Raw genomic sequence first — 140,151 nt, forward strand, 5'->3', positions numbered from 1 at the left:
TAGAAAGACATGATTCAAACGGACAGCTTTCCCAACACAAAGACCCATAAACGGACCTCAACTAAATACAAAAGGTTATACTTCGGGTTGAGGTCGTCTTTTTAAGTATAAATAGATTAAATCACTTTTTTCTTACCTTTTTCTGTCCCCAGAATAGACAGAAACGATCCCTCCACACATCCACTGCCCCCGAGTGTTGCTATGCGCTTTGCGCATGCGTAAAGCTCTGACCGATGATCTGCCCCTTCCATCTGAGTTAAAAGGACAGTCCCGAGAGCCAGAGATAAACAGATAGGCATCCGTATCCGGCACTGATAGAAGTACACTCTTCTATTACTGATGTTAAAGTAGAAATACCACGGTTGTATATGGTAAAGCTAAGCGTACATGCAAGATTATTCTTCAAGACAAGTAGAGATATAAGGAAGAGTTTACTAGAAAGTATCAAAAGTAAAAGTACACATTCTGTGTAATGTTTGTGTACCCTGCCTTGAGAAGGTTCAGTTTTCAAGCCACTGACCTCTAAAGGTCTTGTAGAAGTGGTTCATGTTCCAGTTGATTATGTTCTCTTACACTGAAGTTTTCAAAATTGAGAGTACACAATCCTCTTCAGGTTTTTTTTTATTTTACACAAAATCTTTTTTTTTTCACAGTAATCAGTAACTTATGGAATTAGATAAATGCAGTGGAGTAAAAAGTTTAATATTTCGTTTTAAAATAAATGCAGCGGAATGTTGAGCAAAGTGCAGTTTAGACCTCCTGGGCCCCATGAAAACAAACAAACAAACACACACACACACACAAACAAACACAAACACACACACACACACACACACATTTAGTATAGGACCCCATGAAACATTAATATAATATAATTCTATGTAATAATTTAGAGCCCCTGTGGTGCCGTTGAACTGTACTGAGTTTTCCTGAGAGCCAGATACACTTTAATCAGTTCACATACAGGACTCAAGGCCAGGGCCAACCAGGCTGGGGCCCCAGGATCAGGAGGAAATAGAAACATTCACAAAGAGAAAAAAAAACCCATTTGAATTTGTGTGGTATAGCCCTCTCCCTCGGGTGTATCCCATAGCCTGTTCATCTGTTTGAGGCGGGCAAAATCTGTAACAAATTGGTTTTCTATTTTTGAAGCTATGCATCCTGTTCTTGCTCTCTCTCTCTCTATCTCTCTCTCTCTCCCTCTCTCTCACTCTCCCAGACAGATAAGGACACACCTGACCCATGGATCTCCTCCCATTTCATGCAAGCAGCTTCCTCTGTTACCTTGTGCCATTTCATCAACACTGTATGTGTGTGTGTGTGTGTGTGTGTGTGTGTGTGTGTGCGTGTGTGTGTGTGTGTTTGTGTGAGCATGGTTGCATTCTTGTTCATACCCTCTGAGTGTCTTGTGATTAAAATCTGTAATTATCAGACGTGATATTTAAAGACTTTGCCTTCAGGAACAGTCGGGCTACACTTCTGCTACACAGAGATACTCCTGCTATCCCTGTGAGAAAAATCCTTGTTATAATATCCCTTACACAAGCGCTACAGTAAACTTAAAGTCTCTCCATCTTGTGTTGTAGTGCCACATGGATCCACAGGAGGTGACAGTGAGTCACCGTAGTGCAATGAAACCACAGCTGTATCAGAGGGCTGAATCTATACTCATGGAATTACAGTAACAACGTACCTCTTCCCATTACTCTTCGCTTGGTTAGACAGACTTAAACAGCACAAGGAGAGCGGTGGCTCACACCAGTCCCCAACTCAGCAAACTCATTCAGCTGCTTGTATCAGCAATCTCATTCCTTCATCACAACTCAAAGCTTGTGACCATAGGTGGAGGATGTTGAATTTACTGGTAATGTTTTACCATCAACTTATGCTGAAGAATATGGCATTTGCCTTCCGTTAGAAGTGTCCACAAATTCCTGGTAATATGCTGCCCCTTTTGATTTGTTGTCTGAAATATGAAGCACGGTTATAGTTGATTAAAATGGAGGGAAACAAATGGTATCTTCAGCCATCACAACTAGTTATCTCACTCTAAGTCTTAATCTAACCATGAACATAAACCAAGTCCTCATCCTCAGTCAGCTCTATAAAGGTGCTACATGTAAGTTTACCAACTACTGGCACCTCATGTGCCACATTCCAAATGCATGGTTGCATATTACCAGAGAGATCAGGTGGCCAGTCCACATATTAAAACAAAGAAACTTTAGCTTTCAGTAGTGACCATAAATTTGAGAACAACTGACTGACCAACTCCTGGTAAGAGTTCTGTCCATCAGGGTGGCAGAGCTCAGCTCAAAGCTGCAGACACACAGCAGGAGACTGAAAGGCAATGAGTGCCCAGAAACTATCCATTTTCTACCTTTTATCCTGTTAAGGGTTGCGGGGGGGGGGGGGGCTGGAGCCTATCCCAGCATCCCTCAGGCGAGAGGCGGGGTTCACCCTTGATGTGTCGCCAGTCCATCACAGGGCCAACACATAGAGACAGACAACCATTCACACTCACAGTCACACCTACGGTCAATTTAGAGTATCAATCAGCCTCGTCCCCTCTTGATATCTTTGGACTGTGGGAGGAAGCTGGAGTGGAGAGAGAACCCACACAGGAACAGGGAGAAACTCAACACAGTAAGATTCCATGCCCGAGGGACAGTGCTAACCACTGCACCACCGTGCCGCCCGAACCTGGAATATCTTAGAGAGAAAAGCAAGGAGCTTAGATATCCATTGGGAGCTCACAGCATAGCTGCTGCTCCTTCTTTGCACTCCGGCGACTCACTATGGCCTCTTGGGAGACAAAGCGGTGTAATAGATGTGACAGGCTGGTGCTAGCTGGTCAGCAAAAGTACATATAGTACATTTAATGGAGTGCCAGTAATGGAGAACCAGCCAAAATGTCTTCACTGTCTAAAAATATCATAATCCCCAACATATTTAACTCATCTTGGGGCTCACAACAGCAGAGGGGAAAATACACACACCATATAGCCTCCAGACATTTGAACGAAACTGTTATGAAGAAATACTTTCCATAGTACTGGGTGTAGAAATAATAAAACTCCATTTGGTTGTGAAGTCAATATTAGAACAACTTGCTGGAATTTTGTATTGATGCAAGAAAGAGCAATTTAGAGCCCACTATAAGAGTGTGTGTGCACGCACGTGAGTGTTAATCAATATGAACCAATTCCAAGAGTTTTCCCGAAGGAGAAAGAATTAGCTAAGTTCAATTAGCTTAAAAAAAGAGCGATTTAAGCTTCCCCCAGCACTGTGCTTGTGTGCGAGAGAGACAGTGAGCGCGGGAGCAGCAGCGCTGTATGATTACAAAGGTGAAAACATGTTAAAAGATGTATAAATAATAACAGAGAAAGTAAACCATATCTGGCTAATCAATCTGTGTTTAACTTGAATTAATTAATCTCACTTTTTCAATTTTGACCAACTCTTTTAATCTCCTCTGACATTTAACCTTTTACAGAGCACTCACTTCAGTTGTTCAGTGCTGTCCTCCATTTCCAGGAAGGCCCTTTTAGATTGAACATGTAGATTTAGATATAACATTTCTAATTAGTTTAACATTCAGATTTAACATTTGATTTTCTTTAACACATAAAAATATTTACAATGTTTTATATCTTAAATGTATGGGGGAATGAACCAAGCTTTTAAAAAAAATGTATCATTTCGAATACTGTAATCAAGTTTTTACAATCGGCATCCCTGCTGCAGCTTTTACTCAGTAATTTGGGAACTACACAAAGAGAGAGCGAGAGAGAGCGAGAGAGAGAGAGAGAGAGAGCGAGAGAGAGCGAGAGAGAGAGAGAGAGAGAGAGAGAGAGAGAGAGAGAGAGAGAGCACTCGGCACTAGGACCCAGCAGGTGCGGCACCGTGGTATTTCACGGCTCTGCTGCTCGATCCTGTCAGCAGAGCGGCAGCAGCGTCCTCTGGACTCCGGAGTGAGCGTCTCCCCATCCTGCTACTGACAGCGCGGGGAGAGGCAGGGGGGGTGAGCTACCATAACTTCAACCTGACGCTTGTTATGGACTTGAACAAAGACAGAGACCCCTCCAGCGAACACACACATGCCCACCTTCCTCTTCCTCTTCTCTATTTGTGTTTAATGAGTAAGATACTTTAGATATGGCTTCATCCGTGAGCGGGACAGAGGAGGTCCGAGTCTCGGTGCTGACGCCCCTGAAGTTAGTGGGGCTGGTGTGCGTGTTTCTCGCCCTGTGTCTGGATGTCGGGGCCGTGCTGAGCCCGGCGTGGGTCACGGCGGATGACCAGTACTACCTGTCCCTGTGGATGTCCTGCCAGAAGCCCGTCAGCTCCGTGAATTGGTCCTGCGACAACAAGCTGACCACGGGTGAGAGAGAGAGAAAGAGAGAGAGAGAGAGAGAGAGAGAGAGAGCAGCTCATGATGAGCTGATGCGCCACCATATTGTTTTCGAAGTTTTAAATCTCTTGGGTTTTGTAGTTTTAGGGATGTTTCACCTTGGAAATGGAAAATGTGGTTAGCAGACACGCACCCACATTCATATTCAAATGAAAATCAGATGCAAAACGATAACAAAGAACCCCTGCAGAAAATGTTCAGCAGAACCAATCTGTTCTGTGGGTGAAATTATAAAACATCACCCAAGAGAGTGCTAAATGTTAATTACTTTATAATTAGCTTCTGTCTGATTAATTTAAATTGCAGAACTTCACCACATGAAATAAGATAGTCAGCGATGGGCTGCACAATTGGGAAATAAAGAAAAACCTTTATTCACATTTGGTTTCTATCTAGCAAACTTTTAAACATTTCTCTATACTGAATGATGTGGGAATTTTGCCTAGCCAGGAGCGGTCCAGCTGGGGTTTCATTTGGCCTTTTGTTGCTCACAAAAAGAGCCTTTTGTGTGTGTTTCTTCACCAGCCAAGAAGCGAGGGCAACCCAGAGCAGAGAACTCCCCAGAGATCCAGATGCCTTCAGATTAGTAACCAGGGATACCAGAGAAGCACTCCACAAATGCTGATTTTCTCAATTAAGGAAACGTCTTCATGGAGTCCCCCACATTAGATCTTTTATTCTGGAAGAATGTCATAGTTCCATCACAGCTGGCCATTTCGTGCTAAGAACAGCGGTGGTTTATTTCTGGAAAGCATGCATTTTTGACCTGCGGTGTCAAAATCCGATCCGATTCCTTTGGGTTTCACTCCAATACGTTACACTTGATTGTAAAATGGAGCAAATAACAGAAAAATGTTGGGATATAATCCACCTGCAGACTACAGCCTCGAAAATGATGGTAAAAACATCAGGTGCTGATAGGTTTACTGTAAATTTCCAAGAATTTATATCGATATGACCTCCAAAAAAAGCTGCTCTGGAGTCAGCAAATCATATGTAGTCGTGTCTCCCACCGACGGCATGTGCCGTGAGTGTGTTTTCATTCATCCACCTCCTCCTGCTGCACGCTGAGTGGTGAATTGTGTTTTTGTTGGTCTGACTAAATGTTTTCTTTCTGTCTGAAGGATGAGTAACGGTGGGTCACGCTGGCCTCGATCTTTCTCTCTCAGGGCAGACAAAGTGCACTTTGGTGCCATATAAAGACATGTAGTCTGCGCCTTAGCCATCGGCGGCAGCCAGCATACCTCAGTAAATGCACACAGCAAACTGCCCATTTCCTCGAGCTGGTCCTTGGCGAGGCTTATTGATTTGAATCCCAGTAATCAGTCTGCCCCTCCTCTTCAGCCCCCCAATATTTGCTCAGTGTCATGCTCCGGGCATTAAATAAATCCTGTTAGTTTGAAACACCAGCTGGCTTCTCAGATGTTTTCAGCTTGTTCCGCCAGGCCTTCGTGTCTGTGCGTGCGTGTCTGTGCCTGTGTGTCTGTGCGTGCGTGTCTGTGTGTGTGTGTGTGTGTGCGTGCGTGTGTGTGTGTGTGTGTGTGTGTGTGTGTGTGTGTGTGTGAAACCACAATAACAGCGTGAATTAGAAAGACAATAGAAGATATCGCTTTTTTACGAGCTCATGAAGTGTTCCAAATAAGTCTTTCTCCTCCTTCTCACACACATTGAAGGTCAGGGGTCAAGTATAAAGGATAGTCTTGACAAATGACAAGGAATGTGGAACGGTCGTGTAAGAAATGTGTGTGTGTATGCGTGCGTGTTTGGATGCCAGGTTAGTGTGAGATGAGGGGTTGAATGTGGAGCCGGTGTGTGAGAGAGTTGGCAAGGCAAATTAATAATGTAAGACGTTATCGATCCTGAAATTGGGCGATTGTTTTCTCTCTGAGGGAGGGGACAGTGGAGTGTCAGCTATCTGTTTGAGCTTCAGTGGGGGATCAACTCTGAGTGTGTGTGACAGCCAGAGAGATACTGGAGGCTCCTCTGTGACACAGATCTTCCACCATTGTCTCAGACAAAAAAACAAAATTGGGGCCCTGAAGGATTTTTTGATTAACACTTCAGCACCCCCTGACAAGCACGCGTGAGAGAATAATTAATGCTCAGGTTTGATCTTGTGTACTGTATCTCCTTTTCCATCTGTCATTGTGCGAGGCTCAGATTAATAGTTTGGCGCTTCCTGCCCGTCAAGCCTTTAAGCGCTCCAACTCTGGCTGTGTTTCTTGCACAGCGTACGGGGTCTGTTCCAAATCTGAGATGAGAGGACTCTCTGCATCCTGCTCTTTCACGGGTGCGCTGATAAGGCTTGTTGTCTCGCTGAGCTGAAGGCACCAAACTGACCTAGAGAAGATATCTCAGCAATGATGGGCTTTGACACCTCCGGGTCAAGTCACAGTGGCTCTTTACTGAGAAGCAGCCAGTGAGAGGGCCTGGAGAAAGTCAAGGGTCGGTCTTTAAGGGGGCCTCGTGTTGTGCAAGCTGGAGGCTGGAGGGGAACGATTGCTCTGCTTTTTGTGGGCTCTAGCCAACATCCTGTGGTGACAGGACCCATTTTTAAACTCTAAATCCTGAACCATATTTGGTCAAAAGGAGTAGATGTTTGTTTATATTTGAGCTGCTTGGCCCCTGGAATAAAGTTTCCCTCCAACAAGAGTGGGAACTGTATTTTAAGCAGCTTATGTTCCATCACTTTCTCCCCGCTGGTGGATGTTTAATGACTTTCTGCCTCAATAGAGAAGAAATATTCTTGGCAATACTTCTTTTTTCTCAATATGCTCCATAAAAGACAATACCATACATACTTGAAAACACAGTCTTTAAACATGCACTTCCGCTCACTCTGATATTGAATCACTTATCTGAGCTTAATCCTCTTCATGCTTTGATGTTGTTTATTTTGTTCCACACACCCTTCTTTAAAAATGATTTCCTCCAGTGTAATAAAATGCTCAAGACTTCCTGTTTCCGCAAGTACACAGCAAAGTCACACAAGGGACCCTTTAAATCTCTTAACAATATATTATGTGTATTAAGGCTAATTAAATCATGTATTTCTCAAACTCTAATCCTCTTTCTTTCTTTTTTTTTTGGTTGTTTCCACTTCCAACAAGTATAGGTGTTTTGTGAGTGACTGAATAGCTGCAAATGCTGCTGAGCCGGCACTATCCAAGAGGGAGGGATACTCATTATCCGAGTCACCTCACAGAATCACTTTCTGCTGCATTGGGATCCATTACTGAACCACGGAAATCCATGTGCAGCCAGGCGTGTTTGTTTCTGCTGGGTTCAAGAGTTATTCACCGCATGGTTTACATATTTCTGCTCTCTTTGGCCATGGATGTGTCATGTGGCTCATGTCATGAGCCATCAGCACCCTCTGAACCACAAATAGTTTGTGTTTACACTGTGATAATTCACCACAAACTTGAACCAGGGGAGTCGTTTTTGCTCTTGTGTGAGAGAAAGCGTGCAACGTTGGTAACCCTCCTCCTCCTCCTCTTGGAGGAACCTCATTTTAGCTACCTATGTCACTCCCTATCTCCGAGTAATTTCATGCCTTTCCTCCCTCCTCTCTGTCTCTGTTTGTCTCAGACTGGCAGATCGCCACGCTGGCCCTGCTGTTAGGGGGGGCAGCCCTCACCCTCCTTTCCTTCCTCGTGGCTCTGGTGTCCCTGTGTTTCGGCTCCAGGAGTCGCTGCTACAAGCCTGTTGCTGTCATGCTCTTCTGTGCAGGTACATTTGGTCTTAGAGAAGGAAAAGACTTGGGCAAGCCAGCAAAAAATATATGAACATTGAATCAAGGCACTAAAATTCCTCTGTATTCCAAATTTAAAAATAGGGGTTTGTGGCCGTTAGAGGGCCTTGAATCTGCCTCATTTCCTTTTATGTAAGCTCGCCAGTCATTGTTTCTATCGTTCTATCTGTAATTACTTCAATTTATTCTAATATCAGTAAATTCTGGCAGGCATTAGAGCAATCTGTGCTTAAATAACAGAATAATCCACATTTTCAGGTAAAAAAAAAATCATACAATAAACCCAAATGTACAATTCTACTATTATTCATTCCATTATGAATTGCATATTTATTGTTAATTGTTCCATATTTATTCGAATAAGTTTGCATTGCCCACCCACCTCAAGTTTGAATAATTCATTGTTATAAGAACACATTTATTTTGCACACGTACTACTTTTGAACCTTCGTTTTAACCTTGCCCAGCCCTTTTCTTTTAGCAGTATGTCCATTATGTGCAAATACTTGAAAAGAAGAAGAAAAAGCTAAGTTCGATTCTAACAACTTGTACTGTACACATACCAGACCAATCATTGCTGTTCCTCTTTCTCTGCAGTGGTGCTTCAGATGTGCAGCTTGGTCTTGTTCCCCATCAAATTCATCGAGATGGTCAGGCTGACGATGTACCACGAGTTCAACTGGGGCTACGGCCTCGCCTGGGGATCCACCATCTTCTCTTTTGGAGGAGCCATCCTCTATTGTCTCAATCCCAAAAACTACGAAGACTATTATTAAAATATGTGAGAGAGGAAGAGAAACCTTGACTCTCTGTTCCTCCAGTGTCATCTCTCAGTCACAGTGCAAAACCACAGACAAAAAAAAGTAGGTTAAACAAATGCTTGTTTTGTTAGTGTCAGAGATTATATTTGAAACTGTGAGCACATTATTTCAAAGAATATGCATTCTCGCTCTGTGGAGTGAAGCTGCATACTCTTAGAGGCAACAGAATTTTGGCAGAAAACCAAACAGTTTCAGTCCACTGCCCCTTTAAGAGGATCTCTTAGGCAGAAAATCTGGAGAGAACAGATGGAACCACAAGCCCCATACTAGGATGAATTGGTGAATTAATTGACCAATCAGAGCAGAGAATGGTCTGATCTTGAGCCAATCAGGAAAATTGACAGCTCCAGGGGGAAAAATGTCCTATTGAAGTGATATCCTGAGGATAACAAACAAGGCACACCTAAGGAAATGTGACATGCAGCATTTCCGCAGAGATACACAGCATCTGGAACTTGGACCAGCCTTCTTCCTTAAGGAAAATACATTAGCGATATCATGTCCTGAAGCTCTGATGGACTGACTTGATTTTCTCATGTCCTGTTTGAATCTATTAAAAGGGTCAGAGAGACCAGTAATAAACACGAGCAAGGATAGTAAAAACATTCCACAGGCCCTTTCCAAATGATATCATGCTGGTGAGAGGACCATTGAGCAAGTCACACAGAACCAATGATAAAACATTTCCCCACTCTAGTAAACAGAGTTTTGTTATATGTATGTGAAGGAAGAATATGCAGCACACAAGCAGGAAGGAAGATGGCAAATGATCATGTCAGCTGAGTGCGCAACACTCGGCATGTGCTCACACACACCTACTCATGTGATGCCTTTTTATCTTTCCACTGTGGGAATGCTCACAGTAGAGTACTTACGTTTTTCAGAGGTCATTGTAGTTCTTAAAAGTCAGTACACATAGATGTTGCATCAAAAAATAAGACTATAGTACAGTATTATAATGAAAGTGCAATGTGTGTTGCATGAACATGAGGTGAATGTAGACTACAGGGTCAATAAAGCTGGGACTCATACGGTGGTGACTTTCACCTCAAGTCACAGAGGTCAGAAAATTCTCATTTACTTCTCGCAGTAGTGAGTGTGTGTGCATGTCACTGACGTTCGCTGCTGTGTTTGTGATTCCTACTGGTTTGATACTGACATAATAAACATGCACTGGGAAACGAAAAGAAAAGTTTGGTTCATTTGAAGGGGTTGGGGTGGGGTCATGTATGAACTATGGAAAATATGCAGACATGTCAGATTCACAAAGTGAAATCACATAGAATCAGTTCCTTTATTAAGTACAGCAAGTTGAGGCATTTGCACAGGAAATCAACATCTTCTGGTCACGTAATACAGGGAGGCATCATATGCATACAAGTACCAGGAACATACTCATATGCAAGTGTTTTTAGTGTTCTTTTCTCAGTGAAAATAGCTCTAATACAGAGCCAGATACAGTGTACAGTCTACATTTTGCATTTGTCAGACCTTCAGAGATATGTGTGTGTGTGTGTATATATATATATGTGTGTATGTGTGTGTGTATATACATACACACATACATATATACATACACTCATATATACATATATACACATTTTATACACATACATACATACACACATATGTATATATATACACACATATACATATATATGTGTGTGTATATATACATATATGTGTGTGTGTGTGTATATATATATATACATACATACACATATATATGTGTGTGTGTGTGTATATCTATATATCTATATATACATACACACATATATATAGTTGCTTTCATGATTTCACTGTGAGAGAGAGAGGGAGACAGTTCCTCCATTTGTGAGTTCAGGAATGGATGTGGTTGTGTAAACAGGGCAGTCACTCATTCTGCGTGGAATGTTCGCAGGTAAACTGTAGCTCGTCTTCATCAGTCCTCATTTGCTTTGACCTTTCCGTCCCAACAGCTGCCAGAATTACAGCTCGTCGGTCCTTCTCAACACTTGTTGCCACAGGAGTCTTCATCTGTCCTGAAACATGATTATTATCCGTTGATGGAAACGAGGGTCAAAGTGCACAGGAGTAGTAGATGGGAGCAGGACAAGTGGGCAGGAGAAGGATGGTGGCTCTTCCTCAGCAGGTAAGAGGGGCTTATATATTGACTGATGAGGGATGACTTCTAGACATGGGGTGGGGCTTATACTATCCAAGGCTGGGCAGGGTTGGGCAATGCAGTGCAGCGCTAAGCTCAGGTGTAGCGCGGCATCTCGCATTGTTCACAGCGGTTGAGTGCAGGGTGGTTGAGGAAGGTGCAGCTTTCACAGTTCCACTGGGCGCCTTCGAAATCCTCATCCCTCTGGGGCCCCGGCACTGGCTTGGAGCCCTGGTCCCCTTCTAAAAATACAGAGAAGGCATACATGAAAAAGACTGTTTAGCACTACAATTTATCAAGTGAGGGTTGTAATTATCTGTGGCTGTCATTCAACAGACGTGTGAGGCGTGTATTCAAGCATCAACCATTCAACTACAAATGTTACTAGACATGGGTATTCACTTAAAATCAAGGTCTCATCTAGTTACCATGCCAACACAGACTAAAATCTGTTATGCTCTAGGCCTTGGTTTTCAAACAAATACGTTGGAGATCCTCAACTTGATTGAGGCCAAGAAAGAAAAATATGAAAGTAATAAGAACATGAGATTCCTAGCATCATGGCAACAGTTTTAATTTTTGGACCTAAAGAACAACGACTCCCAAATATTTTTAAGTCCTGTATCCCCCTAAATATTCATCCTCCTGGAGTGTATTCTTAACCTGACAAGCCAGATGGTTTGTTGCACAGAACCATCTGGGGCATCCTCCACAGAAACTTTCTAAAAGGGGCAAACATTTTTTGAGAAATACTCTGCAGGTGATTGGATAAAATATCAGTCTGTCACAGTCAAACTTCAACCAATCACATCAACCAACTGACATAAAAGCCAAAGCCAGAGGGTAGGAGTGTGAAAACATCGTTTCAATGGAGGAAACCCTTCAACGGTATTCTATACTTTGCTTTGAAACAAGAAGTTCTCTCCAGTTCTGATACGGCTGATGCTACACTGGCAACTGGGCCAACCTCTCCAGGATGCTGATACCTAAAACCATGCCCCTGACTCCTCTAAGAAAGCTGACTGGCCAAAGCACTACTAGTGAGGACACAAGCACATAACTAGAATCAAGGCAAGATGGAGTCTTTTTTTAGCACGCCCCCTGATGGGAATCAACTTGGGAATCATTATTATGACTACAAAGGTATTGCGGCTCACTTGGATGTGCTGAAAACTGCTCAGGAAAACTCTCACCTTTCTTCCCAGGCTTGGGTGGCACCACTGGACCGGGCTGTATGTTGTCATAAAAGTTGTTCATTGCTTGTGGGTCAAACTTCCCTGTGGAGGAAACCAGAAATCACATACAGACGTTTGTTTAGAGGGCCCATCCCTGCTGAATGTCCAATCAGTCATCAGCCGTCCTCCTTGAGTTTTTCTGGCTGACTCAGGCTGTGTTCAGACCCACAAATCACCGCATGAAAAACAAAACAAAAAAAAAAACAAAAAAACAAAATCCCCACAAAGCCAAGTTGTACCTGGCTGAATGCAGAATTTTACAGCATTGTGACTCATCTGGCTACACAGTGTGCTAGTCAATCAGTGTTTGTGAGTTGTGGACAAGAAACAAAGGAAGACAGACATGCGGGAGCCAGAGGAAGTACTACGCTCCTTGACCATTCAGCTAGGAGAACAAACGTAATCTTAGAGTTTAAAACAAGACAGTTGGGTGCAAACATTGTTGCTATAATAAGACTCTACAGCTGTAAAATCCTGTCTTATAATGTAGTATTATAAACACCATGGAGAGTTTTAGCCTAAACCAACACAGCTATTTTCAGTCGAAACTGCTGCTGAGGAACCAAAAAGAAATATGAGGCACTCAGATGTTAACTTGATTTACTGATTTATTTTTAGATGGAATTTTCTTCAAGGAAGGTGCTGTAGCTCAACAAGCTGCTTTGTGAGTGTATGAAAGCTTTGCTCAGGGAGACACGCAAAAAAGCCTTCAAACCAATAATGCGTTTTCATTGGCTGATTATCACGAGAACAATTACAACAGACAACCTATCAGGAAGCTTATAACAACATCCATTCATGCTACTAGCCTCTGTAGACATGGCTATTTAAAAAACTCCGGCTCCCAAATGTAGCTTCACACAAGCACTAACAAATCTAATTTTATCGCAGCAAGTTTTTACTGAAAAATTGTATTTTTACTGAGCTGGCCACCTTCAACATATGCTAGTGTGAGAAGTATCCCACCTCTGAGGTAGAACAGAAGGGTAAACGGCAGATTACATAAAACTAGGGCCCAGATGTTTCAACAGTTGCAGCTTTATCAAAGTAAAGAAAACGTTATATCACCGAATCAAACATGACATTCTGGCATGAATCTGAGAGATGAAAATAAGACCAAGGAATGTCCCGATGTCTCATGAGACCAAAAAAAGTTTATGGAGCTTGAAAGATCAACTGAAAAAAAGAAAGATTGAAATAAATCCTAGTGGAAACCCAGCTGCAGTGAACAAGAGAACTGCGGCTTTACAGTGAGTTTATCTTGCAGGAGGACCAAATCCTGACTGTTCAACAGCACTTGGCTGATTGAAAATAAACTGGTTACACTGTTCATTTTGATGCCCCTCACATGGTTTCAGCTTCAGATGCTGCCATTCCAGGTGAATGACTAAAGAGTTGCAACTTATTTCAACACAGGAGCATTTAAAGGGAGTGGTATTATAAGTTATGTAATCAAGGATCACACATCAGCCACACACTTTGCACAGAACTTGTGATGGTCAATCACGAAACACCCTGGGTCCTGTTACAGATGATCTAGCCATTTTAGAATGCTGCATCTGTATGTCGAGTGATTTATCCCTCACTTTGGACCAAACTCTTTCTGCTTCTGAGCTTGCCCCTTTAACGACCAACGATTTCACATAAATCCAAATCACACTTCAGAGAATTGTGTAGGAATGTGTTTTAATGTTTGCATGTGTGTGTGTGTCACTGTGTACCTCTGGACTGCAGCAGATCTGTCTCCTTCAGGGTGCAGTCGATATCAATCTGTAGCTGTCTGTTCTGACTCCGCAATCGGGTCATCTCTTCAGGCTGCAGCAGGTGCAAAGACACAACCCACTTACATCGGACAAAAATAGACAAATAAATATTCCTCGTCCTTCTTCCAAAGTTCCCAACACTAGAGAGGAAACATTTTAAAAACTATCACAACATAACTTATTATTACTTACTCTTGGAATAAGACTGGTAGAGTTGACTCGTCGAAAGCGTCTTTGAAGGGCATCATACTCCATGTTGTTAACATCGGATTTCAGTTGCTCTAGCTTCTGCCTCTCTAGCACTAGCTCCTTCAGTAGACGCTCCATCCTGGCCCGCTGGTGGAGCAGGAGAGCTGGACGCAATCACAAAGAGTACTTCAATGTAATAGACAAAACACATCAATAAACAATGTTCCTCAATATATTGGTTCTTAGTCATTACAGGATGAGGTCAAATACTGACACAGGTACAGGGGATGGACATGCTAATAAAAATACCACAGGTAGGCAGACGCAGACATATGGCCAAAACTTTAAGAGCTGGCATTTGCAATGCTGGAGTTCATAGAAGAAACAAAGTGCAAGCACTTAAAAAATAAGTTGACGCAAAAGAGTCATGTGGTCAAAGCAGTTATCATGTCAGAAAATGTCTCCACAGCCAATAAACATTATGCTTTTTTAACAAGACTACTAACGGCATTCACTGTTTGCTAATGAAAATCATAGTTCTGCAGTGTGTATCTGCATTGAAAGCATATCTAACTGCAGCAAAAGCTTTGAGACAAGAGTGACATCTACCATAATGTCACTAACAGGGGAAAAAAAATCATTCCAATGTGGCTACTCCAATCTCAAAATGAAAGAAATGTTGAAACCTTTAACAAAGGAACATCTTGAATATGTGCTTATAACATCAGTAATCAATAAATAAAAATATATATTTCATTAAACAGTTTAAATTTCCAAAACAAAAATCTCATATTCAGTTCATTTTTGTACTGCCCACCACAACGACATTAAACATGTTATAGTATATACTATGACAGTCCATTTCATAAACAAACAAAGCAAAGAGATACAACTCTCCATCAGTCATATTTAGAGTACATCAGAAAAACAGCCACAAAATCATCAAGCCAATCCAAAGTGATTCATGTCAACTACAGAATTTAACAAATGATGAACAGCTCCTATTGGACAAACAACAAAAGTCAAATAATGTCTAAAATTATAGTCCTGATGCGATTGCCATCTGATGAGGAAATCAGCTGGTCTCAGGCCAAAGGCCGGCTGTTGTCTTCATCGTTAAAAGCTCCAGAGATTCAGAGTAGAGTCCAGCTATAATACCCGACAAGCAGAGTATAAGATATTGAAAAAACAGAAAATCCCTACCTTGTGTGTAAGCATAGTCATCAGAGCCTGAGCTTGAACGTCGGGGCATGTGCTGAAACTGACTGGCTACATTCCCTGGTAAAGCAGAGATGGGCAGGATAGGGGGAGGGGCAGCGTTGTGCTCTCCTTGGTCGACAATGTTGAGAAGAGACTCTGCTTCAGCCACAGGAGGGGAGCTGGGTGGCCTCTGGGCCTGACCCCCTGGCGACACTTTGATTTTGAAGGTGTATGCTGACTGGCCGGGTTGAGGGGAGGACGCAGGTCGGGGCCTTGCAGAGCTCTGGTGCTGCAGGTACATCCCGGGGTGGAAGGATGCTGCGCCTGGAGGTCCAGTCATACTGATGCCCCTTGATGGGGAGCTTGGCGAGGGGCTGGTGGCCATGTAAAGTGCTCCCTGTGGGTGGGGGGTGTGCACAGGTGAATTGCTGCGAGGTCGTGGACCCTCCAGGGTAATCTCGATCTGGTTCTTGAGGGAGCCTTTTGTGTGGTAGGGCCTGTAAACAGCTGGCTGTTGCTGGGGTTGTTGCTGGTGATGGTAGGGCATGCTAGGGAGGGTTGGAGAGCTAATAGGGAGGAATACATATTGCTGGTGCTGGGGTTGTTGCTGCGGCTGTGGCTGGACTTGATGCTGTGGGGAGCTGTAAGGCGAGCTGTATGTCGGGGTACTGTAGGGGGACTGTTGATGCTGATACACAGGCGTCCCTGAGGAGGGCCACTGCGCTGGCTGTGGGCTCTGGGAAGGTGAGGGTCGAATATACAAGGTGGTGTTGCTGCTGTTACCATAGTGGCCAGGGGGTATCTGCAGAGCCTGAGGAACATTCGGTATACTTTGTGAAAGTGTGACAGTTATAGGGTTCATAGTATATCGTGTGACAGGGGAGTATGTGGGAGACATGCCCTGCATTGTGGGTGGAGGTGTGGGAGTGCTAGCCGAGCGGCTCTGATCGTTCATGAAAAAAGGATTGTAACCTGGCGATGGAGCCATGGTGGCAGGGGCTGATAGTGGCTCAGGGTAGCTGGGCCGCTGAGGTTCAATATGACTGTCACTGGTGCTGTGCACAAGAGAACGTCCTACTCCTGCTGCTCCTCCATTAGGCTTGTTTACTTCTGAACCCGGGTAGCCCAGGCTAATGTGTAGCATGTGGTTGCGACTAAGTCGTCCTTCCTCTGGACTGTGATGGAACTCTCCATATAGGTATCTATTACTCTCCTGGGCCAGCAGGTGGCAGCAGAGATCCAGGTTATTGTTGTTCTAAGACAGCAACAGAGAACAATTTCAATCATGCAGTTCAGATCAGTGAGCATATTCAAAGCTGCTTTTCCTGCTTGGTACCGGATGGACTTGCTTCGCTACTTTTACATTTTCCATCAGGCAGAAGTTGTGGATAGTACCTGGTACTTCAAAAACAAAAAGTTGGTGAATGTTGAGACTACTTATTGGTCCAACAGTATCATCACTAGATCTTTGTGCAAGCCAAGTTTAAGGTGATGTGTGTGTGTGTTTTTTTTTTAAATAAAATAAATACACAGCACTACTAGAAAAAATGGCAACCTGCAAAAGTTAGCTGTAGTCAGTTGAGAAGGTGCAAACGTTCCTGATTGATTGGAGAGAAAAGACCACAAAACAAGGCAAAAACATCACCCCTTTGATATCATCTGTTGTCCCAGTTTGAATGACTCACAGTAATATCAGGTGGTATCATTGTGACAACCAGCTACAATGAAGGGTACTATGCACAGTGGAAAACAAAATCCTAGTCCCTAAAGTCAGTACTCAAGTCAAGCCAGTACCTAACACACACACACACACACACACACACACACACACACACACACACACACAATATGCAAAATAGTATTATTTGAGACAATCACATAACCCTTACATTACAGCATGTGAAGAATTGTATGTTTAATTGCATACCTGCAGTAGGTATTGGGACACTACCCCTTCAGGGATCTCAGGGAAACGATTCTTGAGGTCCTGCAGGATGTGATAATCGAGCTGAGAGCCTCCCTGCGCCATCCTGAGCCAACACAGAGAGTCAACGAGCCCAGAGCCGCAAATGCTGAAATATCCGATCACGTCTCATCCCCTGAAGACGCAAACGTGACAGACACAACGGAAAGCAGCAGTCAAACGTCATGGAGATGCTTGGAATAATCCTATTACGAATGTTGGCCTGATGTCTGTCACATCATATGTGTCAGCAATAATTCACCTTTGAACAATATTAGAAAAACACATCTCCAGAAGTTTTCAAAAAGAGCATTACTTATCCCCCTAAAGAAGTGAACAGATGAAATCCAACCCTCAGGAAAACACTCAGCGATGCTGGTGTACTGTAGCATTAGCACAAGACTGCTAGCACGGTGCCTGCCAGTCTGTTGTTGTTTGTTTAGCCATACTGTTGCACCAAGCAACGACAAGCCATCGCTAGCTAGCATGCTAGATTTGGGTATCAGCTAGCCTCCAAGAATCACACAAACAACCACACCGTTGTACTGTGTAACTTAACTGTCGTTTACCATTTAGAATTGGTATATCATCTAGCCTTAGCGGTAAGTGATTCAGTAGCTATTTCCCATTAACAAAACATCTGTGTAATTAATATCAACTCTCACTGACTACCAGCTAGTCCTGCTAAAGCTAATCATAGCTTGGCGCTGTTGGCTGGTCAGCTGTCATATGCTCGGGTGTTGATAGATTAGCTAGCTACGTGCTAAATTCAGTAAACGCTAGCCACTAACGGCTTATTTAAACTTACCCTATGTTAGGAGTCTCATTCATGTGTCGGACCATAGCTGACTTCCGAGGAGTGCTGGGATATTTCTAAAATGGCTTGCCGGCGTCGGTCAATTACTTGTTTTGGCAATAGAACTTGTAGCTTCGCATTACAGTAGGCCCTTACCGCTGAATTGCATACGAGTGTCTATCGCGATAATGTCAGATTTCCCCGGACCAGGAAGTTGTTCTAATGGTCGTGATTGATGCTGTCAAAAGTGCGCATGTCTGTATACCATGAACACGCTTGCGTTGCTGCTGTCAGCGGTGAACTGTCACTGAGAATAAATCCTTCCATCTGCAGCTACTGAATTTATGCAGTTTTCCCTTATGTACCATTAAACTGTAAATGGAAGAAATTCTAAACTCTCATACATTTGCCACATACCAGAGAACTGTTGTGATATTTCTGAACTGATATAGATACAAGTTTATTTTAACCTAAAAAAATAAGTGAAATGTAAAAATATTAACAATATAGTTTGGACATTGCGACTCAATATAATATATACTAATTATTACATGCTTACTATTTACTTACGATTCCTCACCAATCATGATTCAAATGATCAAAATATGTTATAAGCAAATTATATACTATTATATATATATATATATATACTATATAATACTATTATATATATATATATATATTCAAATATTCGACTGACTTAGTGAATCACTCCAGATTGGACTAGCCATCATTTTCTTTTGAATAATTGTTGATTGTTAATAATAATCAATTATTAATTATTGATTATGATGAGCTGAAACTGTGCAGTTTTTGTTTAGGTTCAAAAAATCTTTAAAATTTTTTTGAACCCAAATCAATGATACTGTTAGATGATCCAAATGTCTGACAATTAAGGATTGTCATTCAGACTATAAGATAGTATTTTTTTTATTAATTTGTCTATTGTTATCTATGACTGATTTTCTGTGTTTACGTTGGATAGTACAGGAAAGGCAACAATAAGCCATCAGCTTCAGTCCTTTTTTTGGTTATTGACCATGATCGTTTTTTTGTGAAATGATCTTTATTTTGTAAGATGTGTGTAACTGAAATAAACTAATCATTCATTCATTCATTCATTCATTCATTCATTAATCCTGAAATTATTAATTCCATATTTGTTTGTATAGAAATTAATTTTGTTTTTTCACTTTTTGTTGACAGTTATTTTCATAACAATTATGGAGTAAAAATATTGACTTAATATGAACAATGAATAATATAATAATATAATATAATAATATGAATCTCCCTAACAAAAACAATGTGAAAATGCTAAACTTTGAGGCAGTTCACCAACCATCATCAGCTCTGACCCCACGTTGTCTATCGTCATTTATAAGTAGGCGACTGATGGAGGAAGCTCAGATTCTGGTCCTGAACCAACTTTTTTGAAAGAGGTTGAGCTCAGTTTCATGATCATAACGTTCGCTCATTTGTAAAAGGTTAGGTGAAGCCAGTGTGTGAGGCTATTAGCCTAGCTGTGCTCACAAGGGGGCAGTGAGAGCCTCCTTACATCTACACAGGTGGATAAGATGTATCTTTGTGGACAAATGACAGTTGCATCAGTTTAAGACCTGAGGAGGGAAAAAAACAGATCTGTCCACAAGATTTCTGCAGATTCCTGTATAATGAATGCGCATGAAGCCAGAGCACCACTCTTGGCGGGTTGTCAGCGTTGCAGCGTTACGCCTTGCTTATTCACGTCCTGTAAACTGATACGGGTCACCATTGTTTTTTGAGTGACAGATACCACACAGGAGTGGGAAATGGAGCATTTGTGGTCCACATCTTCCTTGTGGAATAACTTCTCCAAGATACTCTTTTCATAAAACATTGTGTTTTGCAAGTAACACCAAATTAAAATCTGTTTTCTGTCCTTTTGTCTTCCAGAGGGCTGGCGGCCGGCCTTTCACCCCAGTGTAGCCTGCGCTCTGTTTGGGCGACACCTGTTGTATGGAGGAGTTGCTTTTCCTTGTCATGACAGCTGAGTTTGAGCTGAGCTGAATTAATAAAATTCTAAAAGCGCATCTCAAAGAAATAAACACTGCAGTACATCACCATGCATTTGCTGAAAAGCAATGTGGTAGATTTTTAACTTGATTTCAGAGAAAACCTGAAAACACAATTTGCTCATCTTTCCAAACTGAAGACATCATGCCTCTGTTATATTTTAGTACTAGTTTCATGTTTGATCAGACAGATGCCAGGAAAAAAACAAACAAATCACTCCTCCACCTGTGGGCTTGTTGGCATGGTCAGAGCGCGAGTCTTGCAGAATTCCTCAGTCTTCAGATCGTCTTACAGATCAGTGCTGTTGTCTGGTCAAACAGAGTGTAGTCTAGGAATAGCATACCATTCTGCATTCTGCCTCTCAGGGGTTTTAAAGGCTGTAACATTTCTCCCACTCCTTAAGCAAAACAAGAAACATATCCATGACTATCATTTTTTAAAAAGTATTTGATCAAGGGCTGCATGGTGGTGCAGTGGTTAGCACTGTCACCTCACAGCAAGAAGGTTCTGGGTTCGAGTCCTGACTCGGGCACAGGATCTTTCTGTGTGGAGTCTCCATGTTCTCCCTGTTCCTGTGTGGGTTCTCTCTGGTACTCCAGCTTCCTCCCACAGTCCAAAGACATCAAGAGAGGACGAGGCTGATTGATACTCTAAATTGACTGTAGGTGTGACTGTGAGTGTGAATGGTTGTCTGTCTATTTGTGTTGGACCTGAGATGGACTGGTGATCTGTCCAGGGTGAACCCCACCTCTTGCCCGTTTACGCTGGGATAGGCTCCAGCCCCCCGTGACCCTTAATGTAGGAATAAGCGGAAGACGATGGATGGATGGATGGATGGATACAGAATGGCAATGATATCAGAGAAGATTACTGTGAAGTTCAAAGCAATACTTCACCCAAAAAAATGGATTTTTCAAAAATGTTCTCTTCCTGTGTTATTTGTTTGTTACTCTATGCTGAAAGAATGCACCTTCTACTGTGAAAAGAACTGTGTGAAATGTGCTGTTTGAAGAGAAGCATTGCGTAGCAGTTTAGTGCATCCGATGCAGTCTGTTGCTTTGACAGTTATTTACCTGAAATATACTATGGCTGAATACCCCGAAAATATAAGGTGACAAGGAATAAAAATGGCAAACTCTTAGCAAATCAGCACCTCACAGTAGGTGAACGATGATTGCTCTGGAGAGTCAACCAGGATATTCAGATTTTAATAGTGTGGGATGCTTATAGGTGCAAACTGACTTGCTATTAGAATTTCAAAACACGTGTTTGCAGTTTTCTGTCACTGTTTCCTGACAAGGTAACAAATCTACTTGGTTCCACTTTAAAAAAATATCATGATGAAATTAAAACTTTGACAATATCTTTATGTAATAAATGGATTCTGGCTGTTTGGTAGAAAGCTTTTGAGGGAAACTGATGCAAACACAGAAATCTGTGCTCCTAGCTTTCCTTTTCTGTACTCAATTTGATATGATGCTCATAGTAATAGCACAACAGAAGGCCAATCACATCTGATGCCTGCGTAGAAACGGAATAAAGTTAGAAGAATTACATTTAATGAAGCTGTAATGTGTTTGTGGAGGTCAGATATTTATTGATACTGGCGCAGCAGAGGCATAGTTGTGTTAAGGCTCCAACGACTCCAAGTTAACCTGCTGAGTCAGTCAACTGGGCTGGGGGGTGGTCGGGCTGTACCATCACCAAAACATTGACAGGGGTGTTGGGGCTGTGCTGCGACAGCTGAGACCATGGCTGGGCCTGACTCAGGTTAGCTGTCCTTAGAGCCTTGATTGGTTTCCACAGCTGTGGTGCTATTAAAAGCAGTCTCCTTGTTGTCCCTGCTGTCCTGCAGAACAGAGGAGGACGGAGGCTCCCTGCCTTCTCAGAACGGACCCTTTCAAAACTCACCCCTTCCTCTGAGGAGGAAGACAATACATGACATTATTATTGAGCAACCCCAGAATAAAGACTACAATACTAGTAGCTTTTAATTTAATGTTGAGTGTATTTTGCTCACTTTTGGATGTAATTTTACCCCACATAATCCAGATATCGGTCAACACGGATGTGTCAATCACAGTGGGAACTAGCTGTCTTCTATGTATCGCACCAGCACCATGTTTATTTTCAGGGGCACTTTCTTCCATATAATATATTTCCATCAGAAGGTTGCTTACATATTTATTGGGAAGTACAAACCTTTCAGCTGTTCCTTTCTTTTGTTGTATTGAGAAGATCCATTACTTTTTTTTTGTGACACTGATACTTTCTGTTATGACCACTTCACCTCGAACATTTTTAACTAAATCTTTCAGGGGTGAAATTATGTGATTTTTAGATCAGTATTCTTAGTTTTTAGAGAGTTGATCGCACATGATAAAAGTCTGAAAAACTGAGCAACAGTTCAACAGACATTGTAAATTATAATTTGGGCTCTTCAAACATCAGACGTCAGTTGAGGTTTTTGTCTGTCGCCTCTAAAAAAATCTGTACAGGATTCCTAGAAGTCTTTAATTGGGGTTTTTGATGATCTGCCTGAGGCCTGGTCGGTCTGTGAGTCAGCAGATGTACGTGGAGCCAGAAGGCATCGGGCAAAATTTGTCTGCGGCATTTTTTTCCTACTACACCCACGTAAACAAGCTAATACATCCACACTGTGACGAGCGGGATACTATAGATGTATGTCTGGTATTTATCTATTTATGGTTTCTGATCAGATGTTCCCATATTGGAAAACTGTTTATTTGTAGGTCCCAAATGATATTAGCTCAAACTGTCACCACGTCATAGCAGAATAACAGCAAAGGTCAAGCTGGTGTCCCTCTCAACTGATTAGTGAGGAATTCTGTCTCAAATAGGCCAATGGGCAGATAACGTCTCTCGTCATAGAAACGATTTTTTTCAGGAGTTTAGCATCCTACCAAGCTATAAGGAACATTCTCTCGTAAGAGGCGGTGAAATGGACTTTTATATTGATGGTCCATCTATGAGTTTGAATGTTTAAACTAATGGATTATGGGTTATTATGATGGATTGAAACCATCAACACATCATGGCTGATACGTTTTAAATATGACAAGTCATACTTTGTTTCAATAATTTATTTTTCCAGGTAAAATACACATTAACATTTTAGTTCAAAGTCAATGTAAAGGTGCCAATGGTTAATTCTCACCTGTTACTTATCATATTATGGCCTGCTGTAGACAAAACAAAACGTAACCTAGATAAGCCACAATAAACAACAATATAATACCAGAATACAATATAACACAGGTTAATCACACCACAACAAAAGTGGAGTATAAGATGCACATACCACACATCATGCCAACCTTCATAACAAAGTAGCAAAAAACTTTTTTGAGTTTTGTTATGTGAGGATTACAACACCTTTTTAAATGACACTTTTACTGCCACAGTTTCAGATAAAATAGTCTTTATTATGAGTGTGAGTTAGTCTAAATAAGACCAAATAATTTTGAGGAACGTAATCTGACTCTGTATCGCAGCTGTCAAAGCCACATTATAGTTATATCGGTAGCTGCTTCAGATTAAAAAGGTCACGTATCCTAATCGATCAATACTACGGTAGATTGAATCACACAGTAACTGAGTTTAGACAACATGACTTCTCTCGACAAAACGGTCGATACGCTCCGATAACTAATCAAGGCTTCGTATTGTTGCAGCTGCGGCTGATGCAGGCGCGCGCGAGCGAGTGCGCGTGCGGGGAACCAACAGCTGAAGTGGCAGCTACAGGCGCGCGCGGAATGCAGTATCCGGTAGAAAGTAACGGCAGGCTACTTTTATGGAAACGGAACGTCACCGCGAGCCAGTCGAGTTGGTCGCACCGAGTGGTCGCGTTTCAGATTCACTCGCTGGGCTTAAATTTCTCTTCTTCTTCTTCTTCTTCTTCTGGTTTATATCGACCTGGAGGATTTTTAAAACAAATACAGGACGACGGAAGCAGATTGAAGAGGTAAAATTGATTTTTATTAATGACATTCCTGACAAGAGGCTAGTAAAATAGTCAAATAATCCGTGTGGTCATGTGTGACTACATTCCACTTCAAAAGTTGTCCTCAATATAGTTTAATTCTGACATGTCCAAGTAAAGTGAGAGTTTCCACTTTCAGATATTTTACTTTTTTATTTTGGTGAGTTGATTATTACACTGCTACTATGACATTTATATTTGGTAAATGTGCCAGAGCATCACCAGCCAACCTGAAAGATCTCCTGTAACAAGAATTGATTTCATTTACTAAAGATGGCATTCCAGCACATTAATTTGATATTCCCCTCCAATAAGTCTCTCAACATCAAACTGGACTGATCAGATCAGCTCTTCAGAGCTCCTGGACCTTGCAGAAATGTTATTATTATTATTATTTCAGTTAAATGGGTTTATCAACTGTTTTGTCCTGGTTACACCATGGGACTGGAACAGGCAATCAAACATTTGTAGCAGTCATTTGGGGATGAGTCGTGATTGAAGACAATCGTAAACATAAATCAAAAAGCCTTTTGAGTATTTAGCATCATATTGGATCCATCTCTCACTCACTGTAACACTCATATAACCAGAAAATACTGAGACACTAGAATTCCTTCTAAATAAACTAAAATTTTGTAAAGATTGAATCAACCTGGTTTTTCATTTCCACCAGTACTGTTTGAAACTGGTTCCCAATGATCTCCATATGTGAATAAAAGGTATTTAAGGACACTGATCAACAGATTTAGTGTTGGATGACTAACAGTTCTTATCCATCCAGTTGTCTGGCTCTCAGTCTGGCCATTTTGTCAAGGGTCTGTAGGGCGACATGTGGGTGCCAACTTGAGCTCTGTCCAACTGCCTATCACTGTTCAGAAATAGCCATGATCACATGTCCTGGACCCACAAACGGGCTAAAAATAGAGGCCAGCAAGCTTCCATTGCACTTGGTCTCAACATACTGGGAAAATGGAGCAGCAACTTTTGTCCCAGCGTCGTAGTCAAGAGTTAGAAGGCCAGAATAACTCTTGAGGGGAAAAACATTCATTCTGAAACATATTTTGTCTGGAGAAGCTTAGTAATGTCAATTAGTAGTTTTTTTGTGGATTAGAGTAAAAAATATTCTAGTTAGTCAAAAATTAATAAACTGGAAATGATTGCCTGCCATCTTGATTGCTTCAGGATTACACAAACAAAGACGCTAACCTCCAGCAAATGATTAAACAGACTAGAATGTACCTTATTTGAAAAATCCATCATTTGCAGAATATTTAACTGTATTTTGTTGCAATAAGAACCAATAAATAGTTTTTGTCAACATATTTCCCTTCCTGACATGTTTCCTTGTATATTTAACTTGTTTTTTTTAAACCTTGTTTTTAAATTTTATATTATATGTATTGAAATGTATCTGATTATTGAATAAAATGTAAGTGATAGATTATGTATTGCAAACATACGTTACATCTCAAGCTTCGTGAATAGTAGAATGAGACAATAACCTTTGACCTCTTCTCTATTTGCTTTGAAGGTGACATCAATAGAGAGAAAAACTGTCTGTCAGCTTGTCATCGCGGTACAAACATGAGCGAGGTGGTGGAGGTAGCGGCTGTAATCGCCCACGACATGGAAGATGTCGCAAACGAAAATGAACACAACAACATGAGCGATGCAGAAGAGAAGGACGATGACAGGACGCACGAAGAAGAGGAGGAGGAGGAGGAGGAGGAGGCAGCTGACAAAGACGATGTCGCTGTGAAGAAGCAGGAGAACACGCTGCGCATAGAAGACCAAAAGAGCGAGGAGCCACACGTGAATGGCTTGGAACACAAAGACACAACCTGTGATGTTAAAACCCAAAAATCAGAAACTGTTAATGGCGTCGCAAAGGACACAGACGAGAAGGAGGATGAACATCCAGACTTAAACGAAAACCAGAATGTTTCTGATCTGATGCTTAAAAAAGAGGTGAGACATAAATGGTGAAGAGTTTAAAAGGAACCATTCCTTTGCAACATAACCCTCTGTCTTTTATCTTTCTTTTGATTATTAAATCACAGAAACTCCTCAGATCCAGAAAACGCGTGACCAGAAGCTACGTGCCCAATTTGAACAAAGAAAAGGGGGACGTTACGGGCAAGTTTGAGGCCATGCAGAGAGCCAGGGAGGAGCGCAACCGTCAGAGAAACCAGGAGGAACAGAACAAAAGGAAGGAGCAATTTGTCAAGGAGAGAGAGTGGAACCGCAGGAAGCAGCAGGTCAAAGCCTGATAACCCCACTAACCTCCGAGCGTGACCTGCATGGCATGATGAGGCATGACGAGGTGACGAGGCTGCCAGTTGGAGTGAGAAATCACACAGTTCCTCCTACATTTAACACATTAATTTTTGATATTTCAGGTAAAATCAATTTAAAAGATGATCATTCTAACCACAAATGTGCACAAAGAACACGGAAGGATTTCAGCGTGGCGTTGATCATACTTAATGCATGACAAGCTTGCAGAACTCTACCTATAATGTATTCAAGACCCCAAATTAATAACATGGGAAATTACAGGAAATCTAGAATGGTGACACAATGAGGAGTTGAACCCTAAAGAAAGTTTATATTGTTGAATGTCTGGTTCCCTTGTATGAAAGTCCATGGCTTTTTTAAAATTGTTTTTGGGTTCAATGCATGAAATAAGGGTCACACAAGCTTACGATTTTTTTTAATGTGTGGTTCTGTAGAGCATAAAATATGTCAGTAAACACCAAACAGAACTTTTGATGTGTTCTCAAAAAGTGTTGGTTGCTAACAGATGGCTAAATGAGACTATAGGTGTTGTCATGGTCAATAGATGGAAAACAGAAGTAGCATGAAGCTAGAGGGAAAAATATGAAAGTCATTTACCCGTGATGCAATTCATAGCGTAGCTCTGTTCTTTTTACTGTCCCATTTACACTTCAAAAACCTCAAACAGGGTTATATTTTGAAGATTGTCTTGCAAAAGAAATACATTTGTTAAAGGTTTTGTTTAAGGTTAGTTTTGGCTATAAATCAAAATGAAGTGTAAAAATCCTATTTGCTGTTGGTGAAAGAGACCAGGGTGATGCAAACTTTAATGCTGGCTCACAAAAAACACCATCTGTGCGGAATAAAATAGAAAAGAATCTCTTTAGTGTCATGGCTCCGAATCATCTGACAAAATTTGCCGCGCAGCACCGAAACAACCGCTCGCACATTCATCCTTGCACACTTATCTATGCATGCATGCAAATGACAAGAAAAACAATAACAAGAGAAAAACACAAGATGAAAATACACATAGATAGAAAGACATGGAAATGCACAATGTTTAACTTTATAATGTAATAATATTTCCTTTCTTTTATACTGTGGTGTTAGAGATTTGAACGGATTGTTGAAAAGATTAAGACATTTGAAGGTTCCTTGGGCTCAAGGAATTTCTGGTTGGACATTTTTCGGGCATTTTAGTGAGTGATGAATTAGCTGAGTATTAGGAAAGTAATAGCTGCAGCTTCACTATAGAATGATGCATACACATCTAGTCATTTCTGACTGGTATAAACAAATGTTGGTATGTTATTTAATTACTGAAATCATGGAAGAAACAGATGGCAATGATGCTAACATGCAAGGCGGGTAAAATACTTTGATGGTTTGGATCAAAAATTAACCTGCAGTGAAATGAATGCAGCGATACTAAGAGATGTGAGCGGATTATCAGTGATACTCAGGAAGAACAACCTCCATGTGTACAGCCGCGCAGTAGTTGGCCGGGCTCGGACACATATGCTCATCTCCTCCTGTATGCACCACTCTGGCCCTATCAAAACCCCACCTGCAGGTCACATGACTCAGCTATTAGCAGGGATTAAGCCCATGTTCTTGCTGGGACCAGCGTGGTTCCTGAGTGGTAGAGGAGATGATCCCAGCTAAACCGTAACCTGACCACACCGTGTCCATCTGATCTACCACAAACAGATAAAAGAACTCCTCGCTTCCAGTGATGAGGAAGAAGAGGTGAAGCCAGCAAAGGTGGAGAAATCTTACGTCCCCAAAATCACAGGTAAAAAACAGTCAAGATGCATATTGAATAAGGGAATGGAAGGAAGAGGAAAGCATTGTCGAAGGCTTGTGTCGTTGTTGTTTGCTGTGGAATACTCAGGTAGTGTGAAGGGGAAGTTTGCTGAGATGGAAAAACAAAGACAAGAAGAGGAAAGGAAGAGAATGGAAGAAGAGAGGAGGAGGAGGGAAGCCCAGGATAAGATGGAAAAAGACAAAATTAAGAAAGAATTGGCTAAGAAAGCAGCCGAGGTGAGTAAACCTTAACACATGGAAGTAGGACAACGTGTCTGAATGGATGAGCACTGCCTTTCTGATGATAATAGCTGACTTGTATCCATGATGATTCAGGTAATCCTCAGCTGCCACTCGGATGAGTTATTTTAAGTGGCATTTGAGATCCAAACGGTTGGCAGACTTGATATAGTAGCGCTGTTGACATGACCAGCATGCAAATTAAACAGGTTGCTTGACCAATTTTATTATGTAATGTGATAATTCATATATTTAAGAAAAACATCTGTAGATGAATGAGATAAACTGAGTGATTATGTCTTCAGACACTGTAGGTCGTGGGAATGGTTATATAAGTATTGTTGTGCCAGACAGGCGATTACAGGCAATTACTTGCTACTTCTATGCCCCAGTTCTTGTCTAGTTCAGAAGCAACAGTCTGTAATAATGTCTATTATAATAATAATAATACATCTGGATGTGCACTCACAGAGCTCCGACCCCCATCCATGTAACAAAAAACAAACCACTAGAATAAAACAAAAAAGGATTCTTTCTTGGCTGATCCTCCACCTCTCCACCAAGATAGGTGAAGCTTTACCTGATAGTTTTTTTCCTTTTCCTCCTGACAGACAAACTACCCTAAAAACCTCAGTGTCTGAGCTGATAACATGGTGCAGGTGTTTAACGTCTTCATGAAAATCTGTAACAAGTCTTTGGAGTATTTAATCAGCTTTTCCTTTTGAATATCATTACAGTGCTGCCTTTGTTATTGACATTTATGCCCTAAAAAAACTTTTTTTTTTTTTAAAGAATAGACAAAGTCTGACATTACAAATACATCGCAATGAGCAACTTGGCTCAATCTATGTGAATTCACTGTATCGTTGTTGAGCACAGTGGGCCAGACACCTCAGGATCTTTAGACCTGGGGATCTAGAACAACCGTAGCAGCAGCACATTTACCAAGCTGCCAGGTGTAGACACTTTATGACTGGCAACTGTTTCCCACACCTCCCGCTGACTAAATTAGCTGTAGACCTCCTTACTGAGACCGAATTAGACACCGCTATCTTTGACCACCGGCCATACTGACCTACTGCAAATGGTGACATTAGGCCAGTCGAGTTTCCCCCACCCCCACCCTCACCCACCCAGCCACACACTCTTATCCCCAGTCTATGTACTGCGGGTGACCTACATGGTCTATTAATGATATTAACGTACTGCCTTGTTTGATGAAACGTTATCTTTCATCGACCTTTAAGGATGGAGACGACACAATCCTGGTACGAGTGGTTCCAGGAAAGTCAAGGCAAAATCCAGGCAAAATCAAGGTGAACTTTGAAGATATAGAAAAGAATAGAGAGGAGGAACTGAAGAAAGCAGCAGAGGAGGAGAAGAAGAGACGATATGATGAGCACAGGCGCTCTTTCAGGGAAGCCAAGCGACGCTCTGTTATGGAACAGGTAGAAATACAAACAAAGCTCTACAATATTGTTAAGATTCAGTTTTAGGAAGATGTCGTCTTGGGCTTTTCATCACCATCTTCATGTGAACGTCACATTTCTTTGTCTTCAGGATGAAGAGGAGAAGCCTGTAGAGAAGGTACAGATGAATCCTGGAAAGCTGAAACTGACATTTGAGGAACTGGAGAAGGAAAGGCAGGAGCAGAGAAGGAAGCAGGCCGAGGAGGAGGCCAGGCGGCGCCTGCAAGAGGAGAAGAAAGCTTTTGAGGAAGCCAGGCTGGGATTGGTAAAGAAAACAAAGCACAACATAAGAATTCTGAAACTCAATGGATTTCAGGAGTTGTTTTTGCAACAGCATGTGAAATAAACTTCCTGCTGTTATCATCTTAAACTGATTATTTTCCTACATTTTTATGTTTATGTAAAAAGTACATAAAGAAACCATGAAGCTCAATTCAAATCAACCTGAAATATTTAGCAAGAGAAAAGAGAAAACTCCTAGAAAGCTGCTGTAGAGGTGTGTTCACCTCTGAATAAAGACTTTAAAGCGTTTATCGTCTTTTAATTCCCTTGTTGATTTGGTTGTTGTCATCACGCTGAAATGTAAAATTCAATGTCATCAGGCTTTCTAGATATGTGAGGAGTTTGATGACTGCACTAAACGTACCCTCATGGCTAAAAAGTTGAATCTCCTTACATCATCATACAGTTTACAATATAGATTTCAGTGTGTGGATGCTTTGTAATTTAGTTTATATGGATGGTCTGGATGGTTTCATGAGTAAAAGCTTTTATCATCTCAGCGGACATGAACCGTACAGCAGAGTCTTGTCATGTGTGCAGAGCAGCAACCGCTTGCTAGTCATTTCTGCCGTAGGTGTCTCTGCTGCCTCGCTAACTGGTTTTCCTCTTGAGAAATGCAGCTCTTGAGATCATCGCTGTTGCGTGTATCTTATTCCATCTGATGATTGTTCCCACTATCTTGCATTTCAATCTTTTTTGTTTCTTGGCTCGACTCTTTGCAATTAAAGTTGCAATTTTGTGTTAAATGTAGTGTCACTCTAGATCACATTTTAGATCTTAAATCCTGGAGAATGTTCCAGGCCTTTGGCAGTACATAGCTATTTGCTTAGCTTCGAGTACTTTCTAGTGTGAACAAAATAAGTAAACACTGTGTAATGTCAACAGTGTTCTCAAATTTATCCGCCTTGTTACACAGATTTCACTCTAACAACCTCATTTCCAACGTCGGAGTTCCTTGCAACTGTCCTCCCAAGTGAGTTGGCCATTTAAGGAGACATTATTGGATATTGAGTCACATTCACATTGTGTTACCCGTGGTCATGTTGTGCTAGTCTGTTCAATACCATGACCTCACTCCCTGACTACTGGGAGGCTGTAAGCTGTGACCTTTGGTACTATGACATTTCGAATTAGATAAACATTAATATGGCGCCTCTAGCTTACAAGCTTAATAAAGTGAGGATTCCTGATAAAATAATAAAGTAAAAGGACAATTCTTTGAAGAGTGGCTATGTAGATTTTTATTAAATTCTGGAATTTAAATTTGTGAGCTGCTGCTAAAAATTAGCATGTTTGTGTCTTACTAGGAAGAAGATGAGGACGACTCTCAGCCAGGTCAGGAGGACAAGGACGAGGTTCGACCTGGAAAACTGAGGTTGAGCTTTGAAGAGGTGGAGAGACAAAGAGTAGAGGAAGAACGCAAGAAAGCAGAGGAGGAGGCTAAGAGACGAATGGAGGAGGAGAGGAGAGCTTTTGCTGAAGCCAGGAAGAGCATGGTCATTATTTCCTCGTAAACCAACACAAAACTCATTAGAAGATACAAACCATCGTAGATAATGAAAATAACCTTTTTTTGGGGGCAAATTTCATATTTTGTCAGTGAATTGATTGCATCAGACTGTAATAGGGGGTGGCACGGTGGTGCAGTGGTTAACCATGTTGCCTCACAGCAAGAAGGTTCCGGGTTTGAGCCCCGGCTCAGGCACAGGATCTTTCTGTGTGAGTCTCCATGTTCACACTCACAGTCACACCTACAGTCAATTTAGAGTATCAATCAGCCTCGTCCCCTCTTGATGTCTTTGGACTGTGGGAGGAAGCTGGAGTACCAGAGAGAACCCACACAGGCACAGGGAGAACATGCAGTCTCAGACAGAAAGATCTGGTGCCCGAGTTGGGACTCAAACCCGGAACCTTCTTGCTGTGAGGTGACAGCGCTGACCACTGCACCACCGTGCCGCCTCCTTAACAGGATAAGCGTAAAAATTGGATGTATTGATGGACTGTAATAGCAATCATTGGTGATTTTCAGAAAAGCTGTAGCTTAGTTTGGCTTAGTTTAGTTTAGCATTGAGCCTGGAATCTGGAGGACACTGCTAGCCTTCCATTCTCTGAAGCTAACAAGAAGCTTACAACTACACATAAATATCTCCAGACTTCACCAGTTCACATACTAAATTTAGTTGAGTTTAATCTGTGCAAAAGCAAAGTTTGAGTTATTATCTGTCCAGTAATTGGCCCTGAGCTGTCACTGTTTGTCTCCAGATTAGAAGGTTTATTCTAATCTGACTACTTTTATATTGGCACCAATTACATAAAACATTTTTTTGGCAAAACTAGAGCCAAGAAAAAGTCAGCTTTTATACTGGAAATTTGACATCTGTTTTTTTTGTAAGTAAATATGAAATCATTAATGAAGGAGTCAATTAGTTCCCTTTTGAGATGCTGGCAGCATTTTGTTACCATTGGATGACATTATGTTACCTGCTTCCAGTCTGTGCTAAGCAAAGCTAATCAGCTGCTAGCTATAGCTTAACTCCACATTTAGAAATGAGAGAAGAATCATGTAAGAGGAGATGTGAATGCCATCTCTCGTAGCTGACCGCGTTATCTTTTCCAGCTTGTCGATGAAGATGACGAGGCCCTGATGGCCTTGCTGAACTTGGAGGGCACTGAGCCTGGAAAGATATGCGCCAGTTTTGAGGAGCTTGAACGTCAGAGAAGAGAAGAGGAGCAGAAGAAGGCAGAGGAGGAGGCCAAGAGGAGGCTGGAAGAGGAGAAGAGGCTCTTTGCTGAGGCCCGCAAAAGCATGGTGAGTTCTCATGACGCTCAGTTACCACAAATGACACAGTGTTCATGCATGTGGCTGCTGACTAACATGCTACTGCTGAACTTTCCCTTGAAAAAAATTACAGACAGAATTTTGTAAGTCAGTATTCAGTCTGTATAAATCTCTGTATTTTTATCATCCATATCAACCAAAACTGAAGCACTTTTGATCTACTTCCAACTGATCAAATCACACCATGTTTAGGTAGTAGATGAGGACGGTGAGTTGGTGAAGACTGAATCAGAAGAAGCACTTCACCCTGGAAAACTGGAGATGAACTTTGAGGAGCTGCTGAAGGAAAAAGAGGAAACTGAAAGGAGGCGCAAGGCAGAAGAGCGCAAAAAGAAACTTGAGCAGGAGAAGCAGGAGTTTGAACAACTCAGACAAGAAATGAGTGATGTAAGTCTCAAAATTATCATTTCGCATTTTGGCTCCGTTTTTGACTGTTTACACAAATAAAAAAAAAAATAATCTGGACTCTATCTCACAGGATGAAGTGAATGAAAGCTCAGAAGTCATAAGCAAAGAGTATGAAGAGCTGACTAAACTCAAGAGGACAGGCTCCATCCAGGCAAAGAACCTCAAGTCCAAATTTGAGAAGATCAAGCAGCTGACTGAAGAGGAAATTCAAAAGAAGATTGAGATGGAGAGAGCAAGGAGGAAGGCCATTGATGACGAGATAAAAGAGAGAGAAGCTGAACGGTTCCAAGAGGTTAGACACACTATTTTGTATATACAATATTATGATTTTTCAGACAGCTGATCCTTACACTTCTTTTTGACCTCTTGAGTACTGTATATTCAGCATCACAGCCTGAGGATTTTTATTTCAGGAGGGTGAGGAAACAGAAGCAACTCAAGTGAGAGCCGAAGAGTCGCCATTCAAACAGAAGGTGGATATGCGAGCCAGATTTGAACAAATGGCCAAAGCCAGAGAGGAGGAGGAAAGGAGAAGGATAGAGGAGCAGAAGCTACAGAGAATGCAGTTTGAGCAGCAGGAGATTGATGCAGCCCTCCAAAAAGTAAATCCTCCCTGTTCCTGACCATATTTGTATTCTTCGTCAATGAGAGCGAGGTTGCTTTGACCCTGATAAACATTTTTCTTCTGTAATTCATTTACAGAAAAAGGATGATGATGTTGATGAGGAGGGAAGCATCATCAATGGCTCTGCAGCGTTTGACGATGAGGAAGATCATGCCAGATCGGGGGCTCCGTGGTTTAAAAAACCTCTTAAGAATCAATCAGTGGTGGACTCGGAGCCAGTTCGGTTCACCGTTAAGATCACTGGAGAGCCAAAACCAGAGGTGACCTGGTGGTTTGAGGGCGAGATGCTCCAGGACTGTGAGGACTATCAGTATATAGAGAGAGGAGAGACATACTGCCTGTACCTGCCAGAGACCTTCCCAGAGGATGAGGGCGAGTACATGTGCAAGGCTGTGAACAGCAGAGGCACAGCAGCGAGTACCTGCATCCTCACAATAGAGAGTAAGACCACGCTGGTGTGACTGCATGCCTGCATGACACCTGGATCTCAAACTCTTTCTATGAGGTGGACCGCATGCTCCTCTTCCTCATAAGCTCAGGCTGATTGGCAGATGTGGATAACAGCTCTTGTGTTTCTTTCTTACAGCGTATGACTACTGATGCCCAAGTTCCACCTTCTGGAAACTTTCCCTGTTGTCTCTCACTCCTTTTGTAAAACACTGTCCCTCCAACAGCAGAGGGAAGAAAAGAGCAGTATGTTTGGCATTCCTAAGGGAGGGATACACAACACACACACGAAAACAATTGAAAAATGTTGTTTACTTATTGTTTAAACTCTACATCTGCACTCCCTCTTGGAGAAGGATATTACCTGTGCCAAAAACAGACATGAATGTTGTTCCCATGCAAAGGAAGGCACAATGCTTCAAAAATAAATTCAATTTGATGTTGTAACCGCAGGGATGGACCAGGATATGCATAAGCAGCCATGGAGTTTGATGTAGAACAGCCCAATGTGCATAGAACCCAAATACTGGAGTGGCATCATGCCATCATGTGTTTACTCATAATAGAGTGTGCATTAAGAAATAGACTTAACACAAGAAACATGACAAAGTGGGTTCAGGAGCATTTAATCATGCTCAAAAAATGGAGATACAAGACAAGAACAGTTCTGTACTTACATACACTTTTGAATGTTGGTCTTTAAGAGGGTAGAAGTGCTCCTTTTGACTAACAGAGCCGGTGCAAACAGACTTAAAAGTCATTGACGGTGATACACACGTATTTCAAAGTTACCGACAAGCATTCATACCCTTTTAGGTACAGAGTGTTACCACTATTTTTGAGTAATGGGCTTCAAATGAGAGGTATTAGGAAAAGGAATGGCGGATTTACCTGATAGTATTTAGATCATTGATTAAAATTTTATATCAGTGCCCATGCAGGTCTGCTGCTCAGGTTTATGTTCAAATCAAAACAAAGCATGAAATACATGATTTACACACACCTTTCATGAGATCTTCTCTCCATCTATGATAGAAGCTGAATAGTAAATATTCATACCTCCTTTCCAAAGGAGGGGAATATAAAAAAAAAAAAAACCCACACAACACCCACTGACAGATGAATCAAAAGTGTACATTTACAAAACGCACAATTAAATGCGTCAAATACATTCAACTATAGGATACAGAAGTAGCTTATATACACTTCCAGCTCCAGACCATCACACAGGCTGTAAACACAGCTGACTGAGTGAAAAGTAACATTTTGGATAAGTTCAGGCAGGCACTGATCAGTGGAGAGTGTACGTGGAGCACACAATCACACACTTCCGTAGTTCTGGACAAACAACCACAATCAGGAAAACAATCTCTGTAACAAATTCCAGACAGCACAACTTTGAGGCAAGAGTTTGACTCACTTGTCCTTCATGGTTGCAAAATGTTATAAAATTCATCCTCCAAGTGTCCAATTGTCCCCTGTGCATTCAGGATACCAGCAAGGTTAAAGTATTATTGTACTGTATTGTAAATATAACACACAGCTGACACACCTGAATCCATGAAATGTTCTTATCTGTTTAAATTGTTTTAATATGGCAACTGGAAAATCAGTAAAACTTCAAAAATACGTCATTCATATTAATTATACTTTATGTGTGTATTCTTCAACAGATTTCATTGTACTGTGATACTGATCTGGTATTATTATTGGAAATTCTCCGTGAAGCATTTGTGTCATACCGCAGGAACAAATCTTTCTGAAATCAAATGTGCATCCTGATTTTTAATGAAGTCCAGAAAGTGCTTTTAATTGAAGGATATTAAAAAAATGCAGTTTTTTTTTCACGCACCGTCTCCCCCTTTTTTGAGATAAATGTAACACTCTTGATACCTTTGTAACTGAGTTGTGTTGGACACTAGGTAACCATTTTATGGTTTGATAATGTTGATAAAGTTTGATTTTGAAAAGTAGGTTAGCATTAATTTTTGTCATATACTATGAATGAAAATGTTTTAATAAAATGTACAAAAATAGCAGCATTTGTTGGTGGGCTTTTTTTAATTTCTTGGGAAAGATTTTAAAAAGTTTGTGCAACTTCCTGATCTTTATATTTTAACCAATTGGACTGATATTGCAATTGTGAAATGAATGAATTAAAAAGAATATATTACAGGGAATGGTATATCTTGGGTCAATCACATTTCAACACATATAATGACATGAGTGAATGATAATGTGTTAGTTTTGCAGAGAGCTGTTCCGAAAATGTTTTCTGTTGTCTGTATAATAGAAATTGAAGGCTGGGATATTTCTTCATCACTGCCATGTTCCATTTAAAATCATATTTTGACTAATTTTAGCTCAATATTGCACCACCTGCTATTGTTATATTGAAGTAGGCCATATTACTGTTTTGAAAAAAAAGATGTATTTTTCAGCCCTCATCAATGACGATCACTGAGACAAAAATATATCATATATTAATAATATATGTAAGGTACATAGCTTTTAGCTATAATAAATTGATTGGTCCATAAGTGGAGTTTGTTTGGGGGTAAATTAGTAAATTCATAAGTATCTGGGTAGCAATAAGTACCTGGGTGGATTGAAGCTTAAATAAGTATTTTGCCGGAGTAAACCTTTAAAACCATCAATACACGAACAACTGAGTAGTACAGTACCTCGGTGAGATACATGCTTGCTTGTGCTGTTTACGGTCATCCTCTCCGCCAGGTGTCACTGTGTTCTAATAACTATAGTGGCCCTGCAACCTCCGTATTGCATTTCCATGGAAACGCTTAGGGGCGTGGTTTTGACCAGCGGCAAACGTAAACACACAGCATTCAATTTGATCGAAAATGTTCCGTTACAGATGCAACAGATTTGGATGACCGATGGAGGGTCCCCGGCCCCTCGTTTCACTGTAAATCTGAGGAGGGTGTGTGTGGTGCAACACGTCACTCCTGCTAGCTAAATGTTGGAGCATCGTTAGCTACTTTTTGGATGTTAAAGTAGCATTTTCTCATTAACAATGGTCGTCACAGTTGAAGAGGTGTCTGCCTCTCTTGTGCGGGAATATCTGAGTCGAAAGGTATGCTACTCTCCACTGGACGGTGAAGCAACACAGTGCTAATTATACTTGCTAGCCCCCGCGCAGCTAAGTTTGCTAAAGACGTTTTCTGTTGTTTGTCGTTGTCTGTTTCCTTGCCTGCACCCTATCTTAAACTATATATAGATATCTACATCTTCACACGTGAAGAAATAGTATTTGTCATCATACTGTTCAAGCTGACTTTGTGCATCTCTGTACCTGTTGGTTTTGACACGCAGGGGCTCAAGAGGACCATTTCCTGCATGGACGAGGAGCACCCACGCTCAGACTCCAGTATCAACAACAGAACACACCTGAGACAGGTTCTACACATTGAGGACCTGTACAGAGAGAACAAAGTAAGTGATCTAGTGAGAGATTGGCTGCTAACTCCTGCATTACTTGACATCAATTTCTCTACTATTGCAGGTTCAGAGGTCCCCTCTAAGAACACTACTGGAGATCGTAGTAAAACATCATGTTGAGGGCTGTGAAAATGACAAAAGGACCTGCAAAAAAAGTGACTCCCTGCAAGAAGCCTTAACAATCAGCTCTGTTCCGAATTCTCCTGCCGAAACCGCATCCCAGATGAACGCAGGCGAACAGAACCAGGCAGAATTTGTTACTAGCAATTACATCACATTAAGGTATTCTCAAGAAATGTGTATCAAACTTGTGCTGTTTTGATTGCTAAAAAATAAAAAAAAAAAATGTTAAGTTGACTGTCCTTCACAGGTCACATGTCAAAGACCCTCCACAACCAGCTAGTGCATTAGTATTTCCTGATACAGATGGACTCACAAACCATTTCAGTACAGATTACCCAAAGGACCAAAAAGTCCAACCACCGATGGCTTCCCTCCAACACAATGAGAGCTTAACCTGGAGTCAACCAGAGAGAAAGACGTCCATGGTGGAGCAAAGGAGCAGACCCAATCGAATGAGACGTGGTATGATGACCGGACCGATAGCCAGCACCCTCCAGGTAGCAGTCATGTTAATTTAGTTGGGTTTAATTTACCTTCTGATGGAATTAAATTGAAAAGACCACTCCATAGTCTTCTGTTTTTCCTCCTTTGATGTTTTCTTCATCGTAGGAATCAAACAAAAAAAGGCCGAGTAGAAGGGTAGAGGTGCCTCGGCTGCCACTCAGAAAAGAAGAGGAAACCAGGCTGTTTAAGGAAGGACTCTCAGCGACTGGCTTCCATCCAAAAAGCTTTGAACGATGCTCAACTGACCATGTAGGAAGCAGCAGACAGGAGTGGGGGAGTGCACCAGACAGAGCGCAGAGGGAAAACAGCTTTGATAAAGGGGTTCAAGGCAGACAGACAATGTACAATGTCATTAAGCTTCTAATGTCATGTTTTATGTGGTTGAAACTATTTTCTTCTTAATTTTGCGCAAAGTTTTACACCTCCTCTCTCTTAGAGCGAAGTCTTGGATGAAGCCTCACATAGGTGATATGAAGGTGTCTGAGATGGTTTTAGGTAAGTGTGCTGTGCAGAACTGTACATTTTTTCCACATCTGGGGTTATTTTGTTAAATCTGACTGAGTGTTAATGAATCTTTAGATGACATTGATGACGATGACGATCTGCGAGAGCTTTCCAAAGTGTCCCTTCAGCAAACCGTTACAGTGGGGAATTCTACCGGCTGCTCCATGGACCAACACACGGCAGCGGTTGGTGATTTACACCAGTTTATTAATTAATATTGAAGACTGACTGTCTTTAATTCTTCTTTTTTTTCTTCCAGGAACTGAAAGTGGTTCTTCTTGGCTCTTGTCTAAGTTGTTTCAGTGTTGAATGGACGACTCAGGGTTTCACATTCTCAGAAACACATGACCTGCGATATGGAATCGTGCAGAAAAAGGTCTTCACTGAAATATACTTTTAATAAAAGTTGCATTTTATGTTTCCGTTCTGAAATCTCTATAAATACGTATTTTCTAGGGTGGTCCTTGTGGAGTTTTGGCAACCGTTCAAGCCTTTGTTCTCAAGAAACTGCTCTTTGAAAACATAGAAAGTTCCAATACAGTCCTTCAGTATGTTGCTCTTCAATTACAATCACTATATTTCTTTGTACCACCATTCATTCCTATAAAGGAGTGCCTTTGACCTCTGCCTCGAAGTATTAACTGCTTTATTACCCAGCACGACCTGTTTTTCCCCTCAAGTGCCACTTTGTTCTCAGGAGTTTAAGACCCTCCAACACTGCCAGAAGAAAGTGTCTTGTTTTAGCAGCAGCTGAAATCCTGTGGAGGGCCGGCGAGGAAAAACAAGCCACCATTGCAATGTAAGATCACACGTTAATCCACTTAATCTTCTAGGTTTACAGTAGTTGGACGCACGTGCACACCAGAATCGTTTGTTCGAAGTGAGGATGACGAAAACGGTCACTTTCATGTGTTTTCTGTCACGTCTCTTTTGAAAATAGAATTACGGGAAGAAACAGTTTCACCCCGACTGGACGCTACAAATCAGAGGGAGTGCTTGAGAAGGTATAAAGTTGCTTCTGTGATGTCGGATAAGAGTTGTAATTCCAATCTCATTTTAGTTGACGAGATTAGTGAAATATCACTGTCCAAAAGGTTATTTTAGGAGATTTCATTTTTGTGTGAGTGTTTGCGCTGAACCAGTGCAGACACACACAGTCTCATAGAACTTTCCTTTTTGCTGGCGGACCACCAGCATCTCAGTTCACATGTGCAAATTCAACCTCGGGTTGTTCAGCAGGATTCATGCGGTCTTGAACAATTTAGAAAATTCATGTGAAAATACTAATTTTGCTGGCTTGGAAAAGTTTGAGAAAAAATAAATAAAGCAAGGAATTGCTGGAAGTAGCTTCACAAATACCTACTTGGATTACTGTATGTTAACGTCAACGGAAAATCAAAAAGCACGACGCTTAGCTGAACACATTCCAGGAAATTTTGATGTTGATAAATTTTTAGGTTATTCTTGCGTATAAACAGATGTTTCAGAGAATTTATGTGCAAGTAACTTTCATAAAATACTTGGAAAGATCGAGGAAATTCATAGATGAACGTGTGTATGAACCCCTCAAGGCAATATTAGCTCATGTGTGAGGTTGATTTGTACTGTTTGTGGTGCTTAGTTTAATAAACACGTTTTTGTTCATTTCAGATTATATATTTTACTTTGGACAACATGAAGGACCTGCAGGCGCTTCTGGAACAGCACATTGAGCAGGTGAGAGCTTCTGTAGTTTCCTCTCACCTGTCAAACATAGCACGGATCATCATCTCTGTTCTCTTCTTGGTTGGTTTTATCTCTACAGTTTGAGACCGGAAGGTTAGGATGCCTGCTGCTCACCATCTCTGCCATTCTCTCTCGATCTGTTGAAAAGTAGGTAACTGTTGAACCTTTTTTTAAGCCCTCTGACTGAACTGGATGTTCAGTGTGTGTGTGTCTGTGTGTGTGTGTGTGTGTGTGTGTGTGTGTGTGTGTGTGTGTGTGTGTATATATATATATATATGTATGTATACAGTATATATATATGTATACAGTATATATATACACAGTATATATATATATATATATATATATATATATATATATATATACACAGTATATATATGTATATATATACACAGTATATATATGTATATATATACACAGTATATATATATATATATACATACACACACACACACACACACACACACATATATATCTATATATATATATATATCTATATATCTATATATATATATATATATATATATATATATATATATATATATATACTGTATATATATATACTGTATATTTAAAATCATCATTGATGGAAGATTTTTTTGTTCTCCTTAGAGTCAGAAAGGATATGGATGTGTCCACCGCCACACTCATCGCAGCTCACGGCTACTGCACTCAGGTGGTTTAGTGGCACTGGTTGTCGACTGTATAATTCAGCTTCATGATGAATGGACAATAAGATCAAAGCCTTTATCTTGTAAAGATAGTTTTAAAAGTGTAAACCCTATCATCCCTTTGTTCATATTTCTCAGTATTTCTGGGTGCCACATATAATTTGATAGTTTACAGAGGTATTAAACAGCAGCCGCATCTGCTCCATGAGTGAGCAACGGCTTTAAAATACAGTCTGAGCAAACCACTCAAGGGCCTTTAAAAGCATGTTAATGGTACAAGAACTTGATATCTGTGTAACTGACAAAACAAATACTAATAAGTATGTACTGTTATACCAGTGCTAACAGACTCTTGCGCTCACCAGGAGCTCGTCAATCTGTTGCTCTGCGGCCGAGCGGTTTCTAACGTGTTCGACGATGACGTGGAGCTGGATTCGGGAAACGGGACCACAACCCTGCTGAAGGGAATCAAAGGTCACTGTAACATCGGCCTGCTGTCTTTGTTTGAACATTATAACATCTGTAAGGTGAGCGACACCAATGGCCTTCACTGACAAACCACATTGTTGCCACATTTAAGTTAAAGACCTGAAGGGGCATTCTTGACTGTAATTAAGAGCACAAGCACATATGTTGTGCGGTGAGCAGCACATAGGCCAAGAATGTTCTAAAGACTTTATAAGATAGTTAACGGCACGCACATGTACTTCTCCAAAACTTTTAATTCTAGCTCCTATACATGGCAAACACAACAGAACCTTCACAAAGTACCTCAGCAAGAAAAGATTCAGTCAGTTACTACATAATTCAGAGCATAATTGCAGTTGGAGAACAGCAAATGTTCTTTTTATGTTTCAGAAGTGTATTTAAGTCACATCGCGTTTACAATTAATGGTAAATATTTTCTCTTTGTCTGGCTAGCTGATGAACTCCAGATCACAATGTGAATATGGGTGGTAAATAACTTGCAAGCAGTTGTGGACGATGTCAGAATTGTTGTCAACATTGGGAGGTTGTGGAGTTTTACGCTGGGGTGCAATGGCAGACATCACTCGGTGTTGAAAAACACTGTAATTGAGAAATGACATTTAAATTATAATAATAAGATATTCAAAAACATCAGTAGAGGATCAAATAATAATATTTACGAGTTATTGTAAATGCTGCAATTGGCATTTGGAATATTTCTCTATTGTTTGATTGTACAATATCAGATCCCAAGGGTGGGATTATTGAGGTTTTGCATTATTAAAACTAGTCTTAGACTTTCCATATGCGAGACTTTGTGTGCCAGGCAGTTGTTTTGTCACACAGCAGTCTCACTCATGAACAAGTGCGCCATTTGTACATGAACTGGAAGCACTCAAATTCAGTCTGAATCTGATCTGAAACCACAAACATACCCGTTAGGCTGCTGTCTAATGCTCTCTAACACATGGATCATCAGATTTGGTCCCAGTGGATCATTAGCTCTTTGTTTTCTTTGTTTGTTCCAAACTTTCGTTTCCATCGACTGGCTTTAATGTGGACCCAGGACAAGTTAATAGCAAACACATTTGAAAACACACAGTCAGTGCAGCTTCCTGGTAAACAACGATCTGCTGCGCGCAGACATGTGGAACCTGTACTCTTGAAGTGCTTCTCATCGAGTGTGCGCATCTGTTTTGGAGTTTAATTGAGACACAAATTTGGATATTGTTTGTCAACTCCCTCCTGCCGACCACATTGAAACAGAGCTACTGAACGACTCTGTGAACCCTGATACTGGAAGAGCAGATGAGACTTTTGACACGGTCGCAGCTCCTAGGGTAACGCTGCCTTTGCCCCGCTGTCCTCTGTCATCTCAGGTGGGAACTCGTCTGAAGACCCCTCTTTATCCCATCTGGGTGGTGTGCAGTGAAAGCCACTTCAGTGTGCTGTTTGGCCTACAGAGGGAGCTGTTGACCAATAGGGACAAAGTTCTGGAGTTTGACCTCTACTATTATGACGGACTGGCCAATCAGCAGGAGGAGATCCGCCTTACTGTCTGTAAGTCACTACTTGATCTGGAGTCTGATTTATAAAAGGGTACGCACTCTGTGTTTTTTGCATGTAAAAGCCCAAAAATGGCGTGCACTAGTCAGAGATGCAGTGGGAAGCGAAGTGGCGTTCAGGCCCTATTTGGTAACCATTATAAATGAAACCCTTTCGGCTGCGGCCCCATACACATGCCATCTTGATTGATTTGTTGCTTTATAAAAATGATGTTTTTCTTATCTTTTTTTTTTTCTTTTTTGCGTTTATGACACTACTTGTTTTCACGTCAGCATGAATTATCTGCTTCCGCGCTCTTAGCTCCGGGACTGTTCAGTTACTTTAACACTAATTCGTCTAAAAAGCCTGAACTGAAAATGTTAATGAAGTGTTTGTATTTTTAGCTGTTGGCAGATCGGCCTCGAGTTGCCAAGATGTCGACGCTGATTTAGTTCCTCCTCTGGAACACTGTATCAGAACGCGGTGAGAAGGCTTTTGAATTTCAAACAAAACATACTCACACATGTGCAATAATGTCTGCAGCCCCCAGGCTTATGTTGAGAAACTGTGACAAAAAGTTCTTGAAGCTTTCATTGCTATTTAGCCAATTCAACCTGTCCAAGGGCGCAAACTCAGCCCCTCCTGCCAGCATCCCCCAACCAGCTTCACCAAATATCCTTTAATCCTGTTGAACGCCATCACGCTTTTTAATTTGACACATGCACTCCAGGAACTTTTCTTAAAGGCCTCATTGGTTCTTCCATCATGCTTTAAGCTCCCAACTCATTCCGGCGAACCAGTCATTGAACCGCCCGCGATTATTTCTTCTTCTTCTTCTTCTTTTAATCAGCATTGTTCTACGTCATTTGGTGAAGGCTTGAATGTTACAGGTGTTCGTTTATATCAGATTCCTCTACTCCAGCTTTAAGACAGGTTATTTTTTTTCTGTCATACTCTTACTTCATCATTTATGGATCATACATGAATTAACTGTGTATTTTCAGATGGAACAATGCCTGTGTGAGCTGGAATGACACGGAGCCTATTCTCTGAAGAAGCATCACCCACAACAAGAAACGTCTGACTCACCAATGCACACTTGTTGTTTTACAAACCGTCCTCACCTACAAGCGAGACAGTGTCACGCTAACTTTGTTTGTCCTGCTTGTAGTTGACATTCAAATGGCCTGGATATTTTTTATCATGCACACTATGTGTATTTGTACTTTTTTCAACTTTGGCAATAAGTAAAGTTATACTTCTTCTTCAAATGTATGAGAACACAAAGTGGGTCAGATGTTGCTGGTAAAATTGACACAGCGCTATTTTTTTCTTAAGTGCTTTTTAAATACGGATCTTGTCCATATTTTACAATAAATTCTGATTGCCCTGCTTAACAAAAATTAATTTATTTTATGAAAAAAAGATCTTTCTATCTTTCTTTTGTAATTTTTTTCAAATATTCACTTCATGCCTCGACAAATGACTTGTTTGTATTCTTTTGATAGCTAAAGTTTTTTGTACTGTCTGTGTTCCATTGCGATGTGGAGAAATTGAATTGAATAGATATGTATACGTAAGAGTGACACTCAGCCGTGTAGTGAACACTTGTAACTGCCTTATTTAACACACAATTATGATCTGAAACCGATCATAAAATCATTCTCAAAATGATTGTTTTCTGTCACACTCAAACACACTCGGCATTTTCTCACTATCAAAGTGTTTTGTGTACTAAAACACTCGTACCTGCCACCCCGATAAGCACTGGATATGTCACTACAGCATATTAATGCATAATCATAACTTAGAAATGACATCACATTATTTCTAACTTGAGTGGAGTTAATACTGAACTACGGTGCCCTGGAGGGGACATGGTATAATTTTATGCATATTTCATTTCACTGTAATTATAAACGTCCATGGTTAAAACAAACTACTTTGTCAAGGTCTCAGAGAAATATTGCAGAATCTCAAAAAGTTCTTTTTTCCTTCTAGGGCACCACTTTGGTGAAATAGTGCAAAACCTAACAGCTGTTTATAACTTCTGATATGTTTTGTGCACCTCTTGTGTCCTGTTTTTGCAAGCCTGGGTTCCTGACATTCGTAAGAGGTACACACCGATAAATGTCAGCCATCAGGCTTCTCTTCTTGTCAAACAGACTAAACTGGTGGTGAAAAAAAATCCTTCAGTTTCAAGGAATGAGACCCAGTGCTGAGTAAGTCCTTCAAATTAGAGCGACCAGGGTTTTCCCTCAAATTACAAGTGTACTTATCCTTGTGCCATAGACAAATATTTGAAGACACAAATATTTCCACTGTTTGAAAGGAAATATAAACACAATTTGTAGACAATAAAACCTCAAAAGTATTTTTTTTTTTTTAATCTGCAAAGTGCTGATGTGTAACTTGGACTTTCTGCACTGCTCATTTAAAACATTTATGTTCTTTTAATTTGATTAAGCTCCATGTGATTTGCACATTGTCCAAATCAGAAGAATTAACTTGAAGCTAATTGTGAATCAACGCTGAACTATGTCATGCACGCACCAGAGTGAATAAACCCGTTCAACTGAGAGATGCTCGCAGTGAATCCATGCGTGTGCTGTTACACATGGAAGATGTCACAGTGTGGGGCCTGCAGAGGGGGTGGTAGGGGGACCGGTGCCAACACCTCCAGCACAAGGGATCAAAGACACTGCAGCTGGCACAGACAGAACCGCATCACACTGTCTGTGCAACACGGACAAAAAAACTGCACATGGAGGTGTAGAGATCATTACATATTATCCAAATAATCTCTTAGGACCGCACAAAATCTAAAACCTGAGGCTGTTTCGTGATAAAATCGGTCAAAGTCACTCGTATCTGTGGGGTTTTAGAGTTTCACTCATTCACCTTTTGTCAAATTCCTAATGACAGCTGTATTATCTGAATGAACATGACTCATGTGAGGATTTATGCATTCCACAAAAGACATAGACAGAACCATGAATTATTAATGAGACAGGATGTGAATCAATGAGCCCGCTACAATAATTTTACAGCCACCAACCCTAATGCGATCACTATAAATAAGGTAGTTTGCTTGAATGAGGCCTTAGGGGCCAAGAAATTGGATTAACGTGTTTACTTTTGCTGCTAAAGTGTTCTGCTGATTGGGGCTGGGTGGGTTGAATTACGTCAAGTACCATGTTTAGGTTTTACGGCATTATGCTAGTCATAAACTTCCCTAAAAAGTTGACGTGACGTATATATCAGTCGGTGCCAACCATATTACAAATGTGATTTAGAACCCAACCAGTGCAATTCATTCAAAATGTAACAGATAGTCGCTTCCTCCTTTAGAATAATGGATCATAAAACCACGCTGATTGCTTTTCTTTCAGAAGTCAGTTAACAGAGGTGCACATGAAGGTGTCTCCTCTCTCTGAGCTTTGGTGCAGAAGTCTGACAGGAAGGAAAACACCCAGCCTGGGTCTCTATTTACTATTTATTGCACCCGCATCTCTCTGAGGTACCAGAGGAAGGGATTTGGTGCTTGTGTGTAATTGTGTTAGCGCCCTCCCACATGCTGTCCCCAGTGCATCCTCTGTCTCCTCTCCTAATCTGTGCTGTTTGTCTCCAGATAAGTGATATCCTCCTTAGATTACGATCCGGTGTCCCCGCCCTGACCATCTGAAGGGAAAGAGATCCCCAGTACATCCCCATGAGGTGCAAGTTGTATTTTTAGCAGTCTAATCCTTTTATTACTGAAGTAGAAACTATCACCCCTGTGCGTTAATTGTCCCAGGTAATCATGACAGGATATACCAGAGAAGAGGCATTTCATTTGCAGTATTTCTTCTGACAATCTGCATCGACAATACACAGGAATTCGAGGGAGGATACATTTCTAAGCTCTGATCCTGAGAGAGCCGTGATCTGTGGAGGAGAGGCTGCCACACATTTTATGACCCTTCAGAACAAGGATATCAAGCTGGAAACATTGCATGGATTGAGATCACAAGCACACTGAAAGAATCTGGATTCAGAGGGAAAACACATGTTTCCATGTATCTCCATTCATATTTTGAACAGACAGCTTCTGTGGATGACATTTTAATGATCATGCAACAAGCCAAACTTGGTTGAGTAATGTGTGATCCAGTGTAACAAACTGTCCCTGTTCAGTCTGTCCAGACACGCTGGCGTGAGAACTGAGCAGTTGTAATCTTTGGCTTCTTCTTCGGAACTTTTTTTTTTTTTTTTTTTTTTTTTTTATCAGCATCCCTGTGTTTGCCTGGCTCAATATTTATTTCCTTACCAAAATAAAAACAGCAGACAATCACCGTAACTATTCCCTTGGCGCATATCTCAGCACAAACCGAATCAAAATGACAAGAAGAAGAATGTTGGTTACTGTTTATTTTAACAGGACTTTTTCGCATTGCGTTACTGTAAGGGAAGGTTGATTAAACTCCCTGCTGAAACACTCAGTGATCCGGTAGTTTCATTAAATGGCAGCGCAGAAAACTTTATCGGCTTTGCTTGTTAATCTTTTTAAATTCTCATACATAACAAATGCTATTTTTCATTCATGAAGCAAAAAAGACAAATAAGCCAGATCTTTAGAGAGAAAACAAAGACTTTTCTCATCACGCTCAAAGACATGTCTCGTGGAACATTATGTTCTCTGTGTAAATTCTTACCAGTTTACTCACACATATAAATGTTGGTTGGGGGCGCAGGCTGCGTAATATCAGGCACACTTTACTCACTGGATCACGATGATCAAGAGCAGATTTGTGTGAAATGTAAGTATTGTCGAATCAATTTGCCTGGCCTTCTATAGGATTATCCTGTTACATTAAAATAAAGCTGAGCAATTTGTATGACCTTGATAGAAAAGTGCAAACCTCCATGCTCTGCTCATGTGCTTACTTGAGGAGAACCTTTACAAGTCTTAGCCTGTGTGTTTGTGGTTCTGCTTAGTTTGAATTGCTCAACATCCTGTCAGAGTTCACCATATCAGACAGCTGCAAGTGAATGTAAAAAAAATTCCAAGAGGTAAACACAAAATCTTGCCAGAAATCAAGGAGGGAAGGGGAGTTCACCTCTGGTAACACCTGCTTGGAGAGGGCAAGGTGCAGAAACATTTCTGAGACGATGCATCAAGTTCTTGTTTAGTGCCTTTTTACACATTTAAATGACATTGAGCATCTTTATATTTCCAACAACAACAAAAAATGGATGTAGACGAGTTTGTCTGAGGCCACAGTATATAACTTTGAAAAAATAAAATAGCTACATTTGGGAACAAGTTACATTGCGTGGCCTCAAAATAACAAAACTGAGGGAAAAAGTTGTATCTTGTGGCTTCATAATAAAAAAGTTGAGGCAACAAGCTGTATCTTGCGGCTTCCAAAGGACTAAATATCGGGAGCAGTTCATATCTTGTGGCCTCAAAATAAGTAAATTGAGGGAACAAATTATATATCGTGAAATCAGAATAACTAGTGAGGAATCAAGTTACATCTCCTGGTCTCAAAATAACAAAATCAAGTGAACAAGTTTCATCATGTGGCCTCCAAACAACTAAAATGAGGGAACAAGTTCTGTACGGTGACCTCAAAATAATGGTTTTCTCTATATGCCCACAAATGTTTTTCTTCCTCCCTATGGCCACTCCAGGACGCCGCGTAATAACCTCACACCAGTAGGATTTTGTCAGGAACACGTTCCGCTTGATCTCTTTTTTACAGCCGCACCCTTGATATGAACCTGCCTCAACATGGCCGACCCCTTTATGTCTCCCCCATCCCACTCATTACGCAGGCTGGGCTCTGCTTCAATAGTTTTATTGTTCAGTACTGCAGTGCATTACCACAACGTTTTATCATTCCATATGTTCTCATTAACAATCACTCAAGTGCCAAAATAAAATGTAATGAAGACAATGACGGAGCCTAACGAGTCTCTCAGGCCCATTTCAGAATATAACATCAGTAAATTAATACAGGAGGGGCGAGGAAAAAAAAACCTCCTCTCCATTTGATTTTGTAAACAAAATAATCAGATTTGGAATGATTGTGAAATATTATATACATACCCTTTCAATAAATAGGTGTAATATTAAATTAATGTCTCTTTAAAAATATATGGTACATATAGGTACATTAAAATAAAAAGCAGATGCATTCAAAACAATGTCCATCAGCATTTTCAGTAATGACATTAAGAACAACAAAAATAGAAACGTTTTAAACAACGATGACTGCTGTGGATTTGAAGGCACTTCCTTGGCAACACATGGATCCTTCTTCAATTATCAGGAGACCTGAAATGAAAATTAAAAAAAACAACAACAACAACAACAACAAAAAAGTTTAAGTTGAACATGTTCAGTTTCTGAAACTGTCTGTGAGAACATCTAAGAGTACTTTTCATCAATCCTGTGTACATTTTGGAATCTTGACCTCTTCTGGGAGTCGTTATCAGCTGTAGCGGGTCATTACTGGCCTGCAATTACTGGTGTTCCTCCATGTTATGTCTAAGCATACTGAGAGATGACTTAATAATGATTCCTTTAATATACTTTCAAAAGAGCCTCAATGGTGATATACATTTGTCAGATTTCCCAGAAGAGCAGACAGGATTTTATTCTCTGATTCACTTGAAACACTGAATACCTGAGAATGTGTCAGCTCCATCACTTTTCTCATCTTATCCTTTCCAAGAAAAAGCATGAAAATCTAAAGGGAACTTTTTGTTTCTTTTTTTTTTTTTTTTTTGAAGCAGTCACTTGACAGATCGACCTAGTTGGATCCTCTGAGAGCACGTGTTCACCCGTGTTGGATTTAGAAATAGACTGCAGTGAAGACATCAGACGGCTGACACCAAAGATCACCTTGACAAGATGATGTCCAAAAAAATGACTCACAATTTTATATTTTGCCTTTGCCTAGAAAATGGCCATAGTTGGTGTTTCAGTTTAGCCTAAGAAGTACCTAACTGTCTCTGATAATAACAGCTGGCATGGCTCGGAGGTAGAGTGGCTGTCGAGCGACCGAGGGGTCGCTGGTTCGATCCTCACTCCCCACGGTGACCATGTCCTTTAGCAAGATACTGAACCCCTAATTGCTCCTGATGGCCCTGCGACAAACTGGCGACCCGTCCAGGGTGAACCCTGCCTCTTGCTCAATGTCAGCTGGGATAGACTGCAGCCTCCTGCGACCCTTAACAGATAAGTGGTTCAGAAAATGGATGGATGGATATCTCAGCTGACTCATATGGAAACCTAGTTCACTTGTTCCTGCCTGTCAGGTTTTAGTTTTCTTGGCTGGCATATTGTCGATTGCCTCTTATGGAACATTCTCATGTCAGGACCACCAATAGATATGTACCAGGTTCATAAAACAGTTTAGTTTATGATAGTGTACTATAGTTTTCTATTATTACTAGTATTATCTCTTTTTCTGCTGCTGTAACAGTGCCAATTTCCCCACTGTGGGATGAATAAAGGGTTAGCTTATCTTATCCGATCTTATCTTAGTGGTTCTTCCCACTAATGAGAATGTGTCAAGCATACATGCAAAAAAAAAAAAAAAAATCACAAATTTCACTGGATTACAATTAATGCATTCACATTTTCTATATACGATGTTACAGTTTTATAACAGTTACTTTTAAATTATGACTATTAAGTAACATGAGTTTTACTCCAAGGAGAATTTGTTAAGAAAATTAAAAAATGGAGTACATTGTTTGATCCATCACTTCTATTCACTGTCTGTAAATGTACTGTGTGTAATATACTATAAACCAAACCTATCGGAAATAGCAGTGATTTGACTAAAATAATTAAGTCCTCAGTTGGCTTGTTAGCTAGCGTGTGTGCAGACAGCTAGTTTAAGTCAAGTCATGTCAATTTTATTTGTATGGCTCCAAATCACAACAAAAGCCATCTCATGAGACTTTACAAATAGAGCGGAAAACTCCTTCAAATAATTTACACCAACAAGACTCCATGACCAAGCATATTTTGTGGCAGTGGAGATGTGAACCTTCCTTTTAACAGGCAGGAACGTTGAGCAGTAAAGGTAACGTTAGCCAGTAGTCTCTAGCAATGTTCTATAGTTCTATAGTGTCTGAACACACTACAGAACTATAACAAGACACATTCAGAATCACAGCATTCAAACTTTAAAATTTTCATGTTGTTTTTGTTTTGTTTTTGCTCATGTTCCCATTTCCTTGTAATTTATGTGCCACCATGACATTCAAAGCTACTTCTCGCTAAACTTTGCCACCATGGTACCACCGTGTATATATATATATATATATATATATATATATATATATATATATATATATATATATATATATATGAGGATAAAAGACTGAAGTTGTCATTTAGCCTTTAGCAAGGGGAGAGCCTCCACACGAATATGTTATCATTTTTACCAAGCCAACCATATTTTTGCTTTTGTTTGTTTGCTTTTTCCTTAATCCAGTCATGATTTTCACAGGCAACCATGTCAAATCATTCGCAAATGGACAATTTAAAGTAATAAAATAATTATATAGCAAATGCATCTTTTTCTTCCTCGACCATCCCGGGAATAATACATGTATTAAATTTCACATCTGTCAAACATTGAAAAAGCATCCATTCATGAATGCCATAATACGGGCAGCGAACACTCACGAAGCAGTTATAATGATATATGTGAGTAAATGCAATGCAAACTGACGGGCCATAATTTTAAAGTTACTGACAGTTGCTTGAGTTGACTGAACATAAAGGCAACATGTGCTGTAAACAACAAATAAATGACAACATACGTCACATTAATCTAAAGTTCATCCCAGTTCTATAAATTCTTTGATGTTCCCCTTTGATGTTCTGGCAGCACAATGTTGGAGACACGAGGTCTCCATGAAACGAAACATCATGGGCTTATATCCCAAATTTGCTCAACAAGCTGAACAATGTAATATGGAATTTACATAATAATGACCTAAGACAAATCAATGCATGAACTCAATATCTCTCTTTACTTGCCTACTGAAACTGATTAGTGTGCAATTTCAGCCAACCAGGACTGGCCTTAAACACATCAAAATCAAACTGAATTAAGATTAAATGCACAAGAGCCTCTCTCTGGTGGGAAAGTGTTTCAGTGTGTCCATAACCAAAATAATAATCTTAGAGCATACAAATGTTAGGCAGATGCACTTCAGATAGGTTTCTAATTATGTGACTATGACATATTTTTTTCAGTTTCCCATCAGACCAAGATTAAAGTAAATCTGTCCCAGAGCACCGAAGAAGTTCCTCCGTGTCATGTTGCAACACAAAAGGTACAATCTTCATGCAGAAAAAAAGGTCCAGATTCCATTTTGCTCCATAGCAATACTTGGATTGAGAATTTAGCATGTCTCTCTCAACGTAGTTGTCTGCCAGGGACTACCAGTGCCTCTGGTTTCATTGATTCAGCATCAAAATGGTCGCTAAGACCAAACATGAACACTGCACATTGATATGATCAGAATGATCTGAAATAATAGAAACCTGTCATAGTCCATTTCTCTTTTCCTGTTTTGGACAATCTTTTCTCATTTGTGTAGTTCCTAATAGTTTCCTATTACATCATGAAAATGCTTTTCTGCTCTGCAGAGATGGGAACTCAAATCTGTCACCTGGGCTCAAGTCACACTTCTAATGAGCAAACCTTGCCACGCCCCAGCATGTTTGGACGCCAAAGCTTACTGTGTTTGACCAGTGTGATCACCGAGTATCATGCCTGTCTTAGCCCTAGCCCGGTAGAACAGGTGGGCTTGTAAGAATAGACTCTCTACTCTTGCACTTCTTTACTGTCCCCTGTTGCGTCTCATTGGTTCACCAGTTCATCTCCTGCTTCCTTTGATTCTCTCAGCCAACGGTGAATAATTAGTTCAGTTTGTACTATCAGCCATGTCTCCATCACACAGAACTGTCAAGTCTTATTCTTTGGTCAGTTTATGTACCCGGTCTTCGTATTCCTCTGCACATACTGTATAGTTCCCCCCTTACTGCAAGTGGCCGTCATAGTGACGTGCATGAAACCGCTGTGACGTCATCTTGAGTGTGACACAGAACGAAACTGTCAAGGTTATCAAAGACCCTGATGAGTTAATGGAAGCAGCTTCCAGCCGACAAGAAAAAAAACTAAACTGCGAGGTTGTAGGATGAATCTCCTTTCAATTTCTGACTCACTCAGTTTCTTCTCCAGACAAAACTAGCTTTCATATCAGGTTACATAAAAGAGATCTGGCAACTGTGAATGTCTAATCAATATTTTTTTCCAGCAGTTTTTTCCACGCTGTTTCTGACAAACCAACATGTGAAGAAAAAGGAGAAAAAGAAGCACATAAGGTATTTCTATAGGCTAGGAGCTGATCTGACACCCAGGCCTTGACTGGGCTGGGCATGAACCTGTGGTGTCTTCCAAGAATTCTTTTATAATTGTAAATTTCCTCTATACACTTCGACACCTTTTTTTTTTGAACTATTTGACAATCAATTTAACATCAGCGTCTCCCTACAGAATCTTTTCTTTTATTTTGAAATCCTGCCAGCCAGAAGTTTCCCGTACTTGGGTTACTTGTCCACCTCCTACACCTAAATCGCTTGTTCACACACAAATGATTTTGAGGCTGGTTTCAGAAGGTAAGAAGAAATGATGGACTGTGATCCTCTGGATTGGAGAACCTATTGGGTAATCATGTTTGGACAGCATTTGAACCCCACCCAAGAAGATAAGATCCCTGTTACTCACATCCAATATCTACGACTGCATGCAGAGCGGACTCATTGCTAATCGTGTTAGCAATCTTGCACATCTTTTGTAATCTGAAAGAAAAAAAACATGTGGGACAAGGCCATTAATATACTGAAATCATATAACCCTCAGAATTTTCAAACTAAAGCACCAGAAGTTCTGAAACACTGCACACATTGTGGGAAGCCCTCAATTTAGTCTTACGGACAGGAAGAAAAAACCCCGATGGCTATACAGTATATATATATATATTTAAAAAAAAAACAACTCATTTCCCCTTCCATCTATTGTGTCCCTCTTCTAACTGTCAATCACCCAGGCACCCACGGAACTTTATGATACAAGAGGTACAAAATAGATATTAGGAACAAAGAGTAATAAAACACCATCAGGCTTTGCTTCCTGCCTGTAAGACTAAATTGAGGGTTAAACAATAAGAATATTAAATCATTTCACAAACGAGGCTCAATATATAAAACATAAACATTTGGATTCTTGGGAATTGGATAAAAATCAAAAGATAGAGATATGACGAAATGAACAAAATGTGAAATTCGGATATGTAAAGTGTTCCAATAATATAAAAAGGGAGGCCGAACTATTGCTGTCAAATACTCATATCAATAAAAAGAGGCCCAACTGACATCAGAGGTATTATAATGTGTTCATTTCTGACAGAGAATTCAAACGTGTATGTTCTTTTGATATAATATTGTGCAAAATGAAACAGTTTTTTTTTTTTTTTTAATATCATCCATATAAATACATGCTCTGCGTCATCACAATTCCAAAGACAGACAAATGAATCCTGATTGCCATCCAGCAGCATCTCTGACGTAAACTGAACTACCTTCTGGACATCGTCTTTATGATTTAATGCTTAATACGCTGCATCACAAAAGCGGGGGGAGCCCAAAAAGCTGTGTTTTACTTTCTGATTCACTCTGTGCCCAATTATACTAGCTAACCAGACATCCATCTGTAACAAGTGAACATTGCCTGCAACAACTCTCAAATGTCATCTTCTTTGGCAGCAAATGTAAATATCCAAGAGGCAAGGATTGACCCTTTTACAAACTATTTTAGCTCTGGTTGCTTCTTTACAGTACGTAAGCCTACCGACTTGGTGACCCCTCAAAAGGCTCGCATGATAAAAGAAATAAACATATATCCTCATACGCTAATTATGTTGAACTTTTCTGACTTTTCTTTAAAGCCTCTGTTATGAAATCCTGAGTAGTTACGGCCTGTCAAATCCTGCACTGCATTAGAACCAGCCATGTTCACATTCAGATGAAATCCAACCTGTTGTATAACACAGATAACACAGTATATCACATAATAATATATGACATGAAACTGCAAACCAGATGGATTTTCCCTGATAGAAGGGACATTTAACTTTCTTATGTACTTGGTTTTAAGTCTCTAAAATCTTAATCTTTCCTGAGTGAATATTCAGCATTAAAAACAAAACAGATGTAGATATTATTCATTAAGAGTTAAACTCTAAAAACATGTTTGTTTCAGGATGGTGCGGGTTTATTTGCATGTTTTCATAAACAGAAAGCAGCGGTGAACAAGTACACACAAAGGAGCATCTGAGAGGATGCAACATTTCAACCATCTCCAATTTAACACAGTTGAAAAGACCACAAATAACAGATTCGTGTGCAGTGACATCGCTCATGCTCAGATTGTGCCAAAATGAAAAAAAGGGCACACTTCTAAAAGAGATAGATGTCAGAGGAGATGCATACATACATGCTGGTCTTGAGCAATCCCTTGTGTTGTGATAAAGTCTATGAAAGTGTGTTCGGCATTCCGATGAAAACTTGACTGGTCCTGCTTGATAGAAAAAGAGCTCATCAGGTAAAATGAAAACAAATTTCAAGGGCTTCAATATTTTTTTTTTCTCAATGCTATTTTCCAACCGGGTGTTTTTATGAGTAATTATTGGAAAATGAGGCGGATGTGGATAAAGAGCCAAGTTTCAACTGGATTTGATGAATAGAGGAATTGAGCCTCCAATTTGAATATTCTCCAATAGTTTCTGTAGTAACATTTGAGCTCCTAGATTTTCACACCAATAATGAAGTCTACCCAGGTCCTGAGACAACTAATCAGCTTAACCTTGTGCTGCATTTAACTAAAGTCTGTCAGCTTTAAACCATGTGCTGTTTCTCTGCATTAAGCCAGACAACCCTCCACTGACCCACGGGAGAGCTGAAGTTCATGAATGTTTCTGTGGGTTAGCTATGCTGTTGGTTTACTGGAATGAAAATGATTTTCTTAAAGATGTTCCAGACAAATGTTACACGGGAGAAGTGCCAACTATGTTTTGTTTTTTTGTGAATTATGGAATACTCTTACCTGTGAAGTGCTGAATGAATTTGCCTTTCATGTTTACATCTCGGGGAACAATGTCTGGAAGAAATAACGAGTGTTAGCTTGTCATTATAAAGTCTTTTCACAACAAATCAACCTCTTGTCGCGGTTCATGAGCAAGCATTTCCAAATATCCACTTTTTTTTTTGTTTTTTTTTTGGGAAAAACTCTTAAACTTTCTTCGCCTAAATTTCCATAAGATGATTTTTCTTTTTTTCAAATCTTGTAGGATAAAGTTATTTTGTGTACGGGCTAGCATCATTGTGAGGCTGGGGATCTCTCAGTGGACATGGTCACAATTTCATCACTATTTACTACGTTCACCATCTTTAGCATGTTACCGGTCATTTCACAGTTAGCACAAGTGAAGTGAAGGTTCTTAGTCATCCAGGTCATGGTAGACACAATACAACATGAAAACAAACCAGCACCTTGCACGTCACACTCCAAACCAATGGGGAGCAGCATAATAGCGGAAAGTGGTGTCCACTGCTATCGTAACGAACAAGGAATTGCTAACTTACTTAGCAACTTCCTTAACTAAATCCATCCCCATCTATCCATTGTCTTCCGCTTATTCCTACATAAAGGGTCGCGGGGGGGGGGGGGGGGGGGGCTGGAGCCTATCCCAGCATCAACGGACGAGAGGCGGGGTTCACCCTGGACAGGTCACCAGTCCATCACAGGACCAACACATAGAGACAGACAACCACTCACACTCACAGCCACACCTACAGTCAATTTAGAGTATCAATCAGCCTCGTCCCCTCTTGATGTCTTTGGACTGTGGGAGGAAGCTGGAGTACCAGAGAGAACCCACACAGGAACAGGGAGAACATGGAGTCTCACACAGAAAGATCCTGTGCTGGAGCCGGGACTCGAACCCGGAACCTTCTTGCTGTGAGGCGACAGTGCTGACCACTGCACCACCGTGCAGCCCCTTAATGAAATGCTGGAACTCAATTTATTTGCTTTGGGTAGTGACTCAAGCTGCTGAAAATGGTTCCCTCCCTATGTTTGCAGGACTGATACTCCTTTGTGCTTCAGTGACTTGTTCTTGAGGAGCTCATATGCCAATTACTGCTCTGAGGTAAATGTGGACAAGCAGCTAGCTGTCTTGCTCAGAAGCACTTCAGTTGTGGATGATGGCTCTGTTCCCGTCACCTTGGGGCAAAACTAAATAACAAACATTTTAACCTCACAAGTTCGTAAGCCAGAGGACACATGAGAGGATTCTCATTGTCTTGAGAATATATCCGAATGTTTAATTTTTCCTTTTGTGACCTGTCTGAACTCATGACAGCCGAAGGTTAGGAGACTTACACAGAGGCATTCATTAATGGTTTAATATTAATTTAGGGCAAAAATGAGCAAGACAAGCACTGTACACAGTACAAGTCTGAAACAGTTTCCAGTTACGTATGAGTGTGAAGTGGCTATTGTTGTGTTGAATCACAAGAAATCTATCACCACGCTCAAAGTCAGAATATGTGACCAAAAGTTATACAATATTGGTCCAAGTTTAATTAATCCCCTCTCTTCTTGAACACTTCTGTAGAAGGTTCCCTTGAAGGAACATTTGATACCTCAGAGATACAATGTTCCTCTTCAAGAGGCTGGAAATAAAACTTTTGATTAACAGCAAGGGTGCAAGTTCAACTGAAGTGACACGGCTATCGTTCAAAAACCCTCAACATAATAATAAATGAATAATTCCAACAGCAGTAATAATGATAGGTTCTGGTGTCAGTAACAGTGCTGGCAGACATGTTTGATTATCTGATCTAAAAAAAAAAAAAGTGGATTGGCGCATCCATAACTGATTGTCAAAGTGGGAATATCCTCCCAAGAATTCTTGGAGACCTCAGAGAAATAAGTTTGACGTCATTGTACACGGTTGCTGAAAGTTGAGAAATGTACTTGTACTTGTTCTGTGTCTAAATGAGTCATGTAACTTGTTTTTGTTCACTAAATGTAGCATAAAATCAGCTGAAATACTGACCTGCTGAGCCTCATTGTTCATTCTTTGCCACCTTTCTGTATTCTGACAGCAGATACAGATAAGATATTTTTGGGGCATGTTTGTACTTGAAAAGGGGAATATTTCCAAAAGGCAACTTTCACAAATGAATGAGAGAGCCAGTGGATTGAAGAAAATGAAGAAAGAGGAGTAACATTTCAATTAATCATCAGACTCCAACATCTGAGACAATTAAGAAAGACAAGCCCTCAGCACTGTAGATCTTGAGATGTTTCTCAGGATATATAAAAACGTTCTGATCACAATATTCGAAGTGAACATTGTCCATTGACTGAGGCGGTTCGTTATTCTCAACATAAAGATCTGGTGGCAGAGTATTGTGCAGACAGGAAGCCTCTGAATAAGCAGCTGTCTCATACACTGACCATGCTAACAGGCTAAAGAGATTATTGTATGGGAGCCTAATGCTCATCAGAATAAGTCCACGAGAGTAGGCGCTAGTCTAACATTACATTAGCCCCTCTGGAACATACCTATGTGCACCTGAAGAAGCAGGATTAAAGAAAACCATTAATTCAATTTGTAGGTGACCACAGTAAATTCCTGTCAAGTCTAGACGTACACTTCCTCTCAGTAAGCCAATTAAAACCACCTGGTTCACACTAATTACGAGGATAAATGCACTAACATATTCTACAATTGTTAAAAGACTTGAACAAAACAGATAATTGTCCCGTCGTGACCCTGGCGTTAGGGAAAAGCTAGTCGGCCGTCAGAATGTTTATGGGATTTTACAAGAATGAAATACAAGTTCACAGCCAAAAAATGTAGTTTTAGTCCATGACTACAAAAGAAACTTAACAGAGAAGGACAGGTATGAAAGGCAACAATTAAGGGGCGTCCACATCACTGGATTAACACGTTTCTACTTCCTCCTTGTTGTGTTCAAAACATCTATTATTGCATGACAGTGGAGCTTCAGTAGTGTCACACGCACCATTTGTTAATATGCTGTATTTAACCTCAAAAGATAAATTCCATCCAGTCAGTGGTCTGAGAGAAGTACTTTTCCCATTGCATAAGCTGGTGCCGAGGCTTTGAGGCATACGGCTGTGCAACATCTCGAGAACATGATCTTACTGAGAGTGATGGCTGAAAAAATGTGATGTTACAGATAAAAAAAACCACATTATTTTCACTTAATAAACTCCCACTGCGCATTCCAATCAGACCTGATCTGAGACTATCACGTTAAATTCAATTAAAGTGATATTGATGAAATGTTATGGCTCAGATCCTCAGACAACTGAAGTATGAAAGATGAACTGAACTAATTAAATTCCAGTCAGGAGATAGTTTGTTGAAGACCTCATTGTAAATCACAAAAGCCATCGACTTCTATGGGCACCTGGCATATCTGTCTCTTTTTGCATGAACATCTGTTACTTAGGGACATGTTTCAATAACTTCCTCTCCCACTGACATTGAACACTGCTGCCAGGGCAAATTAATTTCATGCACGTGCTCGTAATGTCAGAATTTATTGTATTTGAAATGTTTTTAACTGCTGTTAATGTCTGTTATTCCTTGTACACAATGTTGCACGAGTTAAAGAGGCAAATTTCCATTTCATGCAAATATAATGGGCTGTAAAGTTTCTTATCTGCTGGGATAACAGGATAAAGGTCATGGGGGGGGGGGGGGGGGCTGGAACCTATCCTAGCAGCTTTCAGGCGAGGTCACCAGTCCATCACATATAGGCAGACAACCATTCACACCTTCGGGCAATTTAGAGTATCAATCAGCCTCGTCCCCTCTTGATGTCTTTGGACTGTGGGAGGAAGCTGGAGTACCAGAGAGAACCCACACAGAAACAGGGAGAACATGCAGACTCCACACAGAAAGATCCTGTGCTGGAGCCAGGACTCGAACCTGGAACCTTCTTGCTGTGAGGCGACAGTGCTAACCACTGCACCACTGTGCTGCATCTTATCTTGTCAGGAGAAATGAATCAGGGAAATGAATTAAAATTAGAGACTACTGTTTGATATTGGCTAGTTTATAAGATTAAAAGGCCGTAAAGCAGACAAAAGTGCATATCTGAATGACACAACAGGAAACTTTTTTTTTAGATATTCACTATTGAAGATGCTTTCTTTCTTGGGTACCATAGTGTGTGTGTGTGTGTGTGTGTGTGTGTGTGTGTGTGCGCGCACGCGTGCGCAAGCGTGCAATACAATGATTCATACTGAATGAGTCATTCATAACTTTGGCCTGAAGATGCTCCTCCTAGTCGATCTCATCGTAGCTATGCACCTGTCTGCCCGACAATCAGAAAGCCACACTGACGTATGTGCATTTTGGAGGAAAAAGGTATCCAACATAGCATTACTGAAGCATACCTGCATTGCTTTCATTATGTAACCACTCTGAGCAGAATGCACATTCACATGTAAATTTGGAAAGAGTGCCCTGTCAAGTATACTTAAAATCATCCAGATTTTAGAAACTTAAAAGCAGGTTCAGGGCAAACAAACAATCCTCTGAATCTGAGGTGAGCTCTTGTGGCTGCAATCTGTGCCGAAACTCAAAACACAAGGAAGTCAGTCTCCATGTAGAGAGGAATGATTGGGACAAAAACTATTAGGGAGAAGTAAACCAGACTACTTGAATTATCATGATGCATAAACTTCCCCTCAGCCAAACTAATTTGGCTTCTAAACAAGTTGTACAGCACAGACTAAATCAATGACAGCTGCCTTCCACTGTAAAAAGGAGATTATGCTTTCATCACCAGGACCTAAAAATAAATCTTATCAGCTTACCTATGAGTCTACTGTTATCCAGCCTAGGAACATAGAAAGGCTTTTCACGGGAGGAGGACTTCATGTCTTGAGCTGAAGTGAGGAGTCCACTGCTACAGCGCCTGGTAACGGGTCTGTCCCGTTGCTGGCTGTCTCTGATAACCTGTAAGATTAGATCCAACAGGGTCCTTCTCTCTTTCTGCTTGACCTCCTTGCTGTCCATGCACTGGCCCGAAGTGATGAGCAGAAAGAAGATAGACAACAGTATGTGCCATTTCCTCTCCACCTGCATGACTTCAACGGTCTGAAGAGACAAGAAAATAAAGTTTTGTCACACGGAAAAGAAATGTTTTCTTTTCAATGAAGTTATTGTTATAATTCTAATCACCTAGAAGAAAACTGAACATTTGCATATCATGCTTAACCTCAACAGATAGAGCTGCAATGTTTGCCATTTAAATTATTCACATCCCTTAGGATTACTCAACAAACTCCATGCTTAGTGGAGTTTATCACCAGAAATTTTCGGGTACAGTCCACTTAAAGCAGAACTGGTATGCATCGTGGAGTTGCCCATAACATTGGAAAACAAATGTGGTTAGTCTAACTGCACACTTACAGTTTTGGAGAGTGGACACAGTTGGCTTCAGTAAATGTCTTGCAGCCGTGAAGTCTGTGGTCCTGATAGAAGAGAGAGAGAGAGAAAGAGAGAGAGAGACGGAGAGAGAGAGACAGAGAGAGAGGGGGAACAGCCGGCAGATTGTGCTCACCACCGTCTTTCTTGAAATAATGCGTCCCTATTTATACGAGGAGCCACCTTCTTGAAGGTAATACAATCGATTTCGAGTGGGTGGTAAAGCAAGGTTGACATCTTTAGAGCAATATCTTCCGGTAGCATTCGTTCACTTTGACGCGCGCCCCTCCTTGACGCACCAAAGCATCACAAGTCGAACTTTACGACACGATTCAAAAGTGAATTAAAGAAAAAAAAGACACTTCTCAGACAGAGGAATTGTTTGCCATCGGGAAAAAAGTGCTCCACTGAAATTCCTGTTGGAGAAATGAACGACACCATGGCGCAGCAGCGCGCAAAAGGTGGTTTTCCAAACGCAGCAAACTTGGATGTTGGATGCAGAGGCGGAGAAGAGAAGAATCTGTGGCCCTGGAAGCTTAACAGATCTATCGGCATGTCCGAGTCTTGTGATCGCCTAAGCGCTGCAAAATATGCGCTTCTACTGGGCTCTTTTTGACCTGAAAGAATAGAATTTTTTTTTTAAATTCTGACTCGGCTTTTAACGTTCGAGGGCGCAATATAAAATTAAATTTGGGAATCTCGTGCTTAGTTGTACAATCCTTCAAATCAAATAATTTGCAGGTTAGTTGCAGGGTATTGAAAATGAGTGTAATAGTGACTGGCAGTTACACGCTGCACTTTGCATGCAGCAGCGCCATTAAGTTACTTTACAAAAGCAAACAATCCGCATCTTCACGGATCAGGTTTCAAGGATTCAAGGATCTTTATTGTCATACCACTCACATTTCCATGTTGGTGGTACGAAAATTGAACTCGGTCCCGGGATAGCAAGAGATAGCATAATAGAGAGTAGAGAACAGAAATAGGTATTTACAGACAGAAAAGATATTTATAGAAGGATATATATACGTATATATACATATATATACGTATATATATATATATATATATATACACGTATATATGCATATATATATATACATATATATATGTGTGTGTGTGTGTGTGTGTATGTGTGTGTGTGTGTGAATTTAAATATAAATCCGAGAAGTCATGCAAAAAATAAACACAACAAATATTTTATATTTGTCATAAATACTTGAAGACGACGCTGTGTCAAAAACGCGTGTTTTATTACCGATTAAATCGCGCATTGAAAATAATGGACTACTTCCGGACTGACCGTTGCTGTGGAGACGGACCACGCGCTATGTCAACTCACGGGATCCCTGCTCATTTCCAGCCAGCTGCACTGAAGTTTTGATTTTGTAACTTGAATTTTGGCTACGTGATAAGAGACTTTGACGTCTACCTGGCAAATAAATGTCGCAAAGGTAAACTTCCGAGCTGCCATTGCGGTGTAGCTAGCATAATTAGCTCGTCCAACACAAGATGGCGAGCTAGTTTTTGTATACAAAATATTGGCATTGTTCGAGCTAAGGGTTAGCATCTGACAACTCGCAGAAAGCTACGAAATTCAATTAATTAAAGGAGAAGTTATGTATCTACAGAGGGAGTTATGCGAGATTCGTTGTCTCATAAATGGCAGCAGGTATTTGTGACACATGATATTGAAGTTGAGAGTCCTAAGTAACAATCGTGGCCAAACCAGGAACATTTCTGTACCTGTTGACCTCCACATTCCTGGCACTTTTACTCTTGTTGTCTTGTAGTTCCACAACACTAATTTTAAGAAATAATGTAACCAATAACATGTTGTTATGAGTTGTTTTTCCCTTGATGATATATGATTTGCATAAACCAGAAGTTTTCAAAGTCTGAGGTGGGTCTTCCTAGATGGGATTCAGGACAGGCCCAGTGAGGTGAAAGAATATTAGTTATCAGAAGGACACCATGCAGAACAGCTTAAATGTGTGGGTTTGGTTCATGATTTTTATATATGAAGTGATACAGTTGGTTTTTCCCACTGTCCAAGAGTCAGAAAGTGCTACATGCCTCAGCAAAGAATATTTCATATATGTGGTGTAGTCTGACGTTATAGAAAACAGCTATATTAAGCTCGCTTAGCAAAATAGGTGACCTTCTATAAGGTGAAAGAACATATTAATAATCCAATGCAGGTATCCAGAGATTAAAGTAGAAGTAATGAAAGGAGGGGTGAGGGGTGCACCTTATGCCACATTGTGTCCATGGCCCACCATCTCAGACTTTGGAAACACTTGCATAAGCTATCATACAATTCCTCCACACATTAATGTGCCACATTTGAAGCCTGACTTCACCAGATGTGTAAACTCTTCTAGGACATACAACAAGCTGTGGGCTGATGCTCAGTTAGAGCTGAGCCGTCTACTGACTGAGGAACTGCCTGCTGTGCCGCCTCGCCCAGAGAAGGACCGGGTTGTCTTCTTCCAGCGTCTAGCTGTGCTTTATGTGCGCTACATCCAAGTCTTCAGACAACTGGAGAGGGTCTATGACCAAGTGGTCCACCCTCAGAAAAGACGAGTTCTCCGGGTGATTCTTGATGGTGTGATGGGGAGAGTCTTAGAGCTGAAGAATGAAATGGTGGAAAAAGAGTACTCAGAGTACCACTACATGGATGATGTCCTTCATGACCTGAAGCTCACTCCTGTGAGTTTCTGTTTAGAGAAGAAGCACAATTAAATTAGATATATGATATAATAAAAAGACAAAACTAACTCCAGAAGTTTTTGTTTGTTGTTCATCTAGGCTGACCTTGAGATCCCGATCCCTCACTACTTCATGAGGGAATGTAGCAAAGAGCTCCTTGAGCGAAAGGCAATGCTGACAAATATCTTCAAAGAAGTGCAAGCTACTGACATGCCACAAGTGAGTTGAAAGTTAAAACTGTGTTAAATCTCTCGCGGCTAGGACTTGGAATGTATTTCAGTGAAAATTCTCCACGTATTGGGTTGAATTGATAAGTAAAAATAGTAGTATTCATTCATTAATTGCATAATCATCATGTTCTCTTTAGCCTGTAATGGCCAAGACCATGAGTCAAGAGCAAGCCATTAAGATCATTCAAGTAACAGAGAGGGCGCGCCAAGGACGCCTGAGGGCACAGTTGAATGAAGAGAGCAGAAACATGAACAGGATGCACAGATTCAAGGACCTGGGGACAATTGACACTGAGGTGGCTGCTGGCTGCATTCAGAAGGTGACTTTTCATCGATATAATATCACATTTTCTTTCTTAGAGGTCATTTCATCCCTGAAAATGTGTGTCATTGAATGGGATTTGCAGGTTTGGAGGGGCTACACGGAGAGGAAAAGGGCAAAGGTTGCTCGAGAGGAAGAGATGATTTTTCTGGGAATGGTGAGTGAAACACCACCGGTTTTTGCTTTTATCTGTACTTTTACATCTTAACAAAGGCTCAATTGGATGAATCACTCTGAAAGCTGAATTCTATGCGTAGTCTTGGACATTACGTCATTGTTTATCTTGATGATTTAAGATGTTAATTTTTTTTCTCCGTTAAAAAAAAGAAATCATAAAACCATGTTACTTTTTTCGCTCAAGGAGCTCTTTGCTACTCGAGTTTTGCTGTTCCCCTTAAACTTTTAACCTGCCTTTCCTTGAATGCTCTTGAGTGATTTTGTAAAAATAAAACAAACACAATAGGTTTTACTTATTGCCATGTCAGGCCATGGATCCAAAATACCAGCTTCCCCATCCTGCTGAGACCGCTGCCCATGCCAGTGAAGCTCTCACTCGGATTAAGCAGGAGGAGCATGAGGAGGACTACCAGAAGGCCTTAGTGGCTCTTACAAGCCAGCTACGAGAGGTGGAGGGCCATGACCTGAGAAAGACCATGAAAGAGCAAATCAGACAATGGTTTATTGAATGCCGGTAAGGACTTATTATAATTTTTATCACGTTACTTATTGGAAAACTTATAGATACATTACAAAATATCAACTGTTCTTTTTTCCTTCTTTGAAATAGTGATGCTACAGGGTCATTCCCAGATTATCCAGGTGAAGAAGAAGGAGGTTCAGCTCTTATTTTTGCTGAAAAGAGCCGTCAGCAGGTAAAATAATGTATGACTAAATCTGAAGTATTTTTTTCCCGTAATTTATGAAGTTTATTAAAGTTTACGCATTATTTTTAGTTAGTGGAAGAAATAGCTGCCAAGGATGAAGAGGATTCCAACAAAAAATCAAAAGGAAAGGAGGAAAAGCAGAACAAGGACAAGGGGAGGGATGATAAGGCAGTAAGAGCTCACGACTGTATTCAATTATCTGTTATCAAATTATGACAACATTCAATAAAATCTGACGATATCGTCCTATTTTAAAAGCAAAAAAGTATAGGGTAATTGAGATTTCATTGATTTATGACTCCTCGCCAGCTGCACTATCAAAGAACTAACTTTACTTTGAACCACAGGACGAGGACACAGGCCTGAAGATGCTGCCCTCAGTTTTCCTCTCAGACTTGGAAGTTGGAAACAAAACATATATTGGTATGTTTTTTTATCAACAATAGTCAAATATCCAGTGATGAAACCATCTTTGTAACAAATTTACTTTAACCAACCGCTAGAGGTAATATTTTTAAATGAGAAATTGCCCTGTCAGCCCGTTGGCACCATGCTTGGTATAAAACAGAATCAGTAGTCCTTTCACAATAAGCCATAATGCCAGTGTTTGTCATCCACAGATTTTTGGCAAACCCGCAGTGAGTCTAGAAATTTTAACCAGAGGCATGAGGTGGAGCTGATCAAGGAAGAAAAGAGGCAGGACATTGAGGCGGAGATCCGAGTACAGGTGATACAACATGGAGTATTAATTAAATTAAATTAAATTAAAAAAAAAAACTGCTGGAAAACTTCCCATTGGTGTAGTTCAGCCCAGTGTCTCAGTCTCTAGTGTTTAAAATCAGTGACAGCTGCTCTAGTAGTTGAAGTAAATGCTCTTTTCTCAGGTGGATGAGGAGATGAGACAAGAGCTGGCTGAATGGAAGCTCGCTGTGGATAGAAACAAAGGTGGTAAATCCAAAGTAAAAGGAACTGCCAAGGTATTTAAGTAAAATAAACACGTTACAGTAAACAATTCCTGAGAGTTTGGGAGTTTGCATTTATTATTTTGACCTTTGTTCCAATGACATTTATTTAACCTTACAGAAAAAAAAGACATCCAAGAGTGGGAAGAAGAAAAAAAAGGAGAAAGATTTGACAGCGGATCGGTGAGGTCACTGATGATTTTGATTAAATTTAGTCGTGAGACAGTGACGAAATCAGCCTGCGCAAATGCTGAAGAACACAATTACATAACCGATTCATGTCTAGGACTGTTGAGTCTTTGTGTCAGGAGCTGGTGGAGCAAGGTTTGTTGAAACAGGCAAATCCTGTTAGGATGAAGGACTTCTTGGGTAAGATATTGTCTTTTATTTGTGCAAAAGAGCATGCAGTCTCAGAAATCTTCATCTGATTATTTTCTTGAGTAAATGTGAGTTTTCATTCTGATTAAAATCAAAATGTTGGCACCTTGCAGAAACCTTTACAACGACGCCAACAAATAGTTTGGTAGTGATGTGCTGCCCTCTACTGGTTTACTATTGTTAAAACATAGAAAAGATGTCCTCTTTGTTGATCTGTCGCTGTTGATGCACTGCAAATAACACTATTTTCTTTGAGATTCCCAAATAATTTGCTGTGTACATCTCTTGGTCGAATACGTCCTTCCTCCTGTTGCTAGGTGACTTTAGCTACCTTGGAACGACACTGAGGCAAATTGACATCGAACCAATGCCATCATTGTCAGATGTACGCCAAGTCTTATCACTCTATGCAGTTCTACCATTAGGTATGTGAGTGATTCAGATTCCCACTGTAATCTCTGGAACAAATTCTTCCGTGTTGACGTTTGAACATGAAATGTGTGTTGCTTGCAGGTTCTCAGGAGGTTCACGAGAAGGCTCCCTTGATAAAGGCCATTCTGCTGGCAGGCCCAGCAGGTGTGGGTAAGAAGATGTTGGTCCATGCTGTCTGCCAGGAAACCTGTGCCAACCTGTTCGATCTGTCCCCCCTGAACACTGCTGGAAAATACCCAGGCAAGAGTGGCCTTGCAATGATGCTCCATATGATCTTTAAGGTAACACACGAGTCTTCGAAAGAACTCTGATGATTTACCTGCACCATGTCACTCCTACTCTCTAATGCTCATAAAATATGGGTCCTGACTGAGAGAACGAGATTGCGAATAAAAATGGCTGAAATCGATATTTTCAGGATAGTGCCTGTCATGTTTATACACGAGGATCTCGGCACGGAGCCTCTGGATGTGTGTGTGTGGAAAGAAGGCAATTGAAGTGGTTTGGGGATTCAAACAGATGTATGAGGCTGCGGGACAGACCGAGGACCAGGTGGGGGGAGGGGATCATATCCCCATGCTGGCCTGTGAACACCTCAGTCAAAGCTGGCTAATGTGGCCAGGCAAAGAGAAATCTGGGGACCCCTGCTGAAACTCTGGCTAAAGCAGTTGAAGATGGATGAGCAGATCTGAAATGAATAACTGCTGTTGCACCATATCTGCATGATTCCTCTCCTTGAAATCATAAACTTCACCTATGAAATCCAAATTACTATGAACCTTACATCAGAACACCTTCAGACAACGCAAACCATGTGTATTCTTGACCTGCAGTTCATTACATGCAGGATTTTAGTTTCTCGTCATTCACACGATATTTCATCCCAGTTTTCTGAAAGTTCCTCTCACGTGCCTTTCCACTTCGGCTCGACCAGAAGGTAACAATAGAGCGCTTTCGTAATCATTTCCACTCAGGTTGCAAGACTGCTGCAGCCTTCAGTTATATGGATTGGAGATGCAGAGAAAATGTTCTACAAGAAAGTTCCCAAGGAGGAGAAAGAGGTATTCCTGCTCAGTATAAAGTTCAAGGGTTATCAAGCAGCTGTGTAAATGTTGGACGTATCCATTTACATCCTAACTGAAAACTTTTTTCTCGTGTTCCCAGTCGGATCCAAAACGCTTGAAGAAAGATTTGTCTAAGTTTCTCAAATTCATCAAAGGGGAGGATCGTGTTCTTATAATAGGAACCACGAAAGACCCTCAAAGTGCTGAGATCAAGTCATTGTGTAAAATTTACAGCAAAATCATCCTCATTCCAAGACCTGACTATGGCTCCAGATACAGTAAGAAAAGACACGATGTGAAGGATTTTGAACGTCTCTCAATATTGTGTTTCTTAATCAACCTGCTGTGATTGCAGTTCTGTGGAAGCAACTGATCAAAAAGCAGGGAGGTGACGTGACCAAGTCTTTGGACCTCAGCTCCCTTGCAAAGATTTCAGATGGCTACACACCAGGTCACATGGTCCAGGTCATCCAGGGTGTGGTTACCAAGCAACGAATCCTGAAACAAGCAAAGAGACCTCTGACAGCGGCGGATTTTGTTGCCCCTTTAGCTAAAATCGACCCCGTGTTTCAGGAGGAGGAGGAGGCCCTTAAAGTACAGTCAATGCTTTTTTTTTTTTTTTACATAATTGTAACTAATTATGGTTGTGACTACTGGCGCTCTAGTATTTACGGTACGCTTTTAATGTTGAATATGTGATGTTTTCTTTTGTCATCAGAATTGGTATGCAAAGACCCCCTTAGGAAAGAAGCGGATCAAAGCTGCCACTGGAAAAGATGAAGAGCAGCCACAAGTTAAAGGCAAAGCTGCAAAGAAAAAAGGGAAGAAATAAATGTTTTATCATGTGTTATACTATCTTATTTTATACCTGATAAATAAATGAAATTAAAACATTATCAATGAGCAGTGATATTGGTTTTATTGGGCTGTTTTGCTTCTGAGGCTGCCAGTTCCTGTGGGTTTATCTTTCCTGCCACAAGAGAGCAGGAGTGCTCTTGTTATTGGAACTATGAGGCACAAAATTAAACAAGTTTTGATTGCCCAAAAGAAACAGACCTAACTTTTTCCTACAAAGTCTTTTTGGAAGCAGGGCGTGAAATGATCCCCCCCCCCCCCTATAATATAATTATTTTATTCATTTGCCTCCTGATAAAATCTAAGCATTTTGTTAAATTTCATATCTGATTTCCAACTTGCCATCAATCCATTTGCAAATGTAAATATTAAGATTTAGAATTAAATTTGAAAATATGAAAGTACTGACTTGTAATGAATGAGACACGTTTCCACCATATTATATACTGTACATAATGTAGTTTAACTTCTAATAAAGGACCTTAAATTTTGGCTGTGGTTTGGACTGGATTTGAGGTCAGGCTTGATTTGTGGGGTGTGGACCTGATCTTGTCACCCTCCTGCTTGGGCCTTCATATGTTAAGACCCTACCTTGACCCACCTGTATGCAGTATGCATGCAGCACTTCTCTGGCTTTAAGACTTTGGCTCTAGCTGTCAGACCCATGGCAAGGCTGTAACTGGATGTGCGAGACCCTTGAGTTTCATTTGCTTCAGTCAAGGGCATCTCATACTGTTCCCCTGCAAGATGACTTGCCGTGACAATAATGAAGACCATTTAATCTCGTTGGGGCTCATATTTAATTAAAAAAAATCCATGGAGCGCATTGATATTTTATTATATCGAATGTAATATAGAATGTATTTATTATGAACATGGTCAAGTCTTTTTGAGTGTACCAGGGGAAATACGACCCACACGGGGAGTGTTTCCAAACACTGATCCAGCAGCTTAGATGGAGTGTTCAGCTGTTTTGTCAAGTTCTACATTCACTCAGCACATCCTCACATTGCCTTGGTTCCTTTAACATTACGTTATTTTTAGTTCATGTGCACAATGAATAGGACGCTACACACATGAATGCCCACATTTAAGTTGTCAGGTTGTTCCCAAATCTGTAGGTCTTAGAAATGATAGAAATCCCATTCTGAGCTCTCTTTGATAAGATAGAACTATCACAAGTGCCCAAATATGGATGGTATTCAAGCTAAATTTAAATGTTCTAATAGAAATGCATTACAAAATTATTATAGCTTTTGTGATGAATCGGTAGTGGAGTGCTGCAAAGTGGGGTTGTCTTGTTCCTACGGGTCAGCGTCCCTCAGTGACGACAAGTTGTTTTTGTGTGCCACGGCAGGATGGCGCAGAGATTATCCCGTCGATAGAGTTTCACTGGATTTAGGAGTGCTCAGGACCACCTGGAGCTGTCTGTCAAGCAGAGCAAACACAATACGGAGTTGTGCCGGCTTTGTTCTGTCTAAACGAGGGAACACACACCTTTACTCAACATTTTTTGGACAAGTGGGAGATGCAATGGCAAACCAACTCATTGTTTACTCTATGAGTGTGTGACCTTACAAACGATTTCAGATCAGGTGTGTGTGTATCTTTGCGCGTGTGTAAAGACAGGGCATGCACAAATAAACTCATGAAGAGCCAGTGAAATGGGAGCTTGTATTCTTAATCCTATAGTGACCTTTTGGCGGTGTTGGAAACTCCCTGAGGAGCTCCATGATCTGTCAGACATAAAGTTTAAGAACTGACAGCTGTCAGTATTGTCAACAAACTACATCAGCATCATAAAATGGCTTCTAGGGGTTTAGATCAGCCACTTCTAGGGAATAAATCCTTAATGTCAACGTAATCAAGCTGGTAAATTTTACTGTGTTTTAGATCAAAATAAATCATGCGGAAGACCCACCTACATTCTTATGATACATGAGGTAACTTTTCATTTTCTGCAATGTGCTCACTCCTTCTAACACACTGGAAAATCATCAGTCTCTCTAAGCATTTCTGCGTTCTGTGCGTTGATTGTTAAAGTTCCACTGATGCTGAACTTGTCCTGCTTCACATCATTACCGGCTAAAACTATCTTTGCCCTCACACTGACAGAAGGCTATTTTGGAGGTTAGTATGTGGGGAGAGATATGTCAGCTGTTCACCAGTACACTCAATCAAAGCTGAGTAAAAAAAAAAAAAAAAAAAAGAGAGAGTGAGAGAGAAAGGGCCGCTGTCCGCTTTCGGAAGCAGGACGCAGCCTCTGACGGCGATGCTCTCCCTTGGATAACATTTGTTATTAATGGATTTGTAGAAAAACAGACAAGATGGGCCAATCTGTTGCCATGGTGATTTTTTTCCATCTCTTTTTTTTTTCAGGTGTGTTTTTTTTTTTGTCATCAGTGTGACATGATGGTATAGGATAATTTCCATCCAGAAAACATCCAAGTTGAAGGTGTGTACATCCCTGCATGTGATCTGTGTTATGTTGGTAGTGTTTGTAATCATTTTGCATAATTTTAGTTATTTGCATATATTTATATATTTATATATTTGATTATCTTATTCTGTGTGTTCCATAATGTCAGTCAGTCAAACAAGCACTCTTGGAGAATACCTTATCAGACATGAGACCCCCTTCAGGCGAGCATTAACCTCATTGTCTTAGTGGTGTCTGAGGCGCCGTCCTCTGCCTAGCATTTCGTGATCTCTGACATCATCTGCACTGTCAACTGTTGTTCTCGAGTTTTTAAATTTTCCATTTTTCGAGGTCAGTGTCTGCAGGCCGCCGGCCTCACAGCTGAGTCTAAATCTGTGGCGCTGAGCTCAGTCAAGTGAGGTGACAGAGATTACTTTGCTCGTCATTAATGAGGCGGTCTGGCATGCCATCACAGGGATCCACCATAGGACAGAGATGCCATGTTTTTGATGTTGCCATTTTGGAGGTGTTAGCCCAAGAGGACATGGTTTTACACAATTAAATGTGGTTGAGCCTAATTCAAACTCTAGGACAGAGTGTACCTGGAACAATAGTGTGAGTGTGAATTGAAATTGTGGACATAACCTGATATATACTCACACTGCAGTTGTAGCGCCTTTTCGATTACTGTGACGGAGTCCAAAGATTTCGCACTGAGAGACAAGCTGGAGTTATGGGAGACAATAAAACGGCAGGAATAGTTGCAGCTGCAAGTAAGTTCTTCATCCACCTTCACATTTATTTATACAGTGCAAGTGAGACGCTTCTGAGCCTCCAATGCTCTCTGTGTATGTGTATTCACGCGCTAGAGAACCGCCTGCAGGTGGTGAAAGGCTTGGAGGATGCTGAGGTGTCTGAGTGTGAGAGCTGCTCTTTTGAGGTGACCCTAAACTTGGCCTACATCGAGGGTGTGTGGACCAGGGATGGGACGCAGCTCAAGTCTAAGCCCAACTGTCGGATCAGCACACACGGGAAGAAACACTCCCTCATACTGAAAAGAGTGGCTTTGGGGGACGCTGGCTTTATCTCCTTTCAAACCAATGGTATTCAGACCTCAGGCAGACTCAGTGTCCGAGGTATGTGCTACAGTAGACGAGTAGAAGTCTAGTCTAAAAAAAAAAAAAAGAGTACTAGATCAAAGCCTGAACATAGTCCTGGTTTGGTTCTTTCTGCCAGCCAGGGACATCTACATAGTGAAGGAGCTGGAGGATGTTGATACCATGGAGCGTCAACCTGTCAGCTTCCTGTGTGAAGTCAATCAGGTGGATGTGGATGGCCGGTGGTATAGAGACGACAGCAGGATCCGAGCTGGCGACAACATCAAGATCAGACATCAGGGTAAAAGATGAACCAATGTTTACATTTTGGTGTTAATCATTGAATTTCAGGAGTTATGTTTGCAATTTCAAAAAAATTGGAATACAAATTCTGGTGGAATTCCTTAAAATGATTTTGATTTCAGGTAAAACTCACACCTTATCCTTCAAGTCAGTCAGGCCAGAGCATGCTGGAGAGATCCGATTCACTGCAGAACGTGTCTCGTCTTATGCGACTCTTGCAGTCAAAGGTGAATCACAAGATATTCCAAAATATTACATGGATTTGAAGGAGGACAGTCAATTTTAAAGCCTGTTCCCCTGTTCTCTAGAGCTCCCGGTCCAAATAGTGCGTCCCCTGAGGGTTAAGATAGCCATGTATCGCCACCGAGGTCTGCTGGAGTGCCAGGTGTCTCGGGCTAATGCTCAGGTCAGGTGGTACAAGAACAGGAAGGAACTCCTGTCCTGTAAGAAGTACCAGCTCATCAGCCAAGATGTCTACAGGCAGCTGACCATAGACGACGTCTGCTCCTCAGATGAGGACACCTACACCTGTGATGCAGGAGATGATAAAACCTCTTGTCAACTTCTGGTGGAGGGTCCGTCAATCACAATGTTATACACACACACTATTCAGAAGTAGTGTTTAAAGTTAAGAAAAAATACTTGTGAATCAGCTGTTTTTAGGAGTGTCTCAATAACAGTAATGTGTACTGCGGCTGTCCATGCAGAGCAGGCTATCCGCATAGTAAAAGGGATGAGCTCAGTAGAGGTGATGGAGCCAGAGCCGGCACTGTTCCAGGTGGAGACCAGCCTAAAGTCAGGGAGGCCCCCCAGATGGACCCTGAATGGTGATGTGCTGGAACCAAGCACAGTGGTGAACATCAACAGGGAGGGAACCCGTCATAGCCTCTGCTTCACCTCCACAGAGAGCTCCATGTCGGGACCTGTGCTTTTTGTTGCTGGCAAGAGTCGTTCCTCTGCTCAGCTTACTGTGAAAGGTGAGAAGTCCAGGCTTCCTCTGAGTATGACCTGCAAGAGAAATCAGATAAGCCTGTTGTGGAATTACATAACAAAAAGGGGAGTGTTTTAAGTTAAACATCTATTAATGTAACATATGTTGTTTTTCATCTTTTATAGTGTTATAACAATGTAAATGTCAGTGGGACTCACAGTTTGGAGAGTTTTTCTCACTGTTTTTAACTATAAATTCCTCTGCATTGCACTGATTTCGCAACTTGAGGCTCTAATGTATCCTTACATTCTAGTCTTCACCTGAGGAGTTTTTACAATGATCATCAAACTCACCGACGCTTGTTAAATATTACTGCATTTCACAGTATCTGGAGTTTGTGTTTGTGATGTTCCCCCGCTGCCAGGAGGATGAATTCTGTAATAATCTAGCATGAGCTGCAGAGACTTACACTGGCTGAGCTAGCTACATCCAGTTAGCCATCTACTAAATTGAATATGGCTCAACAACTCAGTTCTTAAGGCGGCACGGTGGTGCAGTGGTCAGCACTGTCGCCTCACAGCAAGAAGGTTCCGGGTTCGAGTCCCGGCTCCAGCGCTGGATCTTTCTGTGTGAGACTCCATGTTCTCCCTGTTCCTGTGTGGGTTCTCTCTGGTACTCCAGCTTCCTCCCACAGTCCAAAGACATCAAGAGGGGACGAGGCTGATATTGATACTCTAAATTGATCGTAGGTGTGACTGTGAGTGTGAATGGTTGTCTGTCTCTATGTGTTGGCCTGCGATGGACTGGTGACCTGTCCAGGGTGAACCCCGCCTCTCACCTGTAGCTGCTGGGTTAGGCTCCAGCCCCCCCCCCCCCCCCGCGACCCTTAAAAGGCATAAGCAGAAGAAAATGAATGGATTGATGGTGAAATTCAATTCTTTGACTCTGCTTGACTTTCTGATAAGACTGACATTGATCATTCCAATCAGTGGAATAAGTAATTTTGTAGGGGGTTGTGTTACTCTCAACAATTTCCAATGTCCCACTTTAGCGTTAATCAAAGGCCATTGTGTTTAAATCGATTGATCTCCTTGTCTTCAGTGTATTTATGGTCTGTAAGGAGATTTGTTCCTGAGATATTTCACACGAGGGCGTGTATTTACAAGAAAACATACTAATGCATGTGTACATTTATTCAAATTGCTATTAAGTAGATTGTTTTGTGGCATTGTCAAAACAGTCTGCATCATCGTTCACAGAACCACACTGACAACTAAATCTGATTGCTGTGAAATCAGGATTGTACAGACAGCTAATATGAATGGTAATTATTGGGTTGGTATTTACCATTATTTGGTGGGTAATACAGAACAGCATCTGAAAATGTAATGCAGTGAGCCTCCATTTTTGTCTCATCTAAACTGTGAGTGTCTGCCCAGTGTTGCAACAGACTGGCAACCTTCCCAGAATTAAATGTTTTGCATGCTACACCCTCTCTGTGGCCCAGAATGAAGTATCTCTTTAAGCTGGCTTCACATCTTGTCTCTCTCTCTCTCTCTCTCTCTCTCTCTCTCTCTCTCTCTCTCTCTCTCTCTCTCTCTCTCTCTCACTCTCTCCAGAGCGACCTCTCCAGGTTGCCCAGCATTTGGACGATGTGGAGTCGAAGGAGAACAGCTCTGTAACTCTGGGCTGCGAGTTTGCCCCCTCTCCAAGGGTGGTGCGGTGGTTTAAAGGTCGTACAGCTCTGAAAATCTCAAACAAGTACAGCATGAAGAGAGAGGGGAAACGTGCAGAGTTGACCATCCATGGCTTGACAGGGATGGATGCAGGCCAGTACCGCTGCATGGCTGGGGGCTCACAGAGCACAGCACATGTTAAGGTAGAAGGTAGGTTAAGTATGATGTGATAAAAACTGAAACATGACCACTTTCTATTTCCATTTAAAGTACAAAACTTGTTCTGTTTCAGTGCGAACACTTAAGTTGGTTAAACACCTCGAACCAGTGGAACTTGAGGAGGATGGCGTTGCCATATTTATATGCGAGCTCAACTACGTGGTTGCCAATGTGGAATGGCTCCTCAACAATATTCGCCTCTATTCCAACGCCATCAACAGGATCCAGCACATGGGCACCATGCACAGTCTCACAATAAAGAAGCTGCGGCCACAACAGAGCAGGGTCACCTTTAAAGCAGGCCTTCTCTCTGAGACAACAACCTTAAAGGTCAAAGGTGAGCTACGATCATCTTCATGCTTTCTTTTTGTTTCTTTCTGTGACACGGGAATCTATAAAGATGTTTATCACACCTGCAGAGCGTCCAGCGGTGTTCCTGAAGTCTCTGGAGGATGCAGTTGGAGAGGAGCAAGGGGAGGTCTGCTTGCAGTGTGAAATATCCAAAGAGTCAGTGATCCCCATTTGGAGGAAGGATGGTATAGTCCTGACGGCTGATGAAAAACACGAGATGTGCCAATTCGGGAAGACCATGGCGCTGATAGTTCATTCCTTGAGCAAGGATGACGCCGGGGTGTACACTTGTGACCTGGGCACCAGCCAGACCAAAGCTAGAGTTTCTGTTCATGGTTGGTAGAGTGAAATGTACACGTTTGAATTGAGGATACACTCTGAAGTAGGAGAATCAAATGTTGTGTTTACATTCACATTAAGTGCAAAGAGGGTACAGTTCATTATTTGCCTAAACATCTGCTGAGCTATGGTTACAGTTGTTAATCTGCATTATTGTATTTATCTACAGACTTACACATCACTTTTGTTCAGCGTTTGAAGACATCCTCTGTGCTAGAGGGAGAAAACTGCACTTTTGAGTGTCACCTCTCTCATCTTGTCACTGATGAGCCTTCCTGGACCATCAATGGCCAGGCGGTTGTCTCGAAAAGCCGTATCCAGGTTGTCAGCAATGCTCGCAAGTATAAGATGACCATTAGAGATGCTGTACTTTCTGACGCTGGAGACGTGGTCTTCACAATCAACGACCTAACCTGTAGGACCATGCTGTTTGTTAAAGGTGAATGTTTAATCAAAGAACTGTTTTATTTGTGTACTTGCCTCTGTAACTCAAAGCATTTTCCCTCCGTTAGAGAGGCCAGTGCATATTTTTAGGGACTTGCTGAATGTCAAGACCGTGCCAGGCGAGGACGCAGAGCTGAGCTGTGAGATCACGAAACCTGAAGTCACCATCCACTGGCTGAAAAATGGTCATTTAATCAGGCAGAACCCCAAGTATCACATGAGTGTTGAGAAGAACCTGGCACGGCTGATCATCAAGAATACCACCATCAGAGACTCGGGGGAATACTGCTGTGAGGCGGATGGTGTTGCATCCCGTGCCAAGCTGGAGGTCAGAGGTAGGGTTTTCAAAATAAAAATAGCTTCAAAATACAACATTCGTGTTGTGGGAAGCTGGACTCAATTCTCACAATCCTTTCCAGAACTCCAGCACACATTCGCAAGGGAGTTGAAAGACACACGAGCGGAGGAAAAAGGTAAAGTGACGCTGGAATGTGAGACCAGGCAACCAGCCAAGAGAGTGACCTGGCTGAAGGGCATGGTGGAGCTGAGGTCTGGGAGGAAGTATGGGATGAGGCAGAAGGGTGTGATGCTTTTCCTCACCATCAACTCTCTGGAGAAGCTGGACACAGATATTTACACATGTGATGTCGGTACCATGCAGAGCCGGGCGCAGCTGACTGTGCTGGGTGAGGAGAACACCGGCTATTACATCATTGTTGTTGTTGTTTAAACTAAAGCAAATGTAGGCGAGCTGCACCGGGAGAGATCTTTCCACAGTTTCCAAGATTAATGCACAACATGACAGCATCCAAATGAATCTGAACTCAAGTCGCCCTTGGCAGCAGGATATACAATTCATAACGTGGATACTTTAAATAATATTATAAACGAACACCCAACATACCCAAAAGGACAATTTAATTTCCGCTGTTAAGCTAGTTTATATTATTAAATCATATTAAAAGTGCCTTGATTCCTGATAAAGGGATTTTAGCAGCTTTAAGATGTGTTGCATTTGTGATATTTTCTATGTTCCTCTCAGGCCAGAAAGTTTTCATCCTGGACGACCTCGAGGATGTGGAGTGTCTCGAGGGTGATACCGTCACATTCAGGTGTCGAATCTGTCCAAGTGACTATACAGGGGTCAAGTGGTATCTGGATGAGACTCTACTGTACACAAATAAGCTTAATGAGATCCAAATATTACCGGGAGGTTACCACACCCTCACCTTTCGACAGCTCGCCCGCAAAGACACTGGCACTATCTCATTTGCAGCAGGAGATAAAAGGTCATATGCCTCACTGTTGGTTAGAGGTGAGGCTTTAATCTAAAATGTTTTATTTGTTAAATACCATTTTGTCTAAATTTGGTTACATCTCTACTAGAGAGACGTCCCACCATTTGTAAAGCGCTGGAAGACTGTGAGGCCATTGAGGGAGGTGGTCTGGTTTTGTCTTGCGTGACCTCAAAGCCCTGTCACATCCTATGGTACAAAGATGGCTGCCTGATGTGGCACTCGTCCAGGTATTATCCCAGTCGTTCCGGCTGCGAAGCTCGGCTGACCATTCGGGAGGTCTCCAACAGTGATGCCGGGGTTTACGAATGCAGTGCCGGATCCGTTACAACCAGGGCTGTTGTTTCTGTCAAAGGTATTCATAGTTGATACACACAATAGAATTTGATCTAATACTAGTAGTTTTCTTGTTTCTTTTTGTGTCGTATTGTGTAACGTGTCCCTTCTTCTTTGGTGGCTCCTTTTAGCCATCCCAGCTGAGTTCACTCAGCTTCTCCAGAACATAGAAGCTAAAGAAGGTGAGACTGTCACCCTGACCTGTGAGTACTCACTGCCGGGGGTTCAGTCACACTGGAAAAGAGGTGTGGAGAGCCTCAGGCCGGGAGACAAGTACGTGATGAAACAGAAAAAGACAATTAATTCTCTCACCATCAAATCCCTGAAGCCCCAGGACTCAGGAGACTACACTTGTCAGTGCCGAGACCACCGCACTACCGCAAGCCTCTATGTACAAGGTAAGACACTTGCATTAATATTGCACATTGAACACGTCTATGGAAATTATGGTCTCAGCCATCCAAGCTAGTTATTTTTCATGCATGATGATGCTTAGAGTTATTTTACTGCTACTTCCCCTACCTCCTATCTGTACAGTAGTTACTGATACACTGTCACCTCTTTATTTCCAGCGATTCCAATAACATTCATGCAGCAGCTGAAGAACGTACAGGGAGAGGAAGGCACCAATGTCTTACTACGCTGTGAACTTTCCAAACCTGGAATACCAATAGAATGGAGGAAGGGACATGAGATGCTGAAAAATGGAGTTAAATACCAGATAAGGCGGCGGGAGACCAACCTGGAGCTGCTGATATGGAAGCCTGTACCTCAGGACAGTGGTCTCTACAGCTGCGTGTGTGCAGATCAGATCACATCTGCGACCGTCAAAATCACTGGTAGTACATTTAAAAAAATGTTTCTGTCAGTATTTCGTTTATTGTTTTTTTTTTAAACAGCAAAGCTTCAATGGGAATTCATAGTTTCTTTCATTTGATATTGAGCCCTAATTTTTAAATATTTTTGAGGAGGTATTTTTTTTATGTAAAAGGAGCTACTTATCAATAAGTTTATATGTTTTATGTCACTTTGGGCAAACAGTTTGATCTGTTATCATCGTTAATTTTCACTTCAGCATTACTAATCATTTCGGCCATGACTCCTCAGCTCTCCCAGTCACCTTCAAACAGAAGCTGCGGAATGTGATGATCGAGGAGGGCAACACTGCGACTTTACGCTGCGAGCTGTCGAAACCTTGTCAGTCTGTGGAATGGAGGAGGAGAGGGGATGAGCTCATCAAGAACGGAGAGAAATATCACACACGACAGAGAGACGCGCTGATCGAACTGAGGATCGTTGACGTAACACCTGACGACAGCGATATCTACACATGTATCTGTGGAACCATCGAAACCACCGCAACTCTAACTGTGAATGGTAGAAGTTTTATATTTACACATTACACTAGTAGCAAAGATGTTGCATGCAATAACAAGAGGGCTGCAAACAGTATGTGCAGTATATTAATGTTCATTTTCACTTACATTCTTCTGAATGTTGCCAAAAGGAAGAGCCCTTCAATAATGGAATCCGTGTTGCCCTCAGCTCTTCCCATCACCTTCAAGCAAAAGCTGAAAAACCTTCAAGTTGAAGAAGGACACAACATCACTCTACACTGCGAGATCTCTAAACCCGGCATCCCAGTGGAGTGGAGGCTCGCCGGAGATCTGTTGGAGGATGGTGAGAAGTATCAGATGAAGCAGAGGGAGTCAGTGCTGGAGTTGATCATCAGAGATGCCGAACCAGAGGACAGCGGCGTCTACAGCTGCATTTGTAGAGACCAGAAAACAAAGTCCACTGTTAAAGTTGTTGGTAAGTTTAATGTGTGGAGTCAGTGAGCTTTGTTGTGTACAATTTATATCCATCCATCCATCCATCCATCCATTTTCTACCACTTATCCTGTTAAGGATGGGGGTGCTGGAACCTATCCCAGCAGCCTTCAGGTGAGAGGCAGGGTTCACCCTGGACAGGTCACCAGTCCATCACAGGGCCAACACATATAGACAGACAACCATTCACACTCACAGTCACACCTACGGTCAATTTAGAGTATCAATCAGCCTCGTCCCCTCTTGATGTCTTTGGACTGTGGGAGGAAGCTGGAGTACCAGAGAGAACCCACACAGGAACAGGGAGAACATGCAGACTCCACACAGGAAGATCCTGTGGACTCAAACCCGGAACCTTCTTGCTGTGAGGTGACAGTGCTAACCACTGCACCACCGTGCCGCCCTACAGTTCATTTATCTATTATAAACTAAATCATATCCATGAAAAACCTTAAATACATTGCAAGACTGTCCTGAAAGGGGGAGTTCACCCTAAAATGAAAATTCAGTCATTATCTCTTCATTCTCATGCTCAAAACACTGCTAGAGTTTCACTGGGAAAGGCTTAGCAGGAATCTCATAAACTGCTGAAGTGAACAAGGACCAATTTCCAAATGTAAGAAAAGATAAAATAATAAGATAAAATGCCTCCATACTGTTCATCTGATTTAACCCGAGCGTCCTGGAGCCTCAACATAAATTGTGAAAAATGTCACTTAAGTCATGGCATCATGGCTTGGAACCAGATGCTACAGTGAGTAGTGATGGCAGAATTTTCATTTCTGGACGGACTATACCTTTAAGATAAGAGTGGTTGAAAGACTGTGTGACAGGTTTACTACATACCCAGATATTTTAAATTAGAAACCAATGTCCCACAGTGTTGCAGGTTGCACTGATATTCACCGTATCTGCTTTTTTACAGGTGTCCCTGCGACATTTAAAGTGAGCCTAAAAAGCCAAGAGGCTGTAGAGGGGAACAGCGTGACGTTACGCTGTGAGCTCTCCAAAAAAGCTGTCCTGGTACAGTGGCAGAGAGACGGACAGGCGCTCTCTGAAGAAGTGTCTCGAGGAAAATATCAGATGAAGCAAGAAGGAAAGGCCGCTCAGATGACCATTCTCAACGTCCAAGCAGAAGACTCAGGGAAGTACAGCTGTGTAGCAGGAGATGAGAAAACCACTGCTGAGGTCAAAGTGAAACGTGAGTTCAAAGCTTTTAAAGATTTGTCTGGAGGTTCGTGTTCAAAGCTCAAGTCGTGTCACTGTGACTTAATTTAAAAACAAGTGATTTTTAAATTGCTTTCAGAAAATGAGGAGCATGAATTATAAGTGGCCGCTCGCAAAAATCAGAAAATACACAAGATATTAGCCTATTTCAAGAGGTAATTGCTAGATGCAAGTCTAACTTCCTATATGCCCGCAACAGCAATTCCTGTCACATTCAAACGGGAGATCCAGCATCTGGTGGTGAAGGAGGGAGAAAGTGGATTTTTCTGCTGCGAGCTCTCCAAACCTGGAGCACCCGTGGAGTGGAGGAAAGGTCGAGTTATCCTCCGTCATGGAGAGAAATACGAGATGAAGCAGGAGGGGCCGTACGTGAAAATGATCATCAACAATGCAGAGGAGAGTGATGCCGGGAAATACACATGCAAGAGTAAAGACAGCCAATCAACTGCTGAGCTCACAGTCCAAGGTGAGACATTCCTCTGCGTGTGCTATTATAGTGAGCAGCACTTCTTCTTTTTTAAATAAATTGATGAGCTGTTTTGAATTCTCCTGATGTATTCAACAGAATCACCTCAGCGCAGACGTGAAAGAGGTCAGCTTCAAAATAGTCAACACGAACGTAGATCCAGTGGACATTTTGCACTGTGTGACCTCCACATGTCACTCCATCTAGACACACTTGTTTCCTCTCTAGTCGTCCATTCTGACATCCCGCATCCTGACCTTTTTCATGAAAGAAAGAAAGTGTTAGCGTCAGTGTTTTTCATGTAACAGATTTGACATGTCAAACAGATGAAAATGTCTTGTATTTTGGAGTGACAAGTTGGTTTAATATAATGGATTGTCATAATCCATTGCCATATTCACTTTAAATAGAATAGATGAAAGTGATTCTAAGCATGACTTGGCTTGTACGCATACCTGCCATGTTGCTTATGGAGTATACATGGAATATTTATTATGTTATTCTAAAGAAATGTTTCCAAAATATTTGTATTTGTTTATTTGTAAATATTAATCAAGTAATATATAATTTTCATTTGGCCCTAAGTTAGATTTTTGTGCAAGAGTTGCTCTAAAATAAAGTAAAAATAAAAAGAAGTTTTAATTCTAATAGTTATTCTGACATGCTTTTCAAGTAGTTTTACCATTTATTGATTTATTTACATTTTTTTAATGACTGCCAGGTTTGCCACCAAGTTTCAAGATGCTGCTCGTCAACCAGGAGGCGATGGAAGGCAACAGTGTGATTCTGCGCTGTGAGCTCAACAAACCCGCCACCTCGGTGGAGTGGAGGAGAGGAGGGGAGCTGCTGAGGAGCGGAGATAAGTACCAGATGAGAAAGAAGGATTTACAGCTGGAGATGAAAATTACGGAAGTCACTCTGGATGATAGTGGGGTTTACACCTGTGTATGTGGAGAGGAAAAGACAGCGGGGAGGGTGATGGTAAACGGTGAGTGCGTCATAAGCGACGGCACCTCCCATATCGCTCCTGCTGTCGTGTACGCAGCATGTAAATCACTGCTGAATTTGCATGATTTTAAAAAGGGACGAGGAATTTATTAACAGAGACAGAAAGCTCTTCTGAATGTGATGGATTATTATTTTTTCCATTTCTAGGGATGATGCACATGGTTCAGATACAGATCGTAAAAGAAAGCTGGATAAAGAGTTAATAGCTTTATTTCCAATTCTTCTTCCTAGTTGGAATTTTAAATCTAATGATTAAACCGCACTAATTTACATACAGCACATAGAAACAGAGCAATTATGAATCCAATTTATTGTGCACAGTGGTTCTATATGCATACAGCTTTGGTTGTCTTTAGTCAGTACTTTTTTGGGAACAATTTTAAATCTAGACGTTTTTATTTTAATTTGTGTGAACAAAAAATTAAAAAAAAATGTTAGAAATACAGTCAGTTTAAAAAGTTTTAGTTTTTAATATTGAAGTCTGAGGGAGCTGGAGGTTGTGAGGTCACTTGACAGAGGATCATGGAGCAAAATGGGAGTTTTTTGCTCAGAAAGTTGCATTATGTGAACAAAAACAAACCTGCCCGTGTTGGAGCAAGAAAAAAACCGCGTGCAAAAAGTGAGATTTGTGACTGTTACATCAAATTAGGTAGAGTGATGACACTCCCTCACTGACGTCTGAGCATTTTGTTGAGAGATTTAACAATAACCTTGTGATTTTAATCAGCCCCAGAATGTAATGGGCTCTTCCTTGGTCCATGTTCCACCTGTCCAGCAAGCCTCCATGGTAGTTTTAACCCTGCTGTCCTGCTTAAAAGATAACACAATGTTAACCTCGTGTGGGTATTTTGAAAAAGTGTGTTCTGAGTCTGTCGCTAATAGACGCTGCCTTGATAATAACTGCTTTCCCTGTTGGTACAGAATTTTCTTTTGTTGTTGCAGTCGCTCATTAAACTTTCATAACCTGAAAACATACGTGTGTTAACTGGAATTATAACTCAGTTTTCATTTTTCCCCCCCCAAATCGTCTGCTTCTCTGTAGAGCGGCCCGTCAAATTCACCCAAGAACTGAAGAATATTCAGGTGCAGGAGGGCAATGGGGTGACCCTCTGCTGTGAGCTCTCTAAACCCGGGGTTCCGGTCCAGTGGATGAAGGGAGATGCGACACTGACTAATGGAGAGAGGTACCAGATGAAGCAGAGTGGCTCCACGCTGGAGCTCCTCATCAGAAAAAGCCAGCCAGAGGACAGTGGCATTTACAGCTGTATTTGTGATGACATCAAAACTACTGCCACCATCATAATCACTGGTCAGAGGTGTTACACTTCAGATAGTTTTACTTTAATAATCTGCACTCTCTTCACAGTATTTTTGGATATACTCTATGTTATAACTCCACAGCTATTCCAGTGAGTTTTAAGCACAAGTTGAAGAACCAGGAAGTTGTGGAGGAAGGCTGTGTGACGCTGCACTGTGAGCTCTCCAAACCAGGAATCCCGGTGGAGTGGAGAAAAGATGCTCAGCTCCTGAAGGAGGGACCCAAATATCAGATGAAACAAGAGGGAAGGGCATGTGAGGTGCTGATCCGAAATTTAACGCTCACGGATGCCGGGGAGTACAGCTGTTTTGTTGGAACGGCTGAGACGTCAGCTGACATCAAAATTAGAGGTACGTTTTGACTATTGGGTTTTTTTTTTTTGTGTGCAAACAATATTAAGCAAACTAAGATTTCAGTGAGCTGTATGTGTTACTTCCTTCTTTTTTCTCAGCACTTCCGATAACATTCAAAAAAGAAATTCAGAAACTGGAAGTGAAGGAAGGGGACAGTGGATTTTTCAGTTGTGAGCTCTCTAAACCTGGTGCTCCGGTAGACTGGAGGAAAGGAAGAGTCATCCTAAAACCTGGTTACAAATATGAGATGAAGCAGGAGGGAAATCTTACAAAACTGTTCATCAACAATGTAGAGGAGAACGATGCTGGGAAATACACCTGCAAGACCAGAGACAGCCAATCAACTGCTGAGCTCATTGTCAGGGGTAAGAAAGACATCTGACATTCCAAACATCCAAACATTCAATGTGTTGTCCTTTCAGTCAGGTTTTAATGCGTATATTAATAATGAAGGTAAAACATTTTAACGTTTATTAAGCTGGAGAATGAAAGAAAGTGTAAATAAAATTATAATTTAACTTTTTGTAGCTCCTCCCATCACATTCAAATTGAAATTAAAGAACCAGCAAGTGGAGGAAGAGAACAGTGTGACGTTGAGCTGCGAGCTGTCGAAGCCTGGCCTCGCTGTGGAGTGGAGGAAAGGGGAAGAGTTGCTGAAGAATAATTTTAAGTATCAGAGTAAGAGTCGTAACAGCGTGTTTGAGCTCACCATCCAAAACACACAGCTGGAGGACAGCGGACTCTACAGCTGTATCTACGGTGACGTCAAGACGACAGCAAACGTCACCATTACACGTAAGAAAGATTGTAAATGTCTTTGTGTGTTCTAAAATGTTTAGCCGCGTTTGAAATGGCCTACAAGATTAATGTTTCAAGGAAAGCAGGAAACCTACTGTAATTTATTTTCACTGCTGCAGCCATTCCAGTCAGCTTTAAAATGGGTCTGAAGAACCAGGAGGCCCCTGAAGGAGGAAACGTGGCCCTTCGATGTGAACTGTCCAGAGCTGGGGTGCCTGTCCAGTGGTGGAAAGGGGAGGACCAGCTGTGTCATGGAGGAAGGTATCAAATGACACTGAAGGGCAAGATAGCTGAGATGAACATTAGAAACATCCAGCCGGAGGACGTAGGGGAGTACAGCTGCGTCTTCGGAGAGCAGAAGACGACAGCTGAAGTGAACGTCAGAGGTATTTGACGTCCTGCTTTGGGTTTCTCACACACAGTTCACACCTGAATTATCAATTCAAATCTTAGTGGCATGCTTGTGGGTGCAGGTATACTTTTAAAACTCATCTATTGCCTTTGCAGCTCTGTGTAGCTCCTGGGGAATAATAAGAAATAAAACATTTTTATTAACCTGCCTGATTTGAAAATTCTTCCCTCAACTGCAGAAATTTAACCTTGCTTTTTCTACAAACTAGCGGCTGCATCAGTGTTCTTTGAGAAGGAGCTGGAGAACCAAGCAGTGATGGAGGGGAAATCTGTGCTACTATCCTGTGAAATATCAAGCGCGAATGTCCCCGTGACTTGGAAGAAAGACAACACTGTGATTGAAGAAGGAGGAAGATACATTTTAAAGAAGAAAGGCCCCACACATATGCTGGAGATAAAGCAATTACAGCTGGAGGATGCTGGTGAATACTCTTGTATCACCAGGGGCAAGAGGACTGCTGCCAAGCTGATTGTGAGGGGTAGGTGGATATTGCAGAGGAAATTCATCCCCCGATTTACTGATTCATGTCATGAAGTTGTTCACTTTACAAGAAATACGGCATGAATAAAACCCACAGGCAGTTTTCACCTTAATTTTTGCACATATATTAAATTCCATCTCTAAAATGCCAGCTGTATCTAGCTCCTTCTTCCTCCGCAGAGCGTGTGCGAATCGTTACACAGCTGCAAGACGTCACGGTGACAGCGGGAGAGGATGCTGCGTTCGTGTGTGAGCTCAGCCACGCCAATGTGAGTGATGGTGTCTGGTGGCTGGGCAAAAGTCCTCTGCAGAAGAACGAGATGAACCAGATGACATGCCAAGGTCGCCTACATCGACTAGTCCTCACCATGACAACACCTGAGGAGACGGGAATTGTGGCGTTTGTGGTTGGAGAGGAGAGGACCTCTGCACGTCTGCTGGTGGTTCCCAAGCCGACAGGTGAGACATACACGCGAGATGTATTCTTAATCCCTCCTAAGAAGTACTTTCTAAAATGACACTTTCTTCACATTCTAGTTTTATTCGAGGAGAAGCCTAAAGATGTTGTAATCATGGAGGGAGAGACAGCCACTTTGTCCTGCACAACATCTGACTTCATCACCCCTGTGGCCTGGAGACTCAACCATGTCCTGCTTCAAAATACTGACAAATACGAGATACGTAAGGAGGGAAAAGTCAACCTGCTGCTTATCCGTGATGTGGAGCTGTTGGACACTGGAACATACTCCTGTGATACAGGAGATGTGCAGAGCAGTGCTAGACTGACTGTAACAGGTAAAAACAGAAGTCATACAGATTTGTAAAAGTTGTTAACACGATCTAATGAATAGGACAAGGTTGCTGCCTTCTTTGCAAAGAGGTCACACTTTCACACACATTCTCAATTTTTCCAGAGCTCCCTCCATTCTTCCAAGAGGAGCTGCAGAGTGTGGAGACAGAAGAGGGAGGTTCAGCTTCCCTGTATTGCGAGCTGTCTAAACTCGGAGTATCGGTACAGTGGAAGAAAAATAGGCTGCCGCTGAGAGCAAGCAGGAAGTACGAGATGAAACAAGACGGCTACTTCCTCCAGCTGCACATCAAGGAGCTCAACCTTGAGGACAGTGGCAGCTACTCCTGTCATGCTGGAAGCGCAGAGACCACTGCAACTGTGGTAGTGAGAGGTGCGTGAAGTGTGTACAGATAAAGCACATGAACTTGTATCAAGTGCCAATTGCGATACAGTAATTTTTCAGAAGTCTGGGACTTCTTCTTGTTCTGTATTGCAATTAAATAAAATCATGCTGAACTACTGTGGATTAACCCAAGATTTTTTTTTCTTCTGCTAAAGTTTGAAAAATTTGTCTTTTCACGTCAAAAGTGTCTTTTCACTTAATGTTCCATAGAGCTTCCTCCATTCTTCAAGAAAGAGATGCGCAGTGTGGAGGCTGAGGAGGGACGGTCTACCATCCTGAGCTGTGAGCTGTCTAAACCTGGAGTTCCAGTGCAATGGAAGAAGAACAGACTACCACTGAAAGCCAACAGGAAGTATGAGATGAAACAGGATGGCTGCTTCCTCCAGCTGCACATCAAGGAACTCACACCTGAGGACACAGGGCGCTACTCCTGTCAAGCTGGAGGAGCAGAAACAAGTGCAACACTAACAATTAAAGGTGTGGTACAGCATAAATGTTCTTCAAAAAGACAAACTCAAAGAACACCATGATTAAACTGTAAACAACATCAAATTAGATTCGCCATCTATTTTTATAAAACTGATCTCAATAACACATTAAGATGCATTCACTTCACATTTTTGTAATCGCGCTACTCTGATCTTTTCCAGAACTTCCTCCATTTTTCAAAGAAGAACTGCAGAATGCCAAGGCTGAGGAGGGAGGAACAGCCTCCCTGTACTGTGAGGTATCGAAGCCAGAGGTGGCTGTTATATGGAAGAAGAACAGACTGACACTAAGAGCCAGCAACAAGTATGAGATGAAGCAGGATGGCTGCTTCCGCCAGCTGGACATCAAGGAGCTCAAACCTGAGGACAGTGGCAGCTACTCCTGTCATGCTGGAAGAGCAGAGACCTCTGCAACTGTGTCAGTCAAAGGTAGTATGTTGTGTGTGTTTGTGCAATTTGCATTTGCTATGATTGTGTGGCAAATTCTGTCTGTATCTCTAATTTTAAACGAATGTCATGTCATGCACTTCATAACACTAAACTGCAATTGTCTCATCTTGTTACCTTTGCGCGATCAAAAACAACTTTGGTGGAAACTTCTCCAGAGCGCCCTCCATTTTTCAAGACAGACTTACAAAGTTTGGAGGTTGAGGAGGGAGGTTCAGCCTCCCTGAGCTGTGAGCTGTCCAAACCTGAAGTTCCTGTGCAGTGGAAGAAGAACAAGCTTCCTCTAAGAAGCAGCAGATTGTATGAGATGAAGCAGGATGGCTGCTTCCACCAGCTCCACATCAAGGAGCTCAAACCTGAGGACAGTGGCAGCTACTCCTGTCACGCTGGAGGAGCAGAGACCACTGCAACGCTATCAGTCAAAGGTGTGCGCACTTGGCTGGGAGAAAGTTGTACTTTGTGAAATGCTAAAAAGCTTTCATACTGTATTACTTTAACACAATTTTTTGTCCTTTTCTGTTTATGTGTGAAGATTTTCCCATTGTACTCAAGATGTCAATTTTTTCCAATCCTTTTACAGAACTCCCTCCATTTTTCAAGACAGACCTAGAAAGTGTTGAGGCTGAGGAGGCAGGCTTGGCCTCTCTGAGCTGTGAGCTGTCCAAACCTGGAGTTCCAGTACAGTGGAAGAAGAACAAGCTTCCTCTGAGGGCCAACAGGAAGTATGAGATGAAGCAGGATGGCTGCTTCCTCCAGCTTCAAATCAAAGACCTCACACCTGAAGACAGTGGCAGCTACTCCTGTCATGTAGGAAATGCAGAGACAACTGCAACTGTGTCAGTGAAAGGTCTGTATGTTGTATGTGGTTATCTGTGTGGCAGTCGTCTAAGATCATACAATCGCATTCGCTAAATAAATGTATTGTCATGCTTCTTCTTGCAGAACTCCCATTATTCTTCAGTGAAGACTTAGAAAATGTGGAGGCTGAGGAGGGAGGTACAGCTACCTTGTGCTGTGAGGTATCAAAGCCAGAGGTTCCAGTGCAATGGAAGAAGAACAAGCTGACGCTGAGGGCCAGCAGGAAGTATGAGATGAGGCTGGAAGGTTGCCTTGCACGGCTTCACATCAAGGACATCAAACCTGAGGACAGTGGCAGCTACTCATGCCAAGCAGGATGTGCAGAGACCTCTGCAACTGTGTCAGTCAAAGGTACTTCCATCTGCCAGTTTGTATTGCAATCATCAGATCAATGATGGCAGGATCATCCGAAAGATCATAATAATGTATTTTTCAAATAATTGAGAATAAAGGAGTCAAATATGGTTCCAGTTCATTGAAATGTGATTGATAATGGCCAATGTTTGTCCACTTTCACAGAGCTCCCTCCATTCTTCAGGAAAGAATTACAAAACTCAGAGGCAGAGGAGGGAGGTTCAGCCTCCCTGAGCTGTGAGGTGTCCAAACCTGGAGTTCCAGTGCAATGGAAGAAGAACAATGCACCACTGAGAGCCAGCAGAAAGCATGAGATGGAACAAGATGGCCACCTCATACAGCTCCACATCAAGGACCTCAACCCTGAGGACAGTGGTAGCTATACATGCAAAGCAGGAAATGCAGAGACCACTGCAAAAGTGTCAGTAAAAGGTGTGTACAGCTGGCAGTTTACCTTTCAGTGTCAACACAGCATGCATGAAATTGTGTTGCAAGGAAGACATTTTCCCAAGCCTTATGTATGTGTTAACTTGGCAGTATTCCAACATTTACATGTACTAAGAATGTTTTTGTTCTTCTGTTTGGTGCCAAGCATTTCCGACTGTACAAAAAATAAATTATTTTTTCTAATCTGCACCTATCATGTAGAACTCCCTCCATTCTTCAAGAACTTATTACAAAACACAGAGGCTGAAGAGGAAGGTTCAGCCTCCCTGAGCTGTGAGCTGTCCAAACCTGGAGTTCCAGTGCAATGGAAGAAGAACAAGCTTCCTCTGAGGGCCAACAGGAAGTATGAGATGAAGCAGGATGGCTGCTTCCTCCAGCTGCACATCAAGGAGCTCAAACCTGAGGACAGTGGCAGCTACTCCTGTCACGCTGGAGGAGCAGAGACCTCTGCAACTATGGTTGTAAAAGGTACTTCTATATGTCAGTCTTCACAACAATGACCAGTTCAACAGTATACAGTATACCAAATCACACGCATGGTTATATTTTGATGTCCACTACTGTGCTTGTGTTGCACTGTACACCCAAAATTTACACTAAAATTTGACGAAAACATCATGATAATGTATATTTTGAAAAATAATTTTCTGATACAACCCGGGAAATTGTCCACAGTTCACCCTAAGTATTTTAATTATGGTAATCTCTACCCAAATACCCAGAGCTTCCACTCCTCTTTAAAGAAAAATTACAAAATGTAGAGGTGGAGGAGGGACGGTCTACCATCCTGAGCTGTGAGCTGTCCAAACCTGGAGTTCCAGTGCAATGGAAGAAGAACAAGCTTCCTCTGAGGGCCAACAGGAAGTATGAGATGAAGCAGGATGGCTGCTTCCTCCAGCTGCACATCAAGGAGCTCAAACCTGAGGACAGTGGCAGCTACTCCTGTCATGCTGGAGGAGCAGAGACCACTGCAACTGTGGTAGTCAAAGGTACGTGCACTTCTATGTCTTTTGTAAATTACATTTTTCTTGAGCTTTAAGGATTTCCCATTATAAGATAACTGTTGATTTTTTTTTTCAATTCTGCACCAAATTTTGTAGAGCTTCCTCCATTCTTCATGAATGACTTGCAAAGTTTGGATGTGGAGGAGGGAGGCTCAGCCTCCCTGAGCTGTGAGCTGTCCAAACCTGGAGTTCCAGTGCATTGGAAGAAGAACAAGCTTCCACTCAGGGCTGACAGGAAGTATGAGATGAAGCAGGATGGCTGCTTCCTCCAGCTGCACATCAAGGAGCTCAAACCTGAGGACAGTGGCAGCTACTCCTGTCATGCTGGAGGAGCAGAGACCACTGCAACTGTGTCAGTCAAAGGTGAGCACTTGGCAATTAGTAATTTAGCATTTTGTGTAGATTGTTGTTCTGTAGACAATCAACTTTCTCCACTGCATTCCCAAGCTCAGGCATATGCATGAAAAGCAGTTGCACTATGAGGGAGGATAAAAATCACGAGTGCTAGCATATGTCAACAGCACATCTGTAGAGGTGCTGGCAAACAAGGATTACTCACTGCACTGGACTGATTCATTGCACAGCAGCAGGTTTGCAATACATTCGCACTGTACGCATGGACTTGTCTGATATTCTCTAAAATGTCCTGTGTGTGTGAAGTTGCCAATGTTGCCACTCTATCATCTGCTCTATTATGAATTATATTTTTGTTAGGCGTCAAGCATTTCCCATCATGGTATATCTGTTAAAGCATGTCTCCATAATTCATCAAATTCTTTTAGAGCTCCCACCATTCTTTGAGAAAGAGTTGCAAGGTTTGGAGGCTGAAGAGGGAGGTTCAGCCTCCCTGAGCTGTGAGCTGTCCAAACCTGGAGTTCCAGTGCAATGGAAGAAGAACAAGCTTCCTCTGAGGGCTAACAGGAAGTATGAGATGAAGCAGGATGGCTGCTTCCTCCAGCTGCACATCAAGGAGCTCAAACCTGAGGACAGTGGCAGCTACTCCTGTCACGCTGGAGGAGCAGAGACCACTGCAACTGTGGTAGTCAAAGGTGTGTGGATGAAGTTATTAATTAGCAGAGCTACAGGGACAAGTTAGATTTTTTAATTTTCACTCACTGTGTTTTGAATGCCCCAACACCATTAAAATATTTGGACTTCATCAAATCCCTACTTGGTTCATATTGAGTAATGCCTCAATTATGATTCCAGTTATATTATAGTACTTTACTAGTGACAATTTGACTTAATTCCTCTTGTGTTTCTCAGAGCTCCTTCCCTCCTTTATGAAAGAATTACAAAACACAGAGACAGAGGAGGGAGGTTCAGCCTCCCTGAGCTGTGAGCTGTCCAAACCTGGAGTTCCAGTGCAATGGAAGAAGAACAAGCTTCCTCTGAGGGCCAACAGGAAGTATGAGATGAAGCAGGATGGCTGCTTCCTCCAGCTGCACATCAAGGAGCTCAAACCTGAGGACAGTGGCAGTTACTCCTGTCACGCTGGAGGAGCAGAGACCACTGCAACTGTGGTAGTCAAAGGTGTGTGGATGAAGTTATTAATTAGCAGAGCTACAGGGACAAGTTAGATTTTTTAATTTTCACTCACTGTGTTTTGAATGCCCCAACACCATTAAAATATTTGGATTTCATCAAATCCCTACTTGGTTCATATTGAGTAATGCCTCAATTATGATTCCAGTTATATTATAGTACTTTACTAGTGACAATTTGACTTAATTCCTCTTGTGTTTCTCAGAGCTCCTTCCCTCCTTTATGAAAGAATTACAAAACACAGAGACAGAGGAGGGAGGTTCAGCCTCCCTGAGCTGTGAGCTGTCCAAACCTGGAGTTCCAGTGCAATGGAAGAAGAACAAGCTTCCTCTGAGGGCTAACAGGAAGTATGAGATGAAGCAGGATGGCTGCTTCCTCCAGCTGCACATCAAGGAGCTCAAACCTGAGGACAGTGGCAGCTACTCCTGTCACGCTGGAGGAGCAGAGACCTCTGCAACTGTGGTAGTCAAAGGTGTGCGCACTTGGTACTTAGACATTCAGATTATTTAAACCTATGTTGTCTAGACAGTCAACTTTCCACAGTGGTTTCCAGTGCCCAACCATATGCATGGGAAATGGATGTGCAACCAAGGAGGTTAAGAGACACTGGTGCTGACATATGTTGCAAGCACCTCTCTTAAAGTCTCAGGAAATGAGGTTTCCTCTCTGTACAGAACTATCCTCCCTTGTTTGCATTATGTTTGCACTGCATGCATGGACTTGCAGGACATTTTCTAAATTTTCTAATTATAGCATATATCCCCATCACATCTCTTTAGCTGTTAGGAAAAGAGGCTTACCCACTGCACAGCAGTGGACTAGTGTTATAGTAGAACTGCATGCAAGGAGTTTATGGCATGTGTCAAGTCACTGACATTGCAAGTCCACGATCTACTTCACATCTATTTTATTTTGATTTAAACAGAATTATTTCTCAAGTATTTTAGAATTTGAAATTTTTTTCACTCTTCCAAAAGCGCTAAATTCTGTCTGCACCTATCATGTAGAGCTCCCTCCATTCTTCAAGAACTTATTACAAAACACAGAGACAGAGGAGGGAGGCTCAGCCTCCCTGAGCTGTGAGCTGTCCAAACCTGGAGTTCCAGTGCAATGGAAGAAGAACAAGCTTCCACTCAGGGCTAACAGGAAGTATGAGATGAAGCAGGATGGCTGCTTCCTCCAGCTCCACATCAAGGAGCTCAAACCTGAGGACAGTGGCAGCTACTCCTGTCACGCTGGAGGAGCAGAGACCACTGCAACTGTGTCAGTCAAGGGTGTGTGCACTTGGCAATTAGTAATTTAGCATTTTGTGTAACCTGTGTTGTGTACACAAGCACCATTCCACACTTGATTCCAGTGCACATCTGTATGCGTGGAAAGCAGATGTGCTTTGAGAGAGGATAAAGCCTATTAGTGCTAGCATATGCCACCAGCACATCTCTTTGGGTGTTAGGAAGTTAGACTCACTCACTGCACAGCAGTGGACAAGTTTTATGTTAGCACTGCATGAATGTACTTTTATGTTTTTCATTGAGTTTCTGGAATGTGTTAAGTTACCAGTACTGCAATTGGACAGTATAAATCAATTATTAATTTCAATCAAATTGAATTGCACTCAAGAATTTTATGTATGTTTTTTTTTTTTTTACATTATTCCATAAGTACGAAATGATTTTTCCATTCTGCACCTATCATGTAGAACTCCCTCCATTCTTCAAGAACTTATTACAAAACACAGAGACAGAGGAGGGAGGTTCAGCCTCCCTGAGCTGTGAGCTGTCCAAACCTGGAGTTCCAGTGCAATGGAAGAAGAACAAGCTTCCTCTGAGGGCCAACAGGAAGTATGAGATGAAGCAGGATGGCTGCTTCTTCCAGCTGCACATCAAGGAGCTCAAACCTGAGGACAGTGGCAGCTACTCCTGTCACGCTGGAGGAGCAGAGACCACTGCAACTGTGGTAGTCAAAGGTGTGTGGATGAAGTTATTAATTAGCAGAGCTACAGGGACAAGTTAGATTTTTTAATTTTCACTCACTGTGTTTTGAATGCCCCAACACCATTAAAATATTTGGATTTCATCAAATCCCTACTTGGTTCATATTGAGTAATGCCTCAATTATGATTCCAGTTATATTATAGTACTTTACTAGTGACAATTTGACTTAATTCCTCTTGTGTTTCTCAGAGCTCCTTCCCTCCTTTATGAAAGAATTACAAAACACAGAGACAGAGGAGGGAGGTTCAGCTTCCCTGAGCTGTGAGCTGTCCAAACCTGGAGTTCCAGTGCAATGGAAGAAGAACAAGCTTCCTCTGAGGGCTAACAGGAAGTATGAGATGAAGCAGGATGGCTGCTTCCTCCAGCTGCACATCAAGGAGCTCAAACCTGAGGACAGTGGCAGCTACTCCTGTCACACTGGAGGAGCAGAGACCACTGCAACTGTACTAGTAAAAGGTGTGAGCACTTGGCAGTTAGTATTTGTTTTTTTTTAACCTGTGTTGCATAGACAAGCACCATTCCGTACTGGATTCCAGTGCACATCTGTGTGCATGGACAGCGGATGTGCGATGAGGGAGGGTTAAATCCATGAGTGCAAGCATTTCACCAGCACATCTCTTTAGGTGTTAGAGAGTGAGGCTTTTTTACTGCACAGCATTGGGCTAGCGTTATGTTAGCACTGCGTAAATGGACTTTTCTTGCATTTTATAAAGTTTCTGGCATGTGTCAAGTTAACAGTAGTGCAATTCCACAGTCTACATCTCTTCTTAATTTCAATCAAATTGTATTGTACTCAAGCATTTTTTAATACCTTTTTTTACACTATTCCAATAGCACAAAATGATTTTTCCGTTCTGCACCTATCATGCAGAGCTCGTTCCCTTCTTCAAAAAAGAATTACAAAACACAGAGGCTGAAGAGGGAGGTTCAGCCTCCCTGAGCTGTGAGCTGTCCAAACCTGGAGTTCCAGTGCAATGGAAGAAGAACAAGCTTCCTCTGAGGGCCAACAGGAAGTATGAGATGAAGCAGGATGGCTGCTTCCTCCAGCTGCACATCAAGGAGCTCAAACCTGAGGACAGTGGCAGCTACTCCTGTCACGCTGGAGGAGCAGAGACCTCTGCAACTGTGTCAGTCAAAGGTACGTGCACTTTTGCCTGACTTAAACATTTAAATTGATGATACAAAGTTATAAATTGACCTTTTTCGTCAACATCTTTTAAATTTCTGTCATTTAGGTCTTCCGCCAGCTCCACCAAAGGCAGAGCCTCCTATAATACACCCACAGACAAAGGACACTGTTTCCAAACCAGCTCCTACTTCTGAAGAAGAGTCTCCTGACCTCCCTGAGGTCCATCCTGCTCCTCCAGAGCCTAGGAAGAGGGGAATGCGAAAAGCATCCATCACAGTTGCAGCAAAAGATGTGGAGCCTTTACTTGATGGGAAACAGTCTATAGAGTCTATGCTGAGGGAGAATAACACAGACCAACAAGGCATCCAGCAGGCAAGGTCGATAGAGAAAGACTTTGATGTATCACAGGACATAAAAGAGCCAAATGAGAACAAGGCCAGTGAGGTTTACAGGAAAGCTGATAAGCCAGAGATGCTTCCTGAGAAGGATCTTGTTAAATTCGAAAAGCCAAGAAAGACTTTGGAAATGAAATTTGAAACTGACACGGAGAAGAGACAACCTGAAAGAAATTTGGAGAGAGCAATCAAAGTTGAACATGGTGTAAGTCAGTCAGAGAGTGTTCTCGGACGTGCAGTGGATCAACAAAGGGAACAGCAGGTAACATGTCTGGAAACAGATACTGATTTTGAACCGAGTTCAAAACAGCAAGTAAAAACTTCAGAGAAAACAAGTGATGTTGAGATGAAAGTGAACCCGCTAGCAACAGTTCTCGGGAAGAAAATTCAGGATGATCAACAGCCTGTGAGACCGCTTTCACAGTTCATTGGAGGGAAAACACTTATGGAAGTGGAATTCCAGTCTACGGTTAAAGGAGAAACAGACAAGATCGAAGAGGAGCATTTGAAACCACCTGTAAGATCTAAAGTAAAGGTAACAGACAGAAGGGAATCACTTAAATATGTTCCAAAAGAAACTGAGATCATTCCCCAATCACCAAACACTGCAGTAATCGGTTCTGAAGGAGAGTATAAACCGAGAGACCTCATGAAACCACAAGTGTTGACAGAGGGAGAAAGAGAGGAAAAACGAGCCAAACATGTGGCTTCTGTCAATCAGCTGGACAAACTATCAGAAAAGTCTGTAGATAAAGAGAGAGAGCTTCCCCCTCCAAAACCACCTGTCAGGACAAAAAGCAAAGCAAAGGCAGGAATGGAAAAACAATTATCCAGGGACACTGAGACAGACCAAGATGAACTACAGCTGGCAGGAGAGATGGGGAAAACCCCTGGAGATCTGCCAATAAAACAGGCAATAAAGCCATTGAAAAAAGAAGTTGATGAGAAACCAAGATTTGAGAGAAACCAGCCAATGGCAACAGATGCTGAAATAGCTGAGAAAACTAAGCAGGATGTGAAAATGGCAGAGAAGGATGCAGTTTCCAAACAGCTGATAAAACACCCGGTAAAACCCATGAGAAAAGAACCTGAGGTGGAACGAGAACTGAAGCTGGCTGTCGAGCCAATCAGAAGAGAGGAAGAGCAACAAACGGCAAAGATGACAGAAGATATTCCTCTTCTTTATACTTCTGAAGATGAAACATTCTCAGAAGCTTTGACAGACCTACCAGCGGACTACAGCACTGACCGACCAGATTTTGATGAGAGGTCCGTCCAAGCTTCTGCTGCTCCTCCAGAACCCCAGAAGACCCAGTTGATGAAAGATGCTCCATCAGAGATGGACATCAGCATTGAGGATAAGCCACAAATGCAAGAAGCTGCAGTTAAGATCCAGGCTGCCTTCAAAGGCTACAAAGTCCGCAAAGACATGCGTCCTGTCTTCAAGGAGGTCTTTAAAAACCAGCATGCAGATACTGATGGTACAGTCAGTCTTGTGTGTATTGTCGAAGGGAAACCCAGCACAGTGCGCTGGCTTAAAGATGGCCAACCAATCACGAATGATAATCAACACCGTACTGAGGTCACGGAGAATGGTGTGTGTACACTGGTGATCCCTAAACTGACCCTCACTGACAGTGGCATCTATACTTGTGAGGTGGTAAATAAATTTGGTGTGACCTCCTACAATGGAAACCTAACAGTGCTGCAGCCCCAGCAGGCTGCTCCAATCACCAGGAAGCCTGCACATCCACCTCTTGCAGCCATTACTCCTCTACAGCTCTCCCCATCAAAGCCTGAGACGCAGGATCAAACTGAGAATCTGCCTCAGAACCAAGTCCAGGTGCAGGCCGCGGCAGTAGATGCTGCCAACTATGTAGAAAGTGAGAGCGTCTCTCTGTGGGAGGCCTATAATCTGACCAAGCAGGACACTCAGATGAGCCTCCAAGACAGGAGATCCTCGCTCATTGCTGCCAGCTCCAGTCAGTAACACATTCACATCTGCATATTTGAAAACAGACACATAAAGTTTTCTTTACTTAAACTCTGTCTTCAACAGTGTCGAGTCCGTCTGATTATGACACAGCTCCAGACATGATGGAACCATTTGAAGTCATTCCGACTATTGTACAAAGGTCAGAGAAGGACTGAATTTCATTTCTATGTGTTCTCTCATGAAGATTTCTAAACTATTCATATATTAAACAGGGAAATTCCTGAGGTAGGAGATCAGGTGCTGCCAGAGGAAAAGACAGAGGAGTCACCTGCTCCACAACCTCCTACAAACCTATTAAAGGTTAAAGGTCAGCACTCTTTCTTTCCTTCCTTTCAAGAAATACTTATTATACTGAGGGCTTTTTTCTGGGTTCCTATCAGTTATACTAAAGTTTTCTTTGTGTCTCATCTATAGGAGCCCATGAAGGCAGAATGAGGACACCATCTCCTAAGCACCATCGTGCCCACACGCCTCTAGCTAGCACTGTCTCTGGATCAGAGTCTGAAGGGGAGGAGGACAGACGAGAGGTTTTCATATTCTGCTGTATCCAGGATGTCTGTGCCGGGCTGTATATGTGGATCTAACTCGACTTCATTTGCTTCCCTTAGACATTTGAAATATTTGTGGCTCGAGCCGACTGCAGCCCCGACAGTGGAAACAAGAACAGTTTTCTTCTGAAGGAGGGCCAGTACGTGGAGGTCCTGGACTCTGTTCATCCAGACAGGTGGCTGGTGAGGACCAAGCCCACCAAAACCAACCCTGCTCGACAGGGATGGGTGTGTCCGGCCTACTTGGAGAAGAAGAGAAAGGTAGTATGAGAGAAGTATTTGCGTCATACTAGTATTGATGTATACTGAAAGATTATTGGAGCTGCAAGGATTATTTGATTAAAATTAATCAAGAACAGAAAATAGAAGATTTAGTGCTTTTTTTAAGCATCTGTGACTGAAAATGAGGAGTTTAGGGGATCTGAAAAGTTGGATGGACAAAAGAAGCAATATAATCATATTAGTTGGGGTTCTGGAAAATTGTGATGAGCCATTTTTCAATTTTGGATGGATGGATTTAATCTTTTAATTCAGTTAATTGAGGAAAAAAATCTGTAGTTGCAGAACAAAGAGTTCTCATAAATAAATATCTGACTTTTGTTTAAAATAGGAGATCTTCCCACAGTTGAGAGCCCCTCAAGAGGATCTTGACGGAATGGGGTCTACAGGGGAAGAGTACAGGAGAGCTCTGAGGTCAGTCATCATATACTGGCTTGTCAACTAAACTGGGAAGACTGTCACAGTTTGCCTTATCACTGTTATTGTACATAAACAACCCATCGAACAATGTTTTTGTGAATTTGACAGAAATAACCTCACCTTCATTTTAAAAATGTTTTCTTTCTCTTCAGTCAACTGATCCAAGGCTTGGTTGATGGAGAAGAGGAGTTTGTGAAGGAGATGAGGACGTTCACGTCCAACCAGCTAAATTATCTGGACTCTGGTTGTCATGTCCCCATTAGCATCCTCAACCAGAAGGAGATCATTTTCAGGAATATCAAGGACATTGTGTTTCTGCACGAGCGGTAACACACACATTCACGCAAGACAAATGTTGAACCCTTACATAATGTATGAACATAAGATGCAAACTTATAATAGATAACTAACTGTTGCACAGTTCACCTTGTGTTGCCTTGTTCAGGTTTATGCTCATATGTAGACTTGTGTGGCTGCTGTCTTTTCCATGTTTGTCCTTTTCTGCTGTCAGTTCGTGTCTGACAGTGACGTTATTTGATGCCGTGCCAGGTCTGTTCTCCCCGGTCTGAGAGAGTGTGTCACAGACGATGATGTCGCCATGCATCTGATCAAGCACACCGAAGACTTTGAGAAATATCTTCACTATATGGCGGGACAAGCACAAGCGGAGGCCTGCGTCACTGACAAGGCTGTCCAACAGTTTTTTAAAGTATGTCCTATTAGGATTTTAAAGTACAAATGCATATACCGGAAAACAAGAAATAGAATAAATTGCTAATCATTGTTGATATGTGTCAGGAGTTAATAGAATGTGGTGGGACTGAGGCTCCTGCCATGGATGTCATTACCTTCCTTCAAAGACCAGTGGAGAGGATTCAGACCTACCAGGCACTACTGAAGGTCTGTTTTTTGTGTGGGTCCTCTCCAGTAATATCAATATGATAATTGTAATGCCTGAAAATTGAATTACTCCAGACATTTGAGGGACTGTAAATGTGATTGGCAGGAGTTGATCAAGAACAAAGCCAGAAGTGGCCAGAGCTGCTGTCTGTTGGAGGATGCCTTCTCTACAGTGTCCTGTTTGCCCTGGAGGTCTGACAACCTGCACCAGGTCTCGCTCATCGAGAACTACCCAGCACCTTTAACCGCTCTGGGGGAGCCTGTGCGACAGGTTGGAGCCGTGATGACTTTTTAATATATATCCACATTAATGTCTTATCATATACCTGAGAACATGAATAATATTGAGTGGTGCAAGAGGAAGTCCTAAAATCTGGCAGTAAGGTTGTATACAGTAGTTTAACATACATCTGGTTTTCTTGTCTCAAAGTCGGATGGAATTTTTGAATGTTTTTTCGAATGCCTCAAATAAAGTCAGCCGTCACACTAGCTTCAGATATTCAACAGTATTAAATACTTCAAAATTGACAAGTGTGGTATTTAGTGAAGCTTTTTATGTGTTTTACAAATGGTGCTAGCTAACCAGTGTCTAAATGAGGCCACAGAGGCTGCCGTGGACATTTAAATGTCATCACGGCAAAAAGAGGGGAAGGAGGAAGCTAGTTGAGATATCACAAGTCCTTAGTTCCTCTTTAGCATGTTAGCTTTAAGCTTCTAAGGATTAAATCTGCATCTCCAAAATCATTTATTTCTATGATCAAAGCCCAGTGTAAAAATCGCATTGGCTTTTGGCTGAGGACACCTGTGGATGTTTTAACATCCAGTTGGGACTACAAAAATACTTCCTTGTGTCTTTCTATTTGGCGGCGTTTGCATGACCTCCATTCTGTGACCTATCACTTATACTAAGACAGTACCTTAAAATTATCAATAAAAATAAACAATTTGTTGAAAGAGTTATCAACCTGACATCATGGCACATGAAACGTCCTCACTCGCCATCTGTCTTCCAGGGAGGCTTCACAGTGTGGGAAGAATCTCCAGAAATGAAGACAACCTCAAGAGGGCATCAGAGACATGTCTTTCTCTTCAAGGACTGTATTGTACTGTGTAAACTGAGAAGAGATACGAGCATGAACAGCGATACCTACACTTTCAAGAACAAAATGAAGGTAACATCTGCTCTGTGCAAAAAAAAAAGAAACTTTAACACCCCAACTGGTCTGATGTAGTGACCATTACTGTATGTCACTATGCTCTCATGGCTTTTTTTTAAACATTTTAACTTGTCGTCATTTTTTCCAATCTATCCAGCTGAATGATGTGGAAATAAAGGAGACTTTGGGAGGAGATGAGAAGTCTTGGGGGTTGTGGCATGAGCACAGAGGATCTGTGCGGAGGTATACACTGCAGGGCCGCTCTGCATTGGTGAAACTCTCCTGGCTTAAGGACCTGAAGGAGCTACAACAACGATCCAGCGTGCTCACTAACAGTAAGAGTCAGAAGGGAAGCATTCACCACGGACCTATCCATACTCAGTCAGAGATTACTCTTATTCTGGTTCTGCTGGTTATGGTGCTGGATTTCTCATAATTTTTGAGGGGGAAATGTGTTTTTTTTAATTGGTAAAATGCTCGGCATGTGATTCCTGTGTGTATTTTTCACCAGGCTCACCTGTGTTTGAATCACTGCTGTCTGATTGCACAACAAAGATAGGACAGACAATCAAACTGACCTGTAGGGTCACAGGATCTCCCAAACCAGTGATCAGCTGGCTCAAAGGTCTGAATATATATACACTGTAGTTTTCTACTTATTACTCCATACATTTTGCCAATTGTCATGTATACTCCATGGAAGCACCAAAATAATGGTCATGGTTTCACAGTTTGAATCTGATGTTGTCTTCTTAGATGGCCTTCCTCTGGAGGATGACCCCCGTCACATCATCACAGCAGACAGGACTGGCACCTGCAGTCTCATCTTGGACAGTCTGACTGCAGAGGACTCTGGACAGTACGCCTGCTATGCTACCAGCAGCATGGGCCACGCTGGCACTCTAGCTAAGGTGGTGGTCCAGGGTGAGTCTTTGGATGCACAAGATGTTGTGTTACTGCAGAGCTGTGGGAGACATTTTTGGTCAGTCACCGTTTTCACACTAATACGATGTTGCATGCTAAGCTGCTCTAATAAATGTACTTCTACCGGTGATGAATCTGCTCATTTGTATAGCATATTGTGAGTGTAGCATTTTGTGTGCTATCTTCACTGGGGAAGAGCACAAGATGTTGGAAGCTCCAGTAAATGTTAGTAAGAGATGTTGAGTTGAGTAAAATGAAATATCACACTGTTACGCTACTTTTTCTACTCATAGTAATACAATTACATCTACCATTACTGATTCAAATACTTGTTATACTTCTGTGTACCAATACTGACAGTACAGCAAATGTAAGCATGTCCTCTACTTCTTCAGTTACTATGACACAGGAGGTGACGTGTGGCAACTTTTTCTCCTCCTCCAGCTCCACCCAGACTTATGTCTCGTCTGGAAAGTGCTTGTCTCATCGAGGGAGAGGACATCCAGTTTACTTGTTCTACATTCACTACTCCTTTACCCAAAATCAGGTCCACTATAAAGCATTAAAGAAGGTATACATATGCTATTAGATATGCCAACTAACAAATTTTTGCATGACAGGTGGTTGAAAGATGGAAAAGAGTTGACTGACGAGCAGAAGTATTCAATCTCGAACGATGCTCGAAGCGGGATCTTGTCTCTGACGGTCATGAGGGCAACAGAGGCAGATCTCGGACAGTTTGAATGTGAGGTATGACATTCATATCTACAATATGTCATCATAACCATCTTTACTGTTGTCCTTTAAGTTACAGTGTTTCAAATGTTTGCTTGGTTTAGCTTTCAAACGAGTTTGGCTGTGTCAAGTGCAAAGCAGGGCTGTGTCCCGCCTACGTACCAACGATTGACATTGAGAATGACCAGCCACAGGACTTACCCCTCAAAGGTAGGACAGTTCAAGCTGTTCCAGGTAACTATCCTCTGCATAAGGCATTTTCATGTGGATGCATCACACTTGCACTAGTTCGGCTGTTTGAGAGGAAGATCAAGCACATGCCATTGTTCGGTCTCACCTCAGTCCACTTCACCCCATCGTGTGACATCACCTCAATTTAGGATACAGTTTACATTCCTCTTTCAACCTTTACCATTCATCCATTCCCTCAAGTTTATTTCATGTACAGACTTTACTCACATCTGCCCCCCCCCCCCCCCCCCCATTTCACACACGTCATGATTAGTTGCATCTACCGTACGATTGCCACTACATCTCCAGGATTATAGTATTGAGAACAGTACAGGAAAGTTATAACAGAGTGTTTATGAACATGACGTTATTTCTATTTCTCGCTTTTCCTCTGCTAATATTTGTTTTGAGTGATTATGTAATTTAAGGCTCCATGTGATAAGATCTTTACCTCATAACTTTTTTCCTGCTAAAGGGTATTAGCAGTGGCTTGCACCCTGATCTCATCATTGAACTTAATTTAACTGATGTCCTTTTAGTCTTGATGAGATTTACCACTCACAGTACGTTATCTGTTCCTCTGACCGGCTGTAAGTTCCTAGCACATGAACATCTGCTTTTTATTCAGCTGCACAGAGTTGTTAAGGTCACAATAACAGGCGTGAGTTTGTTTTGAAATGAACAACCCTTGAAACCATAATCGTCACTATCCATAATCCAGTGGGACCTCATGGCTGCCATTGAACTTATACACCCTACCGAACTCCCAAACATCCTCACCCATGAAAAGACATCGATACATTTATTTTATGGAATGTTTTTGTTGTTGTTTTTTTCTCGTTTTTCCACTTTCCTCAGAGGGCAAGGAATGAAACAGATTTCATCTATAACAAATATATAGACTGAATTTGGGGTTCCGAAAGTCAGCTAAACCACAGAGGTGTGTTAATTAGAGATGACAGTTACAGGTATTACGGTAATAAGACTGTGCTTTTCACTCACACATGGGTGTAATTTATGAAGTTAATTAGAGTCCTGTTCACATTCCAGTGAGGCAATGTGCGTGACACCAGGGTCCTGGTCCATCTAAATGCAACAGGGCCATAATTAATGTTATAATGTTATAAATTACACTCGTGATTACAAAGCAATGCCAAGTCATACTGGCTGCGCTAAAAATGACTTATTTACTACTGTTACTGTTGCTTGAGAAATCAAGTTTGGCATTTATTTACATTGTATAAAATGATCTTACTCAAATACATATTTATTTGTTTTTTGGACACCAGATCATCATTTTGCCCTTCCATTGTCTTTAACCTACATGTTTTTCCATCTTTACTCTCATAGTCCAATAGCAGGAAGTTCGTCACATGGACCGTTCCATGTAAGTCATCATTGTCACAATAACAAATAACCAACATTCCTCAGCTAACTCTCCACCTCTACAAAAACAAGATGGTCATGTGCTGGACAGGTGTTGTCTTGTTGATGCGGTGGGTTAGTTTGATTAAACCCTCAAGTCACCAGGTAAGAAATGTATTATTACTGGTTCCGGGTTGAAAGGTAATGTAATTTTTTTCTTTCCCAGTAATTTAAGAAACACACAAAATTATATATATATATATATATATATATATATATATATATATATATATATATATATATATATATATATACATATATACATATATATATATAAGTGTGTGTGTGTGTGTGTGTGTATTTTAAAACATGTACTGTATCTTTTAAATTCCTACTGAATGAAAGATTCAGACTCGGAGGGCTGGTCCACAGCCTTTGTGAAGAAATGGTTACAGACAGACTTCAACCCCTCATCTATCGCTAAGATGCTTTTCCCACCTGGACACCCTGAGGAGTGAGTACAGGAAAACGTTGCTGTATTGACACTCTTTTCTTCCTTTAAATTGAATTGTGTGTATACACAATTACTGATAGTCTCACATTTGTTACAAATATGGAATGATCAGTAATATTTGATAAGCGCTCCATCTCTAGAGCTGAGTGTAGAGCTGAAGAGGCTCTTCCTCCCTCTGAATCAATGGACCAGGCAGCCCAGCAGCCCCCCTATTACCTGGAGGAGGAAGAAGAGATCTATATCTCAGAGCAAATGCAGGAAATTACAGATGGTAAATCCTGTCCCCCAATTTACTGTAAAAGTCAACTTTTTTTTCTTCATAATATATTTTATATAATCAACATATATTTTTCCTGTGCAGCTTCTCCCTCCATCCAGGTCCCCACTGAGGACCTGTGTGTCGAGCCTGGCCAACCAGCTACATTTACAGCCATCGTTACAGGAAGGCCCACCCCTCAGATACAGTGGTACAAGGTAGGAGAGCTGTGGATCAGCGGCTCCCACACTGAGGGATGTTTTTCTATGAAGGTGAAATGTGATACATCGGTTGATATTGGGTCTCTTCAAATGGGGCTCTGCTGCTTAATAGGAGTCAACATGGGAGAGTCAAGAGCATCAAAAAACACCAGACTCTCATTGATATCTTTCATATTCTTTTTTCTGTGATTGGAGGATGGGGAGGAACTTACAGACAATGAGAACGTGGAAATAGTTCGTCATGGCGCCCGTTGCTCAGTGACCATAGTGTGTCCTGAAGGCGAAGACAGCGGCATATACACCTGCTTCTGCTTTAACAACTCTGGACACGCGTCGTGCCAGGCTCAGCTCACGGTGGAGGAAGGTGAGACTACTGCGTGCTCCGTTGCTCTCTTCTGCAGACATTCTAAACATTTACTAAGAGGTATGGTTTCTCTGCAGGTCTACTTGAGTGTCAGGAGAGAGAGGTGGAGCTGGGCAAGAGGAGGAAGCTGTTCTCTGTGTATGATGTCCAAGAAGAAATTGGAAGGTGAGTTTCACAGATGGAAGCCTGCCTATTATTCTGACTGAGATTTGGTGTTTAGGATGTCATGTGTCTGTGTTTCAGGGGAACATTTGGGGTAGTAAAGCGTGTAGTCCACAGACTGACAGGTGAAGTGTTTGCAGCTAAGTTCTTGCCCGTACGAAGCAGCACTCGTACCAGAGCCTTCCAGGAGAGAGACTTGCTGTCCCGCCTTGCTCATCCCAGAGTGGCCTGCCTGCTGGATTTCTTTTGCACCAGACGCACGCTAGTGCTAATCACAGAAATGTATCCTTTTTTGCTAAATATTATGAGATGCTCAACACTGGATTTAGTTTTTCTTCCCTTATCAGAGTTTCTAGCTGCTGTTCTCATGGACTTGTCGACCATTTATTGCTGAGCGGAACAGTCTTGGAAAGAGAGGTAAAAGACACATTCGCTGATAAAAATCTTTCATTTTTTCTCACAAACATGACGAATGACAAATGTGCTATGTTTCGATTTCAGGTTCAATTATACATCCAACAAATTCTTGAGGGAGTCGGTCACATTCACAGTATGAACATCCTGCATCTGGACATTAAAGTGAGATTTGCGATGCAAAGCTATTTGTTTTTGTATTTTTTTAAATGTTATTTATGCATTTTTAATTGAATTATCCTTATACTCCCTTCAGCCTGAGAACATTCTAATGGTGTACCCACCGAGAGACGAGATCAAGATATGTGACTTTGGATTCTGCCAGGAAATAGACACGTCCAGACACCAGTACAGCATGTTTGGTACACCGGAGTTTGTTGCACCTGAGATTGTTCACCAGGAGCCAGTTACTGAGGCCACAGATATTTGGTGAGTGAGTTGATAGATTATTTACCATACACGTATTTAAAATCAGTGCCAAAAAAGGTTAATAAAACATCTCTCTGTCGACCAGGTCTGTGGGGGTTGTTGCATATCTTTGGTATGTATCTTCTCACTTTTGATAATAGCTTCAAACATGTGGAAAAGATTTTATTTTAATAGCACATACCATACTTTTTCTTGATAGTCTGGTGTGCCGCTGCCCATTCGTGGGTGAGACGGACCGGGCTACGCTGCTGAGAGTTGGTGAAGGGACCCTGAACTGGGATGCCCCAGATGTTATGAACAGGAGCCCTGAGGCCCAGAATTTCCTTCACATGCTTCTTCAGCCAGATCCAGAGTAGGAACCTGTTAAATCATTACGATCAGATAATAAATGACATAGCACGATGAGCATGGACGAACTTTTCTTTTTTAGAATTAGCTTACATAGTGCACATTTAATTCTCCTTTGCCTTCTGCAGGAAGCGACCGTCTGCATTTGAGTGTTTGAGCCACAGATGGTTCCAGGTGAGAGAAACTAGAGCAAAACAGCAAAAAGCTTTAACCTGTAACTCATGAACAGGATTCAACACACAAACCTCTGTAACTGTGTTCAGGATGAGCATGTAGGAGAGGATACAGATGAAATCAACACAAAGAGTTTGAAAGTCTTCATCTCAAAAAGAAAATGGCAGGTGAGTCCTTTTGATTATTGTCATCTGCAATAGAGAAGAAAACTAATGGATTATTATCACTAAATAAAAAGAAGCTATATGGTCTCAAACCTCCTCACCTGTAAATTTGACTCGCATCACCCCAGCGGTCGTTGACGTGCGTCGGGTCAGTCCTAACGTTGAGGCCCATCCCTGAGCTCCTGGACGCTCCTCTCAGAGAGACAGCAGTGACTGTTCCCCGTGAGCCGCAGGAACACAGCAGCACCTCTGTGAGCAGTGGCTCCTCGTCTGAGTATGACGAGGCTGACTCTTGGGACTTTTTCCATCACTGCAGCCCGACTGAGGAGGAGGAGGAGGAGGAAGAAACAGAGGAGGACTATGACCCTCTGGTGGAGAGGGCGCAAATCCCAGAGCCCTTTTTCAAACGACACCAGGAGGTCGAGGAGGAAGAGGAACTGACATTAGGGGAGGAAGAGGATGGCGAGATGGTTGGAAGGAGGAGTTTGCTAGAGCGGAGTGTGAGCAGGCAGTCAGTGACATCATCAGAAGTGTCATACCAACACACACCTCAGAGGGAGCGAAGGTTCAGCAAGGATAGCAGTCCGTCTCTCTACCTGTCTGATGGAGACGAGGGCTCGGGCAGTGATGGAGGTCGAATCCCCCGTGGCAGCGTCATTCGCAGCACTTTCTACAACACGTCTCATCAGCTTTCACCCATGTCTGCCAGACACATGTCATTACGGGACAAATTCCAGGCTAAAAAGCAAGAGAGAGGTCGTAAGCCTCTCCGGAGAAGCCTCTCAGGACGCCTCAACGAACCTCTTATTGAATATGTTGAGGACGACACGGAGACCAATCGTGGCCAGAGACGGGGATCTGTCCAGCCCACCATACAGAAGTCCTGCTCCTTTGACAGCGGAGTTGTCCTTGCCAATAACAACATGCCACCTCACAGGAGGAGCAGGTCTCTGGATGAGTTTTTGCGACGATCTCCCAGCTCACCCAAGCCAGGCGATGAAGAGGGCACTCAGAGTCTGAAGGAAGACTTCACCGATGATGAAGTAGGAGGGAAGAACTTTCTGGCCATTCCAAGCCCTCGGCGACCCACAAGAAGAAGGGGCTCTGTCATTCCTAAACAATCAAGTTCTACACTTGGTGGTACATCCCGTTCCTCCGGCCTCCTTCCTGGAGATCAAATGACCTCAAGGTTGGCTCAGCCACAGACAGAAGGAGACGCCTTTGCTGGCTCTCAAGGTTCCCTGGCTGACTCATCTATTTTGGAGCAGGGTGGCTCAGAGTCTTCAAGTAGACTTGGCTCTTATGAAGATCTGAGTCATGGTCAACTCAGAGGAAGATCAGGAGGGAGTGAAGGATACGATGATCAAGGGGGGGTTTCTCCATCCTCTCGCTCCTTCCAAGAAGTTAAACCCAGGGTCTCCTTTCCTCAAGCCCCACCACGGAACCGCACGCGCTCCAACCCCAACTTATGTAGGAGCCAGATATCCTCAACACCCAGCCCAAGCCCAAGCCTCTCCTCCCTCCAGGCTCCAGAGAGGCCTCCGAGGGCCAAAGACAAGAAAGAAGGCCAAAGCCTCCAGAGGCACGCATCTGCTCCAGCCCTGGAGATCCGGCCCCCTCCAGGAAGATCGCCTAAGTTGGGGCTGTTGAATATCTTCCGCAGGCAGTCCTGGACTGGCCACTCCTACTCACAGCTGGAGAGCACAGAGTTAGGACCCACACTAGGAGAGATCATGAAGCCTGACACACCCACCATGTCCCTGAGGAAGAAAATGAGAGCTTCAGCCTCCAGCCTGACTAAGCTTTTTTCAAGGTCTTCCAGTAAGGAAGACGTGAGTAAAGGAGGTGAGGAATCTATCTCAAGACTATATATCAATAGAAATATATCATGAATACAGAAACTAGGATAAGAGTATTTCTATTATTATTGCTTCATTTTTAATTTACATGGTCTATACCTAGTCCCAGTTGTGTTATTGATGTAGTAATAAACATAAACACACTATTGTTTTTTTCTCTTTGCACTGTTTGTCCTGTAAATCAGGACCAATAGTAAAAGGATCAGCTTCCATTGGCACTGGTCTGGAGAGTCCAAAAAAGAGGACCTCCAAACTCTTGCCGTCTTTCAAGATACCTGCGTTCAAAAAGTCAAAAGGTAACAAAAAAACAAAAACAAAAAAAATCAGCTACTATAATTCCAGTCCAAAGTGGCTTGAAACCATGATGTCATTGTTTTGCTCTGAGACTCATAACTATTGCAACTTTTGGCCTTATTTCCAGATGTACTAGTCCGTCCCAACAAGGCGGATGTACTCCAGTTACATGGAGGCGGGGTCCTTCTGGTGTGGAAGCCTGTACAGTCCGTTGATCCCGTTACTTACTGTGTGCAATACTGTACAGACGGTGGGTTCAGAACTGTAACACGGAGAGTTTTTTTTTCCTAAAATGCTATGTCATACATGGTCAACTCAAAATAATTTTATTACCTCTCGTACAATTTCTCTGATTGTAGATAGAACATAGGTTGTTTAGATATGTTGCAGTAACTCTGCTGCGTTATGTTCCTCCTCAGGTGGCGAGTGGACAGTCCTGTCAGGGGAGGTGACGGACAGCTGCTATGTAGTGACGGACTTACCTAGAGGAGCCTCCTACGTCTTCAGGGTGGGTTGCATCTCCAAGACAGGGGCCGGACCTTTCAGTGATGCTTCGGCTCCGGTCGTTATGGCAACTCATCCAGAAGGCAAGAAAAACGTTAAATGTGTGATGTCATTCATTCTGGGTTTTTTTTTCCATATATTTACTTACTCAGCCTTTTTTACTTTGTTGGGCAGATGTTCACATTCCTCTCATCCAGACTGAGTTTCTTGGGTCAAAGGTCATTAGGTCAGAACAGCCGACAACACAAAGGAACTACAACTTCCTCTCTGAGATCAACAGGTGGGATTTTTGATTAAAAACTGGAAAAGTTTCAGCAGATAGCAGCTTCTGCTTTGAATCTTTTCTTCAAAATCACCTTAATAAAGAAGGAAAATGTTATTCATTTATTTATTTCAGTTCTTTTGTTCTTGCTAAGGTGAAAAACCTACCCATTTTCTAAACCATCTATTTAGAATCGCAGATGAATCGAACCTCTATCTCCTGCTTCCAATCAGGGTCCAGTGTATTCTCCTTACTCACCCTATGCTTCGGTCTTTCAGGGGTCGTTTCAGTGTCGTAACCTTGTGTCGGGATGCCGAGACCAGCCAAGTGTTTGCAGCCAAGATCTCCCCTTACAAGGCAGAGCAGAGACAACTGGTCCTGAGGGAGTTCCAGCTGCTGAAGAAGCTTCACTATCCTCACCTGGTCCAGCTGCACGCCGCCTTCATCACATCCCGCTATATGGTGTTAGTGGAGGAGCTGTGTCCTGGTAAAGAGCTGCTCTACAGTTTAGCTGGAAGGTAAAAGAAAGACACAGACCAAATCTTTTGTTTGCTTTTATATCCAGAGGAATGGGACCTTTTGTGTGTGTGTGTGTGTGTGTGTGTGTGCGTGTGTGTGTGTGTGTGTGTGTGTGTGTGTGTGTGTGTGTGTCTTCGTAGGGATGTGTATGCCGAGTCCCATGTGGCAGAGCTGCTGGGTCAGATCCTGAGTGCGGTCGACTACCTCCACAGCCGACGAGTCATCCACCTGGACCTGAAGTCTGACAACATGCTGGTGGATGATGGCAACCACTTGAAGATTGTAGATTTTGGTTCCGCTCAGTCCTTCACGCCGGGCCAGCCTCTCCACATCGAGCACATCCAGGGCCTGTCGGAGAGCAAAGGTCAGTTATGAGATCTTGTTTCATTTCAAAAGACAAGACTGTTTAACTTTCAACTTTGTGTAGTTGTAAATCTCACTAATGTACTAAACTTGGTTTTCAACAGACTGCCGCGTCAAAGGTACATTCTCAACCGGAGGATGGATTCATGAGTGGAAATAACTCCTAATATCATCCACCTCAGCTGACCCTAGCTACCTTAGGCTAACAACCAAAGTCTATTTTTCACTTCATTGTTTCATCAATTTCTGTCTGCATGTGAGTGACAGTAACAGCACACGTTTTCGTGAACAACACCCAACACCTGTCTGTTTTGTCAGTTTATATTGTCCTTCCTAAAGCTCCGGAAATCCTGGAGGGTCAAGGAGTTGGACCGGAGACTGATGTGTGGGCCATTGGAGTTCTGTTGTTTATCATGTGAGTACAAAAATACAGCTGGCACAGCTGCATATACAATTTAATTACAAAATGAGGTATTAACAATTTGATACAAGTGTTTCCCGCTTTAAAAAAAAACAATAACAAAAGATGAACCGATTTAGAACAAATTTTTCAGCATTTCTCTGAAGAACAGCAGATGACACTGTCAAATTCATAATTCAACATTTGGAATTATTTCTTTCTGTTTATAGTATTATTTAACTTAAAGCTTAAAAACATCACATTTGATGTTTTTGTTCAAATAGGATGGTGTAGTATGTAACACAGAAAAAAATATCCAGAGCATGAAATCAAAAGTATATGTATTTTTTAAAAAGTATTCAAAAACAGTGGAATCATCCGTTTTCTTGCTCTCCTTCACCAGGCTGAGTGCCGACAGTCCGTTCCACGCGGAACTCGGCTGGGAACAAGACAGAAACATCAAGAAAGGGAAGATCCAGTTTGGACGATGTTACCCCGGTCTGTCCGAGGGAGCCTTAAACTTCATGAAGAGCACCCTGAATAACAAATCCTGGTAGAAAACAATTTGGATTAGCACAAATGAAATAACTGTACAACAACCAAATCAAGAAGATGGCTGCATTTGTGGATTACTGCTACTACCAGTACTACTACTACTACTACTACTACTACTAGTTATCTGTCTTCTAGGGGGAGACCGTCTGCAGCAGAGTGTCTCCAGAACGCCTGGCTGCGCGCCCATCGTGCCCCACACAGACCGCGACACTCGAAGGTGTCTTTCTCCACTGACAAGCTGAAGGATTACCTGAAGCAGAAGGAGGAGAAGCGAGACCAGGTGCGCACCAAAATTCAGGGTCCCTTCTTCCAGTGAGGAAGAGGACACCTTTAAAACCTGTACGGACTTTTAAGCAACATTTCTCACTGTGGCTGAAGCTTTTAACCTTTGATGGTGAATGTGATGCGTCTTAAGGAGTTTTGACAAAGTGTACTCACGTATCAGGTTGTGTAATTACATCAGTGTTGTTTGGTTCATATTTCAACTCATCAGGGATAATGTTTGGCCTAAAAAGCGAGTGCACACTTTGGGTTTGAGAAACTGGTTTTGAGGCTGTCGCTGCCAAATACAGAAAGATTCTCTGCGCTAGTCTTCTTCGGGCTGGTATATTTCTGAGTGACATGCAGTATTTTATTTACAATTTCACATCTTCTGCCTCAACGTGTAAATGAGAAGCTGATTTTTAGGTTTACTGGTTATGTTGTGTTACGATGGTTTGTAATACTCACATATTTGGTCAGCCGCCTGCCTGAATGAGTTAGTGGATGAAAGATCAAATAAATAGAACAAATGTGACCAGCGATTGTCCTCAGATTCTTTAATCAGTCGTATTTGTGTACAAACATTCAAACATACAGTTATCTTGAGCAATGCAGAGACTTCCTCCGTGTGAATCATTTGGGGAAAGTGAGTCCTTTTTCAAAATAAAATAAATACTAATACTTTTTCCTACTGAGTTAGAATTCAACACAACGCCTGAATAAAAGTATTTTGTGGCGGGTGACAGCTGCTGCCGCACCGCTCCACTTCCATCAAGCCACCAGAACCAAACCGACTGCATTGTAACAAAGTCTCTGGTTATAAAGAACAAATGTTCCTTTACATGCAGGATAATACTGGTTACGATTGTCATACCTAGTTATTCACTTGGCTAAATCTAACACAAACTCACTTTTTTTTCTTAGTTTTACTCCAAAAAAAAAAACCAACAACTCTCAAATCCATGTCCCTGTTTTTTCCTCAGACCGTCACTGAACACGCTGATGTGCTGAACTGACCTCTACAAACCCTCGTTTCACATACAGGGCAAAAAAAACCAAACATTTCCCCAGCAGAGAGTTTATTTCCGGCAGTCAGCGAAGCTGGAGTTATTTAGACCAGAGTCACAAGTGGCGCTTCCTCGGTGGTCACTGCTTCCCTCTTACGATTTAGCCTCCAGAATTTTTTTGATTTCCTGAAATTTGAAATTCACAAATTATGATACAGTAAGAATTAGACGATTGGAGAACTAGCACTGAAAATAAGTGTGTAAGCCAGTAACCTTCATGCCTTCACTCACATCGTTTAAGATATCTTTCAGCTCCTCGTAGGCCCTCTCGAGGTCGTCGTTGATGATGACTACGTCAAACACTCCTGGCTCACTACCTGAAGAACACAATCAGCTATTACTTTTCACTTATATCTTTTTTTTTTTTTTTTTCTTGTAGCACAAATACTGAGAAACGTACTGAGCTCCATGTCGATGCGGGCGGCTTCCAGACGTTTCTGTAAACTCTCCTCTGTTTCTGTCTGCCGGTCCCTCAGACGCTTCTCCTGAGAAACACGATACAACAAATACGCATTTAGCTTTTTCATAAAAAAAAATCATTTCTTATCATGTGCCGTCACTGTCATCATCTCATATTGACAGTATAAATGACACGTGGGTTACGGTGATCAAATTATATGATAAAAATCTACGAATGTACTTCAATGATGCAACGATCGCTCATAATATTTTTTTTTCAAAAAGCTGAAATGTACAGAAATACTGAAATATTTTGCATTAAGGCAGCTTCAAGGGCGATCCATCATCTTTTGTTTTTGGCCCATCCCATTATGAAAACCACATTTCCCATCAACCCCAGGGCTTAGTGTCGTAATTGCTTCATCTCCCCCGACCTGAGCACAGGTAACTATTTAGAAATATCCTATTTCCTCACTGATGATCTCATTTGTAAACATACGTCATACAGAGATGAGAATAATACATTTAGATGATTCATAAGCAGTTCCTTGTGTCGCATTGTAGTTTTAATACAATTTAGAAAATCGGACGTTTACCAGAATCTCCATAGAGGGAGGCTGGATGGAGATGTAGATGGGGTTCAAGTCCGTCTCTTTAATTCTCCTCACCCCCTGGATGTCCACGTCTAGGATGCAGATCAAGTTCTTGGCCTGCACATCTTCTATGGCGGCCTTACTAGAGAACCAGGGTGAGAGAAGCTTTGACATGCCCAGAAGTGAACTAGCCTGACCAAGTTGAATCATGTCATTTTGTGTCTCTCCCATGTAGTGACTAAGCTAAGAGGATCGCTGCATTGATCCGCGCCGCTTGCTTCAGCGAGTGCGTTATCTTCAAAATAAGAGGAAGAGATTAAATGTGACACACACACAAGGAGCTGAGCTGCAGCGTTGCTCCTTTAGACCACTGAAGGTCAAAACTCCTTCTGTCCTAAGACTGTTATATATCCTCTTGATCCCTCTGGCCCAGCCTGACGCTATTCTCTGACACAAGGCAACAAACTTATCGTCTGTTGAATTAATTTGGACTAATATATGCAACACTGATAGTTTCATAATAAAACTGCGCTGACAGTTTGTTAAGCTTTCTGAGTTTTTTTAAATTTCTTAAAAATAAGCAATAATGCATAATTTGAATATAAAACAACGTCTCTCGCATTCAAGCCCTTGTCAAACTTGTTCTCACAAAAAAATCCAATGTCCACTATGTAATTAAAACTTTTGTCCTTGTCCGTTCCAGACGAGGTAGACAAAGCTTATGCACTGTAGCTTTGAGGAAAAACAGATATTAGAGATTATTGTCAACAATTTCCCGCAAGGGGTTAATAAGGGATTTCTGATTCTGATTAGCTTGTTCAAGTGTATACCTTGTTCCATACAAGTTGCCTGAAAACTCTGCGTTCTCGATGAAATCGCCCTTTTCGATACCTTCCTGCATGGCCTCTCTGGTTGTGAAGTGGTAGTCTGGAAGAGGCAACATTAACAATGAATTCAGCTCCGCCACCAATAGTGAGGCCAATCCACAAGGAGGCAATGATGGTGAAGCTCGACCTCCGGTTTGATCACATTGATCTCTTGCAAAAATGAGGAAATTAAAGGCCTTGACATGAATGCCCAGCTACTATTTCTAACTTTTTACAGCTGTTAAGAGATTTGTCTGGAACACATGGAGCTATTTGTTTCTCTCTTCGACGTTTTAAGTCTAAAACGACAAAAGAAAAATGTGGTCTCTATAAGGGAAGAGCTGTTAGTTTAACTATTCAAGAACACACTATGTTATCCATGCAAACACGTATACTACCATCACCAGCACTGTAGTAGCACTCAATCATTAGCATGAGAACATAATGAAGTAATAATATCTGGATAGGAAGTGACTGTGCTGAAGAAGAAGAAGAAGAAAACGAGTCGAAAAACAAGGCAGCATTGATTTTTGATGGACTGTAACACTGAAAAACAAGACTACAGGATGAAAAAAAAAAACCCTTAGAAGCCAATGTGTTCATTTGGTTTTACAGAGATAAGTTCAATGTCCAAGTATGTCAGTCATAAAACACGAGCAGCATCTTCAGAAAGTGAAGCGAGGGACAGCAGAGGAGCTCAGATGGATGCTGAGACCCCCCCCCCCCCCCCCAACAAAAAAGCTGAGTCATGCTGTGATGCTAATGGTTGGTTGCAGACCTTCTACTGAGGAGCTGGGCAGTATCTGCGTGGACTGGATGGAGGGGGGGGGGGGGGGGCGTCACTACTGAGGCATCACAGGGGGCTATTTTCAAAAGCTTTTTACTCCAAAGTGTAGACTGTCTCATCCTGATTCCACTATTTTATCTTATTTATTTTTTTGTCATAAGGCCACTTCCTATGAATCCATTACGGCGTGCCAGGTTGATGAAAGTAACCCCCGACCCTCTGTCTTTAAAAAAAAACAACAAAAAAACAACAACTGTGGTCTGGAATCACACTGCGGTCACCTTTATCTGAGGTTTCTGAATCGTTTGGGCATGAAAATGAGGTTGACATTTCTAAGTCTTCAGAGGAAAAGACGTCTGCTACGGGCAGTAACGTAGCCCCCAGAAGCATGGGGAGCTTGTTCAGCCCTATGGAGAAAGCAGAACAGGCACAGAGAGAGGTTTATCCCTTGATTTCAAGGGAGCGCACAGGACATTTCTGCAGTTCACTTGGGAGTAAGAAGTACTGGAAGCCTTATGTACTTATTTATTTTTAGCCCAGGCAATATACAGGAGGCTAAAAATATAGTTTCAACACAGTTCAGGGGGCTCTGGGGTGAGTCATGATGAAAATGGTGGTCCCACTACAGCGTGAAGGTATTAAAACATGCATCTCGTGTTTCATTACTTTCACCAAAGAGGTCACGTTTTCAGTGGCGTTCACTTTATTTTGTCATCAGAACTACGGAAAAATTATGAGGCAGATGTTCATCAGAAATAGTGGACGGGTGTCAAGACAACACCCAATACATTTTGAATCAGAATAGTCTTGGCGCCACCCGGTGGTGACAGGAAGTTACTTTTTATTAATAACTTTATTGCACTTGTCAATCATCCTGCTCCATCTCATCTCAAATGAACCGTCTGAAGACCTTGGTGATGGGTTAGTGTGAAAAACAACAACCTGATATAATACCATAAACCGGGAAACTGTGGTAGCGAGTGAACTCAACGTGCTCAGACTACGATAAAACGTCGAGACACTGAATTTATGATGCAAGTCTCATTCGAGTCTCCTTAAAATTAAACTGTGCTGTCGTCGTGTGACGTACAACGTAACGTGCGTCCTCTGATGCCACCTAGTGGATGAAGGAAGTGATATCTGCGCCACACCCAACATACAAAAACAAATATGAAGAGGTTTCAGTGCCGCCTCGCTCAGTGACGGAACACTGATGCACTCCAGTGTGCGCAGGGAGGCGTCTGAGGCCTTTCATGTTATGAATAAGTTTAAAAAGTCAGTTTTGAACCAAAACTACTGTACCTTTGCCATCTTCCTCTCCTGGTCGAGGGTTTCTTGTGGTGTCTGTGAGAAGAAGGTGCCATCATTAAAATCCGAACGCCAAAACAAACGAGTTATCGCGATAGGAATTATTGGTGCAGGAACCCCAAGCTTTACAAGATGCGCAACGGATCGGTACAAAAAAAAAAATAGACACTCCTGTCTCCTACATCCCGGTCAGGAGGATGTTGGCAGTTGGGCGCACGTACGTGACACGCTGAAGCCAAAAACACCCTCATGGTCCTTCATCAGCCGCTTCATCAGCGTGCTCTTCCCTGCTCCGGAGGGGCCGCTCAGCACCACAGGCCTCGGTCCTGACATCCTGCTGGGGGCAGACAGACAAGCAGATACGGTCGGTTTGTGCCAGGAGCAGCTTACAATCAGACCTTTAGTGCCGGTGTTAATCCAGCATTAAAGGAAAAGAGGTATTTCCAGAGATTACGTTGTCTGTGTTTGATGGTTTGCGAAATACACCGTGTTATTGAGAATTACAGAGAGAACATAGAACCTGCATGAAAATGTGTCATGTTGGATTCGGACATCGTTAAAGGAGAGATTTCATCCAAAAAAGTGTGTTTTACCTCTCAAGCGTTTACAAATAGAAGTCTGGAGCTCACAAAGAGCAAATGCAGAGGGCCAGCCAGGTTTGTTTAGCTCCAAGCCAAAGGCGACTGACAGCTCACAACACTAGAACAGACTATAAGCATTTGTTAGGCCTTCTTTCAGACGATTGTTTGGTATCATTTGTGTCTTTTTTTATCCAGTAGACAATACGTGGAATATACCAGACGACACACTTGAGTGAGAGTCTGTCAACGTCCTTTTGTGTGTGTGTGTGTGTGTGGAAGGTTTGGCTACAGTAGCTGTCAGTTGCCACTTCTGGAGTCACAAAGAATGAGCTCAAGACAGCTATTTGTGAGTACATGAGAAGCAAAATACATTTTGGGTGAAGTATTGCTGCAACACGAGTGATTCCCAAATGAAGCCTGGCTGTCAAGCTACGTATGTCAACCATTGCTTTTTGATTTTATGTGCAGAAAATTTTGAGTAGAGACACACTTTTGCACTCAGATGTATTTCCTCCCGAGAAGTTTTTGGCTATGGAAGACACGTTTACCCGGGTCGTGATGTGCCAGTGTCCTGACATCTTTCGGCCTATCGGGGATCTCATTCATTAAATGTTCTTACGCACAAATTTCTTCTTACACAATAGAGCTTATTTAAGCTCTCACTTTAGTCTTACGGACAGGAAGCAAAGCCTGATAGCTTTTGGTAAATCCTCGTCCGTGACATCTGTTGTGTGTCTCTTGTAACTGTCAATCCCCCTGCCTGAAGGGTACAAGAGGTACATAATAGACATCAGGGGGAAGGACTTACAAATGGACATCAGGCTCCGCTTCCTGTCTGTGAGACTAAATTAAGGGCTTTAAAAAAAAAAAAAAAAGCGTGTGAGAAGAAATTTGTGTTTTGCATCCTGGGCACATGGGGGGTGCGATCACCCAAAGCAGGTTCTAAGACCAGGTGCAAGTGGGGTGGTCCAGTTCTGAACTGCTGGTCAAGCTAAGTGCCCTGTTATCTCATCTCTGGGCCAGGGAGGTTAAGCCTTTGATCCAAGCTTCTTTTAACCACCAGCTGAAGGAAACATCCCGACACAGAGGGTTAAATCAAACCTTTGCTCTGATGTTATCATCTAAAGTAATAATTAGATGGCTAATTTGCAAAGCCTCTTGTTTCCTTAATTAAAATATTAAACTGTCTTGGTGTCCTAATTGCCGAACTGGTGGGGTTGATTTTAAGAATGCCTGTTAATGAAGTTGTGATAGGTCTGCCAGCAGGATTCATTGGATCTGGTCCAAAGGGCACGAAGGGTCTGGGACAGTGACCCGTTTACCTGCTGCGCTAAGACTGAACGACCATCGGAGTGTTGAGTTGATTCCTTTACAATCCCGAGGCTCACAGTTGTAACGTTTTAAAACAAACGCCTGCATTTGATTCATTAACAGTAGGGAAAGAAATCTTTCCTTCTTTGAAAAACATGCCAGAATTCTTCACAAGTAAATGTATTCACGATAGAAAACAATTGAAAAATTTTGTAAAATTTTTTTTTATAAAAATTCAAGCAAGAAGCGTTGAAACGTAAACTGCTTCGTTGAACTCCTAAATACAAAGCTTGAAACACTGTACTCGATCTCCATACAACTCACTACTATTAATGAATATAAAGAGGAGTTGGGAAAACTTTTCAGTCGCACATAATGCTGTTAAAACACGACACGCGGTGCCGTCTGAAGTACAGGAGGCCTTTCATCTACTTCTAGGTTTTTTTGAGGTCTTCAAAGGCACAGCAGCCAATCTTCAAGTCCCCTCATCAAGTCTCTTATTCATAACCAGTACGCTTAACCTTGTGCGTATTCATGTTGTGAATACTAATTCATTTGCATTTTTATCAGACCAGAATTTGCCACTTACCTTTCCTCCCAGCGCCTCAGAGCCGTAGAGTCTTAGTCTCCTGAGTACATAATTCACTGGAGCAGCTCACTGTTAATCTGAATTAGCACCAACTCCCTTCAGCTCACCGACCAATCACATGCACTCTGGCTTGTTTATATCCACCTGGGTCACACCTTGAGCAGGTCACAAGACTGCAGGTAGACCATCTCCATAATCAAGTGGCTGAGAACAACGGACGCCCAGTCATTAGACGCTTTTTGGCACAAATTTATTTCGATGATTGGAATTTCGGGCCCTCATTTTAGTCTGGAAAAGTAGAGGCAGATGGTGACCTCTTACTCCTGCTTTGATTGTTTATCTCGTTTGACATTTAAGTCTGCGCAAGTTTAGACCAGGTTAGAAGAGGCACACAACGGATGGATGGCTTTGCGGTTTTTCATTGAGGGCTGAAAATAAATATCCTCCACTGCGTGAGAACAAATTTGGGTTTTTCTCTCAATCTCACGTATTTTCCACCTGAAAGCTGGACGATGGTTAAACTCCGGGAGGAGCTCGCCTCACTTTCTCTTCCACAATTGACATTCTGAGGGAAATTCTGCGCTTCAAAATTTGAACATCTGACACATAGGAAGCCTTTCACTTCTTTCAGTGCTGGGCTTGATCCTTCCTGTGTCAGGACCCCAGTGGTCTTGTTGTCTTAACACAGTAAAAGCTCAGAATAGCAAGGTTTAGTGTCCCTCGACTCTGAATGAGCCGCGTCGGGCTCTGGCTGACTAATCCTGCATCGACCCACTTCTTAAAGGAAGAATACAACACATAGAGTCATCATAAAACATGTGTCTGTCCTGTGACGCTTCATTCAAAACATTTAACCTTACATGTTAATAGCCAGTTCAAAATACTCACAACTTTTCTTTTTTTTTCTTCTTTTTTTTTGGGGGGGGGGGGGGGCTACACATTTTATTGTAGTAACATTGATAAAATTAGATTTAATGATCCCTATACAAAGAAACACGTCAATGACAAAGGTTTAATTGAATGCTGAATGAGATGAGATTACTGTGAATGTTAAGCTAAACAAATCATAAATGATCTAAGCAAAGACAAACTGTACAGCAAATACAGCCGGCTTGTTCTGCTAGTGTCTCTCTCTCTCTCTCACACACACACACACACACACACACACACACACACACACACACACACACACACTGAGCTGTTCAAACATACACAAAAACTTTGTACATGTGCTTTGCATGTGGTTCAGTTATGTTTCTTCTCTCATAAAACAGACAAAAAAGGATTAGAAAATTCATAAATATTGTCCCAAAGCATGTTTTTGTTTTCTATTTCAGTGCCTGAGCGCTCAAGTTGGGTTGAGATGTTGCAGCAGGAGCGTGAATATTGTACAGGGCTCTAAAGGGAGGTCAAAGGTCACACTAGCAGCTCTTCAAATTGTCAGGGGTTAGTGGGTGTTAAGAGCACACTGACGATCGAGTAGGTCCAGGTGAGAAGGAGGAGGAGGAAGGGTGGGAGTCTTTGACAGGCCAGCTGCTCGCTATAGTCCATCCTTGATGGGAGACAACAGACGAAGCCCCCTCCTCTGTTTTAGAGAGTGGTGACATCACAGGAAGACCCGCCTCAGGTCTCCCGGGGAGGTGATAGTGTTGCACTGAGGACACAACTTCTTTGCTCCCTAAAGAAAATGGAAAATCACCAGTCAAATGCCGCCAGAGCTCAAATAATTCGGGAGTGACTCTTTAGTTTACCAGCGTTCGAAGCCAACACTCCTCACAGTGAACATGCCAGCACTGGATGGAGGTGAGCGGCGTTGTGTAGGTGTCCTGCAGAGACCAGACAGACAGACTTGTTTACATGTTAGTACAGAGAGCTGCCACTAGGTGTCCACGTTAATCTAAAATTGGAGCAGGAACAGAAGTTTGTTGAAAAGTCACCTGCTGCATTTAATGATGTTTTTATATGGATTTAGTTGTCATAGGTAATGAAAAAATGATATATATGGTATATATGAAGTTATACATAGATTGAGATGATTCTGTTTTGCCATATGACAGACAAACATCTGGCACTTCAAGCACTGGCAGAATCACATTTTGCAATATAATCATTTGGTATATAATCAATGATGTAATAAAGTCACCCACATAGCTATTAATAAAATTCATATATATATATATATTTATGTATAGTAAATGTAATTCAGGATAGTTGTAAAAAAATAAACTCCAAAAGCATTTAAAAAAAAATATAGATCTATTTCCATTTGTAGGATAAAATGATGGAATAATGCTCATAGAATTTTTTAAATGTGGAATTTACATTCCATATTGAAAATAATGGCTCACAATACTGTTTATCTGTGTGAAAAATTAGTTTGTGGAGAAAATTTCTATCTTGTAGTTAAAACTGAAACAAATGCAAGAAAGGTTTCTGCCTGGAACGTGCATGCTGTTTTAATTACGGTACTATATTTTACAGTATTACTATAGAAAAATACTACTACAATCAGTGAAAGTTTTCTGATCCAAAGATGTTCAACTGTCACATGTGTTTCACATCTTTTCACAAGCCTGTAATTTGCTAGTTGACATTAAAAAAAAAAGAAAATAGACGTGCAATATGAATGAAGATGTCACAGAATCAGGATCAACACGTTCCTTTAAATCACCGCCAATAACTTTGGCCCAACACATCCGTTTGTGCATGACTCATTTTGTGTCTCCGCTCTGTCAGTTTTATTCGCCGTCATACTCACCATGCAGATGAGGCATTTAAATCTGTCTCCTTTAGACAACTGTTTCTCTAAATCCCGTATCCGAGTTTTAAGAGCGTCCAGAGATGTCAGCGTGGAGTCCTCTGAGAGCCTGCACGCACACGCGCGCGCACACACACACACACACACACACACACACACACACACACACACGGGGGTAATAGGAGGGGAGATGGGAGGAGGGCGCGAGTTAGGCAGACACTGGAGAGTCATTTATAAATCGAAGACAGATTAAATTATTCGCTGGCCAACATGGACACTGAGCATGAAATTTAGCAGCAATCACACTGCCCGCATTCGCTGTCTCATTTATCATCGGCAGAAAAGGGGGGGGGGGGTGACAGGGGGTGGGGGCAGGTGTCAGGGTCCTCACAGAGATAGACACACACACAATTACAGGCCAGACTGTATGTGCAAACATACTGTACAGAGAGGCAGGCGGGCTGCAGTGCGTTAAGTGTGATGAAATGTGTGTAGATGTCTGCGTCGCCCGCCACGACCTTGATTGATGATATCATCACATTGATAAAGTAATATGTTGCACGCTGCAGGGAGCAGCGGCGGGATAGTCCACACTGATAGGACCCTCTGCCAAAACACTCTTCATAAGGGGAAGGTTACACTTCCTCCAAAATCACTCACACCTGTGACTTTTTCCCTGCATGTCACCTGGTGCATGCTGGGATACGCTCCATCCCTACTCCTGCTCCTGATGTGAAACATTCTCAACCAGAACCTTCCTCTTATCACACTGTCGCAGAGTATTTAAAGTCACACTAGGAATTTGAACATTTGTCAAAACTTCCTCCAAAGCATCTACGCTGGCTTTTATTTCTAGTTCTTGTGTCTAACTCCGATGTTCAGAAGCTGCGTGCTTTTGGAAAGAAATCTTGAAATATAAGAGTTTTTACAGTCAAATGAACAAAATCTTCATGTTTCAGACTGAAGAAGGTTAAAAGTGATTGATATCTGACTGACAACATCCGATTTAACGAGATCGCATATATGCACAGTCGTCTTTATAACGTCTTCATATGGCTTCTATCGTCTCTGAGGGAGTGCACCTTTGGGCTGGGAGTTGCCACTCAGCACATTTGTATAGATGGTGTTCCACACTGGACACGGTCAGAAGTGTCAGCATCGACGGAACCTCGCAGGGGTTTATAACTCACTTCCACTCCCCGCTAATCACTTTGTTATGACGCTTAACATGAGGACGAGCAAGAGGAGGACGTAGATGACGCTGAAGTGTGCCTGGGATGGTTTGAGTTCCTGTGAGCTAAAAACAAAAAACGAGAAGACGTGTGCTGATTTTGGACTTGTTTCAATTCTGGAGTCAAAAATCAAAGGATTTTAATCAGACACAACAATGAAGCCTTCACATATTAATGTCGCGAGTCGACCGAACAGGAGGTTATCTGTGTTGATAAACAGCAGTTCAAGCGAGTATCTGTTTGCTAAAGAACCTTACTTTGAGCATGACATTTATTACCTTTGTGTAAAGCCGCTGCAAAACTTAAGACTGAAAAAGTTATTGTTGTATTTTACTGAAAACCAGCTGAAGAGTCTTTTCACTCAATACCACAACGAAATGAGAGAAATGCATGGAGTGACGCGTCAACGGTGTTGTACATGTTTGCAGTCATTTACTGCAAGCTTACATCTCTATCTCTGAATTTCTGCAGGTTTTGGGGAGACCCGCTATGCTGGTGTCCAGTTTCTCTCCACTGCTGGTGGACGGACTTCCTACATGAACATGTAAACAAGAGAGTAAACTGTTAGATGCGACCAATGTCTCAAACCTCTAGCCCAAAAACTCTTCTTCAAATTCCAATATTAAATCTCCTCTTCTTTCCAAATGAATCAGTTCAGTCAGTCACTGTTGGATTTACCTTCGTTTGTCCATTTGGAAAATTCTCGGTTGCTAAGAGAGTCCGGCAACGCACTGCTCGTGCTGCCGCCGCCGCCGCTGCTGGAACAACAACATACAGAAATTTGATCAAAAATATTGGATAAATGTCACGGAATAAAACAACTTTACGCGCTACTAACATCCCAATGTGAGGTGCGATACATACTTGACTGTTGACTCTCTGGCGTTTTCTCCAGAGCAGGAGATGACATCTGTCTCTGTGTATCTGAGGACAAAGCTCAGGAGGACAAACAAGAGACAAAGCTGATGACTGAAGACGTTCATCTAACCTGTGTGAAACACTGAAAACTACAACGAGAAAAGTGCGCTGCTTCAAGAAGTTATAAACTCTGGATTCTTCTACTCTCGATGTGATTGGTTAAACGAGAGAAAAAAAAACGTGGGACAGGTTTTATCACTGCCCCATTCTTGTCTCTTCACTATACAGTGGAAACTAAAGGATACTGCGCCCTGCCGTACTCGAGGGTATCGTCCCCGTCCACGTCCAGGTCTGCGTCGCTGTCCCGACATTCCTTCGACGTCGTGCTCACCAACATGGCACCTGACGAACAGAGAAACACTTCAATACAAAAGTACTTGGAAACTATAAAAAGAAGCTTGTAAATGTAGACTGTTGTCATTTTTACATTCTCGGTAAAGCCTGACATTTAGAGTAACAACGCAGCGGTACTCTGTTTCTGTCCGTCACTGTGTGTGACAGGTTTGCATGTGAGCGCTTCCTGTGTGGTTAAAGGAAACCGTTATTTTTAAGCGAAGCTCTAAGGCATCCTGTTCTGCTGTAATCTGGACTGAAAAGTTCAGTGGTTTTCCAACTGCCACTCAAGTCACATTATTCACCCTCCATTGAACCAGATCACACACACACACACACACACTCGCACACAAACACATGTACAGGTTCCTTTACGAGACACACACAGATACCTTTAAATCCTCCGACTAAAGACATCATCTGTATCTTTCTTCTCTCGTTCCATGCATCCTCCAGCGGGACCAAGTCAGCGGAGCCCTCCTAAAACACACACACACACACACACACACACGTGCATGGACACACACACACACACACACACACACTGTCTGAATATTGATGTCCATGTTTTGCCGCAGCCTTGGGCTACATATCTGATTCTGTTATCATAGCTGTGAACCAAAGTGTTTTCACATGGATACACACCAAACTGACAGTGATCCTGATGCTACACGAACAAAGGCAGTCAGCAGTGTCATGACATTCTCCACTCGCTATATATTTATCTCTTCTTACAATAAAAATGTCAGAGGAAGTTTCATTTGTCTTTTACTGAGTGGAAAAACCACAAACCAACACACTCACACACACACACACACACACACACACACACACACCTGCCCATCCTCGGGTTTCCTCCTCTTCAGCTTCCCAACCCTGACTGAGGACAGACGAGACAAACATGGTGATACAAAGTTGAAGAAAAGTTCTCCTGATAGTTTTTTTTTTTTTAAATCAAGTTTTCAGCTTTGAAACAAACTTGCTTCATTTAACCCGTGTTTATACAAGCATTTAACAATCCGGGTATGAACCTGATGTGATGTCATAAACCTCCACCAAAAAGAAAACACAGAGGAATTTTATGCTGTGCACCCATTTGGAACACTTGTTTCTTGCCATTGCTGAAATAATTTACTCACCAAAATGTTTTTGTTATAGGATTTTAAAACATTTCAGAATAGGGTTTGAACTCATTTCTTTTGCTATTTTGGTTTTCATTAGTTTACATATTTGAAAACAATAACTGATATTTGGTGTTTTATTTTTTTTTAAATAATTGGCATCATGTCTGACTTAATGAAGCGAATAAACAAGCAGGCACATCTTTGGGCAGCCCGATTTTTGCATTTTGCTGCCTTAGGACTCTGACATCACTCACTGGAATATTCAAGTGTTAAATAACTCCAAAAAAAAAAGAAGGGATGTTTCCGTGTGCAGTGTGAACATTTATTTATGAGTGCCATTTTACACTCTTTAGTTTACTCCCTCAGAAACAAGGAGCAGTTTTAGTTCCTACATTTAGAAAATTCGAAATAAATAAGTGCAGCAATTTTGTGTGTTATGTGTAATTATGGGCGGGACGGTGGTGCAGTGGTCAGCACTGTCGCCTCACAGCAAGAAGGTTCCGGGTTCAAGTCGAATCTGCATGTTCTCCCTGTTCCTGTGTGGGTTCTCTCTGGTACTCCAGCTTCCTCCCACAGTTCAAAGACATCAAGAGGGGACGAGGCTGATTGATACTCTAAATTGACCGTCGGTGTGACTGTGAGTGTGAATGGTTGTCTGTCTATATGTGTTGGTCCTGAGATGGACTGGTGACCTGTCCAGGGTGAACCCCACCTCTCGCCTGAAGGCTGCTGGGATAGGCTCCAGCCCCCCACGACCCTTAACAGCATAAGAGGTAGAAAATGGATGGATGGATGTGTAATTATTTAATGGTTGTATTTTATCAGATGGCAAAAAAGGGGAGATAAAACAGATATCTCACACACACGATTTATCGTGTCATGCTAAATAATTGACATCAGCCATGGAAAAAAACCCATATTGCTCAACCTCAAACACACATATAATGAATATTTATGATGGGAACGGAAAGATGGGGGATAAATGAAAGAAATAAACTTTCAGAAAGTGTCTTAGAAAAAAGCTGCTCCGACAGAAGAGCTTCAGTCCTGAAGGGTTGACCAGTCTAGTTCCAAAACATCATCTGTTATTGGGTGTTTTGATGATGGTTAGATCACGGCAATTTAAAGTCTCAAACTGGTGTTCAATACAAAATCTGGCAAAGCCCCGAGTGTATGATTCACATCATTTCCATAATCACCAGTGACCCCTTGTGCCCCTCTGTGGGTCTCAGCATGTTTCTGTGCTTGTTTATTTAAATCTGTCCTTTCATCTTCTTCAACTTCCTGCTTCTGATGCTTCCAATGATAATAGCATGAACGCTAGATTGATGGATGATTCTTTAAAAATAAGAAAATAAAAAAATCATCACTTCTTGAATAACTTTTTGTATGAATATATTATTTAATTGCAATGTTAATAATAAACATCCAGTTTCATTCAAAAGACGTAAGCTCGTTCGGGGGGGGGGGTGCGGCCAATAAAAAAAAAAGAAGAGGTTGCGAACCACTCATGTTCTCTCGTTTGAGCTCATTTCACAATATTATATTGCTTTTGTGTCGATTAAGCTGTAAGGTAATAACATAACAAGTTCATTCACACACACTTATCCTCGAGGTAAAATATCACATCAGAGCGAGGAGCGCTCACCACACACACACAACCACTGGATGCACACTATTCTCTCCTTCCACCTTACTACCCCCACTTTCCTCTCTGATATAAAAGTTAACACGGCAGAACGTCAAGTGCACCTCCTCTCCCACTGTGACCTGACTGACTGCAGATTGCATAAGGGGACATTAAGTTTTAGGACCCTCTAATTTCTGGATGACAGTGGCCCCCGCGCAGGGCTGGTGGCCGTGACCCGAGTGCCACCATCCCGGCAGATGTAATGAGGGTTAAAGAGATGGTTATAGATGAGGAAGAGCTCATCAAACAGAGAGAAGAGAGAGAGGAAGAAGAGAGGTTGATTAATCAACAGAAGAGACCCTCACCCAACCATCCTCACACCCACACACACACACACACACACACACACCTTCTTTTTTCCACTCTCGACGTGTATTTAGAAGCTCATTATGCTTTCCTGTTATAAAGCCCAATAAAGGCTAACAGAGCTCGACGGCTCGGCAGTTTTAGGAGTCGCAGGATCCCGGCAGTGATAACAGCAGAAGTAAGATGTCCGCGGTGTCAGCCACGGCTCTACAGACGTGTCAGTCTACTGTTCTATTCTTCAAAATCACCCAGCGTACATGTGGATAGCCGCTCTTTGATATTATATTCCAGTAAAATATATATCGACCCGTTATCCCTCTAAAAAGACCAGTTTTTGCTTGATTTTATGAGTGTCTTTGTTGCCACACTCTTAATAAGATTTAAAAATTGAAAGTAAAAGCTTCAGTATCACCTTTTAAGTCGTTATTTTACAACTTTATCATATCAGTTTGCAGCCACTAAAATGAAGAAGTTTTTGGTCGCCTAGGTGTGAAAACACCCCTGGCCAGTAACTGTCCATGTCATGTTTCTTGTCACTAATCTTAGTTAATGACTTATTACAACATGAAATGTAGGAGAATAAATACCAGCTAATGGCACTTTTCACAACCTCCTGATGCTTTTTTCCTGATATTTACAGCGTCAGATGAAATGATGATTTAGAATGAGAAAAACATTCATTTCCAAATTTGAAAATGTAAAATGCAAACTACTTTGTACTTTTATCCCTACCTGGTAAAACAATGACTCACCATTAATAACAGTGACATCGACTGCCAAGATGAACACAAATAAATCAATTTCATTCATAGAAACACTGTGTGAGTTGCACTCCATTTTTACATTTTTTTTAATTTTGAAAAGCTAAAATGGCATGCTTTTCTTTTCTTTTTTTTCTAATATAAAATACAAAATTTTTGCAAAATGGAAAAACGCTCGTTTGCATGACCCAGCTGCTAAAAAAAAAAAAAATCAGTGTGTCAATAAAAGATGCTCGTCAGTGTGTCTTACCAGCTTGTGTGCAGTCTAGGTGGGCTCCTGCGCTGTGGGGACGTAATGGGGCAGATTTGACGTAGCACCTGCACCAGCAGAGGTCATCGACTGTTAACATATCAAGAGGTCAAAGTTGAAAGGTTAATAGCTCCTCTGCTCGTGTGGGCGCTAGGCCGGTGGAGATGGGGTGGGGACAGGGGTGATATCTGAGCGGCTGGTGAAGGAAGGGAGGTGTGTCAGCGTGAACAAAGGAAGCTAGAATGCCAGAAAAACTGGACTGGACTGGACTCTTCTACTGGCAAACTGAGTGAGCAGCGATGAGACACCATATTTGGATTCCACATGCAATGACGTACCATTTAGTCTTGTGTGTCTGTTGGCGCGAACTCGGAGGAAGGTCTGCGGCAAACAAAAGAGGAACATCAAAATGTGTTATGTTTATAATTTAAACAGCGTTTTATTTTAATTAGCCTTAAATGGCAGGAAGCCACTGACAAACTAAATGTGGTAGCTTGTTAAAGAATAGTTTTTTATAGCAGCAATAACAAATGGGAAAGTTTAATAAAACAGTGATCCTCACTACAGAGCAGAAAGCGGCAGCTGCAGCTGTTTTAATTCTCCATACGGAAGCAACATGAGGTATTCATGGCAGCAGGTCACGTCAAATGAAGCAATTCAACCGGTTGCTTCTCTCTGCAACACCTTGTTGGTGAGAAAAATAGTTTCCCGACACAATCTGCTTTTTTATTTGTTGTCCCGTAAAACATTTGTAGGTTTCTTGAAAGGTGCATTATAAATCTGAATTATTCTTATCATTAATGTCAACCAACACAATCACAAGAAATCAAATAAGACATAGGTTATAGTGGACGATGCACTTGAGGGTTTGTGAACTTGTGTTTTTGGACAGTTTTGCTGTTGTTTATATCGGTGGCTTTGGGGCACCATTAGCATCGAGCTAAATATACCTGTCTGGCTCTTTCAGCACTCAGAGGTCGCAAAGCAGTAATTCAGCTGTGAAAAAAAAACTATATTTTTGAGGCTAAAACATCAATGTATGTGGGAAAGGCAAAATACACTTTTTGTGTTAAGTTTTACTTTGTTACCAATGTTTTTGACACACCCTAAAGAAGACTGCCACGTTGAAATGTTGATAACTTGATAAACCAGTACTTCCTCTGGGCCTGAAGTGCTGAACTGACACCAATTGACTGTCTTTAACGTTCCGCTACAGTAAATTGTCAGTCTGTCTTCCCACTGTGAATCTGTGATGGCTGCTGCGATAACGCGACTATTGCACGGCTGTCAGTCACACAGGAGCGACTCCTCCTCTGCTGTTCTTCTTTAAGTTTCCCCCAGACTCACTTTTGCACACGTGAATAAAAGCTTGACTTCGCTTCTGATGAAGCCGTGTCTTTTTTTCAGTGAGTTGCGTGTTTGAGTGTCGGGTGCAGCATTTGATCAACTCCTGACCATAAAACCAATGAGTCACCGACACCACATCAAGAAAAACCAATGTTTATGATGTTGCTAACAGCTGAAGTTGTCCAGTCCTCTTTTAGTGCACTAATGAACACAACACCTACACAATTCAGTTAAAAATGAGAGAATATTACAGAATATGTCACTCAGATGCAGCTTGAACGAGGCCTAAAACATGACTGAAGCCGGTTTCTAAAAGCATTATGTTGGTTTCCTGCTTCCTTGACGGTACACTCTTGTTATAGTACATTGCTACTGTACATATATTAAAGAAAAGAGTTTTATTTTCCAACATAAAAACTGTTTTGCTAAGCTTACCTGGTATCGGTCAGAGTGGGCGTCCTCGGGCGGTCGAGGGGGTGAGGTAGGAGATCCACCTTCACGTTTGATATGCAGAGAGAGCGAAAGAGACTGGACAAAGAAAATGAGAGGGGAACAAAAGTCAAATACAGGATCACAGCAGCCCTTTATCTGAGGGGCGTCAAGTGGGCTTACCTTTGGCGTCCTTACGAGGTGGTCGTGCTGCACTGGAGGGGCACTTTTGAAAGAGGAGGCAAATAATGCACAAGCGAATAAACAAGATTGACAAATGCACAGAACACACAGACACACAAATCAACTGTGCTATCTCACTAGCACAATATTGTCCTTTAAATGTCATCTTGTGAACAAGCTGCTTTTATCTTGTCTGAACATGTATTTGAGTCGGAGTATAACCTCATTTTACACGTCCTCACTTCGTATCTATCACTTACACACACTCTCTGTCTGTCTCTCTCTCTCTCACACACACACACACACACACACACACACACACACACTCACACACACACACACACATACAGTGTCCCCGTGGGCCAAGTTCAATTTGAAACCATTACTGTCCACGGAGCGGTCGTTAAGCAGATTTGGAGTGTAATGTCTTTATTGGAGAAATCATTCTTCTTGTCTAAGCAGGTTGTGTGTATGTATATATTCGCGTGTGTGTTTTTCTTGTGTGGATTCTTGAGTGTGTGTGTGTGTGTGTGTGTGTGTGTGTGTGTGTGTGTGTGTGTGTGTGTGTGTGTGTGTGTAGGGCTCAAAGCAGCCATTAGCAGGACATTATCTGCCCGCTCTGTGATTTGTCACCTGGAGGCCGGAGGCTGTAATATGAAATATGTAGGCAGCAATGAGGCAGCTTGTAAACATCGCACACAGGTGACAGAGAAGATGGGACATACCACCTGGGGAAACTGGGGGGGGGGGGGGGATTCTACAGTTACAGAATCTGTCAGCATTCATTATTATAGAACAAAAATAAAAATCACAAATAGAGGAGGAGGAGGGTATGCAGACCTGCTATGAGATTTGTAGCTATAATGTAGAGAAAATTATTTATCTATAAGACAATATACTGGTATACGTGTTTGTGTGTGTGCGTGTGTGTGTGTGTGTGCGCGCGCGCGCAATTAACCAACAGAGTGACGACATATTAGCCGGTCCTCACATCTTCAAAGGGCTGTTTGAAGGTCAAGACTTGGTTTTAGGGTCGAGGTTAGAATCAGGTTCTGGTTAGGTTTAGGGTCAAGGTTAGGGTCAGGCAGTCAGTTGAGTTGAGATGGTTAGGTTTAGGGTGAAGGGAATGTGTGTGTGTGTGTGTGTGTGTGTGTGTGTGCGCGTGTTTGTGTGTGTGCGCATGTGTGTGCGTGTGTGTGTGTGTGCGCGTGTGTGTGCGCGTGTTTGTGTGTGTGTGTGTGCGCATGTGTGTGCGTGTGTGTGCGCGTGTGTGTGCGCGTGTTTGTGTGTGTGTGTGTGTGTGTGTGCACATGTGTGCGTGTGTGTGTGTGTGTGTGTGTGTGTGTGTGTGTGATACCTAATTTGTAGCTGGCTGAGTTTGGTTAACTCCTGCTCCATGTGTTCCTGCAGCTCTCCCGGTCGTAGAACGGTCTGGCAGACTGGACACATGGGAGCCTGAGCGTCATAGAGACCCTTCACCTTGCCTGATGCACAAAGGGAGGTAAAAGAGGTGTTACAGATAAAACTGCTTCAAGTTCACAGCTGGAATAAGATTTTTTTTTTTCAGGCTGTCTTGAATTTAGTGCTACATGATGAGAGAGGAGAAAGTAAAGCGTCCATGGTACTGAATGGAAAACCTTCAACAACCAGAACGCACAGACCACTCTCATACTAACATGCTAAATGAATTTATGTAATGTTGCACGTCCTCAATGCTCAGGTGACATGATGCTGAGGAGCAGCTGCCTCCCTCTGAATACTGCAGCCACAGAAAGAATACAGACGTTCAATTTGTAGTTTAAACAAAAAGCAAGTCATTTTCATTTACTACTCACGTGACGGTAAAAAGTCATCCGAATTTTAAAATTTCATATTGTACAGCTTCTATTTTTCTCTCAACCCAAAAGCTATGGTGAATACATATCTTTACTTTTTAATTATTTTTCTTTAGCTTTCTTTTATTTGGGCTGGTGAATAAAAAAATCACTTTTTAAATACACAATTTCCTGGCCTTCACACCTGAAGAATACACAAGACAACAATAATGACAATAATAATAATGATTTTAATATTATTTAGATCATAAAATTCCACATTCACAGATTTGGGTCATTCAAGTAAAACTATTTAGTTCTTTCATTCAAACGTTGCAGTGCCAAATACTTTATCATGAGTAAACGTGAGCGGCACGGTGGTGCAGTGGTCAGCACTGTTGCCTCACAGCAAGAAGGTTCCGGGTTCAAGTCCCGGCTTGAGTCTTTCAGTGTGAGTCTCCATGTTCTCCCCGTGTCTGCGTGGGTTCTCTCTGGTACTCCAGCTTCCTCCCACAGTCCAAAGACATCAAGAGGGGACGAGGCTGATTGATACTCTAAATTGACTGTAGGTGTGACTGTGAGTGTGAATGGTTGTCTGTCTACATGTGTTGGCCCTGTGATGGACTGGTGACCTGTCCAGGGTGAACCCCGCCTCTCACCTGAAGGCTGCTGGGATAGGCTCCAGCCTCCCCGCGACCCTTAAGAGGATAAGTGGTAGAAAATGGATGGATAAGCAAATGTCCCATTATACATTATTTGAATAAATATATAATTTTACCAACAGCAGAATATACTTGATACACTCACAAAAGTGAATGAGGTGTATTTTGTCTTATATTATAATATATGTAACTATATTTACTTTTTATTTTCAGAATTAGGGCCAGAGATTGAAAAAAAGAGACGCTATGAAGTTGATTTATTGTATTTATGCATGTTTTACAAAAACATGAAGTTTTGAAGAAGTCAACCAACCAGTTTAGAAAATTGTTCTAATGGACCAAATAAATGTATGCTTTTCCATCAGTATTTTAACTTTTAGTTATATATTTTTTAAACCTGACAAAGTAAAATAGGAAATCATTTAATCCTTTATTTTACTCTCCCTCTTTTACATTTCAATAGAAAATAAATATCACAAAAGTCTGTGTGTTTTTTGAGTGTATGATCAAGGATAATGGGGCCTGTATGTGTTGATTATGTATTGATAGATATTATTGGGTTACGAACAATAGTCTACTCATGTAAACACCATTTCATTGATGCTGAATGGAGCGGTTATTGAACTGTTCCATATCTTCATCTGCTTCATCGCATCGTATGTCCCTCTAAATATTTTGCAAGTGTGATATGAATCATCAAACTATCTTTAATCGGGTAAATGTAGACGAATATCAGGTATAATATTTGCCACCGAAATGTGTCCAAGTAAAGAAATAAAGTATTTCTCAGCACTCAGTGAAGTACATGAAATTGTAATAAATTGAGTCGCTGCTATTGGTTGATGTAGAAGCTCTGTCGTTGATAATGACAGTGTGTGTGTGTGTGTGTGTGTGTGTGTGTGTGTGTGTGTGTGCGTGTGTGTGTGCGTGTGTGTGTGTGTATGTGTTCACTAGACCTTACGCCATTGACCGAAAGTGACAGGGAGAATAAAATAAGATTTTACACACACACGCATTCACACACACACAAAAACAGACAGAAAGAAACAATACACACACACACACACACACACACACAGCTATGCCCCCCTGCTGTCAGTGTGTTGACATCATAGGCTGTCAATAGGAACATTACCCAGGAGGGCCGCTCGGCCCATTGGGCCCCACTGATGGATTACTGCCATAAGCAGCCAGCTGGGAGCCTGCGGAGCTCCACTATATCAAGATTTTACCTAGTAGATGAGGTGATTTACTCCTGAAAGCCATCAATCACATCAGGAGAGCTAGTAGGCAAGATGCACCTAATTTCCCGTCTCTGTACAGTCGGGGGAAAACAAATGACCGTTCTGGCTACGATTCAGCTCTTTCAAATGCTGAATATCATGAGCAGGTTAGTGTTTTTGACAGTTTCTGACCCTTCGCCGTGGAGCACAGCCAATTGAACTTCATCCTATGCAGCCGAGCTCCACTCCAAATGACCAGTGACATGACGAGCTGCGCCGCAACGGAGTTATGAGCCCCCATAATGAGGAACCAAATAGGACAAAATGGTCTCTAAATAAAACATGGGTGGAAAATAGAAAGAGGAGTCGGGTGTCCTTGGGAGACTGACAGCTCCCCCGCCACCACCTGCACCTTTTTTGCATCCCCTCGCGGAAGCCTAAATGACTTTTCCCGACACGCATCGAACGTTCCTGGGCTTTCTGCGCTCTGCCGCCCGGAACATGCAGGCATCAGTAAACAATGAAATCTCGAGGCTGAAATTGAATTTATAACCACATTACCTGCACAGATAGCGTCTCTGAATGGCGCCGCGATAAGAGCAATGGGATTTGATTTCCAGGTGTTTTATTGGTCCACTTTTTGGATAATCCCCCCCCCCCCCACACACACACACACACGCACACACAAACATCCTTAGAAATAAATACCCCCCCCCCCCCCCCCCACACACCACCCTTCACCTCAGGTCCACAAAAACATCAGATTTATTTATAATGTGCAGGTTTGTAGGTCTGGATGTGTGTGTGTGTATGTGTGTGTGTGTGTGTGTGTGTGTGTGTGTGTGTGTGTGTGTGTGTGTGTGTGTGTGTGTGTGTGTGTGTGTGTTGCATGCTTTTGAGGTCTGAGTCAATGCTTGTGCTCTCATAAGTGACAGTTGTTGGTTCATGAGCACTTTTTTTTACACGTCTCAACTCCCCGCCCCCATCCACATAAACCCTGTCAGCATCAGTGAGACTCAGCTCTTCAGCCTGGGGGGTCTTAGACACACAACAGGGGGCTGTAAAACCTGCCTGTGAGGCTTGTTAACTTCCCTCACTACGGCAACTGGCTCGGACGGACTGGCTTCTCTTGTCCGTCCCCGCTGAGTTAGACGGGCCCATCTCCTAACAGATTCACTGTCTCTGATTGTCTCTGTCTTCTCTGTGTCTCGCCAGTTCAAGACCCCCTTTCCTGACTGTCTGGCCTTTGTCCAGCTGCCACTTGCTCTAACTCCACTCTGAAGGATGCTCCTTTGGCTCTGTTTAAGCTCGACCTATGAAGCAAAAGGTGTGGATGAGAATAAAACAACAGGGATGCACGGTAGTATCGGCCGTAACCTGAATCAGCCAGTTTTGGCTTTAAACTAACATATCGCATCAGCCAACACGCTGATTTCCACTCATACGGCAAGAAAAACAAGATAAGATAAGACAATTTGATGGGAAAAACAGCCCCCCTCCCCCCACTATCAAGAACGGGGTGAGATTGTAAAGTTCATCTTTTGAAACAAAACAAGATATCACTGCCGTCTGCGGTCAAATCCAGTTTTGTTATTCTGCATCAATACGTTGACTGCAGCGGAGCAGGGTTCTTAGTGGCCCCTATGACACAAAGATCAGAATTCCTCTAACAAATCCTAAAACCATGAAGGTCCCACCCAACCCCCCCACCCCCCCACCCCCTGGGGGCTGGGTAATGGCCGATGCCAGCGCCCATATGACGGCTGCCAGTTCAGCTGATGCAGATGGAGCAGAGATGCCTAACGTGACCTTTAGTGAATGCCACATCACATCAGGCCAGGATGTCACCCGTTGACATTATGCCGGGGCATGAAAAGGCTGTTCTTCAGGGAAGACACGGTGACAAACATCCCCCCAGTGACAAACCTGTGGACGTTGTATAATTCTGATTGACAGGAGGAGGAGGACTGGATGGATTTGAATGACAGGGGACATATGAGAGAGCATCCAAGGGAGGATAAGCACCTCTCTCTAGCTCTGTTTTGCTTTGTGTTCATTGGTAAAGTGCTGAGACAAGTCCCTCTAACTGCCATCATTACTCCAATCATCAAACAATTCTCTCAGCACATCAGAAATCCCTCTATAAAACCATAACAAGCACAGACTCTATATAACCAGTAGGCATGTAGTGATTTGGGGGGAGTAAAGTTAACGCTTGGCGGCTAACGCTGCAGTGGTGGGTTGTGTAGGCAGGTCCTTGGCACACTTTCAGAGGAGATGGAAGGCTATAAAAGTCATTGGCTCCTGCCACACCTGTACCCCACCCTAGCCCGCGGCCTGCTTCCCATTTAAAAGTATCACATGCAGGATATTAGTCAGGGTTTTTTGCCGTCTGTGAGGTAGAGCTAACCTCTAAAGCGGAGGGGGAGAGGGGAAAGTATGCAGGCCGCTGTTTGTTTTTTATTGGGGAAATAATGGCCTATTGAGAGGTTGGGTATTTAATGAGCAACATAATAGGCCCTGTAGTAACACATCTGCTATGAGCAGAGTCATTTCCTCAGCTTTCAAAGGCTGCTGCTCCAGCCTTTGAAACAGCAAGTTCTTTTCGCTTAGTACTTCTAGATATCTGCTTTTTATTAATTGCAGAATTGCTACACCACAAAAGACTAATGCGCTGCTGCTAGGCTCCTTGTTCAATCCAAACCACATTCTCAACAGCCGATGAGGGTGCGTTTCCTCTCCTGGTTTGACCTCAGATCTCTCAGTGTCCAATGTAATTCCAGCATCCTTCAAAAATATCCCTCCTACTCCGCAATCAATTGTATTTAATGTGTTAAAGACACTCACCACAACCACAGCAACCTTTGGCCTTGGCACAAATCAATGCCTCGTTAGACCACTAATGATCATTCATTGACTAATAAGATCTGTATCAACCTCTTGTAGAGCATTGATTGGCCTTTGTCCTCTGTAGTGCTCTGTGCATTATGTGGAGCTGCCACATGTGACGGCAGCTGTAAGTCCTGAGGAATCAGATGATGAAAAAGCTCCTGGTGGGAATGGACAGGAATCCTAAAGCCCAAATAGACTCATTCTGAAGCACCTCAGGCCAAATCCCTTTTCTTCTACCCTACAGATCAATGGACATAACCTCTCTGACCACAGGTCAATCAGTACACAATTCTCGCCCTCGCCCTCGCCCTCTTTCTCTCTCTCATCTTCTCCATTAGTCACCACAATTGTTCTATCAGGTGCGGGCGTGGTTCCGCATGTGTGTGTCCAATCATCTGCTTGATGGAGAGTGGACTGGGTAGCTGTGTGACTGCGTCCGTGTGACCGTATTTCCCTTTTCAAGACCTGAGGGCAAAGATCGAACCCTGCCTCCGCTCTGCTCCAACCAATCAATCTGGCCCTCATTGAGATGCATGGCTCAATGATCTTTGGTAGTGACTTACAGATTGGACAGAGGGAGAGTAGAAGTTAACACTGTCCTTGGGTATTTGCTGTGATATAAGGCTACTGGAAAATAGCTATTTGAAGAGTTTTGCTCTGAGATATTTCAAATATGTTTTGATCATTCCCAGTTAGGATTTTGTAATTCTACGCCACACCTTAGGACTCGAACAGGGTCACATTTTTTGCAACAATCCGAGTTGATCAA

General features: G+C 42.0%; 11 protein-coding genes across 19 annotated transcripts in view; 6 read left to right on the forward strand and 5 right to left on the reverse strand.

The window, feature by feature from the left end:
* The window catches only part of prrg1 (proline rich Gla (G-carboxyglutamic acid) 1), a 6,997-nt gene extending 6,732 nt beyond the window's left edge, over positions 1-265 (reverse strand). Inside the window, exon 1 of the mRNA XM_086224300.1 lies at positions 137-265. The gene's annotated coding sequence lies outside the window, so the exon portion shown is untranslated. The remainder of the gene's footprint in view (positions 1-136) is intronic.
* A 3,670-nt stretch (positions 266-3,935) lies between these two features.
* Positions 3,936-10,169, forward strand: tmem47 (transmembrane protein 47). The gene is made up of 3 exons (XM_086225120.1): positions 3,936-4,384; positions 8,006-8,146; positions 8,766-10,169. The coding sequence occupies exons 1-3, from the start codon at positions 4,159-4,161 to the stop codon at positions 8,942-8,944; spliced, it is 546 nt and encodes a 181-aa protein (XP_086081246.1). The 5' UTR covers positions 3,936-4,158; the 3' UTR covers positions 8,945-10,169.
* A 117-nt stretch (positions 10,170-10,286) lies between these two features.
* On the reverse strand, positions 10,287-18,497 carry tab3 (TGF-beta activated kinase 1 (MAP3K7) binding protein 3). Of its 2 annotated transcripts, none has more exons than XM_086225179.1 (7): positions 18,291-18,497; positions 17,447-17,618; positions 15,523-16,774; positions 14,323-14,483; positions 14,089-14,209; positions 12,326-12,409; positions 10,287-11,374 (listed from the first exon to the last, which is right to left on the reverse strand). In XM_086225179.1, the coding sequence occupies exons 2-7, from the start codon at positions 17,546-17,548 to the stop codon at positions 11,229-11,231; spliced, it is 1,866 nt and encodes a 621-aa protein (XP_086081305.1). In that variant the 5' UTR covers positions 17,549-17,618; positions 18,291-18,497; the 3' UTR covers positions 10,287-11,228. The 2 variants fall into 2 exon arrangements, with proteins under 2 accessions (XP_086081305.1, XP_086081306.1); XM_086225180.1 differs by having other exon boundaries at positions 10,288-11,374; positions 14,089-14,182; positions 18,291-18,496.
* A 5,664-nt stretch (positions 18,498-24,161) lies between these two features.
* On the forward strand, positions 24,162-36,759 carry nexn (nexilin (F actin binding protein)). Of its 2 annotated transcripts, XM_086224829.1 has the most exons (14): positions 24,162-24,318; positions 25,868-26,304; positions 26,397-26,594; positions 28,327-28,411; positions 28,511-28,659; positions 29,910-30,110; positions 30,223-30,396; positions 31,721-31,909; positions 33,031-33,222; positions 33,445-33,639; positions 33,731-33,952; positions 34,074-34,262; positions 34,363-34,726; positions 34,872-36,759. In XM_086224829.1, the coding sequence occupies exons 2-14, from the start codon at positions 25,921-25,923 to the stop codon at positions 34,883-34,885; spliced, it is 2,556 nt and encodes an 851-aa protein (XP_086080955.1). In that variant the 5' UTR covers positions 24,162-24,318; positions 25,868-25,920; the 3' UTR covers positions 34,886-36,759. The 2 variants fall into 2 exon arrangements, with proteins under 2 accessions (XP_086080955.1, XP_086080954.1); XM_086224828.1 differs by having other exon boundaries at positions 34,363-36,759.
* A 772-nt stretch (positions 36,760-37,531) lies between these two features.
* Positions 37,532-46,305, forward strand: mindy4 (MINDY lysine 48 deubiquitinase 4). Of its 2 annotated transcripts, XM_086225572.1 has the most exons (18): positions 37,532-37,826; positions 38,066-38,185; positions 38,256-38,473; positions 38,562-38,811; positions 38,924-39,159; positions 39,255-39,313; positions 39,398-39,507; positions 39,582-39,698; positions 39,779-39,870; positions 40,020-40,121; positions 40,263-40,326; positions 40,973-41,038; positions 41,127-41,194; positions 41,660-41,723; positions 42,084-42,245; positions 43,566-43,746; positions 44,136-44,214; positions 44,736-46,303. In XM_086225572.1, exons 1-18 carry the CDS (start codon positions 37,767-37,769, stop codon positions 44,782-44,784), a joined length of 2,097 nt encoding a protein of 698 aa, XP_086081698.1. In that variant the 5' UTR covers positions 37,532-37,766; the 3' UTR covers positions 44,785-46,303. The 2 variants fall into 2 exon arrangements, with proteins under 2 accessions (XP_086081698.1, XP_086081699.1); XM_086225573.1 differs by lacking the exon at positions 44,136-44,214 and having other exon boundaries at positions 44,736-46,305.
* A 959-nt stretch (positions 46,306-47,264) lies between these two features.
* On the reverse strand, positions 47,265-62,862 carry alkal1 (ALK and LTK ligand 1). Its single transcript, XM_086225574.1, has 6 exons — positions 62,332-62,862; positions 61,734-62,016; positions 56,913-56,966; positions 56,304-56,387; positions 54,537-54,610; positions 47,265-50,053 (listed from the first exon to the last, which is right to left on the reverse strand). Exons 2-5 carry the CDS (start codon positions 62,002-62,004, stop codon positions 54,546-54,548), a joined length of 474 nt encoding a protein of 157 aa, XP_086081700.1. The 5' UTR covers positions 62,005-62,016; positions 62,332-62,862; the 3' UTR covers positions 47,265-50,053; positions 54,537-54,545.
* Positions 62,409-70,553, forward strand: LOC147249800 (dynein regulatory complex subunit 11). Of its 2 annotated transcripts, none has more exons than XM_086225571.1 (19): positions 62,409-62,539; positions 64,731-65,058; positions 65,158-65,277; positions 65,426-65,608; positions 65,696-65,767; positions 66,096-66,301; positions 66,398-66,482; positions 66,564-66,665; positions 66,842-66,917; positions 67,115-67,221; positions 67,379-67,471; positions 67,578-67,639; positions 67,743-67,825; positions 68,152-68,259; positions 68,348-68,547; positions 69,241-69,327; positions 69,431-69,608; positions 69,686-69,924; positions 70,049-70,553. In XM_086225571.1, exons 2-19 carry the CDS (start codon positions 64,960-64,962, stop codon positions 70,160-70,162), a joined length of 2,214 nt encoding a protein of 737 aa, XP_086081697.1. In that variant the 5' UTR covers positions 62,409-62,539; positions 64,731-64,959; the 3' UTR covers positions 70,163-70,553. The 2 variants fall into 2 exon arrangements, with proteins under 2 accessions (XP_086081697.1, XP_086081696.1); XM_086225570.1 differs by lacking the exon at positions 62,409-62,539 and adding an exon at positions 63,656-63,800.
* A 2,784-nt stretch (positions 70,554-73,337) lies between these two features.
* Positions 73,338-75,259, forward strand: LOC147249801 (obscurin-like). The gene is made up of 7 exons (XM_086225148.1): positions 73,338-73,377; positions 73,474-73,740; positions 73,841-74,002; positions 74,127-74,231; positions 74,313-74,579; positions 74,712-74,981; positions 75,249-75,259. Exons 1-7 carry the CDS (start codon positions 73,338-73,340, stop codon positions 75,257-75,259), a joined length of 1,122 nt encoding a protein of 373 aa, XP_086081274.1.
* Positions 75,260-76,595: 1,336 nt separating this feature from the next.
* Positions 76,596-114,489, forward strand: obscna (obscurin, cytoskeletal calmodulin and titin-interacting RhoGEF a). Its single transcript, XM_086225422.1, has 81 exons — positions 76,596-76,821; positions 76,904-77,167; positions 77,250-77,516; positions 77,690-77,959; positions 78,033-78,299; positions 78,384-78,650; positions 79,007-79,279; positions 79,351-79,614; positions 79,727-79,993; positions 80,168-80,434; positions 80,703-80,972; positions 81,141-81,407; positions 82,351-82,626; positions 82,852-83,118; positions 83,840-84,106; positions 85,169-85,435; positions 85,528-85,794; positions 85,896-86,162; positions 86,326-86,592; positions 86,715-86,981; positions 87,216-87,485; positions 87,668-87,946; positions 88,025-88,282; positions 88,402-88,668; positions 88,891-89,157; positions 89,331-89,597; positions 89,774-90,040; positions 90,196-90,462; positions 90,558-90,824; positions 90,993-91,259; positions 91,476-91,742; positions 91,997-92,263; positions 92,375-92,641; positions 93,061-93,327; positions 93,545-93,811; positions 94,029-94,295; positions 94,831-95,097; positions 95,523-95,789; positions 96,007-96,273; positions 96,689-96,955; positions 97,053-99,323; positions 99,401-99,476; positions 99,550-99,644; positions 99,752-99,864; positions 99,946-100,146; positions 100,496-100,578; positions 100,737-100,910; positions 101,134-101,293; positions 101,383-101,484; positions 101,591-101,755; positions 102,498-102,656; positions 102,799-102,976; positions 103,153-103,266; positions 103,398-103,565; positions 104,010-104,112; positions 104,186-104,315; positions 104,405-104,510; positions 106,302-106,410; positions 106,551-106,681; positions 106,772-106,884; positions 107,083-107,251; positions 107,329-107,416; positions 107,495-107,695; positions 107,770-107,830; positions 107,915-107,992; positions 108,084-108,256; positions 108,342-108,368; positions 108,456-108,608; positions 108,733-108,778; positions 108,868-108,945; positions 109,071-110,787; positions 110,987-111,097; positions 111,223-111,345; positions 111,515-111,682; positions 111,774-111,879; positions 112,140-112,379; positions 112,521-112,744; positions 112,848-112,862; positions 113,062-113,158; positions 113,547-113,696; positions 113,834-114,489. The coding sequence occupies exons 1-81, from the start codon at positions 76,704-76,706 to the stop codon at positions 114,012-114,014; spliced, it is 19,509 nt and encodes a 6,502-aa protein (XP_086081548.1). The 5' UTR covers positions 76,596-76,703; the 3' UTR covers positions 114,015-114,489.
* A 12-nt stretch (positions 114,490-114,501) lies between these two features.
* On the reverse strand, positions 114,502-121,578 carry guk1b (guanylate kinase 1b). 3 transcript variants are annotated; one of them, XM_086225423.1, is made up of 9 exons: positions 121,461-121,578; positions 119,201-119,316; positions 118,974-119,015; positions 117,953-118,078; positions 116,849-116,945; positions 116,022-116,160; positions 115,427-115,511; positions 115,258-115,343; positions 114,502-115,152 (listed from the first exon to the last, which is right to left on the reverse strand). In XM_086225423.1, exons 2-9 carry the CDS (start codon positions 119,310-119,312, stop codon positions 115,120-115,122), a joined length of 720 nt encoding a protein of 239 aa, XP_086081549.1. In that variant the 5' UTR covers positions 119,313-119,316; positions 121,461-121,578; the 3' UTR covers positions 114,502-115,119. The 3 variants fall into 3 exon arrangements, with proteins under 3 accessions (XP_086081549.1, XP_086081551.1, XP_086081552.1); XM_086225425.1 differs by having other exon boundaries at positions 119,201-119,313; positions 121,461-121,563; XM_086225426.1 differs by lacking the exon at positions 117,953-118,078.
* Positions 121,579-122,425: 847 nt separating this feature from the next.
* rnf220b (ring finger protein 220b) overlaps positions 122,426-140,151 on the reverse strand; it is a 32,168-nt gene continuing 14,442 nt past the window's right edge. Inside the window, exons 3-16 of one of the 3 annotated variants that reach the window (XM_086223812.1) lie at positions 134,149-134,275; positions 132,792-132,834; positions 132,615-132,707; positions 131,171-131,213; positions 130,833-130,922; positions 127,538-127,581; positions 127,094-127,181; positions 126,614-126,710; positions 126,315-126,374; positions 126,129-126,205; positions 125,898-125,982; positions 124,219-124,327; positions 123,212-123,286; positions 122,426-123,138 (exon numbers count right to left, since the gene is read on the reverse strand). In XM_086223812.1, coding sequence (XP_086079938.1) covers positions 123,067-123,138; positions 123,212-123,286; positions 124,219-124,327; positions 125,898-125,982; positions 126,129-126,205; positions 126,315-126,374; positions 126,614-126,710; positions 127,094-127,181; positions 127,538-127,581; positions 130,833-130,922; positions 131,171-131,213; positions 132,615-132,707; positions 132,792-132,834; positions 134,149-134,275 — 1,103 coding nt within the window. In that variant the 3' untranslated portion in view covers positions 122,426-123,066. Of the gene's footprint in view, positions 123,139-123,211; positions 123,287-124,218; positions 124,328-125,897; positions 125,983-126,128; positions 126,209-126,314; positions 126,375-126,613; positions 126,711-127,093; positions 127,182-127,537; positions 127,582-130,832; positions 130,923-131,170; positions 131,214-132,614; positions 132,708-132,791; positions 132,835-134,148; positions 134,276-140,151 lie in introns of all 3 variants that reach the window. The other 2 variants (XM_086223811.1, XM_086223813.1) reach the window with 2 other exon arrangements.

The sequence above is a fragment of the Aulostomus chinensis genome, chromosome 14 (genome assembly GCF_037954235.1).
Source record: "Aulostomus chinensis isolate RoL2024-O1b breed Wild chromosome 14, RoL_Achi_v1.0, whole genome shotgun sequence".
Lineage (NCBI taxonomy): Eukaryota > Metazoa > Chordata > Actinopteri > Syngnathiformes > Aulostomidae > Aulostomus > Aulostomus chinensis.

Coding starts and splice junctions, on each gene's coding strand:
- obscna (XM_086225422.1), top strand. CDS start 76,704: ATGAAGAGAGAGGGGAAACGTGCAGAGTTGACCATCCATGGCTTGACA. Junction 80,435..80,702: donor TGCGACCGTCAAAATCACTG/GTAGTACATTTA, acceptor ATGACTCCTCAG/CTCTCCCAGTCACCTTCAAA. Junction 85,795..85,895: donor AGCTGACATCAAAATTAGAG/GTACGTTTTGAC, acceptor CTTTTTTCTCAG/CACTTCCGATAACATTCAAA.
- tmem47 (XM_086225120.1), top strand. CDS start 4,159: ATGGCTTCATCCGTGAGCGGGACAGAGGAGGTCCGAGTCTCGGTGCTG. Junction 4,385..8,005: donor CGACAACAAGCTGACCACGG/GTGAGAGAGAGA, acceptor TGTTTGTCTCAG/ACTGGCAGATCGCCACGCTG. Junction 8,147..8,765: donor TGTCATGCTCTTCTGTGCAG/GTACATTTGGTC, acceptor CTTTCTCTGCAG/TGGTGCTTCAGATGTGCAGC.
- guk1b (XM_086225423.1), bottom strand. CDS start 119,312: ATGTCAGGACCGAGGCCTGTGGTGCTGAGCGGCCCCTCCGGAGCAGGG. Junction 115,512..116,021: donor CTCCCTCTATGGAGATTCTG/GTAAACGTCCGA, acceptor CGTGTTTCTCAG/GAGAAGCGTCTGAGGGACCG. Junction 115,344..115,426: donor CCGCATCGACATGGAGCTCA/GTACGTTTCTCA, acceptor TGTGTTCTTCAG/GTAGTGAGCCAGGAGTGTTT.
- alkal1 (XM_086225574.1), bottom strand. CDS start 62,004: ATGCAGGTGGAGAGGAAATGGCACATACTGTTGTCTATCTTCTTTCTG. Junction 56,967..61,733: donor GGATAACAGTAGACTCATAG/GTAAGCTGATAA, acceptor TATTTCTTCCAG/ACATTGTTCCCCGAGATGTA. Junction 56,388..56,912: donor ATTCATTCAGCACTTCACAG/GTAAGAGTATTC, acceptor TTTTCTATCAAG/CAGGACCAGTCAAGTTTTCA.
- nexn (XM_086224828.1), top strand. CDS start 25,921: ATGAGCGAGGTGGTGGAGGTAGCGGCTGTAATCGCCCACGACATGGAA. Junction 26,305..26,396: donor ATCTGATGCTTAAAAAAGAG/GTGAGACATAAA, acceptor ATTAAATCACAG/AAACTCCTCAGATCCAGAAA. Junction 28,660..29,909: donor TGGCTAAGAAAGCAGCCGAG/GTGAGTAAACCT, acceptor TCGACCTTTAAG/GATGGAGACGACACAATCCT.
- LOC147249801 (XM_086225148.1), top strand. CDS start 73,338: ATGGGAGACAATAAAACGGCAGGAATAGTTGCAGCTGCAA. Junction 74,232..74,312: donor TGCGACTCTTGCAGTCAAAG/GTGAATCACAAG, acceptor CCTGTTCTCTAG/AGCTCCCGGTCCAAATAGTG. Junction 74,580..74,711: donor TTGTCAACTTCTGGTGGAGG/GTCCGTCAATCA, acceptor CTGTCCATGCAG/AGCAGGCTATCCGCATAGTA.
- mindy4 (XM_086225572.1), top strand. CDS start 37,767: ATGGTCGTCACAGTTGAAGAGGTGTCTGCCTCTCTTGTGCGGGAATAT. Junction 39,508..39,581: donor TGGACCAACACACGGCAGCG/GTTGGTGATTTA, acceptor TTTTTCTTCCAG/GAACTGAAAGTGGTTCTTCT. Junction 41,039..41,126: donor TGGAACAGCACATTGAGCAG/GTGAGAGCTTCT, acceptor TTATCTCTACAG/TTTGAGACCGGAAGGTTAGG.
- tab3 (XM_086225179.1), bottom strand. CDS start 17,548: ATGGCGCAGGGAGGCTCTCAGCTCGATTATCACATCCTGCAGGACCTC. Junction 16,775..17,446: donor TGTCCCAATACCTACTGCAG/GTATGCAATTAA, acceptor TTGCTGTCTTAG/AACAACAATAACCTGGATCT. Junction 12,410..14,088: donor AGATCTGCTGCAGTCCAGAG/GTACACAGTGAC, acceptor TTTCCTCCACAG/GGAAGTTTGACCCACAAGCA.
- LOC147249800 (XM_086225570.1), top strand. Junction 65,609..65,695: donor CTGCTGGCTGCATTCAGAAG/GTGACTTTTCAT, acceptor TGGGATTTGCAG/GTTTGGAGGGGCTACACGGA. Junction 67,640..67,742: donor AAAGATTTGACAGCGGATCG/GTGAGGTCACTG, acceptor ATTCATGTCTAG/GACTGTTGAGTCTTTGTGTC.